The sequence below is a fragment of the Clupea harengus genome, chromosome 4 (assembly GCF_900700415.2).
Source record: "Clupea harengus chromosome 4, Ch_v2.0.2, whole genome shotgun sequence".
In the NCBI taxonomy this organism is placed as follows: domain Eukaryota; kingdom Metazoa; phylum Chordata; class Actinopteri; order Clupeiformes; family Clupeidae; genus Clupea; species Clupea harengus.
Window position 1 is genome coordinate 21959093 of NC_045155.1, and position 108355 is coordinate 22067447.

General features: G+C 40.8%; 7 protein-coding genes and 1 pseudogene across 8 annotated transcripts; 6 read left to right on the plus strand and 2 right to left on the minus strand.

Moving 5' to 3' along the window:
* Positions 1–3105: 3105 nt before the first annotated feature.
* olfml3a (olfactomedin-like 3a) lies at positions 3106–11213 on the plus strand. Its single transcript, XM_031566782.2, has 5 exons — positions 3106–3497; positions 4699–5917; positions 6734–6966; positions 8275–8575; positions 10215–11213. The coding sequence occupies exons 3-5, from the start codon at positions 6844–6846 to the stop codon at positions 10976–10978; spliced, it is 1188 nt and encodes a 395-aa protein (XP_031422642.1). The 5' UTR covers positions 3106–3497; positions 4699–5917; positions 6734–6843; the 3' UTR covers positions 10979–11213.
* A 2340-nt stretch (positions 11214–13553) lies between these two features.
* Positions 13554–14908, plus strand: LOC122128507 (ATP-binding cassette sub-family C member 2-like). Its single transcript, XM_042707526.1, has 2 exons — positions 13554–13784; positions 14684–14908. The coding sequence occupies exons 1-2, from the start codon at positions 13632–13634 to the stop codon at positions 14906–14908; spliced, it is 378 nt and encodes a 125-aa protein (XP_042563460.1). The 5' UTR covers positions 13554–13631.
* Positions 14909–16542: 1634 nt separating this feature from the next.
* LOC105894244 lies at positions 16543–28868 on the plus strand (annotated as a pseudogene).
* Positions 28869–30068: 1200 nt separating this feature from the next.
* On the minus strand, positions 30069–55966 carry rprd1b (regulation of nuclear pre-mRNA domain containing 1B). Of its 2 annotated transcripts, none has more exons than XM_031566783.2 (7): positions 55260–55966; positions 46482–46611; positions 45438–45577; positions 43341–43459; positions 32307–32433; positions 32076–32234; positions 30069–31101 (listed from the first exon to the last, which is right to left on the minus strand). In XM_031566783.2, exons 1-7 carry the CDS (start codon positions 55408–55410, stop codon positions 31028–31030), a joined length of 900 nt encoding a protein of 299 aa, XP_031422643.1. In that variant the 5' UTR covers positions 55411–55966; the 3' UTR covers positions 30069–31027. The 2 variants fall into 2 exon arrangements, with proteins under 2 accessions (XP_031422643.1, XP_012676317.1); XM_012820863.3 differs by having other exon boundaries at positions 32059–32234; positions 55260–55964.
* A 5852-nt stretch (positions 55967–61818) lies between these two features.
* tti1 (TELO2 interacting protein 1) lies at positions 61819–74956 on the plus strand. Its single transcript, XM_012820822.3, has 8 exons — positions 61819–62099; positions 66169–68474; positions 68572–68724; positions 71428–71582; positions 72934–73074; positions 73258–73462; positions 74163–74250; positions 74436–74956. Exons 2-8 carry the CDS (start codon positions 66206–66208, stop codon positions 74653–74655), a joined length of 3231 nt encoding a protein of 1076 aa, XP_012676276.1. The 5' UTR covers positions 61819–62099; positions 66169–66205; the 3' UTR covers positions 74656–74956.
* On the minus strand, positions 74946–96641 carry ctnnbl1 (catenin, beta like 1). The gene is made up of 16 exons (XM_012820823.3): positions 96538–96641; positions 93715–93891; positions 92573–92679; positions 91839–91978; positions 91110–91207; positions 90700–90793; positions 89170–89261; positions 88958–89030; positions 84494–84552; positions 83604–83752; positions 83191–83372; positions 82470–82567; positions 81156–81236; positions 80329–80466; positions 78905–78977; positions 74946–75045 (listed from the first exon to the last, which is right to left on the minus strand). Exons 1-16 carry the CDS (start codon positions 96565–96567, stop codon positions 74957–74959), a joined length of 1680 nt encoding a protein of 559 aa, XP_012676277.1. The 5' UTR covers positions 96568–96641; the 3' UTR covers positions 74946–74956.
* Positions 96642–100547: 3906 nt separating this feature from the next.
* LOC122132850 (trichohyalin-like) lies at positions 100548–101867 on the plus strand (the record flags this gene model as incomplete). Its single annotated transcript, XM_042707531.1, has 3 exons — positions 100548–100896; positions 101043–101111; positions 101267–101867. Coding segments are annotated over exons 1-3 (831 nt in total), but the record flags the coding sequence as incomplete, so codon positions are not given.
* A 67-nt stretch (positions 101868–101934) lies between these two features.
* LOC116220230 (trichohyalin-like) lies at positions 101935–107165 on the plus strand. Its single transcript, XM_042707685.1, has 2 exons — positions 101935–106610; positions 106763–107165. Exons 1-2 carry the CDS (start codon positions 101943–101945, stop codon positions 106763–106765), a joined length of 4671 nt encoding a protein of 1556 aa, XP_042563619.1. The 5' UTR covers positions 101935–101942; the 3' UTR covers positions 106766–107165.
* The last annotated feature ends 1190 nt before the right edge of the window (positions 107166–108355 follow it).

Sequence of the window (108355 nt, forward strand, 5' to 3'; positions counted from 1 at the left end):
TAGACAGATGTACAGATACTGCCCCCTTCCCTGTCTTGCTTCACTGATATGAAGTCCAAAAGTTACAATTTACTCTTTGTTCACCAGCTGTCATAGGTGTATATAAATATTGTTTGTGCTGGATGTGTATGTTTTTGTATGTATTCTATATACATGTGTATTTTTATTTAAAATAGGGAACACAATAGTGGCACTCTGTAACTATTTGTGGCTAATTATGTAAAGATGTCAACAGGTCCTTTAAGAAATACATTTAAGTGTATTGATATTGAGATCTGAATCGCCTATTGGTACCAGGGAATAAAAACCCCAGTCGAGTCACATACTCTAGGTCTAAAGAAACGTATTTTTTGTTTAGAAAATATATAGACATTAAGGCCTGAATTCAGTGTAACAAAAAAGGCCAGCAGAGTATGAACTTCCTGAGGCTGCTGAAGATGTTCAACCTGCCAAAGGCCATGATGGTGCACTTTTACACTGCCATCGTTGAGTCCATCCTAACCTGCTCCATCATCATCTGGTATGCTGACTGCCTCCAATGCCAAAGACAAGCAGACTGCTGCATATCATCAGAGGGTGATTGGCTGCAATTTGCCATTGCTCCAGGACCTAGTAAGCAGGGGAGATTATGGCTGACCCCCTCCCACCCTGGTCAGGTCTTTTTGAAGAACGCCCTTCCAGTAAGAGACTGCCGTCCATCAGGACCAAAACCTCATACCATAAGAACAGTTTCTTTCCAACAGCAGTCAGTCTCATCAACAATGCCCACAAACTTCTGTTTCAGTTCACGGACAGCTATTCAGTGACTAATTTCCAAGATTCTCCTTTTAAATTCATTGATATATATTTAGCTTTATCTATGTAAATTTGTATTCAGATTGTTAATGTCTATATTTATGCTTCTTTTGTGGAAAAAAAAATTCTTGGTACACCTATTTGTGTCACACAACCAAGACATATTCCTTGTATGTGGAAACCTGAATTCTGAATCACAAATATTGTGTACCTAACAAGCTACCATTTCATTCCATGTTTATTCGAAGATGACTCTGCTAAAATGACAACATTTGCAAATACAATATGCAGTGTATTTATCTAAAGTAGTTAGCAGCACAATAGGCATATGCCGTCTAAAACGCTGAAACATTTGTCAAACCGGATTTCAAAACTTTAAAGTAGACTTTTATTTTGACGATTTTTGCCGCCATATTGTCGCGCAATGTAGCTTATTGTCGCTAGCTCCACGGGACTACCCCTTTCTCTTCTTCTGTACTTCTGTATTCATTCACCCCAAGATACACTACCACCACCTCCTGGATAATTAAAAAACTACGTTCATGCCCCTTCTTCGAATTGCTGATTGATCTGGATTTCAATAGGCATAGAGTAATTCTCATTTCCCCTTATTTGCCAATCCTCCCTCCCTTCATTTCTTACGTCCTAGCCCACCCCCCTCTAATAAAAACCTGAAATAAATGAGGGAGGAATGCAACAAGGATGGAAGACTCAAGGACAGTTGTACATGATAAATGTAGATGCGCTTGCTCACTTACGCGTCAGTTACTGATGACATAGCATCACCTCTTGCTATTTTACAAACCTATCGCTCTATACAGCATATACAAATAAGGACTTTTATGATCAATCAAAATATTAATTGTAATATATGTATTTTTCAGAGCGGCAAAGGACAACCATTCAGGTTGTTGCAATGATGATGCAATGAGGCCTATTAATCATCATTATTTTCTTTGTCTATCATGCCAAATTCTAACATCACAATATTGACCTCAATAGAAGGCCTACCATCTGTCAGCTGTTCAAATTTGCTATAGCAGGTAGAATTCTCCATGAACAAATCCTGCCCACAAGGTGAGGTATTTTGCTGTTCTAAAGGAATGTATTGTTTTTTTTTAACATGATCCTGTAGGCAACAGAATCTATGTTTCATTAAATATATTCGATGACAATTCAAGCCCATGGAAATGATTTCTGACCGAGGAAGCATGCCAACAATTGAAATTGTATTTATTCGCTTTACAGAGCCCGGAACTCGACCCCCCTAGAAGCAGTAAAGCAAATGGGGGAAGTAAAAACTCCCTTTTAGAAGGAATAAACCTTCAGCAGAACCTCAGGTCAAAGGGGGGGCCCATCTAGAAAGAGGGGGGGGGGGGGGGGATCAGAAGATAGAACATATTAGCACACATGCAGCATATGTACATAATACATACATGATTCAGTGTAACATAAAAGACGGTACATACATGAAATAAACACATTAATTGTGGATTCAAATGGAGATCCAGCATTCAAAGTGTTGGTTGTAGAACTGTTTAGCCTTAGTGGATATACAGTGTCCTCATAAGGTTACTATTACAAGCATAAGCAGAGCAATGAAGCAGCTGGTTACAGCAGATTTCCACTGTTGCTAAACCTGAATCCTTTAGCTTGCTAACGTGAGCTGTTTCTGATTCTATGCTTCCTGGCTTGTCAGCTTGATAACGTGAACTGTTTCTGATTCTATGCTTGCTAGCTTGTCAGCTTGCTAACGTGAGCTGTTTCTGATTGTATACTTGCTAGCTTGTCAGCTTGCTAACGTGAGCTGTTTCTGATGCTATGCTTGCTAGCTGTTCAGCTTGCTAACGTGAGCTGTTTCTGATTCTATGCTTGCTAGCTTGTCAGCTTGCTAGCTTGTCAGCTTGCTAGCTTGTCAGCTTGCTAGCTTGTCAGCTTGCTAGCTTGTCAGCTTGCTAGTGTGAGCTGTTTCTGATTATATGCTTCCTGGCTTGTCAGCTTGCTAACGTGAACTGTTTCTGATTCTATGCTTGCTAGCTTGTCAGCTTGCTAACGTGAGCTGTTTCTGATTCTATGCTTGCTAGCTGTTCAGCTTGCTAACGTGAGCTGTTTCTGATTCTATGCTTGCTAGCTGGTCAGCTTGCTAACTTGAGCTGTTACTGATTCTATGCTTGCTGGCTTGTCAGCTTGCTAACGTGAGCTGTTTCTGATTCTATGCTTGCTAGCTTGTCAGCTTGCTAACGTGAGCTGTTTCTGATTCTATGCTTGCTAGCTGTTCAGCTTGCTAACGTGAGCTGTTTCTGATTCTATGCTTGCTAGCTGGTCAGCTTGCTAACTTGAGCTGTTACTGATTCTATGCTTGCTGGCTTGTCAGCTTGCTAACGTGAGCTGTTTCTGATTCTATGCTTGCTGGCTTGTCAGCTTGCTAACTTGAGCTGTTTCTGATTCTATGCTTGCTAGCTTGTCAGCTTGCTAACTTGTCAGCTTGCTAATGTGAGCTGTTTCTGATTCTATGCTTGCTAGCTTGTCAGCTTGCTAACGTGAGCTGTATCTGATTATATGCTTGCTAGCTTGTCAGCTTGCTAGTTTCCAGAGCATTGATATAGAACATTACACTTTTTCACATGATCTACTTCACAGGTGTCCTGTTATATAGAATTAATGGACACCGGTCAGCCAATCCGCCATGTCTTGTCTACAAGGTATAAGATTGGATAAAATGTGTTCATCCCTGTCCTTGTTTCTATGCTGTTAAACCATGAATGTGATGGGATTAGGAAGCAAGTCACAAAATGTGGAACAATGCAGACAGATCATTAACGGTAAACCAAAATATTATTCATGAATTTCAATTTAATTTTATACAGCGCCAATAACAACTGAAATTGTCTCAAGGTGTAGCACTTAGGTGACAGTGGCAAGGAACAAGCAGAACCCAGCTCATAAAAGGGAGCTCAAGACCTAAGGCTGGTTGTGTAGAGGAATAGAAAATGGGAGAGGGCAGGAGAGAAGTGAGGAGAATCAGAAGAAAACCGACAAATTCATACATATGTAACGGCGCTGTACAGTGAGTAGACCTCACTCCCCGACACCTTAAGAGATGTGCTAGCAGCAGACGCTAGCATCCATGCCACCTCATTGCAAGCATGCTCGCCTCCCATGTCCGAGGTTGTACCCAGATTGTGAGTGAGGGCTAGAGGGGTGAGTGTAATGTGAGTGAGCCAGCAGTGACCCCCCCCCAACATTAAACATTCATATTTCTCGCCATAATTAATATCAATCAATCAATCAATAACACAAAAACAAGTTACGCACATGTGAACACAAACAACAAGACACCTACATGTCCTCTTCTTTATTCACTTAAAATTGCAACATATTTTGCTCTGTGTCCATTCTTAAATATTTAATTAAAAATAAATGTAGCAACTTAATGCAGTATGATGGTATATTAATTAATAGTGTATTGGCACCTTAAGATATCTGATTTAGCTTATGTTCTCATATTTTGACCTTTTACCAAGATGTTAAAAGGGATGGCCATGTTTGCTGTGTTTAAAAAATAATGTCCATTAAATGTTGCACTAAACAAAGCTGTGACTTTGTTGAGTTTAAGAGTTCTACAAGCCATACTATACTATGACAGATGAGATGAGATGCTAAAGTTATATCTGAAGCAGGAGAGACGGATGTGTTGGCTAGCAAAGAGACAGTAAGCAATGTGTTCATCATGTGTAAAACAACTTTCTTAGAATAAACCAAACACTCACTGTAGGAGCCGCATTTAAGTTTATTAAAATTTTCATGTTCTATTCATTTTCGTATATTTGTGTTGGCAAGTTTGCACCCTCTACAGGTGGTGAGGGTGCTGTGTTATTAATTGGTGCGATTTGCGCACGGCAGGGAGAAGGCGGGTTACGGAGCAACACCGCCATTGGTCTGCTCAGCTACGGCCTGCTCAGCCTCAGCCTACTCAACTGAAGCCTTGGCCTAGTCCTAGTCCTGGCCGTGAACCCATCTGCAAAACTGAAGATTAAAAAGGACACTGAAATCTCAGCATTTATTTTTCATGTTTATTTACTTCGCAATAAATGTTTCGGAAACACAACAATAACGCAATTGGGATTCATTATGCGAAATGGCTGCGAGTCTGACAAATCTGCACCCACTCTCCAGGTGGTACAACCATTAGGAAATAGGAACAGGGTTAAAGGAAAAACCCCAAACTAAGTTTTTGACACTACATTAACTAACTTAAATGCTGGCTAGTGTGGCTAGGTTTTTGCCCCATAGACTCGGTTTGTAACAATAATAAGATCTTAAGCTTTCTAACATTAGCTAGTTAAACTTTGATGTTTCTTTCACGTTTAGTATGCATGCATTGTATAGCCTAATGTTGCCGGATTTTAAGAATGAACACGTCCTTTTTTCTTCCCTGCTTCTGACTGTTTGCCACCATGAATTGTAGCCTATTACCTTCAGATCATCACTGTGCGGGTTGCCAGGCCCAATCAAAACAAACCACAGGTAGATGATGGGCCACCACAATCCTTCATGTTATTGTTTCGGTAAAATATATAGTGCATAGCCTTAATTCATATAAGGGTGTAACAGTAGATAGTATATTATTGTTATCCATTTAACATTTTTTAATTTTAAAATACAATTTTTTTTTTGGTGCCTGCATGTACGTAGTAGCGGCACTACTCCATGGGCACAGATTCAGGACTGAGTCCTTCCTCCTCTGAGATGGTATTGGGTGTGGACATGGCACTGAATGTACAAACTGACGGCTGAGGGGCGCCAACACCTGGCCTTCACCATAGTCATTATCACTGTGTAGTCACTATCACTGTCATAGTCATTATCACTGTGGAAGTTGATTATTTCTCCATGTATCTTAAAACATCTGTTGAGGTTAGAGGATGGAAGGGAAATTCTGTTAAGGCAAATTAATTCTAGTTTCTGTCTTTTCTCTTTTGGTCCTTTCAATCACTGGAGAGGGAAGCATAAGGACCAGGTCCTGGTTTGCCGCACTGTGGCCTACCCCAACCTCTACACAATAGGAGCTGCAACCACTGCATCGAAATCTTCTTAAACCATTTAAGTGAAAAAAGAGAAGGTAATATTGAGGTGTCTAAATATTTAGTAAAAACTGAGCATGATCTGTGACCATGAGACTTCCATGTGACCATTGACATCTCTCCTTTTAACTCCACAGGTGTGGATTCATATAGAAATCTGAGAATCAGGAGAATTTGGTCTAAATCTCAGTCCCATTTGATCTCAAGAAACTAACCTGTCTAGGATAACTAGATAAGAAGGCGATCTCATTTTAGATTTTCTTTTCTTATGGGGTGTTATTTTTGTCATGAAGTCCTGATGAGATGTCAGTTGGATTGTGCTTTTACCAATTGAGGAGTATGATCATATACGTATGTTCTGAATTATTCTGGCTGATAGCCATCATTCCATTTAGATTCTCCCAGTAGTGTCGTTTCTCCCTCTTCCCAGTAGTACCTAAAGAGTATAGTCACATTGGAGTGATTAGAAGATCACAAGGTTTTAGCCTATATCTAACTCTACATCTGCACAGAGCAGCGTATGCAAAGCAGGCACTCTACAAGCCAAAACACTGTTCTTTAGATCTCACCACTAAAAGGATTAACACTAATGTATCTCAGTTGTCAAGATGGACTTACAAGCCTTGTTTTCCCCGTTGATGAAATGAGATCTGAAATCACTTTTAAATATGAAAATGTAATGTTTGGTGAAAGTGGACCTTTCTGGAGAGCAAAGAAAAAAACTGATACGTTCTAACTCCACCCTCTGACTTAGTAAAAACATTCCAGCCCATGGAGAGAAACTGAACCTCTGGAAGTAGTCCCTCGTCTCTCTCCACACACACACACTGACTCACAGTCTCCATTGCCAACAGGAAACAGCAGCTGCACGTCTGAACGGAGTCAGAGACATCTTTGTGACTGTTCTTCAATCTGACTAACACAGTCAAACTTGGATACACAGCTTCATCTGGACCAGAATACCATGAGAGCCTTCTGCCTGGTCTTTATGTTCCTTTTGTTCAATGCAAGACTTACCCCAGCATGGGCACAATACCACTACCAGAGTCTGATGAACTACTTAGAAAACAGAATGTTGGCCATGGAGGTAAGAACTAGGCTTTTGGCCAAGGACAAATTCTGCCCTTTAACTTTTTAAAAGACCGAACAAAGGTCCATTTCTTTGTTATTGGAGTGCTTTGTTTTTCACTGACAAACAGACTGTCCACTTCAGGGAGTTAAGTTCTGATAATATGATCCAGGCATGTTTTTGTCTCTTATGAAGCTGGCTAAGTATTTCACGAGTTAGGCTTAGGTTGTGGGTTCTAAGGTACTCCATGGTTAATGGGTTCAGAAAGTTTGAAATGTTTTTTTCTACTCCACAAAAGAGGTCAATTAATAAAATGTAATGTCTACTAATCATACACACTTAATCCCCTGAGAAGGTAACATTAGACTGTCATGTCTACTAATCATACACACTTAATCCCCTGAGAAGGTAACATTAGACTGTCATGTCTACTAATCATACACACTTAATCCCCTGAGAAGGTAACATTAGACTGTCATGTCTACTAATCATACACACTTAATCCCCTGAGAAGGTAACATTAGACTGTCATGTCTACTAATCATACACACTTAATCCCCTGAGAAGGTAACATTAGACTGTCATGTCTACTAATCATACACACTTAATCCCCCGAGAAGGTAACATTAGACCGGAAGCAAGCTGCCATATGCCCTTACTGTTACCTCGCTCTCCCATAGAAATGCAGTTTAACATAACGCACGCTATACCACGTCTGTATGTCATCCAACAATTACAATTTAAAAAAATGATTATATGATGCTAGCACGACTACAGTGATTTACAGCTCAAAATGATGCAGGTTTTATATGTCAAACATAAATCACTCAAGCAGCATTATGGAGTTTTGGTCTAAATGTAGCAAGCTAGCTACCTACTAAGCATGCAAAAACTTCGCAAACACCACCAATAACCCAAGTTGGCACTGATAAAAGCTAGCTAATATGCAGCTTTTGGTGATTTAGTAAGCAATGTTGTGCTATAAATGCTTTTTTGACATTTTTGCGGAACTAGAACCAGAACTACATATTGCATAGCCTGCACAGCTAGAAGGAACTAAACCAGAACTACATATTGCATAGCCTGCACAGCTAGAAGGAACTAGAACCACATATTGCATAGCCTGCACAGCTAGAAGGAACTAGAACTACATATTGCATAGCCTGCACAGCTAGAAGGAACTAGAACCAGAACTACATATTGCATAGCCTGCACAGCTAGAAGGAACGTCAGGTGTGTTGATCTGTCCTTAACATGACCATATACATTCAAAAATATTTTGTTGTCATAATCATGCTAACCACGCAGAATATCTTCTGATGACAGGAGCGAATTTCACTGTGGCATGAGCAGTCCAATCGCTACAATTCAGAGCTGAAGGACTTCCGACAGCAGGCCACTGATCTGATGGAACGGATAGGCAAAGACCATGGCAAACTGCGGCTGGATCTAGATGGGGCAGGGGTCCATGTGGAGCGTGTGGAGCGAGAGATGGACTACATCGAGACCCAGAACCCCCCAAGGCCCTGCACCAAGGCAGAGGAGAAAATGGTAGAGCAAGAAGGCACTCCCAAACATGACAGGAAGGAGGAACTCAGTCCAGTGACAGATGAGGGAGCCAGTGGAGGTAAGAAAAATACAGGAAAATCATGAATAGACAGGAAAAACACAGCAAGAAAAAGGTGGAGAGCCCAGTACTGCACTGTAACCTGGTTTAGGTAAATGCATCAAGTTTTAGTGAAAGTCACTTCAATATTGTCCTTGTAAATTCTGATAGTCGGAAGAAGTCACAACAACTAAGCCTCTTGAATATGTCTGCATGACTTTATGCATGGGGTTACTGCCACATAATTGGTTGATTGGACCTTTGCATTAACAAGCAGGCGTGAAGGTCTACTTGGGTGGGGTGATATTGTTAGGGTTTCACAGAAAAAGACCCCAGTGCAGACCAGATGCTAGCAAATCCCAAACGTATCCCACACGGGCAGAGTATCCACGGGAATTAAGCAGACTAACGATACAGGCTTGGACAGGACTCAGAGTTTCTAACCGGACTTAATGTTACGATCAGACAGGGAACACAGGACAGACTAAACTTAAATACCAGAGGGGAAACAGATAATTGGTGGAAAGCAAACAAGAGGCAGGAGAAACTAATCAGGATAACAAACAGACTAATTAACAGAACAGGTGTGGTAGTTGGTGACGGGAAAATCCAGGAAGTGGCAGAGGGTATGTGGGGGCGGAATTTCACGACAAAAAAAGCACATGGCATGACAAACAAACACAAGAAGCACATGACACAATAAACAAACACAAGAAGCACATGACAATAAACAAACACAAGACAGCACATGACATAATAAACAAACACAAGACAGCACATGACATAATAAACAAACACAAGACAGCACATGACATAATAAACAAACACAAGACAGCACATGACATAATAAACAAACACAAGACAGTACATGACATAACAAACAAACACAAGACAGCACATGACATAATAAACAAACACAAGACAGCACATGACATAATAAACAAACACAAGACAGCACATGACATAATAAACAAACACAAGAAGCACATGGCGGTCAGAGTCCTTTGGCCAGCAGAGGGGATACAAACAGATATATATATAAAAAAATCATATCATATCAGTCAATATCAATAATATTAAGATACAATCCAAGTACTTATGTCTTCACTTTGAATTTCAAACAGCCTCAAGCGGCAATCATCTGAGACTATTTTTCCAGATGAAAGAAGAAAATTGGGATTTTGGAGGTGTCATGTAAAGATTTAAAAGCAAAAATATTTTTGAGGATAGACCAGTGAAATAATTCTCAGGGGGGGCAATTTTTCTGATAATGATTAAGGCGATCCATTCAGTAAGTACATTAAGCAAGACAATTGTATCAATTTGTTGTTAGCTGATTAACTCATACAGTAATACCTTTTTGTACACTAAATGGCAGCACACAACAGAAAGATTTCCCCTCTAGCTACATAAGTTACAGGTGGAAAGCTATGGAAGAAAGTTGCATCCAGGAGCCTTCATAAGCAAAAATGATGTGGCTCCACAATAAATGATCCCACTTATTCATTATTTACATTGCTCAAATGTTGTATGATGTAAAATAGCTTAACAGGACACATGATATGTCCAGTAACAACATAAAGAAGGGGGCAACATATAAGTCAAAAACAACAATATTTATTGACTGATCTTGAATGTAACTTCATCTTCTTTCCCTAAGGCTGTGTGGACATTGTGTCTAGTATCAGTGCCATGAAGATCCTAAAGCGTATGGGCAGTCCAAAGGGTGTGTGGACAAGAGATGCTGTCACAGCAAAGGTGTACATGTTCAGTGGCACTGAAGGCGACACAGTGCATGAATACAGCTCGGTGAGTGCCCTCTCCTCGTCCCCTGCCAGCTCTCGGGCTATAAGTCTCCCCACATTCTGGAATGGAACAGGCAACACTGTGCACAACAACCAAATGTACTATGTGAGTGAAGGCACTGATGTGCGTGTCATGAAGTTTGACCTGCACAATAGCTCCTCGGGGGATAGTGCCGTGTTCCCAGTTGATGACAGGAGTCCTGTGTACGCACTGAACCCAGAGACGGTGGTGGATCTGGTGGCAGATGAGGAAGGCTTGTGGGCTCTATATGGGTCCAAGGACAATATCAACCTGGCCAAGATGGATGCAAACACACTAGACACGGAGCAGATGTGGGACACGGGCTGTCCCAGGGGAAATGCAGAGTCAGCATTTGTGGTTTGTGGCACATTGTATGTGGTCTACAACACCAGACCACCCAGTCGCTCTCGAATCCAGTGTGTGTTTGATGTGAATGATATGGTGACAAGTGAAGAGGCTCCACTGTTGTACTTCCCCCGCAGATATGGTGCACACTCCAGCCTCAAGTACAACACCCAGGAGAAGCAGTTGTATGCCTGGGATGATGGATATCAGATTCTTTATAAGCTTACTTTGAAGCAAAAGCTTTGGGTCTAAACATTGGCTGAGATTGTCTCTGCCTTATGCAAATAGGCAATCAAGACCGTGTGTTATGATGTAGTTATTCCTCCATCAAAAAGTTAGTGTTTTGACGTTAACACATTACACATTAAAGCAGCATTTTGTCTGTCAAATCCTTGTAATTGACTTAAATATGTTGTATTTGATTGTAAGGCTATGGTCCTTTTTATGATTGGTCATTATGTGCATCATTAAAACTATACAGCTGTCAGGGTTCTTTTTTGATTCCTCCTTTGTTGCCACATGCACTCACTGCCAGTGTTTTTAGCTCTGCTGCAGCGCTTGCTGCAAGACAGACATTACCGGTTTAACATTAGAATTAGAACATACAGAATACAGCGTATAGTAAAGCTCATTCATTAAAACATAGGCCTTTTTTCCATTGATAACTGCAAGTTGGCTAGACCTACCTGTAACACCAGAGATATGTTAAAATGAACTGGTGCTCTTCACATGCACATGACATTTTGGAGACTTCTATAATGTTCATAATGACTTCTGGTCAAAATGGTAGAAAATCTAAGTGGCTAAATTCAAGGACACAGATCAGCAGAAACATGAAATGATGCATTCAGTTATAATGGGAGAAACATAATTATAAAGTTTAGCATGTTTAAAGTTGTTCGCAAATGAGGGGAGAGAATGGAAATGCCATTTAGTCCTGATACAAATGAGATGATGGATATCTCCATGAAGGATTTGAATTATTTTTTAAACATGTTTTAATTGCTATTACTGCTGAATAGATGTTCTTATAATTCCTGCTGCTCTGTTAGAACGTCTCCTACTACCTCTACTAATACCAGTACTGCTGCTACTAATAGTAGGTAGCATCAGAACCATCCTACTCTACTACTAGTAGGTAGCATCAGTACCATCCTACTCTACTAATAGTAGGTAGCATCAGAACCATCCTACTCTACTACTAGTAGGTAGCATCAGAACCATCCAGGGTGATCACCAGTCACTGACACATACCCTGCACAGGGACAGCCAAGAACGTCGCCTGGAGAGCCATTCTGACAGTGAGTAGCCTTGTGTGTGACTTTTGCAACAGTATGGAAGGGACCTCCGTTAAGTGTTTAACACACAGTGGTGTCTTTTTTGTAATAAGCAAACTGAATTTTTGTTTAATTATTTGAAGTTTTTGTAACCTTAATTAACATCACATACATAACACAATAATGGAAACACACAATTTCAAGAATAACCCTTCAAATGTATAGGCTACAAGAACTGGACCAATGAAGTAGCGGAATGTAATGCTCCGTAGACAAATGAGGAGTCGATAGGTCAGAAACGCGACACGTTCTATGATGAACTCTAGCAAGTTTGATAGCCTAGTAGACTTTTTGCCCACATTTACATTCACTCTCGTGTTCACTTTTGAAAAAAGGTACTTTTGCATATTCCTCGTATTCCGCATATTTTCGATTTCTCTCGATTCTCTCTAGAACGATTCTGTCTCGATTCAGAAAAGTTCATAATCGATTTTTTTAATAAAAATAAATAACAAATAATCTTTACATTGTGTTGAAATGCAAGCTGCATTGATTATTGCATTGTTCATAGAAAGTCATAATTGTGAAAAGGAAAAGCTTTTTCTCTATTAAAAAAATAGAGAAGGTAATTCATCTGTTGATTTTCTTTAATTATCAAACACAAAGTAGGAAGTGATTTGAGACTCTGAGTAGCAAACTCAAATGTTTAAAAAATCGAGATGCAACGATAATCGTTTTATCGGTTTAGAATTGATAATCGATAATCGGTTTAGAATCGATAAGCGGTTTAGAATCGATAAGCGGTTTAGAATCGAATCGTTGACCTCTGAATCGGAATCGAGTCGAATCGTGAGGTGCCAAGAGATTCCCACCCCTATTCGTTATAGTGTGGAACACTCAGCGTCAGTCTTAAAGTTGTACTATCAGATTTGTTCTCTCTGAGATTAAGTTTAACTGTCATTTTAAGGAGAATGGAAGTGTGCAAATCAAGTGTCGTACAAATCAACAGTGAGGTGATGCTTAAGGGGGTTGAAAAGGCACACCAATACAATTTAAATACCTGTGAAACCCTGATTTGGGTGATATGTCAGAAGATTTTTTAAATCAATATCGGGGAAATTATGTTTACAGGATGGTGAGGTTATGTCAGAGCTAGACATGACATGAGCATTAGAGATGGATTCCTCTATTTTTGTTTGTTTACTTTCACATGATTTTATCATGTTCTTGAAGATGATATACATAATTTCATGACGTGGTAGAAATTATAGATCCAAAACTACCTTGACAAGACAGGTAACTCGTATGTCACAGAGAGATAGACTCTGAATAGAATATTACACCAGTGAAATAAATGTCAGTAACGCATGTTCCCCAAGATCAGTATCTATTTAATAGATCAGAACCTTTGGCCCCAGTGAGTCAATTCCATGTGCTGTCACTTTTTAAATCTTTCCCAGAGCTTTGATGTAATAAGTCACATGTTTGTTTTGGAGGCTTTTTTTCTGACAGGGATTAAGCATTAACTCAGACACTCTCACAAAGACCCATTGAAGGACCTGTGTGAAGTTTTCACCAGTGTGTTTGTGTTCTCTAGAGGTTTGTATGGCTTGCAATCTTGCTGATTCATGGCTTGCGTTAGGCTTCACAAGGACCACGCTCAGGCAGGACTAGTGAACAGCTTGGACCCCAGGAGCATCACCTACGGTTCTCCCCTATCAGAGGGGAACAAGAGGGAACATGTCAGCTGCCCCGATGAATACTGTGGCTCCTCTTTCTGGGTGAGTTGACCTCAAAATGCGACATTGTTTTTTTAACCTATGTCTCTGTCTTCCCATCTGTCTCTGGTAAAAATCAAAGTTGACTTTCTCCTTTTTTATTTAAATGAATGTATCCACTTGTCATGATAATTACTGTAAATACATGATGATGATACATATGATATGGTGCTTCATTGCTTATTTATATATTTGTTCATATAGAATTTTTAACTCAATTTGAATCTTTGAATCTGTATGGAGGCAGAAGATTTCCGCCACATATTCCTTTTAATTGAATCCCACTCCATTAGTCAAACAAAACAATCTCCTATTCTGGTGGCTGTTTTATGCTCTATTTGTGTGATTTATTTGGGGAAGTAAATGTCTCACAGAGTGGTTCTGTTTCTGTCTCATTCCAGTGCTTGTGCTGTGCTGTGCTTGTGTGCTTGGACTGATCTTTCATCAGTGAAAATGTTTAAACATTTAACAAATTGTGACAAGTTTTGATATGCAAAGCCCCATTTTATTCAGCTGTCAGGCTAATTAATGATTCATGCAAATTAGGAGTTAGGATTAATTAAAATGAAGGAGGGGATCGTGTTGGAACCTTTATTTGTCAAACCTGTATAATGTATACACACTCAGCCAAGTGAAGCTTAGCAGAAGTTATAACTTATGATTTTGTTATAATGTTTGTTATAATAGCCAGTGCTTGGTTTAATAACAGTAAAATATTACACAAATGCAAAGGTTTTGATATTGAATAGTCATCCATTATTTTAATCATGCTTTGCTCAAGATACAGATTTGTTTTTCTCCTTTTAATCACCTGTGAGTCACATCACATTAAAACTCTAGTTAGCAGCTTGGCAGGGGGTACGAGCTTAGTCTGAACCTCTGGGCCGTGTGCTTCCCCTCAGAATGCCTCGTACCTGGACCGGGCCGACCCGGACCTGCCTGTGTGTGTGGAGCAGACGGTTCTGGTGTGGGTACAGCTGGGCTTCCTGTGGCTCAGTAGTCCCTGGCACCTGGCAGCACTCTTCAGAGGCACAGCCCCCAAGAGACACCTCTCCAGGCTGTATGTCAGCAAACAGGTAACTGGCCTCTGTTTTCGGACTCCCACTTCTCTTCTATTGTGTGTGTGAGGGAGTTTCTGCCTGTCCTAGGACAAGTGGGAACCTCATTTCATTGGATATTTTTAATGATTTTTGACAACATTGCGAATTTCAAAAGCTGTGTTTTTTTAATGGCACATTTAAACTCTCATGTACTATTTAAAACCCTGTAATGGTTTAGGATCTGAATACTTTTATTCAGTTTTTTTTCCCAGGCAGTGCAATCACTGTTTCAGAAGGCGTATTCTCCTGGGGGAAGGAGAATGATCCCACCCTGAAGAAGTGAGTTCACTGTTAATTCTGCCATCCATCATCAGTGGACGTGACATTTGTGTTTGTCTTACACAGTCCACTCAAAGGACGTCAAAACATGAAAAGTTTATTGGGAATATTTTTCCAGTCATTCTAGTGAAATTAACCTAATCAAACAGTTTGCTGTTTTGACCAGTAGATGGCGCTCTGTTGCTCCAATACGTCTGGCGTTTTGTTTTCTTTTTCTGCGCACCTGCGCCTGTTCAGTTTTTGTTATCCCCGTTTAAAGTTCTTAGTTCCAGTTAATTCAGTGCTTAGAGCCTGTGTATCCGTGTTTGCGTTAGAGTTATCTTTTGAGGTCTCCGTTTTGGATCTGTGTCCTGTTCGTCTCCCTAGTCCAGGGGTCTCAAACTCAAATTACCTGGGGGCCGATGAGCATCCAGTCTGGTCAGTTGGGGGCCAGATATTTTGGATCTGTTGGCTTGCTGTCACGACTGCCTGGCTCAAGGCAGCCCTGACATTAAATGGGTAGACCACACCGTAGCGATTCAAGAATAAATAAAGGTTTATTTACATAAATAGTAAACATCATTATAGTGAGTTAAAAGGAAAATGTCGTGCAATGTGTCTAGGGGTAATGAAGTATCAAACAATAGTGTAAACGCAACGAGGACGGAGGGAGCATCCAGCATGGAGTGAGGCAGTCGGAAAGGCTCTCCCCAGGCTCTCACCACCGGAGCAAGCCTAGAGAGTCAAGAAGTCAAGAGAGGCCGTCCATGGCAAACCCCAGCCTTTTATAGTCCGGCCCATTATCTCCTAGGCACTCAGCACCCTGCAGGAGAGACAAACAAACACACACACACACACACACACTCTCCCTTCCAGCTTAAAAAGCTCTCCGCCATTACTGTGAAGTCCACACTCCGCTTTTCCTGGTAGAGCATTTTCTAGAATAGAAGAATACACTAGCAGTCATTTTGTGAGGCTCTGCTGTCAACACCAAGGTTCAGGGGTCTGTGTACCAGGGAGCAGACATACAGCTAATATGAAAACCCAACTTCTATGGTAAATCACAGAGAAGAGTCTGTGAAAAAGAACATCTTTTAAAGCTGCAGTAAGTAGCTGAGCTTTGGTCTAAATGCTTTGGTGCTTAATGGTGTATTTTGGCAATATAGTTGGCGATGTTTGGCAGTGAAAGCTTTTTCCCGGAAAACAGTGACCTACTTAGTGTACATCCTGATGCCTAGTGGGACAGGTGTGTTTATCTGTACTTCATATAAACATATACCATCAAAATGAATTTGGACATGATATCAAAACTAGCTGCTTATAAAGACATACTTCAAAAAGTGGCAGATTATTGCATAGTGCTTTCAGTATTATCTGTTTAGAGTACCAACAAAAGAAGCATTATGGCTGAAAGTGAAGGCCTAGCACAAGTATATTCACAAGTGCTTTGGAAAAAGAGGTCATACATTGTCAAGTACAAGAGAAGAGCCAAGGCACGTGGGTCATTTTTAAAAAGCCTTTATGCTAATAAAGGTATCAAATTAATGGTATCAAAACATATTTAAAAATGCACCTGGGCATGTGTGTGTGAGAGAGAGAGAGAGAAAGAGAGAGAGCACCCTGAGGAAGTCTTGAGCCCGTTAGAATAGTGCCTTCATTTTATTCTATTTGACAGCCTTTAAAATTAGTTTGACCCTGTCATGACCATATGTGCAATAAACATCTTCTGAGGGGCCTAACAGTCACTGCCATTTTCTCTAAATACATGTTTGTCCACACGTGCACACACACAAACATACACTCACACACGCAAAATGAAATATTTCCTGTAAATATACTGTACATTACATTGATTTAACTTCCAATTATGCACACTGTCCAATTCAAAAGCCAAAGCACTTGTGAAATGAGCAGCTTGCCATTGGGAACCAGGTGAAGGGAGTGTTTATCTGTGTTTGTCTGAGGCACGAATCCCCTAGTAATGAAATACCAGCTTATGTAAGCTTTATAGTTCTCTTTTCATAAACGTGTTTGCTTGGACCATTGTCAGAGAACAGGACAGAGGTCATTTCAAGTTCAGAATTTCAATTTGATAATTTCATAAATTCAACCCCTGATCATTGTGCAGATTCGTTCCAAGTGTCTCTCTCTCTTTTGTTTTAAGACTCTGTAATCAACCTGCATCTCCCTGTCAGACTAGGAACAGTGAACCAGCTCATGGTGGACTCACTGCTGCAGGGGAATTAGAAGGTGTCCTCTAAGTGCTTCTCCCACTCTGTGTAACAGGGCATTAAGCTAGCGTTCTCTTACTCTGTGTAACAGGGCATTAACCTAAGCGTTCTCTTACTCTGTGTAACAGGGCATTAACCTAAGCGTTCTCTTACTCTGGGTAACAGGGCATTTACCTAAGCGTTCTCTTACTCTGTGTAACAGGGCATTAACCTAAGCGTTCTCTTACTCTGGGTAACAGGGCATTAACCTAAGCGTTCTCTTACTCTGTGTAACAGGGCATTAATCTAAGCGTTCTCTTACTCTATGTAACAGGGCATTAACCTAAGCACTTCTCCCACTCTGTGTAACAGGGCATTAACCTAAGCGTTCTCTTACTCTGGGTAACAGGGCATTAACCTAAGCGTTCTCTTACTCTGTGTAACAGGGCATTAATCTAAGCGTTCTCTTACTCTGTGTAACAGGGCATTAACCTAAGCAGGGGACAGAAGCAGAGCGTCAGCCTGGCCAGAGCCGCCTACACCAGCGCAGACACCTACCTGCTGGACGACCCGTTGTCGGCTGTGGACTCGCGTGTTGCCAAGCACCTCTTTGAGAGGGTCGTCGGGCCAAACGGACTTCTGAAAGATAAGGTGGGTCGCTCAGTGCCAATGCAATCTAAAGTTCAGTTGAAATTCACATTCAGTGTGTTGAGTGTTATGCTGTCTACACAGTGTACACCACACAGGGTATTAAATACAATAATGGCTCTGTAGTTTATGTCTCATGATGAATGAAACACTGTATTGTATCCTTCATAGTGTACCAATTGTAAAGCTTTCTGCATAGTGTGTACTAGTGTATTCAGCAGAGAGTCTCTCCACAGTGCCAATCTACTGTATGTCTCCATCCTTAGCTTTGGGTCTATCTTCTTTCATAGATGTAGCGAGGGGCTTCGATTTTGAGTGGGTCATCAGCTATGAATTCTGTCAAATATGACTCCCCTACTCTTACCCTCTGGTCTCTTCCACTTGCCTTTCCCATGTCTATATCTCCTCAGACAGTGAGTGCTCTCGAAATGCAGTTGTATCGCTGAATGTAAAAAAAAAAACCTGTGTATTTGCTTGTGTTTCTGCAGACCCGGATCCTGGTGACTCACGGCGTCAGCTTTCTGCCTCACGTTGATGAGGTTGTGGTGCTGGTGGACGGGCTGGTCTCTGAGGTGGGCTCCTATGAGAGCCTGAGGGCCAGCGGAGTTCCTGTTCACGTATGCAAAAGAGGAGAACAATAAGTCATCAAAGGGTGGGTTCCGTTAACAGTTCTTTCTTTGTACCATGCAAGGAAAGGAAAATGTAGAAGGAAGAATTCAGATGTGTGAGGGTACAATTGATTCAAGGTAACAGGAAATGCCTAGTGGGATCTTGTAGGTTACCTGATGAAAATGTTGTGCCTCATATGAGAAAAGGAAAAAGATGAATTCCACTGCTGCCTCAACTGTGAAATGAATCGCACTACTCTGTACCAGAAGCGGCACAGAAGCCCTTTCCATGTCCTGTACTCTGCGACTTGTTAACATGTAAAACATGCATTAGCCTTTTTACCAACTTCCACATTTCCAGCTGTAGCCTCTTTTGATTTGATTTTAATTGATTTTAAATGATCTCTCTCTGTGTGTTTGTTTGCGTGTGCATGTGTGTGTATGCACGCATGTGTTTGTGTGTGTGTGTGTGTGTGTGTTTGTGTCTGTGTGTGTGTGTGTGTGTGTGTGTGTGTGTGTGTGTGTGTTCTGTGATCAGATGACTCCTCAGACACTGAGGACGTGGACATACTCCCTGAGGCTCAGGATCTCCGCAACCAGCTCGCTTAAAGCGTCTCTTTACAGTTATAACACAGAGAAAGCTAAATTAACCATGAGGTGCAGGAAGAAAGAAAGGAAGAAAGAAAGAACAAAAGATAAAGGACACAGATCGCGTGAGTGTTAGTGGTTTAGGAGGTAGAGGAGTCGTTTAGCCATTGGAAGGTTGCTAGATCCCAACTCACTAAGTGTCAAACTGTCCTTGTGCGTGACACTGAACTCCCAACCACTCCCGAATGTGCAGGCTGGCACCTTAGACAGTAGCCTCTGCCATCGGTGTATGAATAGCTAGATGTCTGAGGTATTAATGTGTAAAGTGCTTTAAGTGCTCTATACGTTGAAAAGTGCTATAGAAATGCAGTCCATTTACAATCAAGCTAAATGATTGCCTTTTAATCCTCCCTGACTTATTCAGTTACGTGTCAGCACACCAGACAAAACCCCTCTGCAGTTAGGACCTTCCTCAGAACACCCCCTAAAGACCAGCCCCTAGATTGTATTCTGAGGCATAGTCACAACATACCAACCAGGGTTAAGCAGCAACGTTCAGGGCTGCCTCGACATGAAAAGGCAGTGCATCCCATCGACATCAAGCGAAGGACCACCGAAATAAACTGTGTTCTTGATGAGAGTCACAATGAAAACAGCCTGTGACAGCATGAGACAGCGTGACAGTTGGCAGTCCTCAGTGAAGGAAAGCTAGTTTTGACAGAGTGATCTCCTAGCATCAAAGTTTATAGTCTACTGCCCTCTGAAAATCTCTTGCAAAAAGGGGACAGAGTAAATCTCTTAGCTGTGAATGAGGTTGTGAACCAGGACTTAGTCACAAACTAACAAACATTTCAACAGTCTCTGCAACAGCATCTGAGGCACACAGTATCATTACATTTAAGAGCAGCCTCTGAGGCACACAGCATCAGTACATTTGAGAGCAGCTCCACAGCTCCACAGCTTCAGTTGTGCAAGTGCCATTCGCCCCTGGAAGGAACTGTGTCTTAGTAGAAGCCCAACTCCGTGTCCATGACAGTCGTTCTCCAAAACTACCAAATATTCAACTGTGAACATATGAACACTGTGCAGGGGATTCTCTTCACACTCTTTATCAACATATATCACAACAGAATTCTTTAGTAATTCTTCATTCAGGCCCACTGCCTTTAGTGAATATGTTCAGATCAACCTACTGCGCCTCTCTCTTCTTAATATCACCCCTGTGTTGGGGGTGGGTGACAAGATGACCTTACTGTTCCAACATCTCCAGACAGTGCATACGGAAAAGTAAATCTGGAGAATTATGTTAGGTACATATGAGAAGACAAATCACATCAGGTTCAGTCTCCAGGTTCATTATGTTATTGTGTGGCCTGCAGATTCGCTGGCCTAAGTCTAAGCACCTGTTTGCCTATGCCATGGTCTGATCCTTATATCCAGAAATGTAACGGCTCCAACTCAAATGCCATATACTCAGAGACGAATTGTACAGAAATTTACTTAGGCAGCTGCAGTCTAATTTACTTTTAGATTTGATGCACTCTCTAGGTCCTTTGTGGAATGCCATTTCATTTCTATGCTAATGTGTATTTCATATCTATGCTAATGTGTTTTTGTTTCAGCATCAGGCTGAGGACGAACAGCTCTGTGAAGGCTAAAAGGCCCTCTGATGAGGCCAAGAAAGGCCAGAGGTTGATAAAGAAAGAAGCTATGGAAACTATCCTGCACTTCAACACAAACACTTGGTTGGATGAATATATCACAATAGATGAATATTAAAAAAGAACTGAAATACAATTGAAATGTTCTGTTCTGAGTTGAAGCACACATTCAAAAAAGAGGCTGTTGGGGTGGACCTGGAGAAATAACTCTGCCTCTGTCTCCGTTATCTCGACTGGGCTCCCAACAGGTCAAGTGGTCAGTGTACCTGCAGTACCTGCGGTCCATGGGCTGGTGCTACTCCTCCATGGTCTTCTTCATGTACTTCATCCAGAACATCGCCTTCATGGGCTCCAACCTGTGGCTGAGTGACTGGACCAATGACTCGCTGGAGTACTTTAACCAGACCTACCCTGGCAATGTGAGGGATGTGAGAGTGGGTGTCTTTGGAGCTCTTGGCATGGCACAAGGTACAGTACAGGACATTTAAACTATAGAAACAATTATGTTGCCATATTATGCTGATTCAGTCGGTTGCTGTACAGGCTGCTTACGTTGGCAACAATTTATTGAAGACAATTTGAAGTCGATTTACTGCTTCAAAGATGTGCAAACTAAATATCCCCCCAAAATATACAAGTTGATTTTCAAGAAGGGTGTTTTGATAACATGCCTTATACTTATTTTTCTTCTTTTAAAAGTTTATTTTATTTTATTTAATCAAGTGCAATCAAACAATCCAATCCTCTAATATTTTGTACATTACAGGCATATATGTCTGTGCTAGTGCCTCAGTCCATGGGTCTCAGGAAGTAATAATAAAGATGACCACTAGTGAATCAGGGTCAAGTGTGTCTGATTAACACCTTTTCATCTAAAATGACGGTCTGCCCAAGACAGCCTTCTGACTTCTCCCACTTTGGTGTGATGTCCGCCAGGCCTCTTAATTTTCCTGGGGACTCTTCTGCTGGCTGGAGGAGCCGTGTCGGCCTCGCAGATCCTGCACTCACGCCTGCTGGCCAACATGTTGCGTGTGCCCATGATGTTCTTCGACACCACAGTGTCCGGCAGAGTGGTGAACCGCTTTGCCAAGGTACTTTAGAGAGAGGGGCTGATCCTGGCATGTGTATGGATATCCAGACAACGGAAGTCCCGATGGCCTCATACACTATGTGCACCCACACCATTCATTTCACTGGGGTGTGCAAAATAGGTTATGATAGAACTTTAAACAGGGCCCTTTTAGGGGTTATGTGCATCTTTTAAAATGGGTAATTACCCCTAATTATAATACTACACTGATGATGAGGAGGAGGAGGAGGGAGATCATGTACCCAATAACTATAATCATTATTCTTAGCCTTTTTATTATGCTTACAATTATCACAATTCAAAATAAAACAATTCCATCACCAGAGCCTCACATTCATCATGAGGAAACCTGAGCCTGATCTTTTGTCTACAGAATGCTAGTTTCACTGATCTACAGAATGCTAGTTTCACTGATCTAGAGAATGCTAGTTTCACTGATCTACAGAATGCTAGTTTCACTGATCTACAGAACGTTTCACTGATCTACAGAATGCTAGTTTCACTGATCTACAGAATGCTAGTTTCACTGATCTACAGAACGTTTCACTGATCTACAGAATGCTAGTTTCACCGATCTACAGAATGCTAGTTTCACTGATCTACAGAATGCTAGTTTCACTGATCTTAAGCCACACCGCCTGCCACCACAGGGTGTTAGACATGTCATCTGCCAGCTGTAAAGTCTGTCTCCCCTGCCTGCAGGACATGTTCACAGTGGACGAAATGATCCCCATGTCCTTCCGCTCCTGGGTCATCTGCCTGCTGGGGGTGATAGGCACCTTGTTTGTGATCTGTCTGGCGACCCCACTTTTTACAGCGGTCATCATGCCCCTGGCTGTCGTCTATTATTTTGTGCAGGTAACGTGAGGCGGCCACTCAATCCTGAGTCTCTGCAGTGTAATTCAGAACAGCACTATATCATTATGTCCTCTGAGCCTCCAAGGAGACGCAATGCCAAGACTGTGCACAATTTTAATAACTTTAAAAAAATACACACACGTGGTTTGCCATGTGCTTGTTTTCTTGTCATGAGGCCTTGAGGTCGACGCGTTATGGCATCATATGGCTTAGGGCTGTCAGTGTGATGAGTGAATGACACTGAGATTGAAGACTGAAAGCCTCCATCGCTGTGTTCCACAGAGGTTTTATGTGGCGACGTCTAGGCAGCTCAGACGGCTAGACTCTGTTTCCTGCTCGCCCATCTACTCCCACTTTGGGGAGACCGTGGCCGGCCTGTCAGTCATCAGGGCTTACAGGCACCAGGACACATTCCTCAAACACGACGAGGCAACCATGGACGAGAACCTCAAGAGCGTCTATCCCTGGATAGTCTCCAAAAGGTTGGAAATTCCAGTCGGTTGTTTCTACATTCCTGAGGACTGATCGGCACCGGTCTTGGTTTGTCAGATCACAAGGTGTGTTTAAATGTGCGCTCAGCAGATGTAACTGTTGGTGGTGTGCCCTCTCTGTTGAACTGTTGTGCAGGTGGCTGGCCATTCCACTGGAGTTCTTAGGAAATTTGGTGGTGTTTTTCTCTGCCTTGTTTGCGGTGGTGTCACGAGAGAGTCTCAACAGCGGACTGGTTGGGCTGTCCATCTCCTATGCTCTTAATGTAATTCACTCCATCCAGTGATTATAGTGTTCTCCGTAGATACAGAGATACAGTTATTTTGTTACCTGATGTAGTCCTATAATCTTCCTTGAATAATTCCTGGACCTGTTCCCTTGCATGTTATTAGGTGACTCGGACCTTGACTTGGTTGGTGAGAATGACCTCCGAGCTGGAAACCAACATAGTTGCGGTGGAGAGAGTGAGCGAATACAGCGAGATCAAAAATGAGGTACACCTTATTATCTTCTTGAACTAAAACAAAGGAAAAAAAGAAAAGTCAGCTAGTAAAAGTGACATTAGAGAAACATTTTTACGTTTTCTATGGCGTTTTCTTAATTTTTATTTACACGATTTAATTTAATTCCAATAACAATAAATGTAATTACAATAACAATACATTTAATTCCAACACAACAATAACAATAAAGCCTCCTGCGGTAGTGAACTATACTGTATCCTAGCAAATGTGCAGGAGTTGAATCAATTTTCTCCCCCCCCTCTTGTTTCTTTAGGCGGCCTGGATCACAGACCAGCGTCCTGAGAAAGGCTGGCCTAAAACCGGGAAGATTCGTTTGGAGGACTACAAAGTCCGCTACCGCCCTGAGCTGGACCTGGTCCTGCATGGAATCACTTGTGATATTGACAGCACTGAGAAAGTAAGGACCTAGCTGTTGTAGCCTCAAAGTTCAAGCACTTTGCGATTTTTCAATTCTTGTGGCGCTGTGATTCTTATTACCTCATAGCCTTCATAGCCCACATCCTTGGGGGACTCTCAAGTGGGCTCAGACTCCTGGTACAGTATATGCCATCAGAAAATGAGATTAGGAATGTGAGTGCAAACAAATTCAACACTAGTGGGATCAAAACACTAGAGAACAGGATGAATGGATTGATGTGTGTGTGTGTGTTTAATTTGTTCTCTGCTTTTTTCGATCCTGTTCATTGGCGTTATTCACCAACGGCATTTCCCAATCAGACAAATACCTGATGAATCCATCATGTTCGGAGAGTTGGCTCTCGGTCACAGCTGACCACACAGCTCTTGTTTACAGATCGGCATCGTCGGCCGCACCGGAGCAGGAAAGTCCAGCCTCACAAATGGCCTATGTGCCATATGCTGTTCAAATGACTGTCAATTCCATAAGCCTATCAATTGGTCTTGGTGGAGCAAAAACTAGCTGAAAGCAAATAATATTTCAGTTGATCTTTTTAATGTAAATACCACTTCAAATGGAATATGGATATCAATTTCAGAAATGTATTTATGGGTCCGGTGTCTAAAATAGAATTTAGAATATGATCTGCTTTGAGAGATCTTATTTGTGAGATATAGTCATTATGGTTCTCACATTCGTCACGGCAGGATCCCGTGCTGTTCTCCGGAAGTCTCCGAATGAATTTGGACCCTTTCGAGATGTTCAGTGACGAGGAGCTGTGGAGCTCTCTCACCTGAAGGAATTTGCTCACGGCCTGCCAGAAGGGCTTCTCTATGAGGTCTCTGAAGGAGGCGAGAACCTAAGGTGGGATTAGCACCTAAACACAAAAGCACCTAGCCTTGTGTTGCCAAGCATGTTTTTTTTCCCGTATCACGCAGCATTGGGGTGCTTCATTAATACGTTCCTTTCTTTTTGGATTCCGTTCAAGAGAAACAAGCTCACTCAACTTGATCTTGAACATTTTACAGTTCTTAACTCTAACTTAACACACAAGAATATTTAAGCAATACTATGAAAGACTCTTCCCGCTTTACATTACAGTGGTATTTATCAGTATTATCCTTTACAGCTCCTAGCTGTGATGCACACCAAGCTATATAAAGACAGACAATTCCTGAGATAATAAACACTAAATGGTTTCACACCATGTAAGGCATTTCGGACAAGCTGGAAGCACCATGTGACAGTTTTGGCTGGATATGTTGGTCATATTATTCTGTTGAATTAATTACCATGCGTGGCATGGACTTATGCAGAGATGGGTACTTGACCATATGTATAAAGCAGATGCATGGTACAAGTTGAACAGATGGAACAGTAAGAAAGAAAAGGAACTCATTCAATAAGCTTCATAGTGTCTCAGACAAAATAATGATCAGATTCTGTGGTTGAGCTAAGGCTTTTGGGACAGTACATTACATCATGAAAAGCAAAGAAAGATCACAGTACAACAATCGACTATCAGAGGTGGTCATTACAAGACACTCGTTAAAGGAATCCATATGTCTAACAGTATGTTTGAAATACGAACACAGGGACTCATGGAATATTATATGTTCCTGATAGGACGTTCGTGAAGACTTCTTGGCAAGCATGCAATATGTCAGTGGTATAGTCTCTGTTGCAAACCAATGCAAATCGAAATCTTTCAAACTGCATAATGTTTTAACAACTAAGATCGCCCATGAAAACAACATCTCATTTACCAAAATGTAAATGCATGTAGAGTTTTGCAGCGACGGGTGAGAAGCGAAGGGTACAAAGACTGGATTGACGGAGAGATTGAGAGAGAGGGAGAGATATAGAGAGGGACAGAGGGAGGGGGAGAGTGAACGAGTGAGAGAGGGTTAGCAGGAGGAGGGAGAAGGTGCAGGGAGCCTTTCATTCCATTCCATGGACTCACTCAAACCAGGAGACACATGGACTCACTCAGACCAGGAGACACACGGACTCACTCAGACCAGGAGACACACGGACTCACTCAAACCAGGAGACACACGGACTCACTCAAACCAGGAGACACACGGACTCACTCAGACCAGGAGACACATCTTTTCCTTCTGAATGCTGGAACTGAGAGGGGAAACGTGTTGTGAGTAAATATCACTTTTGAAATATTTTTCAAGAATGTTTTGTGCATGACTATTCTTTTCCTTGACGCAATTTTGACAAGTAAAAATGGGGTGTCCTGATTACAGACTGATGGTTGGTTAATTGTTCGCAATCAATATTTTGTTTCTGTGGCTTTGGTGATTGGTCTGTGAAAATTAAGTATCAGGGTTGAGACAGGTTAAGTGGATTGGAACCATCCTTCTTCAAAACTTCTCATACCTGTTGGAATGGCATCATGTAATACATTGCCTTGTCAACATTGTGAAAAGCCTACTTCATTGCACCACCACCAGGAGCTGGATCATCCTGGGCTTCACCATGAAGCGCTACATGGCCATCAGTCACACCATGTGGTCAGGTTCCGGTCTGCAGAAGTCCCACTTGCCTGTTGGTCCTTGTGTGGCTTTTCTGCTTACTGTACGAACACATGGCAGCGACGCGAAACACTTCCATCGCTTTGAGTGGGCGTGGCGTAGCGTGTGGAACTAGCATAACAGACTGGACTAGAGAGCTAGTTAGCAGGCTAGCCAGCTAGTAGGCGATCTTGTAACTTGTCTTTATTTTAAAACTGTTATTCTGTTAAAGTAAGCCCAGGATTAAATATCTAACATACCATGAACAACAACAACCCCTTACAAGGCCATCCAAGCCTTTCTTTTTAGCAAATGAAACGACCGAACGACGCCATAGTCCTGCAATTTTCAAACTGTCAGAGACAACACAAAACAATCCGATTGGCCGCTGCTGGCGAAATTCGCTCCTCATTTGCATAGGATTGAACTTTCCCCAACTTTTTCGCTCGCTTCGCCCAAGTCGCTTGTCTACGTCACAATGGCTTGCCTCCCAACAGAATTGAATGGGATTTAGAATGTGGCTTCCGTGGTGTAGCTGGCATGTGTTGGGGGTGTAAGGCCTAGGTGCCACTCTGGCTTAGACACATAGTATACCGGCTTCAGGGGCCAAAACACCTTCACCAACAAATCACCTCAGGTTTGAAGAGAAGTCATTTAGTTCTGATAAAGGTAATAACAATGCTGTTGATCCAATAACCCTATTGACATAAAAAGCCACTGAATAGCATTAGCAAATGAATAAACTACTGAATGTTTGCTCTTTGATTTAGTGTCTGGCCTGTTTGTTTCCTGGTGCCTCTGGTGTGCGTCCTGGTCCTCTACATCCTCATTATCAGCCACCAAAGACGGATAAGCCACCAAAGACAGACAATGGGCCTCACCAGGACGATGGCCACAGGGAGTAACGTACCCTGCCACCAAAACGGGAAGCTGCTGTTTCAAGAAAAAAGAGCTCTACGTCTCGTGGGTAAGGTAAAATGCATCTATTGCAAACAAAAAACATGAGGTATTTGTTTCTTAATTCGTTTTTTCCCTTCATTTTACAAGTGCAGTGGTGGCAGCATTTTTTCTTTGCAATTTCCCAAACATTGCCACCTCACTCATGCAGGCGTACCTTAACGTCTGGTCCGTACATTTCCTCAACATTTACCCCGTGTTGTTTTTCTGGATGGTAGTAGGATGCAAATCAGTGAAATTATGATTTTGCTTTTCCTTGTGGCATGTTCTCTCCACGTCAAACAGTGGAAAGTAATGCCTATGGTGCGTTGTATTTCCACATGGCACAGTTTGCATATCAAGGTGGCACAAAATAAGCTGTATTTTTTATTTTGCCTATTAAAGCAAACACTGAGTTTTACCGTTAAAAAGGGATTTAACACAGATGGTTTCTTTATAAACTCTTTTGAGTTTTTGCTAAGCTGACGATGCACAGGTGATTTGTTGATTGTGTATGATTTCTTTCAGACCTTTCACAAATTACCAAGATGTCTCATTTACACAAAGTCAGTAACCTGAACAAGCAAATTCCCTAACCCTTTATGACTTCTTCTGTATGCATATGAAATGTTGACTGTAAATTCAGGATAAACAACTGACAGTCTAGAAGACATCTCTAAACATAGCAACCCCTTTTATAAACCCTACCAACCATCATGTGTACCTTGCCCACCACCTACCCAACATCTAGCCATCACCTCATTAAACTCCAAACCAAACAGCATAGTCTTAGAAAAGCCAAACACCAAACACTTTGTATGGCTTAAAGGTACAGCGTGTAGTTTTTAGCTCAAGAATCGCAGACCTAGAAGCCTTTTGCAAGGAAGAATGGGTGAAAAAACAAGAACTGAAGTACTCTTTGCTTCAAAGACTTTGACCAGGGGTGCCCACACTTTTGCATGCCACTACAGTGCCTTGCGTAAGTATTCACCCCCTTGGATGTTTTACCCTTTTATTGCTCATGGTCAATATAAGTTTTTGACAAAAGTAATTACAAAAAACCCCTCTTTAATTTCAAAGTGAAAACAGATTTCTACAAAGTAATATCAATAAAATAAAAATATGTAATATGAAATAAGTGATTGCATACATTTTGCAGTTTTGCAGTTAAGAAAAAGTTACGAGACTTACGAAGTTCCCGGGACAATTCTGGCATTCATGAAAGTTCTCTCATCTGGGATTCGTTCTTAATTTAGAAGAGAATTTAAGAACGCTAAATAGCAGTCGTAAATCAGCCAGATTGCTGAATTTATGAGAAATCGTTAGTGATTGCGTTCACATCAATTCTACAGACTTCCTCGGATTTAAATCATTATATTAATAATAAATATGAGAATATTTGTATCATAAACAATTACGTTTCACATTTATAGTCATGATTCTATGAGGCATCGTGATGTCCTAACATAAATAAAAGCACTACACGAAAACTGCAAATGGCATTGAATAAATAAATAAGCACTAAACTGAATCTCTTGAATATAGCCATAGTGGAATAGAATGGACACATCAACATTCTGGAACAGTACCTCCACCTCTGCACCGGTGAAGTTAGGTCTGCGTTTACTGGACCGTGTGTTGTTATGTGCAGATTAAATGAACTGTATTACCCAGAATGCACTAGGCTTTCTGCTTTGACATGATTTTGATCAGTCTGAAGTTGCTTTTGCGTTGCCTGTGGATTATGCACAGGTGTTTTTAGTTGCATGCTCTTAAAATGAGCTGGCGGGGTGTTTATGTATGCAAATTCAGGTATACAAGAACGCCTTCAATTTAAGAATCCACAGGCCGAAATATGCTTCTACGACAGCGTTACTGTGTGGCCACGCAGTCGCTTCGACGGACTCGTGAACCTTTTTAGTTCTCCGTCGGTTGGTGGGTGTCGCAAAGCAATAAAAAAAAAAAAAGATTTACATTTAACATTAAACAAACAAATGCTTCACTTCAATGTCTATTTGCTGTTGGTTCGCCCTTCAGAGCTTCTGGCTGAGCGAATCTTCATGCAAACCGGGTTTCCAGCCTGTAATCTCAACAAAAACTGAGTTTACAGCAATTGGGGGCACAGCCAGGCTAGTGAAAGGGTTGCCTATCAAAATAAGTTATGTACAAAGAGTAGGTATAATAAGCTATAGTTTCAGCCTACACCTTTCGGATACATTTTTAGTTCTTTCCTTCTAATTGAATGCCTAATTGTTATTTAATTTGAATATTTATGTGCAACTTGAAACATTGTTAATAATTATCTAAATAAAAAGTACTTCTTATTTACTTACATGCTTTAATTTCTGAGTGATGTTTTTAAGTATTTTTTTTAAAAAGACACCATAATGTAAACTTTTACCAAAATACCCTCTTTATTCAAATTCAACTATAAGGTTACTGATAGAGCAATAGACATAATCCCATAGATATTGCAGCGTAGAAATTAAGCCTCATATACACTGAAAATGTGATGCTTTGAGAGATAAATGAACATTGTCTACCTCCACTGCCACAATGAAAAAGGTCAGAATACACCACCTGACAGTGATTTTCAGGAAGACTACCCAAATCAAGCATGGGCAATGCTACGAATATTTTTGCCATATAATAATAATAATATAAAAAGAATTCAGAGGTTGAATTATACTTCCAAATACTGTAACAACCATGAAATGATGAATGATGTTGTAAAATGACATATGGCTTTTATAGTCCAGCTTGAACATTCAACCATGAACAAAGTAAAGATATTTGATCTTTAGTCTGATGTTGCATTAGCAGTAGCATGACAGACAAAAGTGTTGCCATTTTTATCCCGAAGCATAGCTACAACCAAAACATCATGTGCTAGTCTAAGATGATCTACTGTATTCATTTATGTCTATTCTTAGTATAAGTAATTACAGAACAGTGATATCAGCAACAACAGTAATAACACTATGTATTACTGTGTTTAGTGATTGTTTCCTTAAAAGTACTATAAAATTTGCTGTATGGTTATAACTCCGTAATGAGTGTATTCCACTTTTCCACACAAAACTAGAGCGCTTTGTTGTTGTCAGTGTGGCTGCAGGCCACTTCCTTCCAAACTTTAAAGATGCTAAACTTGTTTCTGCTGAGAGGATTGTGTTCAGTTGTGTTCTGAAACCAACACTTTCAGATATGTCTGCCAAAGGTTTTCAGAGGGTCAGTGAAACTGGTCAACTCCTTTGTGTAGCCATCCAAGACACCAAGGATCAGTCTGTAGAGAAGAGGTCCCCCGCTGAAGGCAGAGGAGCCAGGCCTCCAGTGACGTTCGGCAGTAGAGACAGATCAGGCAAGCTCTGGATGTGCGACTTCAACTCCTTCCGAACTTGAGTTACCCGTGCCAGTTTCTGCTTGTACTCCTGCAAAAAGACCAGAGCATTACCACAGGATGAAATCCATTAAAGGGTAAAAGTATCACTGACACCTATTCAACAAACCACGGCGTCACTTAACCAATAAATCCAGTCCAGAAGTTAGTCAATGTTAGTTCTAGTTCAGTTCAGGTTTAGTTCTAGTTTAGAACCATTAAAAGAGTAATAGATCCTGAAGTTCCCTTGACGCAGTAATATACTGGCTGAGAGTGAGTTTGCAAATAGCTTCCTATTCTTATGTATTTTTATGCCAGGTCACTATTTCCGTTCAAGGGCAATAACGCCTCAAAATATTTCAAGGGAAATATTTACTTAAAGAGGGAAATAGCCACTCATTGTAATCCACCTAAAAATCTGTCTGTAAACCGTGAAGATTTGGTACATAGCCTTAGTATGAAAGCATGAATGAGTATACTACATTTTATGACGATTGGCCATTCACTGAAAAGTAAAGGTTACTACCTAAATTTGACTGGCTGTTGGTGTCTTTTTGTGAGCCGATTTGCGCTTGCCAGGTAAAGTTTCAACTTTGTATTGAAATTTCCTGTTTTATTTGTTTTAGATTCATTGTTTTAGGTCTAATGTTTAACTATAATCAAATGTGCATCCAATCAAATAAATTCACAGAGAACATAGGCTCCTTTTACGCCCGTTCTCTTTCTACCTAGGTGATAAGCCACTGATATAAGATGTGAAAGTATGAAAAATATGCAAACAACAGTTCTATTATGCTTGTGTTTCAATCTAAAACTTGTAGCGAGTCCTAGAACCACTTGTGTTCTGATGCATGTAGATTGGTGTAGATCTATGATCTATTCATGCAGATCTAAACCACTTGTGTTCTGATGCATGTAGATTGGTGTAGATCTCAGATCTATCCATGCAGATCTAAGATCTAATCCAGGCGACTATGGTATGATTCCCAAACGTATGTGGGATACATGCCTCTAGTTTCTGCTCACGCTCAGTGAGGGCCTCCTTCTGGCTGTGGATGTACTCCGTGAGCATGCGCGCCAGCTGCCGTCGGTCCTCCAGCTCTGCTGCTAGCCGCCCATTGTACTCTGCCAGCAGAAGACACGCCTCATCTACCGTCTTGGATAACTTGTCTGCAGCCTCCTTATCTGAAAGAGTAAGTGTGTCAGCAAGAACACAACACATCATGTAAAAGGGCTATTCTCCACCCGATGACTCACCTGTGATCTTCTCCAGTAGCGACACATCCTGGACCTCCTGCGGTAGAGAAGCGATCTTCTGCCTCACAGCAGCATCTCCAGAAGCAGCGTTCTCCAAATCTTGGAGAGCTTTCACAAGCTCCTCTGTCTATTGAGGAGCAGAAGGATGGGAAGGGGGAGAGGAATGGGAGAAGGGAAGACACTTTTTTTAGCAGGCTTCCATTACGGTTTATTAACTAGCATAGTTTGATTGAGCTGAGCTTTCAATTGACTTTTTCACTCAAACGGACCTTTGCTTCAACAGGCATGAAAACGGGTCAGGGGTGAAAAAGGTGAGAAGGATATTACCCCTCTAGGGGGGTCCGGGGGCATGCTCCCCCGTAAGAAAAATGTTAATATTCCATATTTTAAAGCAGGGGTTTTCAACCAGGGGTCCGTGGCCCCCTGGTGGTCCGCGACGGCATTGCACGGGGTCCGCGACATGAGCCTATGTTGATCAGTTCACCATTACATTTTTTTATTTTTATAAATTCGCTTTGATATTTCAACACATTTCAAGATTACTCTTGAATATCGTGAAAAATATCGAAGAAATTACACTAACAAGTGCTACAGGCAGAATATGTGTGCGGGGGGAGGGGGCGTGGTGACGGCGGTTAGTGATCTACCCTGATAACTGCACATATTTAAGTGTTATATAGGCAGAATATCTGTGCAGAAAAGGGGGCGTGGCGGCGGCTAGCGATGTACCCTGATAATTTCACATATTTAAGCGTTATAGGCAGAATATCTGTGCGGGGGGAGGGGGCGTGGCGGTTGCAGTTACAAACATGCACTCGCGTGCAGGCACATCAGTGGGCCGCAAATTACTTTATAGTCAGAATGGTGGTCCCTGGGACAAAACCAGTTGAAAACCCCTGTTTTAAAGCATCAATCTGATGCATTTTGAGATGCTTTTTTTGCCAACCTGGGGAGAGCTGGAGAAACTTAACTTCAGCCATGAGTCAAAAATTATTATGGCCTCCTTACTAAGTATCATGCAAGCCATTTCATGCCAGCCTGTCATTGGGTCTAACATTTACAGTAGTGTTTCTCAAACTTTTTCAGACCAAGGACCACTTAGCCAATAAAAAAAGAAACTCTATCTAACTAAATAGTATATCCCCGGAACAACAGGCCTCCTACCCAGACCTGGCACCAGACAATTGTTAGCGGCATGATTTTCGCGGGTGGGCACTCCTTTTTTATCGGTAGGCTAGTTATAGGTATGACAATGCTCTAGGCAAAGCATCTGGAACCCTGCTCCATGCGTGACTTGGTTAAGTTACAAACTATAGTTCGCTCACAGCCTCATACTCCCATCACACTAGGGCTGAACGATTTGGGAAAATAATCTAATTGCGATTTTTTCTCCAAATATTGCGATTGCGATTTAATATGCGATTTTTTTTATTTTATCCCAAAAAATTTCCCAACAAATCGTAATGAATGATTTAAATATGACCAACACAATATTAGATACATTTAGTGTAAAATATTATTTCCCACATTTTACATTTGTATTTAACTGCTCATTACAGAATCAAGAACAACAAATCGGTGGCTTTGCCACTGTGCATTTAAGTAATTTAAACAAAGTCATTGTAAGAATAAACACAAGGCATGCACTTTTTAAACACTGTGTGCAAAATGTACCATCTTAAAAAAATAAAAAAATAAATATATATATTTTTTTTTAGACCACGTTTTTTAATCGCGACCGTTGCGGTTAGAAAATCGCGTTATATCATATCGCGATTAAATCGCAAATGCAATTAATCGTTCAGCCCTACATCACACACTCAGACACGCCAATGTATCACTAAACACCAATAAACACAACGATGTACATACCGACCACGCGACCGCAGTAATTCACTACAAATCGTAGGCTAGCCGACTGGCATTAATATAGCCATTCTAGTAGTCAACTTTACATAATTATGAGTTGTCATAATCCAACAGTACACAACACAGAATAAAGTTATCATCTTGCTGTCAACGCAGCAGGAGAAAAAAAATGCTGTTTGAATGCAGCTCCGCGGCGGGAGTGACTCTTCTCCTTGTCTGTGTCAGAGGCATTCTCATTTAATTTTCTTTTCATTGTCCCTGTATTAAACCACCGATCCATGACCTTCTTAATAGATTAGGCTACTCTTTAATATATTAGGCTTCTTCTACTGACTGTGTTCTCTTCGTTCTGAGTTGTATGTTAGAAATGTCGCAATAATTTACTTGTGGCCGTCGTGGACCACTACGGGGCACGCGCACCTGTTTGCAATTCACTGAATCTCGCGCTCCCTTCTGGCACGCGCACCTGTTCGCAGTTAACTGAACCCCAAACAAATTCTCATCGAATCTACACGATTCACGTAGGTCACCTATTTTGGTTTCAAAATGGCAAATTTCGCCGAAAGGTGAGGGATTTTCATGTCTGCTTCAAGGAAATAGTATTCTCTTTGTTAATTGGGTCTGGCCACACTCCATTGGGGATATTTTAATGGTGGCATCCAAACGGGTGTAGACCTCGGGGTCATTTTGAAGCAACTGGACCAGCCTGTAACCAATTGGAGTAGAGTTTTGAGACTTGAGTGTGACTACACTGCATTATGGGAAAAGCAAACAGATACTTTGGCATTGATTCACAGCGAATATTCAGAAGAAATATTCCACTCACTGAAAATGAGCTTTACACAGAGGTCATATTACACCCATGGATCCAGCATTATATAGCCACAGAATTGCAACCAACATGGGAAGGTTTCACCACAGCTAGCCAGCAAAAACCAAGCAAGATTAAGATTTCTGGCTACAATTAGTTTACCCCAGTGAAAAGGGCTTTTAACTGTGTATTGTGGCGTCAGCTGAATCTCCCCCTCAGAAATAAAGTTCACTTAAAAAATAAAATAATCTAAAACATTGGGGGGAAAGTTGAATCTATCATCGTATCAATCAAGAGATTTATGTCAGCCTGTTAAACTAGCCATCAACAATCTTTAATAGATACATATGTATTAAATTAGCAGACAATATACAATTTAATTGGTGATTAATCAGGTAATCTGGTAATTTGCTACCCCAAACTTCTACAGTATGATTGGTTATCCCCTGGCCAGAGGTGGGCCCTTCAACAAGACATATCAGCAGAGCAGCCGGCAGTGCTAGTGAGAGCTGAGTCATATATTGAGTGCTCTGTCATATAGTGAGAGCTGAGACATATAGTGAGTGCTGAGTCATATAGTGAGAGCTGAGTCATATAGTGTGAGTGCTGAGTCATTTATTGAGTGCTCTGTCATATAGTGAGTGCTGAGTCATAGCATGAGAGCTGAGTCATATAGTATGAGAGCTGAGTCATATAGTGTGAGTGCTGAGTCATAGTGTGAGTGCTGAGTCATATAGTGAGTGCTGAGTCATATAGTGAGTGCTGAGTCATATAGTGTGAGTGCTCTGTCATATAGTGAGTGCTGAGTCATATAGTGAGAGCTGAGTCATAGTGTGAGTGCTGAGTCATAGTGTGAGTGCTGAGTCATAGTGTGAGTGCTGAGTCATATATTGAGTGCTCTGTCATATAGTGAGTGCTGAGTCATTTAGTGTGAGTGCTCTGTCATATAGTGAGTGCTGAGTCATATAGTGAGAGCTGAGTCATATAGTGTGAGTGCTGAGTCATAGTGTGAGTGCTCTGTCATATAGTGAGTGCTGAGTCATAGTATGAGAGCTGAGTCATATAGTGAGAGCTGAGTCATATAGTGAGAGCTGAGTCATAGGCTATATCTTAAATCGAGTACTTTACGAAGTACACTGCAATACAGTGCATAGTGCACACTATGCACTTACATCTGTAGTGCGTTCAGTCGCTGATTAGTGTTGTCTCAAATGGAATACTGACGGACGCAAATGTGCCAGCCTTTTACCCATAAATCTGTGCGCCAGCTCCCTTTGGCCAACAGGACATTTAAAACAAAGATGGCTGACCAAACTCCGTGTTTTGTATGTAAATGTAAATTTTTTGCCGTTTTCTCGCTTAGATTTTTCAAAAGTTACCGAGAAATAGACACTGTACTTTCATATAACACAGTTATTGTAACCAGCAATAATGGTTTAAGTGATTTGCGAGCTGCCGAAAGGGCTCCTCCTCTTCCGCTACGTAACCAAGATGGCGCCTGTTTAGGGCGAGAAGTGTCCATCGTTTCACACTGCATTTTTTGACCGTTTACAGTGCGTATATAGTTGGAGATTGAATGTCTGAAGGGGTACGGGACTGTAAAACATTTGTGAAACACTGCTTTATGGTATGCAAGGTCCACCAACTTGGACTTCCGCCAAATAACTTCGGTGTTTCGGTGCAGTGTCAAAAAAACAAACACATTTGTATAATATATCTTAAATAAACGAGAAGCCCATCGTAATTCGCAAGTATATCCTTTCAAATTGTAGATTACATGGCGAAATCTTTTGCTAAAATGTTTTATCCGGACAGGCTTTTTGACAAGACGACACTGAAAGAATATTTTTCCAATTATGGTCATCATTGATTATCTTTCATATTCCCTCATTTCCCCCCAATTATTTGATATTGTTTGTTGTTGTTTGAACTTCATTTATGTGGTGAAAGTTCCAATCTCATGTTGTCTGCAGATTGACGATTACTTTACGCTTTGTTCGCCTGCTATAGCCAAACTGTAGTAGCTCACCTAGGATTTACCCGTCCTTAGCCTTCTCTTCTGTGTGTGCCTTTAATTTAACACAAGCTATCTTTATTTCATTTTTTTGAAGTGGCTTTGTTTGATGCCACGTGGACATGAGGATAACTGAGACAGTTCCTAAATTCAAGGCATTTGATTGTTTGATTGCTGCTGTCTCTTTATGTATTTATTTATTGTATATTTATGTGCCATATTATGCCATGTTAGGAGGGGCTGTTTTTCTTTGTAGTATGTAATCATGGGTAATCTCAGTCATCTGATCCGTATTGTTTCCCTTCTTACAGCACATAGACATACCCACTAAATTCACACCCGTGACCCATGTGTCAGGTTCAATAGAGAGCCACAGGTGTTGAACCCGGAACCTGCACTGTGTTCTTACTCAATCCCAGTGACCTCATCTAACTGAGGGTCTGTTCGAAATGCTTTAAAATGATGTCTCTCACTGGACAGCAGGGCATCGAGGACAGTTAGAAACCGTTATTCTGTCTTTTCCTGTTTAATAAGAATATAATATAACTTATAATTTCCCCAGTAACAGTCGTTTTTGAAGGAAGCACCGATGTAGCCTCGATGCTGCCCATTACCCACAAATATGTGCGGCAGCTCCCTCCGGCAACTGCAAATTGTAAACAAAGATGGCGGACCAAACTCCGCTGACGGCAGTGTTTTGTATATAAATGTAAATTTTTCGGCGTTTTCTCCCTTAGAATTTCAAAAGTTACAGAGAAATAGACACTGTACTATCTGATAACACCGTTATTGAAACCAGCAATAATGGTTGATGTGATTTGCCAGGCGTCTGTCAGCCAACTTTTTAACATTAGCACGTTAGCCTACGTTAGATAGCCTAACGTTCTTGCAGTGTACCAACGTCACGCGCTACTGTAAATGCTATCTTAAAAGGCTGTTCGAAACAAATAGTTTTTGAAGATGCCGTCTTTTAATACACTTGTCTATAATGGCATCGGGCATCGAGCTATCTAATGTTTCGAACAGAGCCTGAGACTACCTGCTCACCACACACTCCCTCCATTCAAAAGCACAGAACCCAAACAGTTTCTTCAAATGTCCTTTGAGCTGGAGACTGAGTGAGAGTGAGTGAGACAGAGTGAGAGTGTGCCCAAGGCAGGCAGTGATACGGAGCCACCCACTGGTCCACATCGAACAAATGACCTGAATGATGACACTCCTCCCGCCAAGGACAGGAGTAAATCGGAGCCATCATCCAGGCCCGAGCCGTGCCCCCAGAATGCTACGGATATCCTCCTACCCATGAAATAAACTCAGAAGTGTTCCCTCCTGTGGAAGCCACAAAAGAAATCCAAGGATTTGAGGGTGGCAGAAGAGACCCAGGAAAGAGGTGAGGATGAAGAGGGAGATGGTGAGGTCACCCATGATTATGCCCAGACTGATCCAGCTCTGCCAGCACCCCATCAGATGGAAAAGGTGGAATCACACCTCTGAGCATGATGAACACAAGCAGCTCAGAAAGAGCTCCTAGCATACTTACACATATGGCAGCAGTAATTCCCAACATTCACGTGACAGCCACCAGGTGGATCTTAGGCAACTGTGGTAGAGGAGAGGAGGAGAGGAGGAGACTCAGAGCCCTGGAGAACATTGAAAGACAGACACAGGAGGAGCTACAAATGGACGAATGGGCTAGAGAACTGGATGGCCAGGCACAAACGAAAAGTTAAATTGATCTAATTGAGCTCTGAGGGGACTAGAGATTACATGCCTTCACAATCAGCTATGCCCAATGTTGGCCATTAACAACAAATGTCTGCGCCTCTGTCCTTGAGTTTAAGCCCAGCAGTACCAGCTGACATGTTCCCAAGGCAGCAAACAGCAGCCCCTATGGTCCACCTTTAAATGTCATTCCTGCCTCTGTGAGTCAGCCATAGCTGCCCCTGTGATATAGCTCTCAACCTTTATTCCTGCCTCTGTGAGTCAGCCAGTGCTTCCCCAGCACCAGGCAGACATGGCCCTCACCACTGTCCTTTCACCACATAGTAGAGGAGCTATTAGTAGCAACAGCCTTTGGCATCTCAAAGCCAGAATTGCCTTTGACAGCAGAATGGAGAATGATTTTGTTTTGCTCAATACGACATTGGAGAATCTGCTGGTTTCCCACGCTCACTTTTCTGAACAGTATTAGTTCCAGGTCTTGATGGACCACATGAGGCTGCCAAGTGCATACAAGTCTTATATGCGCGCCTCAACACCTTACACTTACACTCTTGCTGCCCTTAAGGCAAAATACAGCCAGCCATGGCAGTTGGTTCTAAGTGAAATAGCCAGCATCCTTCATTCATCACCAATCAGACCTGGTGATAACAATGTGTTTCAGAGCTTTGCCCTTTCTGTGCATTCACTCGTTGGCGTGCTGCTATCTGTAGAGGGAGCTGGAGGAAGGGAGTTGCAATGCGGTTCTCATCTATTGAACAAGATGCCCCTTAAATATCGCAGTAGTTTCCCTGAACACTGTCTGGTCCGTGTCACTCTCAAGGAAGGTTCTAGCCTTTCTGTCCGTATTGTAACATCAGGGGAAACCTTTTAGGGTATAGTAGTATAGTAGCCAGGCATGGGCAATTCCTTTTTGGTGGTGCCCCAGGAGTCTGTTCACTTTGGGCAAACATGACCTCCATCAGTTCACCTACCACCCAGATCTACAGAGGACACAATCTCCAAGGCGCTCCACCTGACCCACCTGCACAACCATAACACATCTGTAAGGATGCTGTTCATGGACTTCAGTTCAGCATTCAACACAATCATCCTTTCCAAGCTAATCACCAAGTCTTACCTGCTTGGTATCAGCACATCCCTCTGTAATTGGACTGTGGATGCCTGAATGGACTACAGGGGCACTGCACTGAGCACTATCTACCCACTATCTACCCAAAGGTTAGATGTTCAGGGGCCTCTGAAGTCAAGGAATGGAATTGCATCAATCTTGATTTAAAAGGAATTTTGGAAGGTTTGAAGGGTACAGCAGGGCATAAATTGAATCGCATGGGTGATCTTTAACTATGGGATGGAAAGATGTGGAGTTTGACAGAAAGCTAGGAAGGAGAAGCAATGTCAAGCCAAGTCAAGACATATCAAATTGTATTTATTGAAATAAAAAAGGCTTATTCGAGAAAGTTGCCAGCTGAAGAAGCAACAGAAACGAGCAGATGATGAACAGAGAGAAGGTATTAGTGTACTGCAGGCAGAAGTAAAGAGTAGGCTGGCTACTTTAAGGAGGGCAGCGCTCCTCAGTTGAAGGAGGAGGAAGAAAGAACAAATTATGATTGCATTTGACAAGGACCCATTTAAGTCTGTGTCTTTATTCACCCAAGAGAAATTGGGAAGTTTGAGAATCGAAAGAAAGAGCCTAGAGGAGCATCTTCAACATCTACATGTGGACAATCAGACCCATTCCTCCTCCTTGGAGATTTAGGTTCACCAATGGAATGTGGAATATAGTCCGCCCAGGTGGAGTGAGGTGCAAGAGGTTGGCGTTGTGCAAGGGCTGCTTTGCCTCCAGGCCCTACTGGGTTACCTTATCGTGTCTATAAAGGAGTGCCTAATAATCTGTGAAATATCTATGGAAGCTCATGGTGATTGTATGAAAAAAAAGGAGAAGGAGAAAAGGAGAAGAACGCTGTGACCATAGGCCAATTCCAACCCATCAGTCAACTTGATGTGGAAGGAAAGATCTTCTTTAGTGTGACAGGAAGGAGGTTGGTCTCCTATCTAAAGGCAAATCGTTTGATAGATATATCCGTGCAGAAAGCAGGAATCCCAGGTTTTTCTGGATGTGTGGAACATGGCATAGCATGATTTGGCATCCTATTCTGCTAGCAAAGACAGAATAGAGAGATACATCCAAGTAGTATTTTTGGATCTCGCAAGGATCAGTGCCTCACACAGTGTGTTGTGAAAGGCATTCCATTATTTTCAGGTCCCTGAGAAGATTTCAGCATTGAATTAGGGCAGATTTAGGATATTCAGATGTGTTTTAGAGGGAAATTTAGGGTTTCTTCCAACCTGGGCCCTATTTTTAGATATTTCTGGGTCCAACCTTTTACTAAATACACGCAAAACGACTACACAATGGAATCCTATGAGGCAAGCCAGCACGTCAAAGTAAACCGCTTGTTTTCGCCAATGACAGGCTAGTAAAAGTTATTAGAAGGGTCTGACAACATAGAAAAAATGCCTACAGAGATACACCTGCGTCTGTTTACCTCAATAACTGTAAAGAAACTGTTAAAAATGAATTATATTCTGAGTGTGAGTACAGTGTTTACTTCATTGAGTTAAGAATTCCCTTTGAAGATGCCTTTGAAAGGAAAAAGCGGAAGTATGCAGAATTGGCAGCAGAAGCGAGGGAATGAGGTTGGTAGGCACAGACAAGACCAGTGGAGATAGGTGTTAGAGGCTTTGTAGCTAAATCAACCACAACACTTTTGTTGGATTTTGGTTTTCAAGAACGATTAAAGAAGTTGTCTGAAAAGGCGAGCCAGTGGTTGTGTCTGAGGCAATCGCAGACTACTTGAGGGCATAAATTAACCTGAATCACACTAAGATATGTCAAATCCTGTCGAGGTGTATCTGTTATTGTCTCTGGTAGTGGCATTTGTCCTAACCCATCATGAGTAAGGAGTGGGGGGGGGGGCTGGTATACAAGACATTGCTGTACAGCCTTCTGGAGGTGTCATGGGCCTAATTTAATCTAAAACTGATGAAGGTACCAGCTTCAAAATCCCAGTAAAATGCTTATGAAGGCATCTTTGCTGTTGTTGTTGTTGTTGCATCCTGCTGCTCAGGTTCCATTATTGGGCAGTCATGTTGTGTTTAACATGTGTCATGTGTTGTGGCTGTCACCAGCCAGTTTAGCGTTGTTGTTGTATCCTGTTTAGGATCTATAGTTGGGCAGTTGTTATATTGGTTCCCTAAGCTAGAGGTAGCTAGGATAGTTCATAGCTAAGTTAACTGGCATGAGACATTGCATGTTTTACACACCTCTTGCAGAGGTTCAAGCTCCATTAAATAGACGTCAGTACGTTACTTTTATCATTATGGGAAACTGAGTGTGAAGTATCTATCCCATGAACGGGTTTCAAATGAGAGAGAGAAGGAAGAGAGAGAGACCCATTCATGCTTTACCTGTGCATTACCAACTTCCAGACGAAAAAGAAAATGCATTCCCATGCATAGGCCACACCTGAGTATTCACCGCAGGTCCACAGAACTTTGACAAAACCAATGTATAAAACGCGGTTAATAGTTGGGAAATTACAGCTCACTTGTCATTAGACCGAATGATATTTTGCACTTCTATCTGCTATCTTGTTTTTAATAGTTGCCTTTCATTTTTTACCTGCCATCTCGGTTTACTGCCAGGGGGTATTCCAAGTATGTGGTATAGTGACAAGTGGTAACCCTAAAAGAAGAGCCCTATGCCTCTGTGTTACTACTTCTATAAGGAAGTATTTTAGGTAAATGATTTGAGTTTTCTTTTGAAGGCAATCAGAAGTTCAGGGCTGAACTAGTCTATCTGGGTTTCTGTCTCTTTGAGATGGAACAGTGGATCTGAGACCATTCAGACGAGGGTGTTCATGTCAGAACCACATTTCATCTGTCGTTATATTCAACCTGTGGTTGGAATGGAATTTGTGAAGTAAAAAATATTCTACTTAGGTAGGTATGTGCTGTAAAATCTAAATTTTAATTTAGTTATATTTCAATCTATTTTGATGACATTCTTGCAAAGGCCTAAACATTATTTGATATTTTCAGCTATATCCATTATACATAATATTCATTACTTCTGTGTGCAGACTTGTTTGTGTTGTCCGTCCTATTTGTACCAATATGCTTCATTTAACCCCCCGAGGTTGTACCCATCAGTGCGGACCCATTAGGACGGACCTGTACGTGCTGGAATGGTGTTGATAGCGTGAAAACTTCTGAGGAGAAGCAGCACCAAAAAAGAGCATACAAATGATAATAATACTACTACTACACTTAAGAACAACAGTGTGTTTGATTCTGCAATCACACAGTCAAGAAGGAAATGACACGATGATGTTTTGATGTTTTATCTAAACCCAAGTATCTGCTAACTAAAATCTATTAGCCAACATCAGCATATGACATCGGCAGTCATGCCTTAATATTTCACAAATAACCAAACCAAATACAATAAACAAAAATGGTAACATGAGACTGACCTATTTTTATGACAGCCTTATGAAGCAGGGTTTTACAAAGCATGTCTCATGATAAATTTCACAAAAATGTAATGCATTCATACCAGTTGCGGTCCACTGCCATCTGCATCCCTTGGAGAATATTGTGCTCTGTAGTCATCTTCCTCCTCCTCCTCCTCCTCCTGGATCTTTTGGAAGGCTCTTTTAGGTGCCTTTTTGTCCTCTGAAGAACACACAAACATCTCTGACACATTCTTGGTGTAAACAATTTAAAGACTGATCAAATCTGACTCATATATATATATATATATATATAAAAAATAGCACCAGGATCCTGTTTTGGTTTTGTAAGAATCCCACAAAATGATATTCAAGACTTGTAAACAAAGTCTATCCATTTTGCAGTCAAAGCTGATCATGCCTCCTGGCAGTTATTGCAGATATGCAACATCAGACAGATGTGCTGTCATAGCCAGCTACCTAATCACCAATGAAAAAATATCACAATACATGACAGTATAAAAAATATGAGTTAACCAGTCTGTTGCTCAGCTATGTTCAAGCCAGTTATTCTACACCATGCCTTGTGGTGAGTGCCAACTATTCTCCCAAAGAGGCTGTGGAGGCTCTAGTGTCGTTGCTTTGAGAACTCTGTTCTCTTAACATTCACGTTCCCTGTTGCTCTCCTGTTGTGTGTGGCATTGCTTTGAGAACTCTGTTCTCTTAACATTCACTTTCCCTGTTGCTCTCCTGTTGTGTGTGGCATTGCTTTGAGAACTCTGTTCTCTTAACATTCACGTTCCCTGTTGCTCTGCTGTTGTGTGTGGCATTGCTTTGAGAACTCTGTTCTCTTAACATTCACGTTCCCTGTTGCTCTCCTGTAGTGTGTGGCATTGCTTTGAGAACTCTGTTCTCTTAACATTCACGTTCCCTGTTGCTCTCCTGTTGTGTGTGGCATTGCTTTGAGAACTCTGTTCTCTTAACATTCACGTTCCCTGTTGCTCTCCTGTTGTGTGTGGCATTGCTTTGCATTGCATTTTAGAGGCCCTCACATAATGAAGTTGTAACAATTGGTTTGCGTTGTGCAGAGTAATCTTACGCAGGCTCTCCAGTCTTTACAATAAGGAGAGAGTTCAGTCAAGTTTCAGGGAGCTTCACATGAGGATGCATTGCATAACTGGCTTAATCCTTAGACATGCCTTAAAAAAATAAATGGAACCTGGTGCTACATATGCTTATATCCAGCAAACTTTCTCCAGAAAATGTCTAGTGGGCTTGCGTTGCAGCATCAGAGGGACATGGTTTTTCACGAGCCTGGCTCTTTGGTATTGCGGTCAGGGTGCATGTTTGGTACTCTGTAGACCTGGGTTCAAGGCCGGGTGTGGTGACTGCTCTCTCCCTTCACCACTGTTCCTTTTCAATAGCGTTTCTAAACCGCTACATTTCAGTCTAAACTACTATGGGTTATTTACATTATGTGTATAATGTTATTACATAAAGGAATAAATAAATAATTTGAAATTATTCTCATCTCCCTTAACTATATCACAATAGCAGCTTTAAAAGAAGCCGGCTAACAGCACAGGCGTAGATTGCTGTTACATATCATAGCAAGCTAATGTTAATGATGCAGTTAAATAAGTAGCCCAAGTTAAAAGCACACCGTGGGCTAGCATAACATGCTAATTGTTTCATGCAATACATTCACTTTAATGAACTGAATCTAACCCAAACCTGAGCAGAAGGAATTAAACATCTATTCCTGTGCTAAACTAAACTAAAACTAAAAATGACCATGCTGGGCAACTTCTCCCTGTTACTGTCTCTTCCTCTCTCTAGATATCATATTGTATGTCGTTGATACAGATGATACAGGTGAAGTGACCATATTACGTTCTCTTTGGACGCCTAAGGTGACCAGGGTTCATATCCTGGTTCCTTCCCTTCTCCAACACGGGTTCGTTATCCTGAGGGCTGTCCCACCCCCTACCCGTTCTCTTACCCTAACCTGGGTTCCTACTACCGAGATAAATCACTAACCCTGGATAGCCTGTGGCAAGGCAGAAACGGTTTAAGCCTTATGTTTGGTTTTAAGTCACATAAGGCAGAAAAGGTTAAAGCCTTATGTTTGGTTTTAAGTCACATAAGGCAGAAAAGGTTAAAGCCTTATGTACACTCCTGGCCCTTCTACCCATCCTTACCTGTCGACTTTATTTTGGGGCTGTTGGAGTCCTCAATGGCCAGCTTTAACTGCTGGATGAAGTCAGCGCGGTACAAGCTGCGTTCCTGCCAGATAGCTAGAAGCCTCTCCATGGGCCTTTTACAGCCTGTGTCCGCCTCCCTGGGAAGAGATGACAATAACCAGTACAATCAAGAATTTCTGAATTGTAATGTTTTCAGGATCTTCAGCCCATCTTAAGGATCTACTACCACTGGGCAGCCACATATTGAACACTTGTTGTGAACTTGATATTTCAGATTTTTTTTAGGAATCGTTCACATCGAGATGCTTTTTCTCTAGGCAACAAGGGAAAAGCTTGACCGCGGCAATAAACCTCACATTCATTTGAGCAAAGCATCTGGTGCTTAAGGTTCAAAATAGTTCGCCATCATATAGTGTTCCACATTTTAAATAATACTACTACTAATAATAATAATAATAATAGTGATAACAATAATAAAAAAAAGAATAATAAATGATCAGTGCTGCAAAATCTGTAAAAGACTAGATGGCATTACTTGCATAGAATGTGAATAATTGTCAGTTTTCTTATTTGCAATATGTACAAAGTAGAGTTACCGCTCATGGCCACATGGTGCCACTTTTAATATTAATGCACATTTTATATGGTTTGATATAATAAGGGTTGGCTTTATTTTTACATAAGGTTTTGGGCAGGTTATTATTTAAATGTTTATGCAAACAAAAAGTGCATAGTACTGCTAACTTTGTGGTTTTCAATATAAAACTTGTTGAAATTATTTCAGTTTGTGTATCAGTACTTTTTGTACATTCTTTTGCCATACCATCATAATACTGATAACCGGGATCATTTTGGTCGTATAATCATGATATTAATTCATACTGTTTCATCACTAGTGGTGGTCAAATAAATACACAAGCCTCTCCCACCAACTGACTGTAGTTTTGTTACACTTATGGAAATGAACCCCATGACTACACAATGATGACCATCTTGATTAAAGTAACAGCTTTCGATAGTAAGAGAGTATTGTACACTCACCTTGCAACATGAGAGCAGGCATCTACAAGAACACCCTCAAAATCTCGAGTGAACTCGGGACCTTTCTTCTTACTGTTCTGGATCACGTCATTAGCGAGGTAAAGAAACGTCAGCTTTCTGGAGCTTTTAGCTAAGGGAGAAGACACAGAGAAATAATTAATAGTAATGATGTGGAGCATGTGACAAGATTAGCTGTCTGAATTTTGGTTGAATAAATCCCAATGCATCTCCTTTTAAGCCCTTTAAAATCACAGAGGAAGGGCAATGCCTTTACAGAATAAGTTCAACATCTAAAATTTCTTAAACAAAAGCAGCTCATAATTCAAAGTCCAAGCAGAAAACCATTATCATTCAATATCTATTACGAATTGTTTTAATCATACACTGTTACAGGTTTCATCTGTGAAAGTCATGTTTTACTGTATTTCACCTAAACCACTTGTGACAAAAGCTATAGTTCACTTGGTCACTAAAGTGTGATGCCTATAGTGCATAGACTAACAGCAGATATGACTTCCAATCTAAAGCAGTTAATACGTCTTACGAGTACGACACACACACACACACACGTTTTAATACGTCTTACGACACACAAACACACGCAGTTAATGTCTTCCACACACACACACACACACACACACGGTGAGTCCAAGTTTGTGTTGAGCAGCACGCATCAGTTTTGAGAAGTTGGGATCAGTATCATGACGTTTTTACAATAGCCTACTAATATTACGGGGCGAAATGCAGTGCAGTCTATGAGATGTTCACAGAGATTTTATTTTATTCATAAAATAATAATTTTATAATAATATAATAAAAATACAGTAAAAAGGCAGTTGCCACAGGGGGCAACCAGGGGTGATAAAATGGTTGTCTTGTCTCAATTTGGTTGCCAAGGGCAACAGGTAATGCATTATTATTGGTTTAGAAATATTCCTTATCAGAGGTCCAAGTAGAAATTATTCTGATTATATCCATTCAGTTTATTTTTATTTTTATTTTCTAAATCTTTAGATCTAGACTAAAGACATTCCTCTTTAGTGCATCCTTTAGGTCATGAAAAATGCATGAAGAACCTGTCACCTGTCGTAACATTCTTCATACTTTTTGTTAGCCACGTGGTGTGTTTAGCAGGGGTGGGCTACAAACAGCACATGTTGTACAGAAGGCCTATTATGGACTCCCAAGTACAGCATGTGTACAGCACACGTTGCGGCTTTCGCCAGCCAGTTGTGCACTGTATCCTGCCACCCTTGTGCTGGTACACCTGGAATTTGTCCAGAACCTACGTAAACAGTCAGCCTCTCTTCCAGTTAGTCACTGTAGCCTGATGTCACCTGAACTACGCCCCCTGACTTAGTGGACAAAGACAACACGTCACGTACCTACGTGTTTCTCTCTCCTCTACACGCTCGCCTAGAGAGCACACTGTCCTCTCCTTGCTCCCTTACCTGCAGATTTCTCAGTTGCCAGGAACGCACCGCTAACCGAGAGTAAGCAAGTTTAGCGCAATACCATATGGGTGGATGGAGGGGAGGGTTGGATTTGTGAAATATATAATGTGAAATTATAATAGAAATATGTAATATTAAAATAAATTGTTTAAGTCAAAGGTCACACGTATGTCACATGCCGTAGACCATTTTTGTGCCAAAGATAACAGGCCTTTGCCTCCGGCTACCACCACCATTTTTCAGACCTGTGGGAAACACTGTATTATAGTAATCTATTTGAAATGAACATCATCACCCGTCCATGAAGATATACACTCACCACTTTATTAGGTACACCTTGCTAGTACTGGGTTGGACCCCCCTTTGCCTTAAGGACAATTCTTGTGGCATAGATTCAACAAGGCGCTTGAAACAGTCCTCAGAGATTTTGGTCCATATTGACATGATAGTAGAGCTGCAACGATTAGTCGACGAAATCGACGACGTCGATTGTGAAAAATTGTCGACGATGGTTTTTATTGTCGACGCTTCATAAAATATATAGGCAGACGCTAGCAGAGCTACCGGTGATTTTCATTCGGCATTGCAATGCACTATAGGAAGTGCGAAATAGTGCATCTTTAACTAATAATAATTGACCATCATTGAGAAATATTGAACAGAATCTGCAAATAGCCTAGCATACAAATCATGCACCGTTTTCTTTGCCCTCCGTTCTCGTACCTTCATGTGCTGCATATCAGAAATGGCCGACTGAAAAGCGAATTATTCTGAGACGGCTCATGTTACCATGGAAACAATAAACAAAGCTAGCTTTAGTAGCTGCTGCATATGAGATATGGTTAACAGAAAAGTTGTCATTTTTCTCAATGATGATATATCTATAACTTATAGTAAGCTTACATGTTGGAAAACAGAACGTCTCATGGAGGATGCTTGCTAAGACTATTTCAGTTATGTTAAGTGCAATGTAGTGAATCAGTGAATTATCAGAGTAGCCTATATTTTCGTTTGTTCTGAATAGTTAACCTCCTCCACTTAGCATTCTTCAAACAAAAGTTTGTGGAAAAAAAATATTTCATGAGTTGAATTTGAATGTCACTTGCAGCCCAGTTATTCTTGCGTTATTTTGCACTTGCAGAGGCTTAATTGCTAATTTGAGTTACTTTTAAAACTTTATTTGCACTTTCTCTTTACTTTTAAAAGCATATTTGCACTTTAATTTGTATTACTATTTAATTTATGTATTATGATGATTACATTTGTTACCCAAATACATTTGAAATTCAAATTCCAACATTGAGTCGTTATTTTAATTTGCTATGGGAAATAATCGTTAGATTAGTCGATTAATCGAAAAAATTGTAGATAGATTAATCGATTACCAAAATAATCGTTAGTTGCAGCCCTACATGATAGCATCACGCAGTTGCTGCAGATTTGTTGGCTGCACATCCATGATGTGAATCTCCCGTTCCACCACATCCCAAAGGTGCTCTATTGGATTGTGATCTGGTGATTGTGGAAGCCATTGGAGTACAGTGAACTCATTGTCCTGTTCAAGAAACTAGTTTGAGATGATCTGACATTGGGCGTTATCCTGCTGGAAGTAGCCATCAGAATATGGGTACGCTGTGGTCATAAAGGGACGGACTTGGTCAGCAACAATACTTAGATAGGCTGTGGTGTTCAAACTCAATTGTGCCAAGAAAATATCCCCCACACCACTACACCACCAGCCTGAACCGTTGATAAAAGGCAGGATGCATTCATGCTTTCATGTACGCCAAAATCTGACCCTACCATCTCAATGTTGCAGTATAAATCGAGACTCAACATTTTTCCAATCTTCTATTTTATGATACATAATTTTATGAGCCCCCTGCGAATTGTAGCCTCAGTTTCCTGTTCTTAGCTGACAGGAGGGGCACCCGGTGTGGTCTTCTGCTGCTGTAGACCATCTGCTTCAAGGTTCGACATGTTGTGCATTAGGGCTGAACGATTTGGGGAAATAATCTAATTGCGATTTTCCCCCCAAATATTGCGATTGCGATTTAATATGCGATTTTTTTGTTTTATCCTAATTTTTTTCCCAACAAATCGTAATGAATGATGACCAACACAATATTAGATACATTTAGTGTAAAATATTATTTCCCACAATTAACATTTTTATTTAACTGCTTATTACAGAATCAAGAACAACAAATCGGTGGCTTTGCCACTGTGCATTTAAGTAATTTTAACAAAGTAATTGTAAGAATAAACACAAGGCATGCACTTTTTAAACACTGGGCAAAATTTACCATCTTAAAAAAAAAAATAATAATAATAATAATAATTGTTATAATAATAATAATTTTTTTTTTTTTTAAAGATCACGTTTTTAATCGCGAACGTTGCGGTTAGAAAATCGCGTTCTATCATATCGCGATTAAATCGCAAATGCAATTAATCGTTCAGCCCTATTGTGCATTCAGAGTTGCAACGTTGTAACGGTTATTTGAGTTATTGTTGGCTTTCTATCTTCTCGAACCAGTCTGGCATTACCGCTTACTGGATATTTTCTCTTTTTCGGGCCATTCTCTGTAAACCATAGAGAAGGGAGTGTGTGAAAATCCCAGTAGATCAGCAGTTTCTGAAATACTCAGACCAGCCCGTCTGCCACCAACAACCATGCCATGTTCAAAGTCACTTAAATCACCTTTCTTCGATAAAATCGATTCTGTTCAGTATCGCGATATTTTGCGCACGCAATTATATCGATACAGTAGCGCAAAGTATTGCAATATTTAATTATATAATTATGTGTTTTACTTTCGGGTTTTCTCCATTGGTTTTCTCAGAGTTTACTCTGATAATATTACATTTGCATATTACATCCACAAGGTGGCGCTTGTTGCGGTGCTTTGTTGTTGTGCATTCAACATAAATGAAAATGGCTTCACCATCACAACCGGTTTGTTGTTGTGCATTCAACAGAAATGAAAATGCCTTCACCATCACTACCGGTTGTACACGACGCTCAGTCTTCTTTCAAATCGAAAGTGTGGGTACATTTCGGTTTTCATCAAAAAGCGAATAGTAAAGATCTTGACATGCAGTATGCCATCTGCAAAGAATGCCACATGAAAATGAAGTACTGTGGGAATACGACGAACCTGAGAGCCCATCTCACAAGGTACCATTTGGAGTTAGCGGCTCCTGAGGAGGTGAAACGACCCAAAGTTGTTGTCCTACCCCCAAATCAACGCACCTTGGACCAAACAAAAATGATGAAGTTACCTCCAAACTCTGAAAGAGCTAAGAAAATCACTGAGGCGATAGCCTACTTCATCTTCAAAGATTTACAGCCTTACAGTGTGGTGGAGAATGAAGGTTTCCAGAATCTGCTTAGCATACTGGAGGTATTTTACAGGCACTGCCATCCCCAAACTCTACAGCGAAGTCAAAGAGCAGATAAATGAAACTTTGAGTTTAGCCGAAGGAGTAGCTATAACGTAGCTATAGGAAGAGCTACGGAGTCGTACATGACCATAACCGTGCATCACATCACGAATGAATGGCAGCTTTTAGCTCATGTTCTACAAACCAGGGCGATGCATGAGAGCCATACCAGGGCCAATGTGGCTGAGGTGCTGAAAACGGCAACCGAAGAGTGGGGCATCGCAAACAGATTGCTTTGGTTACGGACAAACTCGCTAAAAGATACCTGAGCATTCTAGGGCCAATGATTTTCCGCGATAACGGAAAACGAACGGAATTCGCGGAATGAACACTTTGAAACGGAATTGCAACTTTGAAACGGAAACATCATTTTGTACATACAAATAGCCCAAATTCCACTGTATTTTGGGCTGCAAGGCTATATTTCTTTCAAATAAACACAACAACGATTGCAACGATGAACAAACATTAATTAAAGAACAAAACCACTGAGAAAATGTCACGTCTGCGCTGAACTCTGCTCCGGCCACGCCCCCCTTTTCAACGGTTGACCCACAGATCTCAGCTAAAGCCACATTCAGTCACATTCACGCGCTCGTCTTCCCAATCGCATTTAAAACAAAAAATGTTTAGTCTTCTGTTCTGTTGATGGCTGGCAAACAACAATCTAAGAAGGGCACATATTATTCACTCATTATAAGCCATCAATCTACCTCAGGGTGAACAAAATGAGCTGAAACGGGGGAAAAAACGGAATTCACCAAATGTGAAACGGAAAATGCATTTTTTTTTAAACGGAAAATCATTGGCCCTAGCATTCCAAGCACTAGTGTGTCTGCTGAAAGGGTGTTCTCCACTGCAGGAGATATAGTAACGGTCCAGAGGAGCACTTAAACATCTGAGCATGTTGACCAACTCCTTTTTCTGAACAAAAATGCCAATATTCCCAAATTAATTTAACATTTTGGTTGATGACCTTGCAAAACTGGACTGAACTCTAGCAGTACACATTTTTGTTTATTTTTCTCAATTTGATTGAAGCTCTAAGTTATTCTTATTTATAAGATTATTCTCAGGTTTATGTTACTCTATTATGTCTGCTTTATGTTACTCTATTGTATTTAAATAATTTTAAGTTATGTGCTGGGAGCTCAGCATTCATGTGAGAGGTCTCCTATTCAGAGAATAATTACTAAGGTCCTGAATGTTCAAGGACAAAGTTTTTGCACTACCCTCCTAAGTTTTTGCACTTCAGTTAATGTGTAGAAGATAATGTTGTTCACAGAATTAAATGTGACATGTGAAGTGAGTTGAGCAGTCTTATTTTTCAAATTTTTTGTAATGCCTTTGAATAATATGGGGGACATGAATCGCAATATATCGCAAAATCAAATCGCAATACTTGCTGCATCACAATATGTTAAGAATCGCAATAATATTGAATCGTAGCCCAAATATCGCAATACTATCGAATCGTCACATTTTTGCCAATTCCCACCCCTAATTCTGATGCTAAGTTTGAACTTCAGCAGGTCGACCATGTCTACATGCCTAAATGCATCGAGTTGCTGCCACGTGATTGGCTGATTAGATACATGTATTTTGTTCATGAGCAGTTGAACAGATGTACTAAAGTGGCCGGTGAGTGTACAAGTACAGTAGGTTTGTATTCCTTAGTCTTTTCTAGGAATCTAGGAATCTGGCAATAGACTTTGAAGCTCTTGACGAGAGAAATAGGTGAGGCTACCAAGTTAAATCACACTCAAGTTTTATTTATTATTTTAAAATTGCCATGCACCATATCAGCCAACATAACTAAACATAACTCATCAAAACTAAACACATAAAATTCACAACATAAATTAAATCAGGCTACAGAATTGACTTAAATCATCGAACAACGATACACAGCAGCACAGCCCAAGATAATGGTCTGCCCTACCCTTACACGACCACACAATACAGTTCTTATTTGCCACAGAGTGCAGGTATAGCCAAAAATACATGTGCCTACCTAAAGTGCAATGTGGCCAGGAGTCAACACAAGGGGCTCAAGCCAGAGACACACCAAACTGACAAGAACTAGTGATGACAAAGGCCAACTGTGGGAATGTTTGCATTCACGTCGCTTGTGTCTAGGCCAAAAAGTTGCACTTGAACACACCACAAAGACTACAGCCAAAAGTCAACTAGCACCAACAGTGCAGGACACACCACAAGAACTAGAGCTACAGACACTCACTGACGGCTGACCTGGTGCATCACAGGCTTTACAGTGCAAGTCCGAGATGGCTGGTGTATCAGGGACCTAAAGCTAGCTAGCAGAGCTAGTGGCTGACAACTTGAAAGCTAACTTTAGCATCTTTGTACTGTTGCCTGCAAAATGTAGAGGGCTTCTCTCCTGTTGTAGGGTTTTCTCTAAAACTACAGCATCATGTAATATTAATTAGATATCACTGTAACTTCTGTCTTGAATTTGCAGTCGTTCAATTAAGAAACGATGTAGTTGGATAGTACACGCCATGACTACCACGCCAATAGGTTTAGTGTGGACTAATATTAATATTGTAGGTCTACCATTGTGTTACCTTGGGCCCAGCATGACGTTAACAGCAATAGACTATTCCAGCAACCGATTTATGAGTGCCGACTTTACTGCGGTGGCAAGACTTAGGGAAGAAATGTCACAGTTTTAACACTTCTTAACAGGTCTCTTTTCTAACTCGGTTTACACAATGACAATATACTTAAAAGCTGTGAGTCCGGTACAAATTAAGTCATACATCACTACTTTCAGAAAGTCAAGTAGGAATTACACAATAACTAATGGTTTCTTGAGAATTTAACAAAACAATGAAGATGTCCCGTGTTACATAGGTATGAAAAAGTGTGTTTCAGTTTTAACAGGGAGCGTCATGAACACTGCTGGCTCAAATGAAGACCATCCGATGGATGTTTAATGAACAACAAAGTCAGTATGATTGTTAAAGCACATTTTTTTGGCGAGAAACGATAGTGATCATGTTAGCCCACAATAGCTGCTGATTTATGCTTATTTTGGTCATACTTGAAAAAACAGTAAGAATAATTTAGACATTGATTGTTTTCTTACATGCCTGCTGCATTTGTTTCTACAGGGATGTTTGAGATGTCTGTTCTGCCAATACATGTGGAAAGACTGGTGGCCCAACTTTAACTTTGCTCACAGGGCGAAAACCAGCTAAACAGTTAAAGTTCTAGTACTATTTGTAGGGGAGCACATATAGGTTTTTGGGACACTCACAATATCATACACTTGTAAATATGTCGTAACCTACTGTATTAGCCTAGTATTTCATTTATTTATAACCAAATCGTAATAGGTTACACTGGCAGGGTATTCTGTGCTTACCCATGGTATATTTAGCTATTTATTAATAGTAGCTGTGACTACGACCACCAACCTTCATTCAGTTCTGAATACGAATCATTTTCACAAAATGGGATTTTCATTAGCATTCATCCAACAGAACATTGTGTTTTTGCCATCGATGGGGACACTAAATCTCTTCTGCTGGTTCTCCTTGCCACTTCATCGTATCACACACTATCCAGTCCGTATCTTGAATGACAAAAAAAGTGAATTTTCAAGACAATTTAACTTGCCAAGTTGCTTTTAGTGATCAAAAACTGCAATAGGCCTATCCTCGCGACTCAATAAGAGGGATGCACAACGGGTGCCAGGGTGCAAACGCTGCACGACACCAGCCCACCTGCCCACATGGACGAGCCGCGGCTGGTTTGAACAACATTGTACAGAGATGTCGGTTAGGCCTAATCAGCTACAGCCACATATAACATGACAAACCAGTTATTTGCATGATTAAAACACACTTACCTTTCTTCATTTCTCTGTGCCATACTCGGACGATAAGAGATGAATGCTTGCGATGGTGAATTATCCATAGTGACAAGGTCTGCACACTCTGTTGAGAGTTACTGAGCTCCGATAACTTCTTCTCTAACGCAGACTCGGAGAATGATGACATGTCTAGCTTGTGATAACCGGCGCTAATCACTATGAAGTTTTTAAAATTTCACAAACCTAGCTAACTGCAACTCCGCCGAATCAAAATACAGTTCTCCTTTCCAGCAATGGTCAGCTTTCAAAACTTCTTAGGATTTAACCCTAACCCTCTTGGACAACCACAAGAATGTGACGCCACGGTAATTTGAGTTAAGTAACGTCACACTGATTAATGTATATTAGTAACGATAATAGTATTAACTTATCTTGGCAGTGTAACGTGCAGTCCCCAGTAACGTTAAGTTTCGTGCCAGCTCTAGTGAGGAAGCTAACGTTAGCCTATAGCCAGGTGACGTTAGCTTTAGCTTGGTAGTGTCCGCAAGTTAAACGTTAGCTAAATGAGTGACTCTTGTAGCCTTAGTCCGCTTCGTCTAAGGGAGACGCATACTTAATTCGAGTGAATTTGCAATATTTCTTCACAGCTTTCTTAAAACCCCAAGCCAGAATATCTGCAAGCTAGCGACTCGCACCCCTGTCGTCAGTTTTACAACATGGAAACCACTGAGGGGTTGTGTCAAAGTAAGAGTCCCTTTAGCGAACTCAGATACAAAAGGGTAACCAGAGCATGGATATCGAAACGTAGATATCTCGTTTGCGCTTTGACGTGCGTTTCCGTGGTCGCCTGAGAGTATTATAGTTGACCGGAAGTTTGTAGTTTTTAGTGCTAGCATTTTAACACTTCCGGGTTCCAAAGGAAAAATCTCTATGGAAAAATGAATGGGTTTTTCGCAATATTGGCGAAATTAAGGTGTGAGCGAAACAACGCCAGTAGAAAACCTAGGCAAACGGTTTATTAAGTTAAAATGTAGTTATCCGCGGGTCTTTTGCAACGAACTGTTGTCTTGTCTCGTAAAAATAAAGGTGTTGCTACCAATATGCTAAAGCAGAAAAACAATGCTCTGTGTGGGTAATCAACTTGCTAGAGTATGTCATAGAACGTGTTGCGTTCTGACATATCGACTCCTCATTTGTTCAGAGGTGTAAAGCGCTGCTCGCGGAGTGCGTAGTGAGGGCGTAGCTGCTGTAGTGAGGCAAAATTGATACAAAAATATAAAATATTTTTTTAAAAAGAGGACCCTTTCACCATTGCAACAGCACAGCAACAATGGTAGCATACGTGTGTTAGTGTGCTTATGTGACATTTAACTTCTTGACAAATTACGTACAGATTTATTATGTATCAGGTTATGTGCTGGCTAACGTTTCAGACTAGTTTTCCATAATTTCATTGATGTACAAATGCTACCATTGTTCAGCTTTAATGTTCGTATAGCTTTCCAGTTAGCTTAGCTAAATTATTCGTTGAGCTCATTCGTTGAACTGCAATTTAATGGAGCATCAAATGTCTCCATTGAAAATATTGTAAGCCAGCTCACTGGCAAATTAGCTAATAAATCTAATACGAGAACATTATTATTATATATAAGTAAATGCTTGTTTTTACAGTTGTTCTCAGTCACTTTGGTACATTTCTCAGATCAGAAGCAAAATTCTCGAAACTGTTTGTTCAACCTCCACATCATCTAGTCACTTTTGCAGATCATAACATCAATTTCTAATTGTTTTGCACATTTTTTTTAATGCTTTTGCTCTACAAAACATCTAGGTATGTGTAAGTCATGATATGCAAATGATTTAAACCAGTTCTTATATGTGAACCATATGCTTCATCAATTTTAGTGACAATGTGTTTTTGGTATGTACAGATTGGCATTTTTAAAATGATAGCTAAATTAATTATTGTGTGTTTCTTTTTCCCCTCAAGTTTACCTAGAGAGGGGCACACCTGGGACCCATAGCAACATCCATGGACTATCTGTAGCCCACACCTGGCAAACTAAGCAGCACAACAACCAAAGAACCTGAGCAGCCAACACAAAGCAGATGTCCCCCACTTCACTCCGCTCTTCCCCCTTTACCATGGCTCCCTTGAAGTATCCCTTAGAATAGGCATGCAATAGTTTACACATTTACTACACTTTCGTTTACATATTTACCACCCCAAATCAGAAAAAGTTGGGACGGTATGGAAAATGCAAATAAAAAAAGAAAGCAATGATTTATAAATTTACCTTGACTTGTATTTCATTGCAGACAGTATGAACACAAGATAATTCATGTTTTGTCTGGTCAACTTCATTTGACTCGTAAATATCCATCCATTCCTGCCATTCAGGCCTGCAACACATTCCAAAAAAAGTTGGGACGGGGGCAATTTAGGGGTAGTAATGAGGTAGAATAATGAAATGGTGAATTCAAGTGATGTCAAGTGATGTCAACAGGTCACTGTAATCATGATTTGGTACAAAAGCAGCATCCAGGAAAGGCCTAGTCCTTTAGGAGCGAAGATGGGCCGAGGATTGCCAGTTTGCAAACAAATGCTTGAACAAATAATTGAAATGTTTAAAAACAATGTTTCTCAAAGAAAGATAGGAAGGGATTTGGATATTTTACCCTCCACGGTGCATAACATAATTAAAAGGTTCAAGGAATCTGGAGGAATTTCAGTGCGTATTGGGCAAGGGCGCAAGCCTAAGCTGAATAACCGTGATCTCCGATCGCCTCAGACGGCACTGCATCAAAAAACGTCATTCATCTATAAGCGATATGACCACATGGGCTCAGGATTACTTTGGCAAACCTTTGTCAAGCACTACAATACGTAGTGTGGCATCACAAGGGGCCAGCTGGTGGATGGGTGTGGCATTCCTTGGGAGGATTGGCTGCCACACCACTAAATGGCCGCCATGCTACAAACTACATCTCCCAGAATGCAGCAGGACCCACCCAGGTGTAGGTGCTCAATGCACCTAATTGAAGCAGCTCTTAAGAGTGGTGGTTCATGTTGTGTGAGAGCACGTGAAGCGCAGGGAGAACGCTTAGCGGAATCAAGGGACAGAGAGCCCATGGCTGGAAGTAGTGATGGCGAAATGAAGCTTCATGAACCTTCAAAGCTTTCCAGCCAGACGTGTTGAAAAAAGGTTCATTACTCAAAGCTTTGTTCGCGCTGACAATGACAATAAAGTCTTTCTTTTTCTATTCTTTCTTCTAATAATAGTTTGACCTATGAATTTAAGAATTGTATGGTGGAACAACGGTTAGCGACGTCACCTCATGGGCTGACCACTCAGGTACGATTACCGGGCATTGCAAAATTTAATCCGTTGGTTTGGATAAAAGCGCCTGCTAATTATCTTTACTCTCTTCTGTATGCTGTTGGAACAGAGGGTAGTGAAAGTGCTTTTGGAATACTGGTCAGTACTTTTGTAAAACCAAGGGCAGTGAGAGTGCTTTTGGAAAACTGGTCAGTGAAAGTGCAGGGCAGTAAAAAGGGGGTGAAAGTGCTTTGTGCAACTGGATCGAGGGCAGTGAGAGTGCTTTTGGACAACTGGTCAGTGAACTAAAGGTCCGTGACAACATGAAATAACACAATAATAGGCTAATGTCAGGGAAGTCATACAAGCTACAAACAGACCTTATTAGGAAAAATCAAATCAAAGAATTCCCAAACGGGTGACGACTTTCTCTTCCTAACTGGCTCCATAACTCAATCTCAAATAATCTATACACTAACAACAGCAAACAATCTAAATCTCCAACTACAGCTAAATCTCCAACTACCGCTAAGTCTCCAACTACCGCTAAATCTCCAACCAATAACAACAAACCCACGAATACGAGATGGGACATCTTATATATGTAATTGTCAGACTTTAATCGCACAAGCGACACACGTGAATACATGGAGGTGACACAGGACACACACACACAGGCCTGAGGTCGTTTGTGAATTTATCTTCTGCATTTATCCCATCCCGGACTGTCCTTCCTCCAGGACCCCAGGTTCAGTGGGCAGCTTTTAAACGCCCGGGGACCAGGTGAGTTGAACCGTCTGTCTTGGTCAGGGACCGACGAAGAGTGTTCTGTTCTTTTGCATGTTTTCTCTGTTGGGGTTCTAAGTGGAGGAAACCCCTTGTGAACACGGGGAGAACATGCAAACTCTACACAGAAAGGCCCGGGAGGTAGCCCACTGAAGGTCTGGGGAGGACCTGCCCCCCAGAGCCAACAGTGCCCCATGCGGGAATCGAACCCATGACCTTCTTGCTGTGAGGTGGCAGTGCAAGCACCTGAGCCACCGTGCCACATCTTATAGTTGAAGCGTCCCGCCAAAAGTGAACGAACTAACCACTTCGCGAAGCACTTGATGCAAATGAGGCTTCGGACGCCTCTGTGTCATTTGTAACATCACTAGCTGGAAGGACAGTGAGTCAGAGACCGAACACTCAGATGGAGCAAGAGAGTCTGAGAGCCCACGACCGGAAGGGGGAAGGATAGACCTCAAGGCTGGAAGGAGCTGGACAGACCAACTGGGAACCGACAAGCAGGAAAGTAACCAGAAGTTTGAGAATTGTTTAAGAGGAGGAAGACCCTGAACGAAGAATGGGAAAAGTGACATTTTGTGTTTGGTGTTGGACTTTTGTGTTTGAAGAACCTACCTCAGTTAAAATGTATTAAGCCTTATGTTAACCGTGTCCAGAAGCGCCGTCAACTTCTCTGGGCTCAGGGGCATCTGGGATGGACTCTTACACAGTGGAAACGTGTATTGTGGTCAGACAAATCAGTATTTCAGGTCTTTTTTGGAAGAAATGGACACTGTGTGCTCCGGACCAAAGAAGGAAAGGACCATCCAGACTGTTACCAGCAAAAAGTCCAAAAGCCAGGGACTGTCATGGTATGGGGTTGTGTCAGTGCCCTTGGCAAAGGTAACTTAAACTTCGAAAAGTACATAGAGATTTTGCCTGCAGTTCTGACTTGTCCCCAATAGAGAATGTGTGGCGCATTTTGAAATGCAAAATGCGCCAACGAAGACCCCGTACTGTCGCACACCTTATGACTTTGTAGGAAGTTACACCTGAAACGCTTACACACTTGGTGTCTTCAGTCCCTAAACAACTTTTAAGTGTTGTGAAAAGGAATGGTAACATTACAAAGTGATAAATGCTTTACTTTACCACATTTTTTTTAAATATGTTGCAAGAATTGAAATTGAATTAAGTGTTTATTTTGAAAAAACTATAAAATGTATGAGGTTAAACATCAAATACATTTTGTCTGGTCCACTGTTTTAATATCCTTGCTCGGCCAACCTGTGCTTTTACAGATCCTGGGGGCAGGGCTGGCCCCGACAGTGTTGTTGCCCTAGACAAGACTTTACATTGCCCCTCCCCACACTATGTCACACTATGTCACTACCTCCAAATGATAATACTGACCTTACTTTCATATTTTTGGCCAAATTTTTTAAAGCCAATAAAGCCAAATTATTTGGGGGGGCTGAAGAACATTTTAGGGGCTTCAGCCTAACGACGCCCCTGCTCTCAACCCATCTGGCTCCAAGCAGATGGGTCCCCACTTTATGATCTGAGGTTCTACTCAAGATTGATTCCTGTTTACAGGGAGTTTTTCCTTACCCCTGTCACCTTAGTGCTTGTTCAAGGCGGGTTCAGGCTCTGGGCTCTGTAAAGTGCCTTGAGTCAATTCTATTGTTTTGGCGCTATATAAATAAAATTGAATTGAATCATAAGTTAATAATGTAATTGAATAGCCCTGATGTAACATGTACAATAACATGACAGATATAGTACCAGTAGTACAGTAGTAGTACTGTAGTAATAGTTCTTATCTTTTGCCCCATAGGTCTCTCCCATCCTATGCAAACACTGCTGGTTGAATGGCGTGAGTTCTGTTCAAATTGTCTGGCTAACACTAGATGTGTCAATCTTATCAGGGTTAAATTCCATGCGTATATAAATATATCTTATTCTATTTTTATTTTGTTTCATTTTATTCTGGCTCATTCTCTCACTCTATGCTGTTCTAAAAAGTAGTCATTATGATGTTCTAAAGTATGTAGTTCTAAAGAAACTTGGTCTGATGTGATAATTTTCAAAAAAAATTTGTGGCCCTATTATTATTATTATTATTATTATTATTAGTAGTAGTAGTAGTTCTACTTAGTATAATTTTTGTATTTATTTTTCTTTGGTACAACTTTACAGTTCTTGCTGAATTACTTTAGCAAATGTATCTGCTTTCCATTCAGTGTTGGCACAGTCCTGGCTCTGTACATCAGAATCAGAATCAGAATTATTTAAGTATATTTTATATATATTAACTATATTTTCACATACATGAAATTGACTTGACTTTTATTAAAAATAAAAGATAAGTGTTTTACAAAATAGAACAATACATTATTTGGGCACGTGCAGAGCTAAGATGCAGATTTACACTGTAGTGCTTTTGTGTGTATGTGTATATGTGCGTGCATGTGTGCGGGGTGGGGGAGGGGGGGTTGGTGGGGTGGTCAAGGGACAAGGGTCAGTGTGATAGATCTTTTGAATATCTCTCCTTCAATTTATCAATCTCCAACATGTGCAATGGCCTTTCAAGGACTTTTATTTTGACGATGGCGACCATATTGATTTCTTTTATTTCCACAGACATAAGGAAGTGTGGTTCTGCTAGCAACACGCAGGATCCTCACGTTTTGTAGTGAAAGACGAATGGAGCCAAAGTTGTCAGACTATATATCATGTGCTGCTTAGTCCTATACAACCAAACGATGTGTTTGCAAGATAATTATCTCTGGTAAGTTCGACATCCATTTAAATCACTTAAGTACTACGTAGAACTGGTATGAAGTGCGTACCGTCACCGCATGGCTCATTGTTTTGGCGCCTGTGAACCTCTCTAGTTAGTCAGCTGTCGTGGTGGAATTCGACAATTTACGTTTGACAGATCCTAAAACGCGTGACAAGCCAGTGTTTAACCAGGCGCATTAGTTATTAAAGTGAAACACTAGCTTGTTGGAGCAGAGCAGTATTTAATATTGTGAACGTTGTTAAAAATACCTTATTAAACTGCATTAAACTGAAACATTCAGAGGGAAGTGGCAAGGGGGGTGGGGGTGCTATCACTTGTGTAAAAGTAGTATTGACAAACTATCTCGCCAAGCACTCGTTTAGAGATGCATTAGCCTAGCAATACAATAACCCAACTGCTGCCTATGTTCAACAAACTTAGCTGTAACTTGCACTCTTCACCAGTGACCAACCAAACACAACAAAAGTGATAAACTTACATTGATATAGTCCACGTATGAAATTGTCCACGTATCACACAGTTAAGTCCACTGTTATTTTAGTTATGAAGCATAATGTAAGATGGACATGATGAACTAGTTACTAGTAGATTACTATTTAGAGGTTAGCGTGGCCAGAGTTAATGGTGTCATTACACCAAAATCCAACTTTATTTTATTGTATTTATTTATTTGTATTATGCCTTGGCACTGAACCAAAATTGCAATGGTAGCAACACTTAGAAAGGATGTTAGAGCATTTTAGAACCACATAATGCCAGAAAGGCATAACATTTCTGACATACGATAGAAAAACATGCATTTGAAATAGAGGGCTAATGCACTGGAACAAAGGTGATGGCATCCAACTGGCGGTCATCAAAGAATATGTTGTAACACTTAGACTAACGTTACACACAACGTTGGGTCTGTCAGTTCGATTTTTGGCCCTGCGGAGGGGCTCTGGCTTTGAGGCCCCGACACGATGGCTCTGTAGAGGCAGGGGCCCGGTAGGCCAATCAATCAATCTATAGGTATTTTCATATTTTTGATATGTGGGTGGGATGATATTGAGTGAGAGAGAGTTGGGATGCAGGATGAGAGGGAAGTCTGCAGTGACACTGCTGGTGACTGTAGTGTCTTTGATAGGTAATGCAGGTCTTTTTTTCAGAAACTCTGCCTGAGACATGTTCTTGTGGGGATAGTGGTTGTTCTGTGCTGCCAGTATTCTGTGTCTCTAGTAGGGATGGGAAGATTCACCGGTTCGCATCGATGCACCGGCATAAAAGCTCACGATGCGATGGCCCGGATCAAAAAAGTGTGCACCGGATACAATGTGGGATGAATCGCGATGCATCGTTTCTAACGTTTTTGCATCGGTATAATCCGTTGTATTTATATAGATTTGTGTGTAGGCGAACACCATTTAATATTTTGAAATGTGACCAATGATTTGTGAGCAATAATTTCATATTTAGATAGATTCCTCCTCTCTAACGGTTTCTTAAGCGCGCTCTCATCTCCACTGCTGTCAGTGGCCGAGTCTCGTGAAGTCTCTCGACCAAGTTTCGCGCGTGTTCGGGAGAGTGTTACCATGGCGGTTAGTTAAAGGCAATCCCAACAACGTCCCTACAACTTGTAATAAATCAAAGGTTTGGCAACACTAGATTTACGAAGAAAGATGGGAAATTCGATAATACCCATGCAATCTGCAAAATATGTTGTGCAGCCATAAAGTACACAAGCAGCACGACTCATTTAGGTACTCACCTGAAGCGGCGACATGGTGAGACGTCTGCCTTCTCCTCGGATTCAGCTATGGCTACAGTGGCTAGCTCTACCAGTACACCTAGCAAGCAGACTGAGCAAAGTATTGCCACTTTTTTTCATGCCCCGCTGGCTACCAACTCAGCTCGTTCAAAGGCAAAAACCGAAGCCATTGCCTTCTTTATTTGTAAGGATATCCAGCCTTACAGTGTTGTAGAAAACGAGGGCTTCCAAGCTACACAAGCTAACCAGCTAGCGAAGCCGTTAGCTTACGCTAGCAAGCTAGCACCCTCTGAAAGAGTGTTCAGCACAGTTGGTGACATAGTTACAGCACAGCGCAGTTTGCTTCATCCTGATCATGTGGATCAACTCATATTCCTAAAGAAAAACCTTAAAATAGGACAAATGAGTTAAATTTAGTGTGTGAGGCAGTTGATCCACATGTTTAGGATGAAGCAAACTGTGTTGTGACTGCCAGGTATAGTTACAAAAAAAACTTACACACACTTTTGTCAGAGACCTTGTTAATGATTTGTTGTCTGACAAATAAATGAATCCATATTAAATAAAATTGCATAGAATTATATTCTTTTGCATCGCATCTCGTTGAATCGCATCGTTTTGAATCGCACTGCATCGCAATAGGGGTGAATCGTATCGTATTAGTAGCTGCTTTTATGTATCTTTAATGTATCGGATCGTTGGCAGTGCATCGAGATGTACATCCCTAGTCTCTAGCTGTGGTGAGGTGTTTGATGATTAGTCATCATGGTCAGAGGCAGGTGGAGGGGACTGTAACTGCACCTGTAGTTTTGAATCAGCGCAACGGGCAGATAGGAGGCGAGAAGCAAAGAAAAGGTTGTTCTTTAGAGTTCATAGTGCTCAAGCGGGCACCATCAGGCCTTCTCTGCACCCCCAGAATAGATAGAAATGAATACATATCTGCACCTCCAGAATAGATAGAAATGAATACATATCTGCACCCCCAGAATAGAAAGAAATGAATACATATAATTCAGAACTCTTAAGCTACAGGTTCTTCTCAGCCATGTGTTGAGGTTGATGAGTTGAGAAAACGTATTAATTCCTCGGGCTGTAAGAGGCCCACTAATGAACCTTTGAGACGTCAGCTTCTCAAGAGTATTAAACATTTCAGTAAAGTTCTTTTTTAGTATTTCTGGCTCTTCTCTGCGAATGTCATTTTTGCCCTCATTCAGAATAATTTGATCGACCATCTGGTGTTGGGAGACAATGTTGGGAAGCTCATAGTTCAATTCGGAAAAAGCCAAATGGAATGGTGCCAACCTTGCCAGCATCCCCATTAGTAGGCAGCAAAACGGTTAGAAAATAAATACAATTTCAATTTTAGTGGAGAAACACACTTCACTACATGCCATTGCCTATGTCAAAATGTACTGTAATAAAAACCAGAATGGGACTGTGTACTGAGAGTGCTGTAAGCTTCGCTGCTCAAGTATCTGACATTTGGGACTGACAAAAGCATATGGACATTTAACAACTTGGTAACAATGTTTGCAATCACATTATTTGTTTTAATTATTAATATTTTCTTTAGGAAATAGTGATGCTACCTAGCCTGACGATGTCATACTCTAGTCTGATACCACTCCATTGGGCTGTGATTATGGGGCGTGTTTCAACCGAACCAGGAGAAAAAATGCCTCTTCGCTCAATTGGTTACCTACAACCAATCAGAACAACATAGTATGTGACCAGGGCCAGCTGATAAATTAAACTTTTACCGGATCACGTAGGAAGGAAGGCGAAAACATCTTTTCGATTGACAAATGCCTTGATCGCGTTTCTCTGTTCCTCTTTCAAAATGAATGCACTGTCAATGTCTAAATGGACTCGAATCTATACATTTCAGCTCTCCAGAGCATTGTAAACGAATTCAAACCAAGCGCCTTTTTATGACGTGGTTGGTTACGTTACTGTTGATCATCTGTCCATCATCGTATAAAGCCCGCCTTGACAATTTGATTGGTCAGACCATTTCTGTTCGCAGATCATTTCTCCCTAATGGAGCAACACCAGACCGAACTTCCCGACTTCAAATGTTGTGGGCGGGGCTAAGTTCGGTCTGGTATCCAGGCTAGATGCTACCACTATGGTGGCAAAAAAATGTGCGAAGCTGTAGGCCTAAATGTAATGTTTACTGGAAACATTTCAGGGCATGGAGCTGTGCTAACCTTGCTAACCTTTGGGAACATGAGGGTGTTTTTTTGAGTTTCTAGACAATGTGCTTCATCAGTTTTTATTTTACTTGTTTTTTTTCCCCCCATGCAGATCTGAATCGTCTATATGTACAACATTTCTGCTGAGGATGGCACAAATAGACAGTCCTAAGGAGGCCTTTGCTGTTCTTCGCCCACGCTGTGTGATTTTGACCCGTGAGCCATCCGTTACTAATGTGGAGGCTTTACACAACTATCTGCGTACCGTCGATGATGGAGCCTTGCAGCAGCTTCAGGATTATGTTCTTTTTCCACTACGCTTTGTCCTTAAAATTCCTGGACCTAAACAGGAGGGCCTTGTCCTTGCTGTGATGGACACAATGACTTATGTCCTGGAGAAGACTTCTGTGAGGAGCTGGGAGTCACTGTACAACATCTTCTCAGAGTTATGCTTATGTATTTCTTCCCCAAATGATCCAGGAAAGCCAGGATCAGCTTCAGAAGAGTTGAAGTTATCAGTTTTAAAGTGTCTTGATGTCCTACTGCATGCAGCCTATGGGGATGTGGTTTTTAAACTGTATGAGCCTGCCATGCTGCCTACCCTTGGTGCAGCCATTTCCCTGATTTTGGCTTTGATAGAAGGGGAGCAGGCTCGTGGAGTGCAGATAGCTGCACTGAAATGTCTACAGGCTCTGGCTTTCCAGTGTGACTGTCCTCAAGATCATGTGATTCCGAACCAGGAGGAGAGCTATGCACTTGGCAATGCATTGGCCTCATTTTTGCCGGGAGTCACACGGACATTGAGTCAGGTTATTTGCCATGATATGACACGGGGACATACTGTAGTGATGAGGGCTCTTAGGGTGCTGTACACAATTGTAAGTGTTGTGATGGATGATGGGCAACTTATCAACAAGGAATCTGCGGAAGTAGCAGTGGCACTGAGACACCATGGAAAGTTGGGGGAATTGAATGTTCAGAGAAGTTTTGATTGGATCAAAAACACCTCTCAAAGACTTTCTATGGTTTTACAGAAGATCATCTCTTGCACTTCTGCCCATCAGCACTGGAGAGTGAGGTTGGAATTGGTGAGCTTGTCTGGATATCTACTAGCCAAATGTTCCAAGTCCCTTGAGGAGTGCACAGGTTCCTTTCTTGGGGCTTTAGTTGGGGCTATTAACGATGAAGAGGCCTCTGTTAGGGAGAAATCCAATAGGGTCTTGAAAGAGATTGCTGTAAGTAGCCAAGCCAACAACTGCCAGGCCTTTACTGATCTTCTTTCAGAGAATCTTCATGGTTTGTCCTCTTCCTTGCCACAGCTGATGAGAACTGCAGATGATCAACAGAAGTTTTTTGTCCTCAGTGTGTATCTTGGATATCTGAAGGTCCTGGGGTCCCAGGTAGCGGTCATGTTGAATTCAGCTGTCCATCTGAAGCGCATTTCTAAAGCCATGATGCAGGTCTTAGAAATGGATGTGACAGATGTGCGGATTGTTGAAGAAAGAAGCTTTCCAATAGTGGTTCAAGATGGGTCAGCAACTCCCATTACAAACATATTAAAGAAACATTTTCTTTACTTCACCGATGACAGGATCTATTTAGTGCTCAGGGAAATCTGTCAGATGTTGGGTTACTATGGAAACCTCCACCTTCTGGTGGACCACTTCATGGATCTTTATAGAGAGTCCTCAGCATACAGGAAGCAGTCAATTCTAGTGCTCAATGAGGTCCTTGCTGGTGCTGTTGGTATTGACCTGGAGGGTGATCAGAAACCAAAGCCTGCAGTAAGCCTGATATCAGTTATATCTCCAGTCATTGAAGAGTACTTAAGTGCAGACAACTGGGACTTGCCCACCAACTATGAGCAGTCTTTGCATTCCAACCAAGATGAAAACCATGGCCAAGGCCCCTCATTAACCATATCAAAAAGTCCTAATGAGTTTTGTATGGCAACAGTTGGAGATGTGAGGCAACTGAACAGTAATATATGGCAGATCTGCCTTCAGCTGGAAGGGATTGGAATGTTTTCGAGAGTACTTGGCCCTAACTTCCATCCATTGTTGATGATGGTTCTGTACTCTGTTCTGGAGAAGGTGGGGGACAAGTCATTAGTTGTCAGCCAATCAGCGGTCGGTACAATGTCAGATATTTGCCAAGCTTGTGGGTATGCCTCGCCTAATGAACTGATCAACAGTAATGCAGATTATCTGCTTAATGACATTTCACTTAACCTTGGGAGGCCCGGTGTCCAACCACATGCCCCTAGGGTATTTGCTGCCATGGTGACCCATTCAGATGCTAGTCTGTTACCTTTAGTAGCGGATGTTGTGCAAGATGTGTTGACTTCTCTGGACCTTAACCATGACCAGAGGGCTTTAGAGGTGTGTGAGGTACTCCACTCGGTCATGAAGGCAATAGGTGAGTTAGTCCTATTCACTGTGGAGTCATTATTAATGATTCAAGCTGTACAACTGAAAGGCTTTGTCACTTATATGCTTTCTGTCCTGTACCTCAGCAAGACTGGACCTCAGCAGCAAGAAGCAACCAAATCTTCTGGAGATGAAAACCAAAGAGCTCTTGGATGCCAGAGGGTTTCTGCTGGAATACCGTAGACAGGTGGAGTTGGCTGAAGGGATCACAATCAGTCAGAAGGATCAAGATGACCAAGGTTAGCTCATGTGTATGCATCTGCAGATCCACCAACAATCATGCATTTGCAAGCTGCATATTTTACCACTAATGTAGACATGTTTTAGACATTCCTGTCTAATACTGTTGACAAAATACTTCCTATTTTTACACAGGATAAGATCATAAATCCCTTGTGGTTTTGATTAGGGGGCCTCACACAGTAGATTATATGTATTATTATATGTATTCATTTATCAGATGCTTGACAGCATAGTACAGATAGATATTTTTCCATGAGTATGTGCTGCCTGGATATCGAACACATGCCCATGCTGTTATTTGCACAGGGCTCTAGCCTTAATAAGTACATTTACATCTTGGCTTATCTCTGCCACAGTGTGGGTTAGAACAGAAATGTGCCTACTGATTCCTTGGGAACTCTTGAATATAAGGGACTTCTTCCAACTAATGTCTGCCTTCATTTTGGAGTTTCTCATGAATTTACTTTTTTATCATCACGAAATGTGGTGTGAATCATCTCCAGACCACCATTAAAAGTTGTTGAAGGAATCCTGATTTGTCGAACAGCTTAAAAGATAAAATCCAAGCCAATCAAATGTAATACTTAAGAACCATTATCTTTTGATCTAAAGTTCTAAACTTTATGAAGCTTGATACATTAAATCACCACCACATTTTTTGGATTCATGCTAATTTGATATTCTGTCAATTGTGGGTGCTGCATCTGAAACATTGCAATATTTCAAGGATGCTGAAGCTCAGCCAGTGCCTGGTTAGTCAGTGGTGACTGACCGGTCTGTACCACAGTCAACTTATGACTAACAGTGATCATTTCAGGAGGTCCTCTTGAAACCTTTTGGTAACCGGATGGGGGCGCTGGCACTTCATAGAACTAAGTTGGTCTGTAGAAACATGTTCAGAACTCTAAATCTAAACAAGACTTTAGAAAGCCAATGCAATGTTAATGCAACCTATAATTACAGAAAGTACAGATACGATATACGCTGTTATATACGCTCTATATACTGGTGCGTCCTGTACACGTCAATTAATGTTTTTTTTGCCTGGTAGTTAGTAATGTGCACAGTAACTCTGCCAGAAAAAGCGTGAATGGGTCTCTCTCTCCCTCTTTCACATATGAAAAACTGCTTCGGATAGATAGACACATTTTCATTCACACTTAATCACATTCAGTCTTCCATAATGATAAAGTAAGGGGTGTCGTGTATTCCTACCAAACTGTATTTAACGGGATGCTATGGAGTGCAAACCTCTGCTAGAGGTGTACGAGGTCTCATGCCAGTTAACCTGGCTATGAACTATCCTAGCTATCTCTAGCTTAGGGAACCATCTTTTAGATTCAGTTTGTGGTTGCTAGCATGTGTAATATAATAATATGAACTTGTGTTAATATGATGCTGAACATGCATCCAGAGAGTTTTTACGTTTTCCTATTATAATTGTAGAAGTTAAATTGAGGAAACTATAACAACAGCTAGATTACTAGCTATCATTTCTTGAGTACTAGCTATCAGCTAGCTAGCAAAGCAACTACATAACCATAGCAACCAGGAACCACAATGTTAGCTGCAAAGTTTAATTTCTCAATCAGTAAAAGGGTAGTAATGCACTGGAAAATCTGAATTTTTATGTGAATGAATTAGTTTAGAACTGGCCTGTGTTTTAGAAACTCCAATGTAAGTGAAAATATCACAATACATCGCCAATACACCGCCATCTCAATTATTGTTTTAATAGTCTTTGGCCTCAATCTTTTAGTGATGTTTTGGTAGCACAGTAATTATAGTGTCATGGCGGGGGTATGCAAAATATGTAGTAGTTAATGGGTAAATATTATATATGTGTTAATCATGTGGTATTTTTAGATTGAAGCTCATAGTTACTTTTTTCATGTACAATGACAAGAATAGGGTAATGGGTAAGTATGTAGAAATGAACAGGAATTTCTAGTACATGCCTATCATTTTGAAATACAAGAAGGTGTACTGGCAGGGTATTCATACAGTTGCTATAGAGTATGGTAAACAGTTAGTAATTAGTAGGCAGATATTTGGTTTTTAGTCATTTAACAGTTAATAGGTAGATATTTGGTTTTTAGTAGTAGTAATTTAACAGTTAGTAGGTAGATGCTTTTTGGCAATTCCTCATACATAGTACCTTTTAATTTATTTTCATATATGACATATAGTTACTTGTAAGTGTTATACAGTGGTTCAGTAAGTTCAGTAATTATTTAAAAGTTAAAAGTGGTTAATCACTTGACGGAATTACTTTTTAAATCGTCATCTGTAGTCAATGGTTGTGTGAACCTAGCTAAATAAACAACACAAATGCAGTCCAAACCTATCCAAGTCTATCTTTGGTCTGCCACTTATGATCCAAGAATGTAAAAGTGTATGCATTTTGTTCTTTGTATTTTGCATAATCTCATAAATGAATATACCTACATACCTTTATACTAGATTATTTCTTATAAATGGAAAGCTAACAGACTGCTTAATAACTGAGTAAACACACACCAAAAAAGATTAGATGAAATAAACCATGAGCCATGTGTTCTGACAGTGGGAAACTTTATATAGACTCGTATAGAAATATAGAATATAGAAACTAAACTTAAGTGAAAATGACTACATATGGTTCTACTGCCTCTTAATCTTACTGACCTGTGTCCTCTATTGCCACCTCTCTCGTGAAGACATCTCATCAGTGACTGAAGACCAAGAAGAGAATGGAGACTCAGATGGGCTCAGGATGGACACGGACCTGCCCTCTCATATCACCATAGCCAAAGATGTTATGGAGCGCTGCATCCATCTACTGTCCATCTCCAGCCTCAGACTCCGGCTCAAGGTACTGTACATCATTAGTTCTGATCAGGTTTAGGGTCGGAGGTTGTGGGGAATTCCCCTTGTTGACAGTGACCGCAGCATGGGTAGTGACCTCAGTGTCTCCTGCTGACAGTGACAGTGACCGCAGCATGGGTAGTGACTTGAGTGTCTCCTGCTGACAGTGACTGCAGCATGGGTAGTGACCTCAGTGTCTCCTGCTGACAGTGACAGTGACCGCAGCATGGGTAGTGACTTGAGTGTCTCCTGCTCACAGTGACAGTGACTGCAGCATGGGTAGTGACCTCAGTGTCTCCTGCTGACAGTGACCGCAGCATGGGTAGTGACCTCAGTGTCTCCTGCCGACAGTGATAGTGACTGCAGCATGTGTAGTGACCTCAGTGTCTCCTGCTGACAGTGACAGTGACCGCAGCATGGGTAGTGACCTCCGTGTCTCCTGCTGACAGTGACAGTGACCTCAGCATGGATAGTGACCTCAGTGTCTCCTGCTGACAGTGACCGTGACCTCAGCATGGGTAGTTGGATTGACATTGAGTTGGATTGTACATATTAGTTTAACATTGATGACGACAGTAGCCAGAAATAGAAAATGGAGAAAGAGAAGAAACTGACTAGCTAGCATAGTCATTCACAAGTTGCATTTTATAGTTACAGATTATTGGTGTGATTGGGAACAAAGTCCTTTCTGTTAATATTCTTAATCCACTTGTGGTGAACATCTTGGTCCTCTGCACGGCCAAGGAATCTGGAAAGAGTCTGGTCTCAGACCGGGGCATTCTTCATGAAGGCTTGTGTAGATTACACCCTCACCAATCTTATAGGCAGGGAGATAAAGTGCTCCAACACAGAAATCAGAGAATGTATTGTCATTACATAAATCTGAATAGATTTAAATAAACAAGTGCATTTACTACGTGACTAAATAGCTATAGACACCATTCCAGTTAAACATAGGCAAACACAAGTATCGTAGCTATAGGTAAGTGTATGTAGCTTGTTGAGAAACATGTGACATGTTTCTTGTATCTAGTAAACATTACTAAAACCTCTCAAATATAAACTCTTTAAGAACCATGTTCAAACATGCTTACAGACAGTGCTTGAGTACTACATTATTAAAGATGATTGACATGAAAACCTGGTTAATGACTATTTTAAACACTGCAGTAAACATTATGTCATGAACTCTACTTCTCTTATGTTTTGAAATGAAAACCTTGAGTTGCATTCACCTAGTGGCTTGGAATAAATGCGACAACATACCATCCAGCAGTTACAATCTCTTTAAAATCACCTAGGAAACTTAAAAGGTTGATCAGAAGAGTCATTGCAATCATGTCTTCCTTCCATGCCAGGTCCTGGACATGCTGAAGCTGTGTGTGAATGTGATGTGTGAATATAAGCAGCACTTGTATCCCATGGTCCATCGTTGCTGGCCAGTACTACAGCAGCGTCTCAATGATGAAGATCCTTTTATTGTACCCCAGGCATTTAAGGTACCCCTATCTGTTTCCACAAAAAGTTACCCAATTGAAGACCTAATCCTAAATGTGATTCACTCTGATGCCATTTTCTGTCAATCACTGATGTTTCTTTTACATGCGATGTGAATTGTGTGTGTCACATGTTGGTGCTGACAGTGCTTTGATTAGTTCTATAATTGTGTCTTGATTCCTCAGGTTCTTTGCTCTATGGGAGAGGTGTGTACTGATTTCTTGAAGAAGAGAGTATCAAAGACAGTGATGCCAAAAATAACCGCCTACCTAACTAAGCAAGCACAGACCAGTGTCAAGGCTGGGCTTAATTACACTCAAAGCCTCAACTACAAGCTCCAGTTGGCTTACCTGCAGGGACTTGGCCCTTTGTGTGTCTCCCTAGATCTGGGTATGTCTGTCGTCATATTCCTGTTCACGACTTATCTTTGCCAGTTGATAACTATGTTTGTATCACAACTTGGTTGAATTCCCCATACATTACCGCAGGGGTCATGTCATCAAATCGGTAAGCAAAGGGTGTTCATTTAATAGAAACCAGTGGTGGAGCACCTACACAGGTAGAGAAAAGACCTTTAAAAAGCTTAAAGCAAACATGGAGAAAATGCACAAAATAGGGTTGTTGTGAGAGTCCCCTAGAATGATAGGTCAGATAGTTACATCTTAAGTGTAACATAGCTATAGTTTGCTAACGATCTTAGTGAAGCTAACGTTAAATGTTCACTACCGGACAAATTTGTCCTCAATATCGGGATATTGGAGGCGAATTTGGTTGGTAGTGTACATATTTTTAACATCAGTCAGTTTGATAAATGTCTTTCTTGAAAACAGTTATGTTGACAAACAGGTTCACAGGGGATTCCACCTAAGTGTTAAGTGTAACTGCTACTGATCTTTCAAAATGCTGTGCAGTACAATACAAGCGTCGTCCTCTTTGGTTGATCAATGACCATTATTCTGGAGTAGTCTTCTCTGTATTGTGTGTAATATTATTCTGGAGTAGTTTTCTCTGTATTGTGTGTAATATTATTCTGGAGTAGTCTTCTCTGTATTGTGTGTAATATTCTTATGCATGAATTTGCTTTTATTAGAGGAATCAGACCTAGACATGGTGGCCGAAGCCTGCCTCCCATACCTCAGTGTCCAACAGCCACCCAGACTGCAAGAGGCCTGCTGTAGGTAAGTTGTGTGAGAACAGCAGATTTCTGTTTTGTAAAGTAAGTACTATATGGTTCCTCTTATGATCCAATGTATTATGTCAATAAGAGAAACTGACAGAAAAGGGGATTTTGTTTTTAAATGTCTGGAATTGCCCCCTATCATGCAATTACTTACAATTATTAACCCATGTAATTCTGTTTCAGTGTCTTCCAATGTATGATCACCAAGGATCCAGATGTCATTTGGTTTACACTGTGCGAGCGCTTTTGCCCATATATATACCAGCCTCTCCACACTGACTTCATGCCAGTTCAGCTCTGTGGAATGGGTCTGCAGAAACATGAATATACGGACAATATCATGAAACTACTAACAGAGTTCAGAATAGAGCCAACAGGAATGAGTGTATTACATTGTACATGAAGCTATGAAGAGCAAGGGGCCTATTAAGTCACTTGGCAATGCTGTTTATCTGTGTGTATATATGTGTAAATCTGTTAATCCTGTGTGTGTGTGTGTGTCTGTTAAGGCATGGAACTGTTTTGTGAAATTACCTGTGAAATCAGATGTAGCGCTATTGAATTTGTGATAAATGCAAAACTGGTTTTATTCATATGCAATGACAGAGACAATACAGAAGAAAAGTGACCAGATCTGTACAAAGTTTAAGACCTCACGGTCTGAGAGTCAGTACAATTTCCCCGCAACAAATATTTTTCTCATATCAGAAGTTTTCTACGAGTTCCATAATTCTCCTCTGTTCACTTTCTTTGAATTCCTCATTCTTCCCATTTCCAATGTTTTCTGCATATTCTGGAAGTAAAAAGAAAAAGGTTCTCGTTCAGAAGGATCAAAAGTCATGTATATTACACCATCCAATGTATTCTCATGCAATGAAGATCTTTGCCCATGATGTGCAAGACAGGTATGTGTTCACAGAACATATCTACATATAAAATAATGGATTGTCATCTGACGTGCAACACACTGCATAACTGAATTGTATTGTTTTGGCGCTATACAAATACAATTGAATTTGTCTTATGTCTGCAATGCACTGAAATACACAAAATGTACCTAAACTTCAAACTATATTTTCAGGGCTGTGTTAAGTTGCTTTAGATTGCTAAATAAAAAAGACAAAAAAATCTGATAAAATGTACCCTGCAAGGACATGCATAAATTCATTTGAAATTGAACGGCTGATCATAGTTGCCCTGACTGTATCTGGAAATCACATGCCTATTTATATATAATGGGCATATCCACATTTCATTGTATGCAAATACAATGACAAAGGCTTTTCTATTTCTATTCAGTTGTAAATAGTGTTCGAACATGAAATTAATCTTAAGGCATATACTGTTGCATTAGGCATATATACTGTTGTCAGTTGGTGAGAGAAGAAAGGGCAGGGCTGGAGAGCCTTGTTGCAGTAGGATGGTGTGGTTGACTGTTAAAGTCCAACAGAATTCAAATGCTCAAGAAGCCTGAGTCTGCAGCCAGCAAGAGGTCATTAGACACTGTGGATCCAGGAAGCAACACAGCACTGAAACAGCCCTGGTCAGCTTGGAATGGGCCGAGAAGCATGTTGGAGGAAAGATGAGCACCTGGAACTGGTCACAGCATCAGGATTCAGGCCAGGTTTCTTTTTAAGACCAGTGTGATTGAACCAGTGTTCAGGGCAGCAGGGACACAGGGTATATTACTTTATTTTAAGAACATCGTGTTTTTATGTTCATATTTGATGTTTTATTATATTTTACATTCAATTTCATATTGTGCATACATTCGATTGGCTTGGCCAGGCTTTGGAGCTGGGTTGCCATGACCACCTTCTTTCAGCCAATCGATCGCCAAACAGCTTCCTGAGTTGCCAAGGCCACTTGCCTGCTAACAGCAGTGTTCAGTGTTCAGAAGCTTCCTGAGTTGTCAGGGCCACTTGCCTGCTAACAGCAGAGTGTTCAGAAGCTTCCCGAGTTGCCAAGGCCACTTGCCTGCTAACAGCAGTGTTCAGTGTGTTCAGAAGCTTCCTGAGTTGCCAAGGCCACTTGCCTGCTAACAGCAGTGTTCAGTAGCTTCCTGAGTTGTCAAGGCCACTTGCCTGCTAACAGCAGAGTGTTCAGAAGCTTCCCGAGTTGCCAAGGCCACTTGCCTGCTAACAGCAGTGTTCAGTGTGTTCAGAAGCTTCCTGAGTTGCCAAGGCCACTTGCCTGCTAACAGCAGTGTTCAGTAGCTTCCTGAGTTGTGAAGGCCACTTGCCTGCTAACAGCAGTGTTCAGTAGCTTCCTGAGTTGCCAAGGCCACTTGCCTGCTAACAGCAGTGTTCAGTGTGTTCAGAAGCTTCCTGAGTTGCCAAGGCCACTTGCCTGCTAACAGCAGAGTGTTCAGTGTGCAGGTTCAGTGTGCAGTGTGCAGGTTCAGTGTGCATGCTGTGGCCGGACGGACCCACATGATGCATTACGTTTGATCAGGGCACTTTGACAGGGGGGGGGGGAGGGATCCTTACAAGTCTTGCATACGGCTTGATTCTTCATATTCAAGCCACTCAAAATCTCCCAAGTCTCATCTTTTTCAATGGCACTTTTCTTTTCTTCAATTCTTTTCTGGTCCATTTGGTGATTTGAGCTCCGTTACGGCAAATATTCTAGGCTATAATTGGTTTGAACTCAATCACTTGCACCCGTGCAGCTAAATATTTCTTCCCGTTTGCACACTGACATTTTGACTTGCATATGCGAGTGAAGTGGTGGCACTGTAGAGCCCTGGACATGACCATGTTCAAGGGAAGAGTTTATCACCTGTACTGTCAGAGGACAACGCTAGGGTAGACAGGCTTTAACCAGGGTGGGAGGCATGGGGTTGAGATGGCAGGTAGTGGTGACAGGCTTTAACCAGGGTGGGAGGCATGGGGTTGAGATGGCAGGTAGCGGTGACGGGCTTTAACCAGGGTGGAAGGCATGGGGTTGAGATGGTAGGTAGTGGTGACAGGCTTTAACCAGGGTGGGAGGCATGGGGTTGAGATGGCAGGTAGTGGTGACAGGCTTTAACCAGGGTGGGAGGCATGGGGTTGAGATGGCAGGTAGTGGTGACAGGCTTTAACCAGGGTGGGAGGCATGGGGTTGAGATGGCAGGTAGTGGTGACGGCAGGCACGTCAACCTGGCTGAACGCTGTGAACAGGCAATCAGGCTTCACACATGAAGAGGGCGGGTCACAGGCTGAGCCAATAGACACCAAAAGCTGAGCACTGATTTGATCAACTTTTTGTATGAAGTTGTTTATAAAATCATCTGGGGGATATGGCTGGGCAGGCAGGTGACAGGACTCGGTAGGGAGCCGAGTGGAGAGAAAAGTACCGAGTTATTTGTGTTGCTCTCAATGATGGTAGAGTAATCATAACATTACGATGACTAAATGCGGTATTTGATGTTGGCAGCCAGAAATCAAACAATTGTGTGAAAATTGTATCCATTATGACTCACTTTTTCAAGATGGCTGCTCAATAACCCAAGTGGTGTTGGTGACTCCTAGCTCATGCACTTCTATGGATATTTAGTTTTAAGTTTCCTATGTTTAGAGGTTGATGATTTGTTACAAACTGTAGTTTCACAATGGTACTTGGGTTTAAATTTCATTCCATTTATATTCTTTGGCCAAACATAGGTGTTTAGCTGCAATGGGGCATAGCTGCTGAGCTGTTTTCATGTGATCACCATTCAGTTCACTTAATGACTTACAGACAGTATAGATGAACAGAGTTGAGCATCTGCATAGCATCAATATAATAGACTTCTCATTTCAAATGGTCAGTTGACATAACAATTTAGGGAGCTCATATAGGCACTCCAGATTCATAAGATGTGTACTCCACCTATGTACTGTATACCTGTCAAGGCACAGATACGATGTGTACTCCACCTATGTACTGTATACCTGTCAAGGCACAGATACGATGTGTACTCCACCTATGTACTGTATGCCTGTCAAGGCACAGATAAGATGTGTACTCCACCTATGTACTGTATACCTGTCAAGGCACAGATAAGATGTGTACTCCACCTATGTACTGTATACCTGTCAAGGCACAGATAAGATGTGTACTCCACCTATGTACTGTATACCTGTCAAGGCACAGAAAAGATGGAAATCTTAACAATGATTTTTCTTGTAAGCGCTACAGCCCAACGGTTCGATTTTCTTACATAACTAGGAATCTTGATACTAATTAACTAGGTAGCCTGGGTAACTACACATCTTGATACAGAGCTAATTTACTAGGTAGCCTTGTAAACTACACATCTTGATACAGAGCTAATTAACTAGGTAGCCTTGGAAACTAGGATGCCTGATAATGTTTGCCTGAGAGATGTATACCATCAGAGCAAGACTCAATCTGCCCTCCAACTCCAGAGGGTTAAGAAACCTTAATGCTGTATCGGTTACTTAGACCTCCGCTTTAGCAGCCTCTGTATAAGGCAGTGAATCCCTAGATGTTCATGTCCTGCTATATACACCTTGGTTCAAAATATACATAACACAATGCATCGCTGGCATGCCTGTAACTTATCAATGTCATTTGCTCAACATGCTACCAAATGTTACAACATTTGAAGCTGTGAATCAAGATTCAGATTCAATGAACAAAATAGTTTTTTATGGAGCACAGCTTACCCCTCATGATATGTCGGACAACTTTGGTTGAACCTCCTTTCAAATTCAGGATCTGATGGACTCTCTGTTGAATCTGTAAAACAACATATACCCATGTAAGTCCAAAGACTTTTCTTAAAGGAAAAGGGCCACAGAATTTCCTATGATTGGTTTAAACAAATGAAAATCTGGACAGTTATACTTCAGAGAGAATATTTTATGTGGAAATTTGAAATGACATGTAATTTCATCTTTTATTCAAAATGTTTGCATTTTCTTTGCGAATGTATATACTTTTTATCTTCAACTTCGAGTTAATTTATAGACATTTGATTGTGACGTCGTTTTTGAGATATGGCTGTGTTCTATGACATCATACTAAATTCTTTGGTCACATGGGACTACTGATTTTTAAAGAAATGGTACAAAATGGCTTCAAACTAGTAATCAGACTGAAGGTATTTTATCCAATTTGGCACAAATGTGTGCAATTCTCATATCTACATTGTACATAGTTGTTATTAACTAATGCTATAAAATAAATGATCTACACTTGTTCACAGAGACCCAATTGTTTTCCCAGTTTGGTGGGAGAGGCAAGAAATACATGATTTGCATAGATCCAGTAGGCAACACGTCTCCGAATGGGCGTGGTCTGATGTTGGGGAAAACAAGAAGGAGTAAAGTCCCACGGCATGCAGTTCAAAGGGAATCTACATCGGTGATGTAATACCTGATGAGAAGCTACGTTACCTAGCCAAACTGGACTCTTTCAGGATTAATTAGTGTCCATACATTGCGCATACTTGGTGAAAGATTGCCTTGATAGTATGCTAAATACAAGGCACTCCTCTATCCAGCTAGCCAACTTTATATAGCAGACTAATGTTAAATGTAAAATCACATTTATTTTCTATTCAAATCTAAACCTGATCAGAAATATACTCGGGTCACTTCAAAAATGCCACGACTATGTTTAGCCTGAACTCAAGGAGGGTACTGATCATTTTACCAATGACTAAGGTTTAAAACATTGCATCAGAATGTAATTATTAAAACAGCCTTTGCTCAACTATGCATGTTCTTATTAGTGTTAGCATTAATCATACTGGCAGAGAAACAATTGAATTTGTATAACTGCCCTGTATTTAGACTAATGCTTTAGTCCAGAGTTAGTGAATAGGGCGAATAGCTACATAGAGAAGTGTAGTGTCATCATGTTTAATAGGCTTCTCTGACTGGAGAAATAGACATTTCTCTGCCAAAACAGAGAGCTAGTTAAGGCACAATTATTTGTATTCAATTATCGGTCGGTCACGCCGGAATGGTCATGGCACGTGTTCAAATCTGTCTTGAAATGCAACAGTACGGATGTACTTGTGGGGTGCCTGAATGGTCATGGCACATGTTCAAATCTGTCTTGAAATGCAACAGTACGGATGTACCTGTGGGGTGCCTGCACTGCAGATCTCCACCATGATGTAACAGATGAGTTGGAGTGCAAAAAGGCCTGCATCAAGACGCCGCAGGTAGAACTCATCTTCCATCCCGTCATCCAGGATTTCTCCTCGACGCACCATGTCCTGAGAAAGATCCGGAAGCAAGAAATGTTAAAGGGGTTAGTAAGTTGTTTATTACATGGAATTTTGGCTCTTCAGAAGTTCAAAAGTTCCGTTCCGTTGATTTGATTTGCCATGCCAACGTTCGCCTGTGAATATTTCTTGATATTCACCGCTGCGAAAAGATATTCACAGCTGTCATTGGCAACGGTTTTTTTTGCTTCTAATTCACATCTTTCATATCATTCTGCAAGTAGTCCGGTCATTTAACGTAACAGACTCATTGTAATTTGAAGTAAGCAAGTAATGGGTTGCTACGCAACACCTGAAACTTAAAAGTTCTATTTGCTTGAAGAACTATTTATTTCTAAACGGGAATCACGAAACGGCAACTAAATCATTAAAAAGAGGCATGTTGGAGGAATGTCTTCTATCGTTTTGGCAAGTAACCATATAATAAGCGGGATAATGTATTGTCCATCGGTCATTATCCAAAAATAAATCCCTTCAGGACGAAACAACACCCCTCCGCTGCGCGTCGGGGTGCTGTTCGCCCCGTCGGGATTTATTTTTGGATAATGAGTTCCGGACCATACATTATCCCTTACTTATTATACGGCTCCTCAGAATGTTGCATGATCCCTTACATGGCAGGTGGAGGTAGAGAAATAACCCTTAGATTTGGGTTAATGGTCGGTGTTTTGTGTTCTTACGTGTTTCTCGCCCTCAATCCTCTTGTCTGCTAGCTGCACAGCTTCCATGTACTTAAAGTGCATCTCCATTAGTCTGTCAACCTGGAAAGGGCAGAAGACAAACACACGGTCGTGACTTGTGAGAAAAAACATTCGAATTTCATAACATAACCATTAGAAAAAGACTTGTAAAAGCACTTCATTAGATCTGCATTCCATCTAATTTGTCTTCCAGTGTGTCTAATTTTTTTAATCTAAATTCTCTCCTTTGCTTTTATTTGTAATCATTGTATCTTCCTTCTCTAATCTGTGTTTCATCTCTCCATCTTTTCAAATATATACTGTGTGAGAAGAGGGTGTAGCATTTTTGCTTGAAATGCCCGTCCCATACAACTTTTAAATGGGTAGTACTGCTTGTACCACAACTACATGGCATTTAGTTTCATACAACAGGATGATGTAACGTTGAATAAACTGCGGTTAATACACTGGTTGGGTCAATATGCGGCTTTGTTTTATAAAATTATATAAAATACTGTAATGCGGTTTATATATACGGTGCAGTATATAACCGTGAAGATACGGTATGAGTAATATTAGACCAAAGCAATTCATTTTATAAATCCGAGTTAACCTATTTTCTCTATCTATATTATTACTATAATATATTCCATTCTATGGACTGACACTTATTGTTTATTGTTTTTTTTTTGTAGAATTCCAGAAACGCAATGTGATTGCATCTTCTATCGATAATTTGATCTAGTAGAGGGCCGTATTGACATTCCAGACCTATCTCATCCATATGTGTGATGACTTTCAAAACAAACAATGTCACCCCAAATTTACAGACGTTTACTAAACAAACTAAACTGATGAATGCTTTAATGTATATATGTAGTCAGCACTTGTGTCTACAAAGTTCAGCTTCATTTATCATAATTATTTTTGCAGAGTTTGTGCAAAACAATAGCATATGTAGCACTTTGGGATCAATGTTTTTCTGTGGGGAAAGAATGTAAAAATGTCAAAGGATGTCAAACTATCTCAGAGATGCCTGACAGGCCTCAGACTTGAGAGGGTTCTGGAGTTATTATGCAAACTGGTGACTCTTAGAAACTTCTCATGTGTATTAATGTCTACCAGTTATCTTCCTGCCCCCCACCACACAACCAGTTAACAGGATGTGTTTGAAGACATGCACTGTTACATAAGTTACATGAAGTATTATATGACAGTAACTTCAATAAACTCCAAGCTGAAAATGTAACAAATTCCCAATAATGTGCAATATTATTTACGTATAGTTTCGACGACTATTAATGCCATACATACCTTTTCACAGTCAGTCTCAGTGAATTTGCTCAGGAGTCTTGCTCTCTGTTGAGCTTTCAAATTCCTTAGCATGGAAGCAATGATGGAGCACACATGTTCTGATGGGAAACACAAACACATGCTACTGTCAGCTGTTGTTACAACTAGGCATGGGTCATTTACTCATTTTCAAACAGTCATTCAAATCTATATATATATATATATATATAAAACAAGACTGTAGTCATCTGCTGTAAAAACTGCTGAAACATGCAAAGTCAAAGTCTACTACAGCTGTCAGTTATGTGGCTAACTCCTTCAAAAGTGACCAAAATGAGGTGCAGTTCGAACTCATAATGCTACCACAACCAGGTACCGTCATCCGAGAAGGAAGCACCCAGCAGAAGGTCCATCCACACATCAACAATCAATGGCTAGCTTTCACACCAGACCAGTTTTTGATGTTAGGAGACCAATTTGATTTTAGCAGTGCAGATCAAACAACCACCCTTATTCCAAAGATGATGGCTAAAGACATGCTTCCTTTAGATCTTTTAAGAATGGCTAAATAGTACCCAGTGAATATGGAATAGTATTTTTGCTTGAAATGCCCATCCCTATTTAGGCTGTGAACTCCCAAGCATTAATGTCAGATATTTTCCAGGTAAAGATGGGGAAACACAAACGTTTTAACAATGAACTACATCATACTTTTAAGAAACATTTAGTTAGTATAACAAACCTTCATGCTCCTTTTCTGATATCCCAGCTTTCTTCATTTTTTTGGGTGCTTTCATAAAAAGGGGAAAGATGGTTCGCAGACCCAGGATGTCAACAAACTTATGGCAGTTGTCAAGTCCCTCAGGGCCGATCATGCTATGGTCCAACACCTTCAAGGCCCCAGCCCGAGACATTTTCTTTTCCCTAAAAAAACAAATCAACTTATAGTAATGTTCATAGTCCACACACACACACACACACACAGTATTCAAATGGCCTTGGTCACTTTCGCACAGGTTATTAAAGACTGATTGAAGCAATACTGAATCGTGGTCATTTTTTTTTTTTCAGTATTACAAAACTTTCAGGATCAGTTTGAGAAGAATTTTCAAATGTTTATAGCCAACTACTGTACATATTATTGCTGTTAATTACCTGAGCATGAGATTCATGAGTTGAAGCCCTTCACCCTTCAAGAAACGCTCCCGATTTGCTCCCAGCATAAGACAGGAACAGAGTCCATCAAAAAGGTTCTCCATCATCTCCTGCTCCTCAGGTGTGGATGGGTTGTGTCGTTTAAAAACCTATAAAAAAGGTACAGACATTATTTAAGAGGCTGATAGGTTTGGCTTTCGTCTTTCATACACTCTGCACTTTTCTGATCACACCTGCATTGCCATCCATCCAGGACCTTTACAGCCAGCGCTGCAGGAGGAAGGCCAAGCGGATCATTTTTGACCCTAGTCATCCCTGCCACAGTCTTTTCTCCCTCCTGCCTTCTGGAAGGCGATACAAGAGTATAAGGTCCCGTACCAGCAGATACAGGGATAGTTTTTACCCACATGCCATCAGGATGCTGAACTGTCCTTGAAATATCTTTTTGCACTACAATTTGTTTCTCTTTTTCCTACCCTTTTTCTCCATTCTCCAGTATTTAATTTATTTATTCTCTAAGTTGAACGGACACTGAGCACAAAGAATTTCATTACTGATAAATGCTGTTTATGAGTAAATGATAATAAACTTGAACTTGAACTTGCTTATTGACATAATGACATCATATTATCATATTGAATTTCATGAAAAAGTTAAAGAAAATGTACAGGCCACAAATTTGGTCAAATCTCACAAAAATGATCATATGGATTTCTAAAAGCATTCACCTCTACATTGCTGCTTGCAGCTTTTATGTTTCTTCTAGAAAATGGAAGGTCAATATTAAATCAATCTACGTTGAACCTACCTCCAGTCAATTTTCCCCATTCTTCTACAGGACATACAGCTTCAAACTGGGTTAGACAACACTTATACTGTGGCTTACTTACAGACAGCTGCTGAAGGAGCACATCAATCCCATCACACTCTCCTAACAGTCCTCTTGTGCCTGAAAAAGAAAGTGGACTTCAACAAGTGTTTCCGGCCTCTTGTAAATTCAGCTTGTTCACTAAGATAACAAAAGGATTGTCAGATCAGGTTATTTATGAATTATATTCACTTGCCATAGCAATGAGATTGAAACACAATAGCCAAGCCTCAGTTTCTACAAATGTGCTGGCCTGAACCAAACCTCCACAAACCTGAATTCATATCCAACACTATTGCCCCACTCATATCCAACACTATTGCCCCACTCATATCCAACACTATTGCCCCACTCATATCCAACACTATTGCCCCACTCATATCCAACACTATTGCCCCACTCATATCCAACACTATTGCCCCACTCATATCTCCAACACTATTGCCCCACTCATATCCAACACTATTGCCCCACTCATATCCAACACTATTGCCCCACTCATATCTCCAACACTATTGCCCCACTCATATCTCCAACACTATTGCCCCACTCATATCCAACACTATTGCCCCACTCATATCTCCAACACTATTGCCCCACTCATATCTCCAACACTATTGCCCCACTCATATCCAACACTATTGCCCCACTCATATCCAACACTATTGCCCCACTCATATCTCCAACACTATTGCCCCACTCATATCCAACACTATTGCCCCACTCATATCCAACACTATTGCCCCACCGCAGCATTTGGACACCCACATATGCCCTCCCTCAGACAAAACCATAGCTGAGTACTACAGTGCCATCATCTAAAAGCCATGGGCTAAGGATGCACAGATACCACTTTTTAGACCAAGCACAAGTGTGAGTGGTAACATTCAGGGAACATTTGCCAATAGAGTAGTGATATCAGTACTTTACTCTGGCAACATTAACTCAATGCAGAGTAGTGATATCAGTACTTTACTCTGGCAACATTAACTCAATTGTGACAAGAGCACACACTGCTTTCATGAAACAAGCGTTCAAGAGATTGTGCCTACTGCCCCCGTGTGACCCTGATTCACGTCTCCTCCAGCGAGTTAGTCAAACACACTATGAGGCATGAGTAAAGCAAAGTACACTTTGCCGAGTACATCCAGTGTGCATTTACAGTGGGGAAAATAAGTATTTGAACCCCTGCCGATTTTGCAAGTTTTGCCACTTGCAAAGAAATGTGTGATCTATAGTTGTAATAGTAGGTGTATTTTAACAGTGAGAAACAGAATATCAACAAAAAAAATCCAGAAAACTTCATTTTATAACATTTATGACTTAATTTGCATTTGATGCAGAAAATAAGTATTTGAACCCCTAGCAAAACATGACTTAGTACTTGGTGGAATAACCCTTGTTGGCAAGCACAGACGTCAGACTTTTCTTGTAGTTGGTCACCAGGTTTACACACATCTCAGGAGGGATTTTGGGCCACTCCTTTTTCAGATCCTCTCCAAATCCTTAAGGTTGCATTTTCAATGGAAGGGAATGAGGGAATGAGGTTCAAGCCCAATATTCCACGTTACATGGCCTCATCCATAGTCCCCTCGATGCAGTGGAGTCGTCCTGTACCCTTGGCAGAGAAACAGCCCCAAAGCATAATGTTTCCACCTCCATGCTTGACGGTGGGGATGGTGTTCTTGGGGTCATATTCAGCATGCTTCCCCCTCCAAACGCGGCAAGTCGAGTTGATGCCAAAGAGCTTGATTTTGGTCTCATCTGACCACATCCTCTCCCAATCCTCCTTAGAATCATTCAAGTGTTCATTGGCAAACTTCAGACGGCCCTGTACATGTGCTTCCTTAAGCAGGGGGACCTTGCGAGTGCTGCAGTACTTCAAACCATTACGGCGTAGTGTGTTGCCAATGGTATTTTTGGTGACTGTGGTCCCAGCTGCCTTGAGATCATTCACAAGCTCCCCCTGTGTAGTTCTGGGGTTATTCTGCACCTTTCGGATGATCACCGATACCGCACGAGGGGATATCTTGCACAAAGCCCCAGACCATTGACAGTGCGATTGACAGTTGTTTGGTGTTGCTTCCATTCACGAATAATCGCACCAATAGTTGTCTGCTTCTCACCAAGCTGCTTGCCGATGGTTTTGTAACCCATTCCAGCCTTGTGCAGGTCTACAATCTTATCTCTGACGTCCTTGTTCAACTCTTTGGTCTTGCCCATGGTGGTGAGGTTGAAGATGTGAAGTATGATTCTTTGGACAGGTTTCTTTTATACACGTCACCAGTTGAGATCAGGTGTACCTTGTTAGGCCTAAGGAGGACTAATCTGTGTGCTTCTTGGGCACATAACTGGTCATTGGGAGCCAGAATTCTTGCTGTTTGCTTAGGGGTTCAAATACTTATTTTTTGCATCAAATACAAATAAAGTCATAAATGTTATAAAATGCAGTTTTCTGGATTTGTTTGTTGATATTCTATTTCTCACTCTTAAAATACACCTACCATTACAATTATAGATCACACATTTCTTTGCAAGTGGCCAAACTTGCAAAATCGCCAGGGGTTCAAATACTTATTTTCCCCACTGTATATGTTCTTTTTAGATTTTTCAATGCAATATTTGGTCTGGGGCTGACCCAAATTTCACAATACTGTTCAAAGTGTGAAGTAGCAGTCACATCAAAGCACAGTAATGAGAAACTGAAAAATGACTACTACTACTACAGAGTATGTCCAGGAAAAGTGCAGTAGTGTATATATTTTAGTTTAAAACAAAATGATCACATCATCTGGCATAACATAACACTGTTCATGCTGGGCTGGCTGTATGCAGTCAGGTATAAATAAGCCACCTTTTCCATAGGGTCAATATGCAGTCAGGCATAAATAAGCCACCTTTTCCATAGGGTCAGTATGCAGTCAGACATAAATAAGCCACCTTTTTCATAGGGTCAATATGCAGTCAGGCATAAATAAGCCACCTTTTCCATAGGGTCAATATGCAGTCAGGCATAAATAAGCCGCCTTTTCCACAGGGTCAATATGCAGTCAGGCATAAATAAGCCACCTTTTCCACAGGGTCAATATGCAGTCAGGCATACATAAGCCGCCTTTTCCACAGGGTCAATATGAATCAATTCCACAATAAATCTTCAAAATAATGGTATGACTGTTTGATGCCTTTCTTTCGATTTGCATTTCATCACACTCAGTCTATTTGGACCATTGATGTGTGCTGCTACCGGTCCCACTCAGACACTGTGCTACTGTACTGCCCTATGACAGCAACTATCCTCTCCCACTCAGTGCACTACATAGCACAGTGTCTATGACAGCAACTATCCTCTCCCACTCAGACACTGTGCTATGTAGTGCACTATGACAGCAACTATCCTCTCCCACTCAGACACTGTGCCATGTAGTGCACTATGACAGCAACTATCCTCTCCCACTCAGACACTGTGCTACGTAGTGCCCTATAACAGCCTGAATTCAAATAGCAACTATCCTCTCCCACTCAGCTCTGATGCAGGAAAATGCAAAACAGTATCTTTGTACTACATGTGTCTTGTTGTGCATTACAGAACGCAAAGGATATTTGGCTATTTTACACTGTACTGTAATTACCCAACTATCAACCGTGGTTTATACATTAAATGATTTTGCTAAATTTCTTTAGCCCTGTGGTTAATACTCAGTGCGTCCTATACAAGGGAATGCATTTTTCTTCCTGCCTGGTCGTTAGTCATGCGCACAGTAACTCTAAGTAATTCAGTCATTCTCTAAGCGTGAATGAGTGGGTCCCTCTCTCTCTCATACAAAAAAACATTGGATAGATAATACATTTTCAATCACACTCAGCCGTCCATAATGATAAAGTAAGGGGTGTAGTATTTTTGCTTGAAATGCTCATTCCTACTTCATACCACTTTGAAATGGGTAGTAGTGTTCACACCACAACTACATGGTATGGCGTAACGTTCAATAAACTGCAGTTAACACACAGGTTCATTTTGTAAAATTACATAAAATACTGTAGTGAGGTTTATATGGTGCTGTTAATAGAAAATAGTTAATAGAAAATACGGTATGTGAGAATGCAAGAGTAGTCATGTCGAACTAAATAGTCTACATGTAACCCTTCAGTAAATATCATGTTGCGTACACGTCCATTGACGTTCTTATGAGTAAGTTAATATGAGTAAGTTCTTATGAGTAAGTTCTTATGAGTAAGTTCGTCTATCTCAGCACCAAAGCACTGTGCTGTTACACACCAAGTGTGAGACTGCTGTACGTCTTTGGACAGTTACAATGTGTCTGTAAACTCTTTAGTAAAATGATTAAACTGTTCAGTAAAAAATATCGGACACCAGAAGGAAGAGGAAGAGAAGAAAGCTGAGAAGGATGGAGGAAGCAAGAGATGAGGAACAGCAGCAAAGACAACACCATACTACCAGAGAGCCATTTTAGTGTTGTTGTCATACCATCATTGTTCTGCAGTAGGATAGCTAAGATTTCACTGCAGTAGAGCTTGTTTGAATCAAACGGCATCTTAACCTACAGAATGAAAACAAAGAAAGATGAATGACATAAGTTTACCTTTTTATTAAGGGAAAATTTTAAATAATCTGTTTATACCGCTTATTATATAGACAGAGCATCAGCTGGAGGCAGAGCATCCCTTTGGTCATATTACCTTGATCCTCTTCAGAAGCCACTGCATCAGCCCCTGCTGCGCTGCTTCTGTGCAGAGGCCTGGTCGGAATTCTGCCATGTTCTCAATGATAGCTGTAAGAAATATACCATCTTGTAACCCTGAAACTTCAAAACCTTTTTTCCAACGACAGAATTAACCCTCTGGAGTCAGACTTTAAACTTTAAAAAGTGGTTCCAAAGTCAAATGCATTTTTTATAATTTTCAGTTCAGCATCCCTCTATCTACCCCTCCATTCAGTTTAAGACACTTACATTGTTTCACAAAACATTTGGACAGTTGGTCTTGGACAGTTCTTTTCTAACCTTCTTAGCATTAGTGTCAATAGGACGTAAATTTTAGATTTTCAAACACATTTTCTGAAAACAGTGGAGTATTGAAGTGAAACATTTCTATGCTGAAAGAAGAAAGAAACATCCCTTCCTTCCATGCTCCTGAAGCGGCAGGTTGATTGGCTGGGATTGTTCATGGCTCAGCACGAGCCTCTATTTCTACCTCACCATGACACCATATGAAATACTCAACAGAACAGTCTATAGTTCAAACAACAATCAAATCAGATAGGACAATCACTGGTGGGACAACAGATGGCACCACAGCTATGTGATGGTTCTGGTTCCATTGGCCTTGATCCATGCACAGCTTTTCAGGATGCACTGGCACAAATCTAGTCTATTTCAGAGCAAGAACTACAGCTAGCTAGCCAAATGAAAGAAAAATGAAAAGTGATTCAGTGCAGCATATTGGCGCATTTTATAGGACCCTGACAAAAAAACGGAATCCTAGAAATCTTCGACCTCAGATAGTGACTCCAGGAGCTCCTGTTGTTAGGATGGAGGACCTCCCAGCCTGACTCCAACTATGTGACCAACCAGTCGCCAGTTAAATGTGCATTGCCAGGGATGTTTATAATGAAAACTAGCAAGTAGACAACTTTCCTAACACAAGCAAACATCAAGCGCAAGACATATCAAGACAGCTAATAAATGATTACTGACTAGTCCAACAGAAAGAAGGCCAGCTCGGTATCTGACTTGCTCGGTTACTTGTTTGGTCTTTTACTCTTACTCTTACTAGTACTAATACTGTTACTCTCTCTCTTTGTCTCTTCCTAGCCTCCGACCACATCATCCTCTGTGTCTTCGTCGCCTCTGCCATGATGTCCATACAGAGAATACTGCGCTAGCTTCCTCTTCTAGCTAGAGCATGGGTCTAGTTGTTGATGCGTGAGGTGGTGCCATACACAGACTAGCTGAGGAGTCACTGACAGGCCCAGAGCTCCAAAGTGAAGTACTTCCATAATGTCTATAGTTGCAGTAGGTGTGCTTCAACTGGATTCTGCATTCTGTCATTCTGTGTATATATTTATTTTTTACATTTTTGACACTAGGAAATGTTTATTAAATATTGAATTTAATATCCAGTAAGACTCAAATGCCTTGCTGCAATGGCGCACACAAAAACATGTGTGCAAACTCACCTAATGTGTTGTAAACATGTGTGCAAACTCACCTAATGTGTTGTAAACGCCATCTGCCTCCTCTTTCACTTGCTCATTAAGCCGCTCCATATTCTGCACAAGCAAAGCTACAACCTGGCCCTCAAGCTATAGGCAGGAACAAACAGAGGAACAGAAGTCAAATATTTGCACCAATCAAACAAACCATGCAATCAAATCATACACCAGAAACCCTTATATGAAAAACACCCAAAGACTAGTTAAGTCACAGTTACAAGTTGTTATGTCAGCTGAGCGTTGTATGACAATTAGTTCAGAGTTTGGCAGTACTCAAAAGGTACATTTCTTTTTTTCTTTTTAATGAAACTACAAAGAGAACAGTACTGTGAAAAGAGTAATTCTAAACATTTTTTATCTAAATCTAAACATGACAACATTGGAACATGTGCAAACTAGAACTTACCAAAGCATCGATGAGGATTTCAGCTCCTTCTTCACCTTCATGAAGTGTGTCAATGTCTGTTAGTTCTTGCAGTAGATCCACGACCGCAATTGAAATATGTACACCTTGTTAAGGAATCACGTGTCCGTTGTCAAAACTAAAGTGCTTAATGTTAACTAACTGATGCACAGCTTAATGTTAACTAACTGATGCACTGCTTAATGTTAACCAACGGATGCACTGCTTAATGTTAACCAACGGATGCACTGCTTAATGTTAACTAACTGATGCACTTTTGCAATATAATTATTTGGCCATGTAGTGCTGTAAAAGCTGTTTTGACATTTTCACAGGTTTTCCAAACCAGAATATGAAATCCTAGATTACAAGCTAAAAAATCCTAGATTACAAGCTAAAATAACTCAAAAACAATCAAATTTAAATTTAAAATGAATGCAACATCAATATGCAAGATCACTATACACATTTTGGGTGTTCATTAAAAAGAATCATACGCAATACACCAAATAATGAACTGACACTGTATTACCAATGTATGCACTGAGAGAGAAGGGAAGTCTTTGAGGAGGACTGAAGAAGGACAATGGAGACCCTATGCTTCAAATCAAATGGCTGAGTTTCAATTTGTTGAGCACTGATAATGATTTGGGATTCCCTCTTCTAACTCAAATCTAAGAAGTAAAACAAAAGTAAAAATTGCAGGACTTGAGATGCAGATGCAAAGGATATCGGTGTTCTCGTGACTGAGGAGGCCCAGCAGGGAATGGATGGCGTTGAGCTCCACAAGAAGGTGATAAAGATCAGGCATGGTAGCAATGACATGCATTTCCTGAAGGATATCATTCAGATCCAGTTCAGTCTCCATGAACCTGAGAAAAGACAAAACAGAGAGAAGTGTATTTATCCAAAACACTATTGAAAATCTGACCATTTAAACATCCCAAACAAGTGGCCATAACTCAATGGTCTGGCCAGTCAACCTCTAAAGTGAAGTGCATGTTCAAACGACATTCAAAAGGTCATTGGTTTTCACATCAAGTGAGACTTGAGAACCTAAGTCGTTTCACCATGGCATGGTGTCACTCTTGACCCACTACACTTTGTCCTGACACCATTGATACATCCCACCTTATACCCTGTTGTGCTGTTTGCCTTGACTATGACTTGCACTGTAGTGTGAGGGTCCTACATCTTCCTGTGACGGTGGACCCTTCGTCTTTTATTTCAATACTTTTCCTTCCTTGGCTTTACATTCATATTCCTCTTCATTGCTTTTCTTTTCACAGTATATCCAACAGTGATCACACTGCTATGCGCTGCACTCCCATTCAATGACATCTAAGTACCTGCAGGTGCTGCATCTAAGTATCTTCTTAGTGTCACGGTGCAGGCAAAAAGCACATTCTGAGAACACTGACCATGTTTTCTGCGGTCAGATTTAAGGTTACAGCGTTCACACTCACTTTTCGGGGTTGTCCGGGAATTTGATTCTTAGCTCCTGGTTTTTGTAAGACCTTTTCTCAAAAGTCAGAATCATTTTCTTCACAGAGCCTTCATCCACTGGTTCAACCTGTTAAAAACAATAGCATTTACATTTGAAATTTGAGGTGGGCACATTCACACTTTTCTACAGAGCTGTTTTCCTAGTTTTAATGTACAACTGATACGGTCATTCTTACACATTACCACTCTACATACAGTTGTACTCAAAATTAATCAAAATAATGTGCCCATAAAGAATAGGCTATGATTTGAATTGAGAAGCGTGGGCATTTAACTTGAGCCTCAAAATACTGACTTCAGTTTAAATCAGGATTTGGGGTGTTGGAGAAGACAGCTATACAAAAAAAGATATAGTACTCTGAAGAGATTGATTTTTTGAGAAGTCACGTTGGTGCGTAATAATATATATATTATGATAACATATTATGAATTTATTAAATGACATATTATCCTATGAAATATTTTGTGTGTGTGTGTGTGTTTTGAGTTAATAATTCATTTGTACCTAAAAATGGCATTGTAAAACTTCTGTTTGTAATGAGCACAATGAAACACACATGAGCCTTAAAGAAAGCCTGTGGTGTTAGAATGCTCAATGGCACATGTCATCATGGCCTACTAATGGAAATTAAAACATTTTTATACTTCACTATGATTTTTATATATCACAAATAAAGTAATTAAACTAAATTAAACTAGTAAATTAAATGCCAAATACTGTGACAAAAGGGTGAGGTTGTGGTCTAAAAAAAAAAATCAGAAAAGGAAGTTTGAGAGATATTGTCTTGGACAAGAGAAAGATGAAGTGCGAGCATGGTGAGAATGTTCTTTGTTTCAGTAAAGTAAAACTATATCATATATTATTGATCCTATTGATCTATTGATCACTTCATAGTAGCCTAAGCCTGACCTTTAAAGATTCATGGTGATGAATTAAAGCCCATCTGTGTGATCGTTAACCCACACAATAACTGGAACGGAAGGCCAGGACAATTTTAGAGAAGTCTGCAGAAAGCTTTTTCTATGACATTTCTTAAGACAATTTGCAAAAGCAGATCCTATTTACATCATTATTAAAACAAAATAACAACACAAATCGAACCTCTGTGTCTTCCTCACGGTCCAATAGTTTCTCAAGGATTGAGTCCCTATCAGTGTCCAGATCCTCAGCGTCAGGGTCAGGGATGCTCTGGTGAAGTCTGGCTTCACGGGATGATTTGATCTTGGCCCGCAGGGTGTCTCCATCCTCCTCCCTCGGTCGCTTGGCCCCGCGATCTGGCTGGAACACACATGTTGTTAGACAACTGCACACAAACAGCATGTAGTGTTTTTACATGGAAACTTAATGGAGACAAAAAAAAACAGCAGTCTCTAAAAAGAACCATGACTTTTAAACTTTAAGTGTTTGTGTTTATTGTCTGTCCCAACATTACCTCTGATTTTTTTCTTCCAATGTCAAGGATTTCGCAATTTTAATAAAAAAAATTCTGTCCCCATGAACACAAAACATGATTCAATAGTAACCAGGGCCATATGGGCCATAACTTCATCATTTTACAAGCAAGTTATCACTACAGTGACTTTGAAATACTTTCAGCAACATGCACACTATGGCGTCAGTTTAGTGCCAAAACTCACACATGCGAGGAAACGTCTATTCGAGTGAATTTCAGGTTTTCGCAAGCGTGAATTTCTTCTGCGCACTCAATTTTAGCAGCCGCGAGAGGAAATTCAACAACTGCGAGCGCAGAGACAGACATACTCTCTCGCGAAAACTTGGTCTGCTCGCTCAAATTTATCATCTGCTCTAGCGAAAAATGTATCTGCTCGCTCGAAAGTATGACTTTTGGCAGTGTGTGGGCGTGAGTTTTGGCAGTGTGTGGGCGGGAACCAAAGGAGGACGGGCTCTTTTCTGATTGGTCTTGATTTGACAGCAGGAGAGTCATATTCACGACAACTGTTTACCAAACTCCGTTAAATTGCTACATATGTCTTTGTATGGTGAAGACTGATATTTAACGACGAACCGAAGTAACGGTACCCATTAAACACGTTTTGATTAAATACTAGTGGTGATTGTAGCATTTGACCCACGATCACTTTATTTATTCCTGGAAAAAGAGTCAGTTCTCGTGACATAGTCGCTGTTATGCCAGTAGGTAACATATCTAGCTATCATACCCACACGGTGTTGCTCATTCCACGAATGCACAATCCTTACAAGTTGTACCTCGTTGTAAAGGTGACTAATCAGGCTTTCCAATGATATAAAACACAATACCAATTGGTATTATTAAAGGGGAGGAATAATCGACCGAAATAACGTTTCCGAACTTTTTTTGAGGAGTTTATTTAACTGTACTGTTTTGTCACACTGTTGTTTACCTTGTATGTCTGTCTGGTTTTTACAATTTGTTTTCTTAACTATACTGTTTTGTCAAACTGTTGCTTATCTTTTTATTATTATTATTATTTATTTTATTTATATAATTTTTTATTATTATTTCTTTCTTTTATTTCCGTATCTCTCTGTCATGCCCCGCCAAGGGACAACGGATGAATAGCTAACCTAGCTAATTCCGGTTCATTTACATTTTTCTTGGGAAATATTTATCAATGTACACTGTCCCTTTTCAAATAAACGCATAAATTAGACTAGCAAGCTAGTTAACAGACTAGTGGACAGACTCTCAGTTTTACTGGGAGAGAGGGAGGACTGCTGTAGACTGGCAGCAAAATATGTATCAGTCTGTCATGAGCTCCACAATAATATGAACCCCCTGTCCCACATAACTAATATTTAATGTTTAATAATTAACAATGAACCTGTTATATGTTTCTATACCACATTGTTACCACCTATAACTTATTGTTTGTTTTTTATTTATGTATGTTAATTGTGCTTGTACATTTTATGTAAACATGCTTTGGCAACGTTGTATTGGATGCAGTCATGCCAATAAAGCCTTTTTGAATTGAATTGAAATAGTTAACAAGCTAGCCAGCTAGTATGCCATCTAGTCACTAGTCTTTATATCAAAACTGTCATTCTGTTAAAGTAAGCCCAGGATTAAATATCTAACATACCAGGAACAACAACAACCCCTTACAAGGCCATTCAAGCTTTTCTTTTTAGCTAATAAAACGACCAAACAACGCCATAGTCCTGCAATTTTTAAACTGTCAGAGACTGTTTGATCTGATTGGCCCCTGCTGGCGGATTTAACTTTCCCCAACTTGTTTCGCTCGCTTCGCCCAATTCGCTTGTCTACGTCACAGTCGCCTGCCTCCAACAGAAATTAATGAGATTTAGAATTTCGCTTTCATCCGTCGCTGGCATGTAATCGGGGTTATTGGAATAGAATCGCAGTTTGTCCCTTTTACACCAATACCCACTTCAACTACACTGACATAACTTAGTTTCTTTGAGATGAGCGCACAACCTGCAAATGAAGGATACAACAAAATTAATGTGAATTAACCAATTGTAAAGTTAATGTTAATGCTTTCATTAGGTTTTCCTTACATCACCGCATCCTCCTGTCGAAAGTTAAAAAGAAAATGTTTGCACTCACACCCCGCTATGTAGGCTAACATTACAACCTTTCCAAACATGCTTGAGCCGAAATCCGAGGTTGATGAACATAGTTAGCTAAACCGGTATGCCTTTATCTCTAACCTGTGAAATAACGCAAAAAGAACGTGGCGTTGATCGATATCTTCACTGCTTAAATCAGAAGGACTTTGATTAAACTCAGTTGTTTAGCTAGCTAGCTAGTTTGCACTCCATCAAAGCTGCTACATTTGCGGGATGGTAAAATGATTTACCAGCACATATCTTCTGTTGAGTAGGGAAAGGTCCGTAAATAAAATTGTATTATATAAATAACCAAATCAACATACATAGAATAGTCTCTCTAAATACCTGATAATTCAAGAGCTCGCCGACATCCATAGTAACGTTTGTTTGCTTGCTCACGTCCACGCCAAGTAGACAAGTCACATGAAATAATCAAAAAATGTCTGGTCACAGTCATATTTCCGGTTACTAAAAGTCCCGGCGAAAACTTCCGTCAGAATAAAAGTCCACATCGATGCTGTCGTACGGATGTTCGATGTTGGCATAAGGATGTAAATGGAGACAGCAGCAATTGTAATGATAGCCTTTGGCAGAGAGATCGATCTTGATCTGATTGATGTTTTGATTGATCTTGATCTGATTGATGTTTTGATCGATGCATATGGTGTAATGATATGATGTGCATTAATACACTCATAGGATGCTAGAGTAGCACAAAGCCTTTCTGGAAATTAATATGCAATTTCACTTATGTTGTGTTGTGTGTTGGGACTAACTTGTTAGGTTAGAGTTACGTAATTAAATTACAAAATGCCTTTAAACTATGAAAAATATGTAATTAAATTGTAGTTACTAATCAGAATGGTGATGATTACAAAGGTTACATCCGAATATATTCTTTTTGGTAAATATAACTTTAAAGCTTATATGCAGAATATAACATTAATTCCTTTGCTTTTCATCTTTTTATGCTGTCTACACAGGCTCCATTTATTTGGCATTTGTTTTTGATTGATTCTCTTGTTTGAATATACACCAACTCTCATCTGCCAATCAAAATGTAATAAGTCACATTACTTTGATAAGTGCATTTAAAGTGATTACAAGCCAGCTGAGTTAGGTTTTCAAGGTTACAAACTTCCAAGGCTTATTTGGCATGAGATTGACAAAGACGGATCAAAAATGTTGGCGTGAGGTGAATTTATTTGGATGGTGTCTCACTGTGAACTAGCCAATCAAAGTAGAGCTCATCATCATCATTAATAATGAGCCCAACCTAAAAAGGGAAAACAGCTTGTTTCATTCTAGGGCCAAATCACAGGGTTGTAAATAGGTGTTTAAAACCTGGACATTTTCACCCTGACCGAAGTCATATACCTTCTATGTAGACATCTAGACATACTGTTGTTTATGAATTGAGAGTACAGCATTCCAAATTTGTGACTTTGGTGACTATCCATCTTATGTCAAGCCGGAGTCAGGAATTGAACCTAGGCCGCTGGACTGCTATTTTCAAAATCAACAATGAATCCAAAGCTCAGAAGATACAGACAAAACACATAAGGTATCTCAGGAAAAGCAGGGCAGATCATTCCAGGAAAATCTAACACAGCAAAATGCAATCCACAGACAGTTGGACAGAAAGTGAAAACCAAGAATATATCCAGAAATCACAGGCAAAACCAAAAAGTAACTCCAGCATGTGACTAGTCCATAGAACAAAAATACTCAGTGAAGACATAATCAGAATTATTTGTATTGGCAGAGTATATTTACACATACAGGACATTAACTTGGTGTGGTTGGTGCATAGGACATAAAACATATAAACAAAATAGCGAAAATAAGAATAAAAAATAAATGTTTTACAAAATAAAACAATAAATAATTTACGCTGTAGTGCATTTGTGTGTGTGTGGCAGTGTTAAGTCTTAGTCTTTAGACGAACATGCATATTAGTTTTAGTCACATTCAGTCATTTTTATCCTTCTTTTATCTCATTTTTATCCTTCTTAGGGGGTTTAGTCATTTAGCAGACGCTTTTGTCCCTTGTACGTCGCTTTGGACAAAAGCGTCTGCTAAATGACTAAATGTAAATGTAAATGTTCTTAGTTTTAATCTAGTTTTCGTCGACGTTTTAGTGTAGTTTTAGTCGACAGAAACTCATTGCATTTTAGTCTAGTTTTAGTCACATTTATCTTATAGCCACATTAAACTCCTTTCTTTCCCTTCTCAGGCCCAGGGACCCCCTGTGTTGTGTCTACAACTGCATAATAGTCTAGCTTGCAGTAATTAAATTGTGGATACAATTAGTCAAGATATATACAGATCTCCTAGTATATGCCTACAGCTGAGTTCTAATTAATTAAATGTAAAAAATCATTTTAAGGCAATACTTCATTAACAGTATTATCATTAAAATATAAGAGAATATCAATTCTAGATTTTGAAGATTCAAATGATGTGATAGCATAATACAACTACTATGCCTACCTGGCCTTAGAGCTAAATCAACCACATATCCTCCATGTGAATTGCTGTGCAATCTGATAACCAACAGATTTAGCTAGACGGCTAGTTTTGACAGTGGAAAGTGGTGCCCATGATAATGACAATTTCCCCAAATAGACAAGGATATGTAAACCAATCACATATTCATTTTCTTTTCTTGATTAATGTCATACGTGGCCTGTCCTATAGTCCACTCTTCAATGAGTTTACAAGCTAGCTATCAATAGCTAGTTTAACTTAGCTATGCTACCTCATCGTTAGCTATTATTTGCCAAGGCTAACGGGAGGCTTCAATCAATAATTATTAGCTAGCTAAGTTGACACCCTATACACTCGACTGCCCCTTTGACGTAGACTTAACGTTGGCTAATATATGCTAATAACTAGTTAACATTAGCTGATTATCATTGACAGTTACTAGCTAATTTACCGTTGCATAAATTGCAGGGTGGGGCGCTTTCAGGTGCCTCTTGAGGTTTGATGTGTTCTTCCCACCTATTTTGAAGCAACATGGTTTCTCTCCCGTTATTGCAGTGCATTGTGTTTTATTTTCTGTCAAGTTATAATTAAAGATGTCCAGATATCTATTCTTCTTTTTCTTCCAGTACCGAGTGCTTGAACTTGAGCCATCATAACGTTTGTGAGGGCGTCACTTGTATCATGTCTGGTCATCTCAGGGAATAGAGGATGGATACAGGACTGGGCAACATTCAACCAATTATATTAAGGATGCACTGCACTGCATGCAAGTTTCGAAAAAATGATTCATTACATTTTTAATTGTCCGTTAGTCCACCATTTACATTCTCGTTTCGTATCGTCTCGTCAACGAAAGTAAAAATAGATTTAGTCACAGTTTTTATTTTCATATATCCATTTTCGTGACGTCTTAGTCATGGGGAAAGGTCGTTAACGTATATTTTTCGTCAAACATTTCGTTAACAAAATTAACACTCATTTGGAATGGTTGAGATTTTGTGATGCCGATGCATGTTGTGATGTCATAATGAAGGACAAGACAAAGTTCCATCTCTGTAATTGTGACGATGTTTCATTCTACAGTAAGTTTCACATTCACAATTTCATTCTACAGCCAACAGTCAGCACGAACAGGTGAGTAAATTCCAGTAGAATTAGTGAATAATTAATTAAAATCCTTTGCCATCCAGAAGATGTAAGTGTTTTACATATAATGTACATCTATAAAGGTTTAATATATACCTATATATAAAGATTTAGGAAGGCTTTATGGATTGTATAGATGTTTTTTCAATGTTGTCTACAGCCAGACTAGTTTATATGTTTCAGCAAATTGTACATATATTTACTATAATAGAGTTCAGTCACACCCCCTTTATATATATATATACAATAATTGACATATATATATATATATTGTTCTTACAGCTTAATTTTGTCATTGTTGGTTTTACTCTATTTTCATCCAATGTTTTCTGAGTCGCTTTGGACAAAAGTGTAACAATTACCATATGGTGGACATAAGGTTGATAGGACTATGTGGTTTCACATAATGTCAAGATATTAAATCAAGACATCACAATGAAATTGTCATGTTTCTAGTAAGGGTGTTTTTGTGAAAGCAATTCAGTTGCTAAATGAATAAATGCAAATGTAAAACTATTTCTTGCCTATTGATCTAAACAAATCATACTGATGTCATTAGATGATTCTGTTTTCATAGAAACAAGACATCATAATGAAATGATCATGCTCTTGCTCCTAAAATAAGGTCACTATTAATACAAGTCATTTAATTATCTTTATGTCTCATTGTTTCAACTGTGGATTTGTTATAGTTACATGCATTACTAATAGGGGTTAAAGGTCAAGTCCATCAAGCTCTGTGATTGGAGAATGGTGCCTGCAAGTATCATGATGTCACAATAGAAACATGTAAGTACAAAATAATACATTCTAATCTGTCCCTCTCCCATAGAACAGAATTACAGATTAAGGTGAGTTACTTTCACCAAGGAGCAGAGGAGAAAAGGAGAGGAGAAGTGTGGAGGTTATGGAGACAGAAGGAAAGGAGGCTGGGCATCAGGATGTCTACGAAAGGCATCAGGATGGTGTCCCACTGGAAACAATGTCCATCAGACAACAGGCGAACGCCCACAAAAAGTTTCAGCCCAAGGAACAGGAGATGAGAGATACCTACGAAAGCCTCGTAAGGTATGTTGGTCATACACTCACTGATGTGGTGGGCTTGGAGACCATCCATGGTATCCCACTGATAGAATCAGATTTTGCCCAATTGGCTCCATTGTTCTGTTGTGGTTGTTCATATGTTTAAACATGAATATCTCTTTTCCCCTCAGCGCTTTCATGGCTCACTTAGAGGCCCATAGCGGGCACTGTGAGGTCACCGCCCAGGACACACTGCCACGGTGAGTTACCCATGAAGGTCATAGATTAGCTCGGATTACAAGGTCTAGGAAGCAGAGATTGGTATTAGATTTATACAAAGGTGAATGTGATAGAAATATGGTGAGCTTTGCTAACCTTTGCTTTCTGGCATCTTGTGTCTTTCCCAAACCAAAAGATTCACTTCGGATCAACATACCCATTATCAAATGGGTGGAAACATCCAGAAGGGAAATCATCTGGTTATGGAGTTTTTTAATGGGAAGAGCTTGCAAGGTTACTCCAGAGCGAAGGTGGAGAGCGACCCCTTCATGAGGATGGAGATGAACAAGTGGAGAGCAGAGATAGAGAGAAAGAGGGAGATGGAGAGAGAAAGAATGGAGCTGGAGAGAAAAGCGAAGAAGGTGGACAGACAGGAGAAGGAAGTGAAACTAATGAGAGATGAGATTCTAAGAAAGGAGGAAGTGGTGAGGAGGAGAGCAGCGATGGAGAGGGAGAGACAGGCGATAGAGAGAAACAGACAGGAGATTGAGAAAGTGAGAGTGGAGGCAAAGCAAAAAAGAGAGACACAGGAAAAAATGATAGAGCAGATGGAGAGAACGTTAGCAGAGATCGTGAGAATATGGAGGGATAAGGAGCTCCCAATGGACCAAAAGAAAAAGCAAACAAAAAATGAAAAGGAACATGCATGGCTTTTGGAGAGGAGGAGTGCAGAGATGGAAAGATACAAAGAAATGGAGAGGGAGAGACAGACAATAGAGAGAAGACAGAATATTGAGAAAGTGAGAGTCGAGACAGAGCAAAAAAAAGAAGAACAGGAAAGAAGGATAGAGATGGAGAGAGCTAAAGCAGAGATGGTGAGAAAGAGAGAGGAGATTAAGAATGTGAGAGTGGAGACAGAGCAAAAAAGACAAGAACAGGAAAAAAGGATGGAGGAGATGATGATAGCAGAGATGGTGAGAAAGAAACAGATGAAGCAAAAAAGTGAGGAAGTAAAAATGGAAATACACAAAGAAATGGAGAAGGAGAGACATGAAGACAAGAGGCAAAAAGGAAAGGAGAGACAAGAGGGTGGTGATAATTCAGGAAAAGAAGAGAAGGAGAAGAAGGAGGGTGAGAAAGTGAAAGAGCCACAAACGAGAGATGAGAGGAACACAGATATGCTGCGGAAAATAGAGGAGGAGACCTCCCACCTGTGGAAGTCCATGGGACTATCCTTTGAAGACACTGAGGATGGATCAGAAGAAGACTGGAAGGAAACTGAGGAGGCCAGTGTAGACCAAGACTTGCTCTTCCTGAAGGACAAAGGAAAGACTGAAATAAATAGTGGAAAAAAAAGGAGATTGCAAGAGGAGAACAGATCAAGACAGCTAGAAGTGGAGAGACAGAGAGAAATGAAAACTGTGAAAGAAAAGGAGAGCAAGAGGAAAACCATGATGGAAAAACTGAAAGAGGACGAAGGGAGGAAGAGAGGGATGGAAGCAGAAATGGAGAGAAAGGAGCAGGAGGAGAGGCTGAGAGAAAAAGAAAGGGCCAAACTAAGAGAAGAGGAGAGAAAGAAAAAAGAGATGCAAGAGAAGACAATGAGAGAGCTGGAGCAGATAACACAAAGAGAGATGGAGGAAAAGGGGAAGATGGACCAAAAGAAAAGGCGGACAAAAAATGAAAAGGAACATGCATGGCTACAGGAAAAACACAACAAAGAGAAGGAGGATGAGAATCCTTGTAACAGGGATTGCAGTGACTCCAAGACTGTGACTAATTCAAATAGTTTGTGGATGCATGAGGCCAAGAGCCCAAAGCTGTCAGTCAACAATGTATGGACGATCCAGCAATGTGATAATACAGAGACTGATAATGTCAAACAAGGTCATTCTGAGGTAGGAGACACACTTGTGATGACACTCAGTAATGATGATATGAATACATGGACCCAGCTAAAGGCAAAAACAGATGAAGAGGACGCACAGAGAGAGAAACAGAGGCAGATGGAGGAAAAGAGGATGAGAGAGGAGGACAGTGGAGAAAAGAAAGAAGAGAGAACACAGAGAGAGATGGTAGCACAGACAGAAAACAAGACACCCAGGATGAGCAGAGAATTAGAAATCGGCCAAAAGATAGAGGAGGAGAAAGTAGCACAGCAGGAGCAAAAAGAGGACGAGAGGAGAAAGATAGAGATTGAGGAGGAGAAGGCAAGAGAGGAGAGAAAAGTGAGAGAAAGGGAGGAGATGAGAAAGACTGAAGAGGTGACGAACAGGAGGGTGGAGGCTCTGTCAGGAGACAGCGATGACAGCGACGGGGCGACTGACTCCGATGACTTGTGGGAGGATGAGTTGGAGAGACAGGAAACACAGAGAAAGAGAAAGGAGATTGAGAAAGTGAGAGTTGAGACAGAGCGAAAAAAAGAACAGGAAAAAAGGATGGAAGAGAAGATGATAGTAGAGATGGTGAGAAAGAAAGAGGAGATGGAGAGAGCAGCACAGAAGGAGCAAAAAGTGGACGAGAGGAGAAAGATAGAGATTGACGAGGAGAAAGCAAGAGAGGAGGAGAGAAAAGTGAGAGAAAGGGAGGAGATGAGAAAGACTAAAGAGGTGACGAACAGGAAGGGGGAGGCTCTGTCAGGAGACAGCGATGACAGCGACGGGGCGACTGACTCCGATGACTTGTGGGAGGATGAGTTGGAGAGACAGGAAACACAGAGAAAGAGAAAGGAGATTGAGAAAGTGAGAGTTGAGACAAAGCGAAAAAGAGAACAGGAAAAAAGGATGGAAGACATGGAGATAACTAAAGCAGAGATGGTGAGAAAGAAAGAAGAGGATAGGCTGAGAGAAAAAGAAAGGGCCAAACTAAGAGAAGAGGAGAGAAAGAAAAAAGAAATGCAAGAGAAGACAATGAGAGAGCTGGAGCAGATAAGACGAAGAGAGAGGGAGGAGAAGGGGAAGAAAGCCAAAGTGGCCAAGAAATTGCCCCAGGCACATAACAGCGATGTCATTGACATAGAGAGCTTGAGTGATGAAGATATGTGGAAGGATGAGGAGCTCCCAATGGACCAAAAGAAAAGGCGGACAAAAAATGAAAAGGAACATGCATGGCGACAGGGAAAACACAACAAAGAGAAGGAGGATGAGAATCCTTGTAACAGGGATTGCAGTGACTCCAAGACTGTGACTAATTCAAATAGTTTGTGGATGCATGAGGCCAAGAGCCCAAAGCTGTCAGTCAACAATGTATGGACGATCCAGCAATGTGATAATACAGAGACTGATAATGTCAAACAAGGTCATTCTGAGGTAGGAGACACACTTGTGATGACACTCAGTAATGATGATATGAATACATGGACCCAGCTAAAGGCAAAAACAGATGAAGAGGACGCACAGAGAGAGAAACAGAGGCAGATGGAGGAAAAGAGGATGAGAGAGGAGGACAGTGGAGGAAAGAAAGAAGAGAGAACACAGAGAGAGATGGTAGCACAGACAGAAAACAAGACACCCAGGATGAGCAGAGAATTAGAAATCGCCCAAAAGTTAGAGGTGGAGAAAGCAGCACAGCAGGAGCAAAAAGAGGACGAGAGGAGAAAGATAGAGATTGACGAGGAGAAAGCAAGAGAGGAGGAGAGAAAAGTGAGAGAAAGGGAGGAGATGAGAAAGACTAAAGAGGTGACGAACAGGAAGGGGGAGGCTCTGTCAGGAGACAGCGATGACAGCGACGGGGCGACTGACTCCGATGACTTGTGGGAGGATGAGTTGGAGAGACAGGAAACACAGAGAAAGAGAAAGGAGATTGAGAAAGTGAGAGTTGAGACAAAGCGAAAAAGAGAACAGGAAAAAAGGATGGAAGACATGGAGATAACTAAAGCAGAGATGGTGAGAAAGAAAGAAGAGGATAGGCTGAGAGAAAAAGAAAGGGCCAAACTAAGAGAAGAGGAGAGAAAGAAAAAAGAAATGCAAGAGAAGACAATGAGAGAGCTGGAGCAGATAAGACGAAGAGAGAGGGAGGAGAAGGGGAAGAAAGCCAAAGTGGCCAAGAAATTGCCCCAGGCACATAACAGCGATGTCATTGACATAGAGAGCTTGAGTGATGAAGATATGTGGAAGGATGAGGAGCTCCCAATGGACCAAAAGAAAAGGCGGACAAAAAATGAAAAGGAACATGCATGGCGACAGGGAAAACACAACAAAGAGAAGGAGGATGAGAATCCTTGTAACAGGGATTGCAGTGACTCCAAGACTGTGACTAATTCAAATAGTTTGTGGATGCATGAGGCCAAGAGCCCAAAGCTGTCAGTCAACAATGTTTGGACGATCCAGCAATGTGATAATACAGAGACTGATAATGTCAAACAAGGTCATTCTGAGGTAGGAGACACACTTGTGATGACACTCAGTAATGATGATATGAATACATGGACCCAGCTAAAGGCAAAAACAGATGAAGAGGATGCACAGAGAGAGAAACAGAGGCAGATGGAGGAAAAGAGGATGAGAGAGGAGGACAGTGGAGGAAAGAAAGAAGAGAGAACACAGAGAGAGATGGTAGCACAGACAGAAAACAAGACACCCAGGATGAGCAGAGAATTAGAAATCGCCCAAAAGATAGAGGAAAGAAAAAAAAAAGAGATGGAGAAAGCAGCACAGCAGGAGCAAAAAGAGGACGAGAGGAGAAAGATAGAGATTGACGAGGAGAAGGCAAGAGAGGAGAGAAAAGTGAGAGAAAGGGAGGAGATGAGAAAGACTGAAGAGGTGATGAACAGGAGGGTGGAGGCTCTATCAAGAGACAGCGATGACAGCGACGGGGCAACTGACTCCGATGACTTGTGGGAGGATGAGTTGGAGAGACAGGAAACCGAGAGAAAGAGAAAGGAGATTGAGAAAGTGAGAGTTGAGACCGAGCGAAAAAGAGAACAGGAAAAAAGGATGGAGAAGATGGAGATAACTAAAGCAGTGATGGAGAGAAAGGAACAGGAGGGGAGGCTGAGAGAAAAAGAAAGGGCCAAACTAAGAGAAGAGGAGATAAAGAAAAAAGAGATGCAAGAGAAGACAAAGAGAGAGCTGGAGAAGGGGAAAAAAGCCAAAGTGGCCAAGAAATTGCCCCAGGCACATAACAGCGATGACATTGACATAGAGAGCTTGAGTGATGAAGATATGTGGAAGGATGAGGAGCTCCCAATGGACCAAAAGAAAAGGCAGGAGGAGAAGGCAAGAGAGGAGGAGAGAAAAGTGAGAGAAAGAGAGGAGATGAGAAAGATTGCAGAGGAGATGGAAAGAAGGTGGAAGGCTATACCAGGATACAGCGATGACAGGGACGGGGAGACTGCCTCCGATGACTTGTGGATGGATGAGGTGGAGAAGAGGCGGCAAGTGGAGGTCAGAAACCCCCAAGACAAACCTCAGGAAGAGGGGGAGAGAGGACACACCCAGCCTGGAAGTGCCCAAGTAAACGTAGAGCAGAAAAAGAAAGGACCATCTGTGTTGAAGTGGGTGAAGAAGAGACTGAGTTTTGGGACCACAAAAGTGAAACAGGTTAGTGTGATGGACCCATTCTCACACACATTCATTTTTCCATTTGTCTATTATGTGTTGGATGCCTGCCTATGAATGTCTCTGTGTTTGTTTCTTTGTTTGACTAGATGCGTATAGCAATTATACCTGTGTGTGTGTCTACTCCGTTACAGTGATATGGACACACAAAGACACATATGGACAATGAATGGGAAGGAACGGAATCAGAGTTTCCATAAATCTGTCACATCCATATCATCTTCCCATCTCACATCCTACATATCATCTTCCTATCTCAGTGGACAGGAAAATAAAACATTTTGGAGAAACACACACACATGCATGCAATACAATACAAATAAAATCTATTTTGCATTGAGAACTTTGTTCTTTATTTAGACCAAGTATTGTTTTAGGGTTTAATTATAAATTCTAGGTGTTTATGCTACCCTTTTAAATCTAAAAAACAAAGACTATAAATACTGAACATTTGTATTCTACACTTCTACACTTACATTAACATATCATTTCAGGCATCATAAACTGCCATAATTCTTTGCAATAAAAATATTTCACTTGAACAGTCAACAACTGTTGTGAGGTTTTATGGCGTGGTAGTGGAGGAAGATGTCAGCACCGAATGACGTTATACCTGGAACTCATTCTTCTCAGTTCATCTGCACTTTGTTTTCAATTCAACAACATCACTTCATATGTTTACTTGCTCTGATTATTTATTTTGTGCCTTACACGCCCCTTTTGCAAATATTGATCACCTGTCATTTATTGATCATCTATCCTCGACCATCTCCAAAGTGTATCCAGGTTTATGTGTGTTTAAGAGCTTGATGCCAATATTGGCAAGATGTGACTCTGAGGTCTCGAAAAGAGGACATGTCCGGGTAAAAGAGGACGTCTGGTCACCCTAACTTAACGTTGGCTAATATATGCTAATAACTAGTTAACATTAGCTGGTTATCATTGACAGTTACTAGCTAATTTACCGTCACATAAATTGCAGGGTGGGGCGCTTTCAGGTGCCTCTTGAGGTTTGATGTGTTCTTCCCACCTATTTTGAAGCCACATGGTTTCTCTCCTGTTATTGCGGTACATTGTGATTTATTTTCTGTCAAGTTATATTTAAAGTGTGTCCAGATATCTATTCTTCTTTTATTTTCCTCCAGTACCGAGTGCTTGAACTTGAGCCATCATATAACTTTTGTTAGGACGTCACTTGCATGTCTGGGCATCTCGGGGATTCATTAATACAAATTTTAATTGTCCGTTAGTCCACCAATAAAAATTCTCATCTCGTCATCTCAACGAAAGTAAAAAAAGACTTAGTCAGTTTTTATTTTCAAAGATCCGTTTTCCGGGGGGGGGGGGGGGGGGGGGGGGGGGGGGGGGGAGGTTATGGTCTTGATAGCCCTTCTGCCGGATGGGACTCTCTGGAATAGGTGGTGACCGGGATGGGAAGGATCAGCGATGATCTTGTCTGCTCTCTGTCACGTCCCTGTCTAGGGCTTTAGGACATGGCAAAGGTTTTAAAACACGGGCAGACAACAGAATAAAAATAACCGTGAATTTATTGGACAAAGAATACAATAATTAACTAAGGCTCAAAAATAACGTAACAAGCAAAAAACACAAGGCTTCGCGAACAGGCCTCAACAGCCTGGCACTCTCTCCCGGTCTCTCACTCCGGTGAGTAGCGCACATGATGGTAGTGGCGCGGGCAAGGCCCGAGGCTGGGCCTAGCAGCAACG

Bases quoted from the DNA above. Each gene is read 5' to 3' on its own strand.
- olfml3a (XM_031566782.2), top strand. From the start codon at position 6,844: ATGAGAGCCTTCTGCCTGGTCTTTATGTTCCTTTTGTTCAATGCAAGA. The intron at 6,967-8,274 runs GTAAGAACTAGG...TTCTGATGACAG, and splicing joins ACAGAATGTTGGCCATGGAG to GAGCGAATTTCACTGTGGCA. The intron at 8,576-10,214 runs GTAAGAAAAATA...TCTTTCCCTAAG, and splicing joins AGATGAGGGAGCCAGTGGAG to GCTGTGTGGACATTGTGTCT.
- LOC122128507 (XM_042707526.1), top strand. From the start codon at position 13,632: ATGGCTTGCGTTAGGCTTCACAAGGACCACGCTCAGGCAGGACTAGTG. The intron at 13,785-14,683 runs GTGAGTTGACCT...GCTTCCCCTCAG, and splicing joins ACTGTGGCTCCTCTTTCTGG to AATGCCTCGTACCTGGACCG.
- rprd1b (XM_012820863.3), bottom strand. From the start codon at position 55,410: ATGTCATCATTCTCCGAGTCTGCGTTAGAGAAGAAGTTATCGGAGCTC. The intron at 46,612-55,259 runs GTAAGTGTGTTT...CTTCTCCCTTAG, and splicing joins GCACAGAGAAATGAAGAAAG to CTAAAAGCTCCAGAAAGCTG. The intron at 45,578-46,481 runs GTGAGTGTACAA...ATCTCTTCCCAG, and splicing joins GCCTGCTCTCATGTTGCAAG to GGAGGCGGACACAGGCTGTA.
- tti1 (XM_012820822.3), top strand. From the start codon at position 66,206: ATGGCACAAATAGACAGTCCTAAGGAGGCCTTTGCTGTTCTTCGCCCA. The intron at 73,463-74,162 runs GTATGTCTGTCG...TGCTTTTATTAG, and splicing joins GTGTGTCTCCCTAGATCTGG to AGGAATCAGACCTAGACATG. The intron at 74,251-74,435 runs GTAAGTTGTGTG...ATTCTGTTTCAG, and splicing joins CTGCAAGAGGCCTGCTGTAG to TGTCTTCCAATGTATGATCA.
- ctnnbl1 (XM_012820823.3), bottom strand. From the start codon at position 96,567: ATGGATGTCGGCGAGCTCTTGAATTATCAG. The intron at 84,553-88,957 runs GTATGACAACAA...TTTCTTTTTCAG, and splicing joins CCTACTGCAGAACAATGATG to GCACAAGAGGACTGTTAGGA. The intron at 78,978-80,328 runs GTACATCCGTAC...GTTGTTTTACAG, and splicing joins GCAGTGCAGGCACCCCACAG to ATTCAACAGAGAGTCCATCA.
- LOC116220230 (XM_042707685.1), top strand. From the start codon at position 101,943: ATGGTGAGAAAGAGAGAGGAGATTAAGAATGTGAGAGTGGAGACAGAG.